The sequence below is a fragment of the Ruditapes philippinarum genome, unplaced genomic scaffold (assembly GCF_026571515.1).
Source record: "Ruditapes philippinarum isolate M1 unplaced genomic scaffold, ASM2657151v2 ctg1300_1_1_1_1, whole genome shotgun sequence".
NCBI lineage: Eukaryota > Metazoa > Mollusca > Bivalvia > Venerida > Veneridae > Ruditapes > Ruditapes philippinarum.
In genome coordinates this window covers 124,113-268,291 of record NW_026855312.1, presented here as the reverse complement: position 1 = coordinate 268,291, position 144,179 = coordinate 124,113, and the positions used below count along the sequence as shown (strand labels likewise).

The 144,179-nt window shown below is 32.5% G+C and overlaps 4 protein-coding genes across 7 annotated transcripts; 2 read left to right on the top strand and 2 right to left on the bottom strand.

Moving 5' to 3' along the window:
• Positions 1-7,766: 7,766 nt before the first annotated feature.
• LOC132742892 (solute carrier family 13 member 2-like) lies at positions 7,767-19,046 on the bottom strand. The gene is made up of 11 exons (XM_060731394.1): positions 19,025-19,046; positions 18,571-18,723; positions 18,093-18,249; positions 17,264-17,395; positions 16,937-17,020; positions 15,570-15,680; positions 14,630-14,724; positions 14,065-14,174; positions 12,594-12,755; positions 11,738-11,875; positions 7,767-10,261 (listed from the first exon to the last, which is right to left on the bottom strand). The coding sequence occupies exons 1-11, from the start codon at positions 19,044-19,046 to the stop codon at positions 10,124-10,126; spliced, it is 1,302 nt and encodes a 433-aa protein (XP_060587377.1). The 3' UTR covers positions 7,767-10,123.
• Positions 19,047-54,266: 35,220 nt separating this feature from the next.
• Positions 54,267-85,318, top strand: LOC132742901 (uncharacterized). 3 transcript variants are annotated; one of them, XM_060731409.1, is made up of 3 exons: positions 54,267-54,364; positions 80,454-80,561; positions 82,214-85,317. In XM_060731409.1, the coding sequence occupies exons 2-3, from the start codon at positions 80,463-80,465 to the stop codon at positions 83,942-83,944; spliced, it is 1,830 nt and encodes a 609-aa protein (XP_060587392.1). In that variant the 5' UTR covers positions 54,267-54,364; positions 80,454-80,462; the 3' UTR covers positions 83,945-85,317. The 3 variants fall into 3 exon arrangements, with proteins under 3 accessions (XP_060587392.1, XP_060587391.1, XP_060587390.1); XM_060731408.1 differs by lacking the exon at positions 54,267-54,364 and adding an exon at positions 63,995-64,133; XM_060731407.1 differs by lacking the exon at positions 54,267-54,364 and adding an exon at positions 66,272-66,387 and having other exon boundaries at positions 82,214-85,318.
• Positions 85,319-94,678: 9,360 nt separating this feature from the next.
• Positions 94,679-109,394, top strand: LOC132742900 (solute carrier family 13 member 2-like). Its single transcript, XM_060731405.1, has 14 exons — positions 94,679-94,973; positions 99,225-99,374; positions 101,135-101,250; positions 101,734-101,867; positions 102,384-102,609; positions 103,364-103,570; positions 104,468-104,599; positions 105,307-105,390; positions 105,978-106,088; positions 106,669-106,763; positions 106,876-106,985; positions 107,784-107,945; positions 108,352-108,489; positions 108,865-109,394. Exons 1-14 carry the CDS (start codon positions 94,866-94,868, stop codon positions 109,000-109,002), a joined length of 1,911 nt encoding a protein of 636 aa, XP_060587388.1. The 5' UTR covers positions 94,679-94,865; the 3' UTR covers positions 109,003-109,394.
• A 6,326-nt stretch (positions 109,395-115,720) lies between these two features.
• Positions 115,721-138,794, bottom strand: LOC132742903 (solute carrier family 13 member 2-like). 2 transcript variants are annotated; one of them, XM_060731411.1, is made up of 15 exons: positions 138,777-138,794; positions 136,437-136,741; positions 132,766-132,915; positions 131,949-132,064; positions 130,609-130,742; positions 129,821-129,926; positions 127,315-127,500; positions 124,521-124,655; positions 123,352-123,435; positions 122,163-122,273; positions 121,432-121,526; positions 119,528-119,637; positions 118,737-118,898; positions 117,228-117,365; positions 115,721-116,881 (listed from the first exon to the last, which is right to left on the bottom strand). In XM_060731411.1, the coding sequence occupies exons 2-15, from the start codon at positions 136,542-136,544 to the stop codon at positions 116,750-116,752; spliced, it is 1,767 nt and encodes a 588-aa protein (XP_060587394.1). In that variant the 5' UTR covers positions 136,545-136,741; positions 138,777-138,794; the 3' UTR covers positions 115,721-116,749. The 2 variants fall into 2 exon arrangements, with proteins under 2 accessions (XP_060587394.1, XP_060587393.1); XM_060731410.1 differs by lacking the exon at positions 138,777-138,794 and having other exon boundaries at positions 136,437-136,799.
• Between the last annotated feature and the right edge of the window lie 5,385 nt (positions 138,795-144,179).

Genomic DNA, 144,179 nt, shown 5'->3' with positions numbered 1-144,179 from the left:
TACTGAGATATGAGCGGTTAAACAGAGACCTGGGTGGTCTTTTTGTCCTACTTTCAATGTTTACATGTCTCCGTAAACACTCGCTAACGTTCGGAAATTGAACCCGTAAATTGTCGGAGGTCACGTGACTTAGTGGAGTTTGAAAACAAAAATGGCAGACGCTGAGCCTCCGTTCAAAAAGGCAAGAATCAGAAAATCCATTATTACTGAGTCAGAGAAGAAAAGAAGAAAAAGAGAACGAGGAAGAAAAGAGCAGAAAACCCGAATTGTCATTGGCAACCAGTATGAACGGTGGCGCCATTTCAAAAAGGAAAAAGGCCTGCTGACAGATCGTGCCGTTGCGCAACATTTGCTGGACAAGTAAGATTTACTTAAAGTATCATCAAGCCTTATTGTTCGAATGTTTTGCGTTTTATAGTTCCTATCGGAAATTTTAAAGGAAAGACACTTGAGTGTAAATCGGTTGAAATTAAAGAAATGCTTTCAAATTTCCCCACCCAATATTTTGCGTTCAGGATGTATCGTCCCAAAAATAAATTCGCCCCTCCTTAACAGAGAAATTCATTAAAAAATTCATTCTATATTATAAGTGTAATCTGATTGGTTATTTATCTCGTTTCCACGACTTAGTAACTCGTGGCCACAACGTAGTATTTCGTTCTCACGACTTAATTATCTCGTGCCCTCGACTTAGTTACTCGTGGCCACGACATAGTATCCCGTTCCCACAGCTTCATTATCTCGTGCCCACTACTTAGTAACTCGTGGCCGTGACATAGTATCTCGTTCCCACAACTAAATTATCTCGTGGCCACGACTTAGTAACTAGTGACCACGATATAGTATCTCGTTCTCACGGCATAGTATCTCGTGTCAACGACTTAATTATCTCGTGGCCACGACTTATTTTCAATTTTGTCGTGTTGGGATTTCTTTAGGGATTCTGTTTTTCTCTATTTCTATTTGTAACTCGTAGCCACGACATTATATCTCGTTCCCACGACTTAATTATCTCGTGCCCACGAATTAGTAACTTGTGGCCACGACATAATATCTCGTGAGCATGAGATTAAAAAAAACAAACACGCATGTCACCTTTGTGCCACCGTATTTTTATGTTTAAAAAGTGCAATTGAGTGAAATAAATAATAAAAAATTCTCGACAAATTTTAGATATCAGCCATAAATCAAACAGTGTAAATATACCTGTTTTGGTCCTTCCGGTTACCACAAAGCAATAAAACATGCGATAATTATGCCACTGACTTCAATACAGATCTACGGTTAGATGAGCGAAAATGCAATAAAATCCCAGTTGGCGATCTTTATAAAATTTACACGTAGAAAATAAGTACGGAAACACATCATGCGTAATTTAGCTTGACATCATTACATGTACGGCAACATTTTTTGTTGATGTTGTGATAGAATCGAAAAAATTTATCCCAATCAGTGATTTTAGCGCTTGATAGAATAAAACAAATATCTTCCAGTCGACAAAAAAAAACGACAATGTTCAACCGGGAGCAGTTTGCAGGTGCGCGATGATGTAGTACTTATCCTACCAGGCAATCACAATAGGTATAAATCAAAATATCTCATAAATTAAAGACCGTTTCTAAGAAGGATCTAGTTTTATAAACAATTCCTGTTTCTTCTTGAGGAAAATAAATGTATTCCCTTTATTGAGCCCTTTGTTTTTCAATAACTTTATTGATCAGACCATTATCGTTGACAGGTTTCCGTATCATTTCAGTCTTTAATGTCTAATTAGATCTAATAAAGTTCAAACAATTTAACATGACTAATTATCATTCGTCAACACTATCATTTTCGTCAGTCTCAGTTTAAGAATCATCATTATCGATATTGATAATTTCTTTAGAAAGACCCAAATAATTATGTAGTATTTTATGTACGGAGTGTTCGATAAAGTTTTATATATTGTAGACTGCATCTTTATGTACCGGTGGAGTGTTCGTACTGACTGTCCATTGCATCTTATCAAGGGATGTAATTCTTTTATGACACTTTTTATAAACATACTTTTCTATGATATATTTTGCTTGATAACCGTCTAAAAATAATAAAAAGACTTAATCATTATAATTATAAAAATTATTGAACTTGCTAAAGGGTATTAATTTTACGCCATAATTTAAAAGCCGAAAAACACAAACTATTATATTCCTTTAAGTCTTCCATAATAACGTAACTGTAACACGACACCAAGTGTATAACAAAGACAGGAATACAGACATTCAAACGATTGAACACCTTATTGTCTCGACAATATTATTAAATTGTCTTGCCAATAATGGTAAAGTATTTGCTTACCAATAATGTAAAATTATATACATTGTAGAATCTAATATTATAAAAAAAATATCGGGTAGATCACAAAGCACAAAATTACTATCCAGCTCTCATTTACTACAAATAATAGGTCTAGTAGAATATATATTTTTGTACCAAATACTTGATGATTTACCATATTTTGCAAACCAGCGAACCGAATAGAATCTACCTGTAACCTGTTATATTATTTGTCCTTGATCGTTTCATGTACTATAACTATAACTTATGTTTGTAATAGTTATAGTACATGAAACGAGTTAGTTACAAGGATATAACACTGGCTGGGGCGACATTAAGGGGTGTTTCTGCTAAAAAAAATGGCGAGGCTGTCAGGCCGAGACAATTTTCTTTGCAGAAACATCCCGAGATGTTTTATCGCAATGGCATAATGTTTTCTTTTTTTGTAATAGAGCTAGAAACAAATAAATAAATAAAACGTTAGCTACATTACAGTTATTTATCATAAGGCAGTTTTTCAATTGTTTTCGCTGCCGCAAAAACAATATACAAAAGACATCCAATATAAGTAATAGAAAGAGCACCGAAACACGAGGCTATCTGATTTGTACGAGGGGGCGTAGCCCCCGAGTATAAATCAGATTGCCGAGTGTTTTGGTGTTCTTTCTCTTTTGTATCATAGTCCAGATTATGCCCGTTGATTGGTTCATTTTTGCTGGGGTTTACTTTTTGTGACGGCAGAGAAAGGGAAAGCGACAGAAATGTCATATTCAAATGCTCGTTCATTGGTAACTTTTTTCTGGGGTTTCATATTGTGACAAAAGGGAACGTGTTTTTATTTTCTTGACTATGATACAAAAGAGAAAGAACACCAAAACACTCGGCAATCTGATTTATACTCAGGGGCTACGCCCCCTCGTACAAATCAGATAGCCTCGTGTTTCGGTGCTCTTTCTATTACTAAAGACTGTATCGTGTGGTATGAGCTTTAAAAAAAACGATTAGAATTTGTTGCAATTATGCTGCAGTACAAAGCACATAAATACATGTATATTAATATAATAAAGAATGTATAGATCAAAATTGTGATTTTAATAAATATATTTAAAACAAATCCGTGTAAAACTATTGCATAATCGACTTGCAATAATTTGCTGACTCGATATTCTAAATATAGAAATTACGTGTAGTATCGGCTTTACTGTATCCTTGTTTGACTTTGATAAAGACTTAGTATCGTGAAGCATGACCGGGAACCAGTGTGTGTAATTCGTAATATAAATATAGAACATATGTGCAACATAAAACATTGTCAGGGAGCATTTCATTAAGGTAAGACATCGTACAGGACGGTGTTTTACGTCAGGGTGTTTCCATGTTAACCGCTTACTTCGTTCAACTCTCCGCATGAATGAAGATGTGAAATAACGAAGATGGGGTCTGGTTCTTTTCTTTGGATCAGACCCTAAGAGTTTGCGGACTCTTCTTGCACTCGGGCAGTGAGTTACGCCCACCTTTTACGTTTATTTGGATTTGAATGTCTGAGTTCGAATCCGGGCTGGCTGGACTCTATACATGTCTCCCATAGCGGTCGCGCCATCTTTCTCGGTGGAGAAAGCGAAGCAGGGGAGCGGTAGAGAGTTTCGGCTGGCCCCCCAGAGGAACACTTTCATGTCTTTGGTAATTTGTTCGCAGGCCATGATTGTGGAGTCCCCTGGGGGTAACATATCTACAATGGAAATAGAAACTGGATCTGCTGGATATAGATGTTTATCGAGAAAGAGGTATGGACTTTGTTTTGAAAGATAACCCTATTAGTAATCACTAAATATTACATATACAGTACAATAATACGTTTACTTATACTAAACATATTTAAAGTGACTGTTTTTATTGTTGTTGATGTTGTTGTTGTTGTTTTTTGGTTGTTTTTTTTCGAAATATACATGTGGATGTCTAATCCAGGACATTGCCCACATTTTTCAATTTAAACATGTAACAACGTTGAACTGTTTGCGTGAGGCCTATTTTACTTTGTATGATATACAGTACTGTTTAACCTGTCAAACCACGAATTTATTTCTACAAATTCAATTCATGGCTCGAGTAATGGAATGTTTTGTTGCTTTATTTTTTTCTCTCAAATATATTAAATTGTTATCTTATGTATCTTACTGCATTTTCTATGATTCAGCAATTTAATCTAGGCGATATAGTCTTCCTTTATGTTAAACTCTGGTGTAATTTAATCGATTTGTAAATCACCTTGTCGCCATAATAAACAGTATATACATGTATAGTTCGCTCAATGTACTGAACCACGAGCAGATCCAGAAGGGCTGATTTTCACGTATGATGCAGAAAACTGTCAACATATAAATTATTTTATTGTAGACCAGTTTACTTTTAAGTTTGTTTAATACTATTCAAAAATGTAAATTGAAATGCATCGCATATATAAAGTGAGCAATGAACATGTAATATATAACATTATACATGACAAATATCTATCAAACACGACATATATATATAACAAAAATAATTCATTTTAGTATTTTGTAAAAATAAAATGTTGGTAACACCCTTTTTCAACCTTTTGCTGATTTCACATATCAGTATTTTTAAAATTAACAATATTTTGTCTATAATGAAAATCCATATACCTCTAGCTTTCATGCAGTTGTCATTTCATTTAAAAGTTTTACAAATTACTTAATTCTCTTCATATTCAGTACATTTTCCCCTGTGAATTTCTAAAGTAAGTGCATGTCTGTCATAATATTTAGGTTCCTTAATCGGCGAACTATAGGTGTTAGGGCAGACAGCTTCCAATAGATAATGTATTAATTGGACATGTTCTGTTAAAAATACGTAGATTTCAATAAATTTCTGTGATGAAAATATCTTACGCAACGATGGGCATAATATTATCTTTAAGCAATGGTAATGTTTTGTTTTTGATTTTTAATAAAAGAAACCAATATTCAAGATACCTTTACTGTTCTGTTCTGTTCTGTTACTTCTAAACAAAACTTTAAAACATTTCAAAATTATGTAATTAATTTTAAGGCCTGTGAATTTGTAGCACAGTTACTGTATATTAACTGTTTGTTTGGTAGATAAGCGACACTTGGTTTACGTTGCGAATGTCCAGTCAAAATAAGGTATACATGAAAGGCGCAAGTATGAGCACGTCCCTTAATACAAAGCAATTTTAACGCTTTTAAATAATGTAGTAAGGCAATTGATAGATCCCTTCTTTGACCTTTTCTTTAAGGAACAATAGAGTTAATCACCAATATTGACATGTGCTCTTTTGTTAACAAAATGTTGTGATAAATCTTATTGTATCCACTAATCTGATAATAAGAATTAAAACAGAACTGAACAGAAAAGATTTTTATTTACAGACTTATACATATCTTCTTGTTATAGAATTAGACAAAATCTGATATAATCTTGACGGGTGATAATAATATTTGTCTTAAACATATATGTGCATGTGAAAGCTCAAAACACCCCTCCCCCGCCCACCACCGGCTCAATACACCCCTCCGCCGCCCACCACCGACTCATTACGCCCCTCCCCGCCCACCATCGGCCCATTTCACCCCTCCCCCGTCCACCACCGGATTACCCCTCACCCCCCCCCCCCCGGCCCAATCGGTCATTTTGAATTTCAGAATTAGTATTTAAATATTATACAATCACCGATGGAAAAAACGCATTTTCGATCATGGTTAATGCTGTTACTTTTGTTTTAATAAATGGAACGTTTCATGCTACCGTTACGTAACAATTGTATGTTTCATGCTCCCGTCACGTTATAATAATTTGCTTCATGCTTCAGCCACGTAAAAAACAATAAGAAAACAACGTAAAAATGGTTTTTATCGTGCACCTGTTAGAAAAATTAGGTTTAGAGAGAAGGATCAACATTGCAGCCTTGAAATGGTTGCAGAATCCTATCCGAACTTCGAAGTATTTCATGTGTGAAAGCTAGCTAGATGGCTTACGGAGCGTCATTGGTTCACTCTTGTGTTCGATCGTGCCTGATATAATCTAAATATTCGTATTTTGTTGTTGATTTCTGCATATATCGTATTAGTTTTTGTTACTGACCGTCTACGAATATCACTCAAATTATGATAAAGTTCATGTATTCCCGAGGGTACGTCCGGAGATTATTTATAGCTTTGTAAATCGATAATGTAATGTCCAAACTTTATTTGAAAAGTACTGTAACATTACATTTGAAAATATTAGGGGATGGGTTACATTATGCAATATTTGAGAAGATCAAAAATCATGTTTTTTAATTTAGCATTAGACACCAAAATCTTATTTATTTATTTTGTGAAATTTACAACCTATGAACAGTTTTGGTCTCAAACTTTACTAAGACAACTGCACAGAGAATGTAAAACTCTTGGGGGCATATAGACTTGAATATGGACTCTGTTTAGATATACACAACAAACAAACATTTATTTTAATTTCAAACGGTTTTCTGACCAATCAAAACGCATTATTATTTCTTTACTCTCCACTTGTATTATAATCGTAATGACATGAAAATTCCCAAACATTTATTTAATAATAATAATTTAACATTTTATAACATATATTATAAACTGGTCATATTGTGGGGGATGGCTAGATAAGGCCTTTTATATATAGAAAAGGAAATTATTTTTTCTGCACAGATAATAATTTTTATTTGTTTAAGTCGTCAGACCAAACAAATAATGGTAGCGAAATTTCAGACTCTAATGCTGTTAATTGCAAATGCCGAAAGTAGTTCGCTTTTTTGAAGCGGTTACTTCCCTTTATATGTAAAACTAACGGCGAAAAACTCAGGGGAGATCACTGCGTAAAGATGATCAAATGACAGGCGCATTAATTTTCAAGCAAAATAATTCCCTAATGGTCGAAGATTTCTAATATTGTTTTATTCTTTATAGATATACATGCTTGTAGTAAGCGCCATGATTATTTACACAAGTGTTATACAACAGTTAGCGTCGTTACAAACCCTAATTTAGAATAATATGGTTTTCTTCAGGCAGTTAAGACATAAATTCACCGTGGAAGCGAGAGGTCTAGAGTTCGAATCCCAGTTAAGGCAACTCATTTTTTTTTCAAATTGTTTAAGTCAAATAAACATTGGATTGAATATCAGTGTTGCAATTAGTCTTATAGCCAATTTACTACAATTCAAACGCTGGATAGCATTGATGGCACTATACAAAAACAAATTGGTTTATAATCTCACAACCTTCACCTTTCTGACATTCTGAGACCCAAACAAATTCAGCGCCTTCTGTGCTTTGATTACGTTAGTTACTAATCTGATTGTAACTGAGCAGTGAAGACGAGATAGCATATAGATAAAGCTTACTCGTGGTAATATACTAATATCACAGATAGCGTAAATTTTGTAACGCAATTTAATGACTATATCACATGTTCAAAATTCGAATAATTCTAATATAAAGCAAAGAAAAAAATAATAATAGTATTGTGATTCTGATTACAATGGTATTGAAATAAAAATTGTTAAGCTAAAACTAGAATCGTCTTGCCCTACGTGGCTACCATATTCCAACCCTATTTCGTCTGGAGTTTAAAATAGTTTATTGTAAAATTGTACCTGATATACATATACACATATTAACATGATTGTAGTTATCTATAGAACAGAACGTATACTTTATTTCTGACTTGGGCTCAACACCCATCATCATAACATACAGATACATGTATAATTGTTACAATAGAACCATTGCAATTTTAAAATTCAAAATTGTTTGGTCATTAGTTATGAAGCTATACAACGTTATATGGTAGTTTGTTGTTCCGGGTTAAGCAGGAGTATTTCAATTAACGAAGTTTAATTGTCCATTTGTCTGGACGCAATTTGCCATTTCGCAAATAATTACCTCTACCCTAGCCTGGGTTCCAGTCTGTCGATTTTTGATGTGCTTCTGTTCGGCAAATCGACAGATTGATACTATCAAAACCACAGATGTTGTGTTATCTATGACGATTGAGTATGAAATAGTGCGTATGTCATAAATAAGCAAAAAATATCAACGCCTGAATCCCAGGCTACCCCAACATACAAAAAACCTGTCTCCCACGAAAGTTGTAAGGGGGCATACTAGTTTCAGACTGTCTGTCTGTCTTGGTGTATGGCTGTCTCTGTGTGCTTCTTCTCATACAAAATCTGTCAGGAATAAATGTCATGGTCTCTATCTAAATAATTGACCTTGAATAAAAAAGAATAACCTTGGCATTCAAGGTTAATTCATTGAATTTTGTTAAAGTGGGCTATAATTGGCTACATCTGTGTTATTAATAGATCTTTTGTATTTTGTATTCATACTCGACAATCCTTTCGGTACCTTAAAGTAGGCCAAGCACAACTCAACCTCGACTGTTACATGAACTTGACCTTTATGATAAAATTATTGAATTTTTTTACAATTTGTCATTAATGGATTTTGATTAATACCTAATTCAAAATAACACTAAGCATACAACTGTCATGTTAAATAACTTATGTTTGACCTTGACCGTTTATGTGTCTCGACCTTCAAGGTCAAATTATTGAATTTTGCTAAATATTCGCCATGTATTTCATTTACTCTCGGGTATAACAACCTTTTAAGTGTGTCATCCTAAACTTTACCTTGACCTTGGTATGTTCTTGCCCTAAATTGTAAATATTGATTTTTTTCTAAAATTGCAATTCTTATGTTGTCTATGGACCGACTTTACCATACAAGAACAAACCAACACTTCACATTAAAAATATGTTGAGCAATCCATGTACATGTTTACCTTTGACCTAAAATGACCATGATCCCAAATATTGACTTATGAATGAATTGATTTGATTCATATTTGGACAAAATATTCACGTTAAGTTGCTGAAGAATGATATTGACCTTGAATTGTCGTTGACCATCAAGGGCAAACATAAACATTAATCAATTTTTGTAGAACTAAGTAATATTTTTATTGATATAAAGACGCAATAAATTTTTTACAACATCAGCATTATTATTGCCCGATGTAAATATGAATTGTCTTTTTCCTTAGATGGAATTTCCTACTTTTTTGGGAAAAGTTCAGAGATAGTTCTATTTGCGGACAAATTTAGATGAATTTTATGTGTGATCACTCACTCGTAGAACTATTTTCCAATTTGGATTTTTTTTACCTATGGAATTTATTTTATCATTATATGACTTCTAACCTGCTTGTAGCAGTAAAAGGTCATTATAATCGTGCCAGTAATTACTTTAAGTTGTCATGGAAAAGAATCTCTGTCGTGCAAATAAAACTGGTAACCTCGTGAATCGGATCTGAGATTTCATGTTTTTGTCTGATGAATGATCGAATGCTTCAAATTAAGGTCAAGAGCTGTCACTAAGTGGTTGCATAGCTCAGTTGGTAGAGCTGGAGTCCCGGTCATACTGTCAATAAGAGAACAGAAATTGTCAAGTTCGTCAACAGAGAGAATGTTTGATTAACTTATGAGCATTCTTCAACCAAAAGTGCTAGATTAAGCTAAAATCTCCCCTTATATGCATAAACAGCCTTTTTTCAACAGTGAATATGTCTGTCGAAAGGACGCTATACAGTCATGGTATAAGATTCTTTAAGAAGCTTGTCAATCGCTGCTATACTGGCATAATATCGTAAATTTGATATGACATCATTCTATTTTTATCTATGATAATATTATCCATTTAATAATGAATGTTAATACTGTAAGTAAGACGAAAAAAACATGTGTTTATAATGTAACATTAGACTTTGTAGTCTGGAACATCTCCGGAAATACGTTTAAATCAAACATTGATATTCCCCACGTGTTGATGGCAAGTGTGAGACAAAATACAGAAATGATGTTAATTGGGAGTCCAGCTAAAACCTGCAATACAAAATGAAACTAAATTATATACCCAGTCACCCTTTGACCATTATCTATTGTGTTTTGTAAAGTTTTATGCTTCATGTCAACTATTATATTTGCATTAAAGCATTCAAATAGTTACTAGACCATAAAGTGAACAAAATGTACCTGTTCAGTTTACAGTAAGGTGATCTGAAAATATTGTTTAATTATATGATGATATTGAGGTAGTTCTGGTGATTTATGTGTCTCAGTCAGGCAGGTATTGCATTTCAGTCAGACCACTAGTAAGGTTGTTGGGAATATTGCTTTTGTCGTCAATGGTACTACTTGTTGACCCCCGCGGATACGAAACAGTACCCGTCCATGTAAAAAGTGCTTATTGTTACCCGGCATTACTGAGCGATTCCGCGCCAAAATCGACGTCGCACAACACTTCACGTATTTTTAAAAAAATGACCGGCTTTTCCTTTTAAGACTATATTCTTTTTCACTTCTTGACTTTCTAATCATTGTTGCTTAGGCGTACGCGTAAAGGTCATACAAAAATAATACAAGTTAGTCTGCGAGAATTAAGACATAATTTTGATGTTGTTGTTGTTGTTGTTTCAACACGCCTGGTTTATCTTCTTCCGGTTTCACGACATCATAAACATAGGTCCGATGCTCAAATAGTTGATTATAGATAGAATGTCTGAAGAAATTGTTTATATTTGTTGAAAAATATACTGCTATGCATAATTATTTGATACAATAAAAAGCGGGGAAGAATCCAGTGGAATTTTTTGTATTTCCGGGTACAATAAAGCAGTTTTCATGAGTGTCGTGGTATTATGCTTCAATATACTGGGGGCCTACAAGTAGTACGTGGGACGACAATAAGACAAATAATATAAATTGTATGAACTGAGATTTCAAAAGATATAGAGCATATACCATAACAAACATGATGTTATACATGACGTCTTTAATATGTTTATCTTCTTACAAATAATAAAATGTTAAGATGAATTTTACCTGAACTCTGTAGGTGTCAGCATCATTAAATACTAAACATTAACATTATTTTAATTATTTAGATATTTTATGCTTCATTATGAAACAAGTCTATACATTGGATGCCTTTCAGTTCTGATTCCTAGATTTCCACATAAGGAACTATGACTGATGGATAGATAGAATAACGAGAGAGTATGGTGGCTGATTGTTTACACTTCTGCTCGTGGCGTTGCCGCTAGCGACTACATGACAAAAACCAAACGGCGCGTTATCGCATGGTCGTCTTGTCGCTAGCGAATCGCACCAAACTAGCATTGTTTCGCGGCGTGCTGTCGCGATGACACATTATCTTGAAGAATTGCTTTATTGGCGCTTTGACGAGCCATGCGACTCTGCCATAAGAAGCCAGCCCTTCGATATAAGCCAAGCGAAAACGTGCAAAAGTGTAACAAATCAGCCACCATATGCATACGAGAGCAGTCAGAGCACACTTACCATGTCTGGAATAGTAAGATATCCCGATGAGAATACGATGGCGTTTGGGGGCGTGGCTACTGGCAGCATGAACGCGAATGAACAACAGACGGCCACTGATATCATCAAATACATTGGATTTATTTGAGTCTGTAGGGCCTGTTGAAGCAGAAGAGAAATTATAATAAATTAATAACTAGATGCATGAATAATCGAATTAATATTTTAGTTTAAAATTGACACGTGATCTTATCAAGCATATGTATCATTGATTAATATGACAGTCTCTATCATGTAGCTGTTTTCTGAGCTATGGTTTGTCCATTTAGCTATAAAATCAAACTATTTAATTCATGAACCTCAAATTCCTTAGCAACCCAGTCCTGCTTTCAGTGGCGTAACCACATTGATCAATTGAAAGGTTAACATGCACAATTTTGTAACGAAGCGTATACATGTATATAAAATGCATAAAGCTATATCTAATTAAATAGATTTATACAATTTAACAGCAGTAAAATCTTATTGTTTCTGTTATCAATTCCCGAAAAGGTTTTAAACATAGAATGTCTAAGTTATTTAACGCAAATGAATATTATACGTAAATAGAATAATATATACTCCGGAACAAAATATCATGTTATGTTTAACCGTTTAGTAATGCTTTCCTTATAAGGCAATAAACTGTTATATTTCTTTCATACAAGCATTTTTGAAAATTCAAACAATAATTTTTGAGTAAGACATATTTTGTGTTTTATTGAAATGTACCTGAACTTTTGCAACCTGTCAATACCATCTACTTCAAACAATTACTCTATTAAATGTCGTTAACAAAACTTAAAGAATATAAATTTACAAGAAAGTGTGCACTTACAAGTTGAGCAAGAATTGGCATGAGCAATGTAGCACTCGCTGTATTACTGGTTACGTTGGTTGCCCCGGCAACGATTAAACATATAATGAGGTTCATCACCCACGTGTCCATATTGGCAAACACTTTCAGCTCATGTCCAACCCAGAGGGATAAACCCGAGTCCTAAAATTTCAATCAACTTTAAATTCTTTAATAAGTTTCTTTCCTCAATTTATACTGAAGTTTCTGTTTATACTGACCCTCTAACTGTTTTTTTGCCTTTAATCCCTTTCATTTTTGTTATATTTTTGGTAAAATCAATAAATTAAGTTGGATAATTTTAAGTGAGTGGCAGATATGCATTTTCGTTAAATCCTCACATAAAAGCGCTGGTGCCGGTCAGACACAGGCTCGAACATACGCAACCGTGGTTTGTATTTTTATTTGAGGTTCTCTTTACTGGGGTGATCTGGTGAGTGGCGTGAGATTATCATCTTGTAAGGAGCTAGTTTGAAAATTTTATTACCTTAGATATTTAAAGTTTTATCTCTAATAACTATTAATTTAGTGTTATCCCTAATATCTCATGTATTTAAAAAAATGTTATCGCAAATATACACTGACAGAAGTGGGTCCTGTTTACCCCAAACCTAGACGAGTCTAAAGTATAAAGGATTGCTGTCATGTAATCGACCTAAAATGTACTTAATCTTATTTAAACATGCCGTGCAGTAACTATTTTTAGCGATTTGTATAGATAAAACATGTATATGCCATATCTGTGTTTTATACCAATGTAAAGTTATACGATATTTCTTAAAGCACTGATGTGGGTAGAAAAACAAAACATATAATTTATCAAACATGCAGGGGAGGCAACTATACGTTATCCTACTGTGTAATCGCAAAGTTTCGGCCATTTACGCCAACCTTCGTAACGGTATTATGCATGTAAACAAATATAGTATGGTTAGATGTAATATGTCGTGTACAATTCGATTTTACTAAGAATAGAAAAATCGGTAGTTGAACATATAATCAATATATTAAATATTATATTGTTGGATACCGAAAGAACAAACTGTATACCTATTGTTTTGTTTTAATTGGTTGACAATAGGCTTTCTTAAAATGATATGATTGTCAGTCATATTTTTTCCATATTAAACTGAACCGAAAATTACTTTACTTTCCGTTGGTTGTCGGACAATACAATGTAATGTGTTACTCATTATACAAAAATAACACCCTCTGTGGGAAGCCACGCGGTAGAAGTCCGGTACGCTTATGAATTATCGGCGAGGTATTCCGATTGATTTCTTGGATATACTTTTATCGTGATATCAAAACTGACTTTTGACATTGCTAAATTTGTAACATGATAATTATTTCCGTTCAAATACAGTAACAGCCATTTCTGCAAAAAGTAACTACACGAAGTCGCCTTTGTGTCATCTACTTCTTTTATATGTAGTATTTTGGAAGAGCTTACCTCACTAGCCTGTGCTATAGCAAAGCCTCCCCCAAGTAAAACAATAACACCCCATGGTAATCTATCTGTTACAGACTTCCACTCTAGAATTGGTTTATATGACGGCTTTTCTGAAGCAGACACAAAAATGTAACAATTTTCTTAAAATGTAGAATAGATATTATAAGAATCAACTTTTTTTCAAATTAGACAGGTGTCTTTGATATTTTGTTGCAAATAAAACATTTATTGTAGTTTTAAAATTGAACGAACAAAAATGTTCATATCATCTTTTACCTGTCACTACCTTTTGATTGTCTCCCATGTCACGGTTGGTTGTGTCGTCAAAACAACGGGGTATGTGTAAAACTCGTTATGATGGAGTATTTGGCCTGGTCGTTCCCTTACAATCCATTTACCAGTAAATACCATTGATGAAGGTTTTGCAGTTTCTTGCAAGGAATTATTTTTTACAAGGAATTCTCATAAAGTGTCTGTCAATTGCTATGAGATAATATGAGACGAGACTAAACATAGCAAACGCTTAACCATAACCTACACATTTAAATAATGATAACGTTTTTACCTCCTTTAGCAAGACCAAAAACCTTTGGCACCTCGGATGGCAATATGAAAAGAAGAACGCTTAGCAGTATACATGGCGTGGAGTCAGACACAAACCTGGAATTCCAAAATTGATCATTTTTTAGCGTACGGGAAATCACCGCTTAACTCAAAGGCATATTATGTCCCAGAAATAAATAATATTTTTCTACTTTAGAAAAGGTAAACATGAGTATTGTGTCGTTCAAATAATGATTTTAAAGCATGTTTTATGTTTATTTTCAAAAGAATGTAATACTGAATGTAAAATTATTTTTAATAGAGGTAGCAAAATGTAAACAAAGTAATATTTTGACTTCATTACAAAATACTAACTCATTATAACTGTACTAATTTTAATAAGCAACAGCAGCAAAAGATGGTTAAAGATGGTTCTTAAGGAAACCATATCAGGACTCTAACAATAAAACAAAGATTTTCAAACTTCCTACTCAATCCGTACAATTTATTTTTTGTTAATTATCATGTAAATGAAATGTTTATAAATAAGATAGTGTTTAAACTAACAATTAAAAGTTTTAAGATATTAAAATAAAAGCATTTTTGGGTCATAATGGGTCTTAAACTAAATAAAAGACTTTTTTTTAAAGAGAAACTAAAATAATTTTCAGAATAACTTAAAGGACGTACATTAGTAGTTACCTTCGTGTAATCTAAAACGACTTGTTATGTAAATTATGTAAAATATGTAAACTGAATCTATTTGAAGAAGAATTATCCCCTTACTAACTGAAAAGTTATCAAAACTACTTGAAGAATTATTCACTTCTAAAAAAATTAAAAAAGCAACAAACAAGAAAAAAGAAAAAAAAGTCAAAAATTCATTTTACTCTTTTTAATTGTGTGACTATTTTTTTTGTAAAAGTTCAGGATGGTTAACAAAGGAATAAACTATACTATACCCCTTTTTCAGAAAGTCTGCCGATCCCCAGCCATCTATCTTCGGAGGTGCCCGAAACAGCCATAGAACCACCAGCACAACAAATACTATTAACACTTGTAATTCACAAAACCTGAAATGTATATAAACTTAAACAACAATAGTATATATATGTTTACTTGTGCTATAAGTAATAAAATATGATGACCGCTTCCCCCATAAATACTAAAATAATCCATAGAACGTTTTCCCTCATAAACAGTAAAATAATACATAGAACGTTTTCCCTCATAAACAGTTAAATAATACATAGAACATTTTCCCTCATAAACACTTAAATAATACATTGAACGTTTTCCCTCATAAACACTTAAATAATACATTGAACGTTTTCCCTCATAAATACTTCAATAATACATTGAACGTTTTCCCTCATAAACAGTAAAATTATACATAGAACGTTTTCCCTCATAAACAGTAAAATAATACATAGAACGTTTTCCTTTATAAACAGTAAAATAATACATCGAACGTTTTCCCTCATAAACACTTAAATAATACATTGAACATTTTCCCTCTTAAACAGTAAAATAATACATCGAACGTTTTCCCTCATAAACACTTAAATAATACATTGAACGTTTTCCCTCATAAACACTAAAATAATACATTCGACGTTTGTCCTCATAAGCAAAAGTCCGATATTTTCCGTTGTGAATTTTAAAAATTAACATTATAAATCTGTGTCCCATAAGCTATTGACGCATTCCTTCATGATAACTTAAACAATCAAGTAGACAAATCCCTCATCTGCACCATGTTTTCTCTCATAAGCACTAAAACAATATACATTTTATACACTTTCCAACATTGGCACTAAAACTATAGATCAGACGCTTTCCCTCATAATAATTAGAACAATACATTGCACTCATCCCTAATAAGCATTAAACAAATGCATTTGACGTTTTTCCTCAGAAGTAGTAAAACAATACATTTGACGTTTTTTCAACAATGCATTTTACACTTCCCTCATATGTATTAAAACAATACATTAGATGCTTTCTCTCATAAGCATTAGAACAATGTATTTTACTCCTTCCCTCATTAGCATTAAACAAATAATTGGGATCTCATGTATAATGTCTTATTTATAGCCACCTAAACCAGAATGTTACAGCATGAAACTTAACTAAACTTTCAAAATAAAAAGCCGAGATAAAGAAATGCTGGACATGGCATATGCTAATGAGACAACCGTATTGACCTTATACCAAACAAATGTCAAACAAGGTCAACATGAGTACTAATAACATATAGAAATAGACTATACTTAAAAATGATAACATATAGATATATTATAGTCAAAATAGTGAAAGCCTTACGTACGTCATTTTACCAAGTTCTTTAAGATGATGTGCAATGGATGCATTTATTGACTTCTTATGTCCCGGGTCTATTTTTTTACAACACCTGTGAAAAATTATACGCATGTACATATATTATCCGTTACAATCGTTTCTCTTAGAAAGATTTTTTTTTTAAAAATCATTCTTATACATACTAAGAAGAATCTTTTTATTCATATTTTAAAGTGGAAAATTACAAAGTTTCAAAACAAAAACTGCATTATTTACCAATACATTACTTAACCATGTGCTCGTAAAAGTGTATATAACATTAGCACATGACCTTATTATGCATGAAGATTTTTACCCGCATCGTAAAAACAATGTAACCAGCCATAACCAGGCGAGGATAGCTGTAATGACGGACAGAGGGAACGCAAATCCCATCCATTTAGCAAACGATACGTCCGACTCAGAACCAGTATGGAATTCATACAATCTAAAATAAATATAAAAGTTGAACTTAGAACTCGGTACATAATTATCTTAAATTAACTTTTGTCGGGTTCAGAACCAGTATGGAATTCATACAATCTAAAATGAATTGAAAAGTTGAACTCAGAACTCGGATTTTAATTAATAACATCTTAAATTAAAAATTGTCGGGTTCAGAACTGGTATGAAATTCATACAATCTAAAAAATAAAGAAAAGTTGAACTCAGAACTGTTACATAATTATTAATTCATACAAATGAATCTTAAAATCAAAATGTCGGAGTCTGAACCGGTATGAAATTCATACCGTCTAAAATAGAAATGTTGGACTTTAAATCGGCATATAATACATACAATATATAAGATAGAAAAGCCGGACTTTAGACCAGAACATAATCCATAAAAGTAAAATAGAAATAGCGGACTCCGATCCGGTATATATTACTCAAACAATGTTAGAGTATAAAAATCATACAATCTTGTATGAACCGGTCAAATCAATATGAAAAAGGAATTATGTTCTCTAAACCGTTACATGTATATAATTCATGCGAGTTAAAATATATTTATAGAGATTTTCGAAAGATTTTTCCTAAGATTATGGCAATGCATAATCGAGATGTGATTATATTCAGCAATGTTATGGTGAATAACCCTTTAACTGACACTGACGGTGTTCATTTTTTTCAAGGTAACTTACTTGTCAATCTGTTGTTTGAAGACAAGGTTTGGTGGAGAACCTGTAAGTGTAGCTATTCCCCCTATATTAGCACCGTATGCTACACTTAAAGCAAACGCTTTTGCTAGACGCTGTAGCTCTGGTGGTAGTGGCCGTTTTTCTTCTACACTGGATATTCCTATATAAAAGTAAAGTTAAACAAAAGTCTTTTCGACTGTACTCAAAGAGAGGTCCAATGATAACGCAGTCGGGATACAAAGATCGTGATCCTAAAGCCGTCACCTCTTATTCATAATACACATGTAGACACACGCGCAGACATAACTTAAAAATAAATTTAAATCTATTTTAAATTATCAAAATTTTGAGAATAATCAGTGTGGATCTACGCATACATTGTGTTTAAGGGTAGGTAACTCAATTATCTTCCTATATTTTATGTACGTTTTTATTACTCCCCTTTAAATAATATGAAACGAATATGAAAAATATGAATTACCCCCGGCTGACTCTGTTTTAGACTTTTCTCTTAAAAGCGTTTTAATTTTATCACTTTCGTCACTGTATTCTTTTGATTCTATGTCATCAGTAATATCGTCTGCATCATCGATGTCGTCTGCACATTTTGCCGCCTCCGCATCTTCATATTCTTCTGCGAAACACAATGAATTATAAACATGTTACTAAAATCGTGAAGATCTACAATATTGATATTGACAGCTGGCGATCTGATTTATTGATATACCTCGTAAAAATAATTTTAAATCAGTTTAAAAATAATATTAACATGAATGAATTCTTTCAAATAGATTAAGATCTAGTTTTTCGGGAAAAAAAACGAAATTTCTTAAAAAATAGACATCTAGACCGCTTGCACAGTTGGGTTTCCAAATTGGTACCCTATTTGCGAAAAGCTACTGCAATAATGAACCGCGGGCAATTACAGACTATACGTGTTCGTTTGCCCAAGGCCATGTTATACAGGACCGTGGTGAGATCCGCGCAAAAGGACATGGACAAAATGTTGCCTTAAATCTAAATAAAGAGGTAGCATGTGATTGCGAACTACTTTACATTTTGATTCGAGCGCGGTGCATTGTATCTTCAGCACTCCATTTGACTTTATTCCTCGGACCATCTGACTGTGCTGCAGACTTGACATCTATTCGCTTTTCACCACTGTGGGGTTCAAACCCATCAATTCAGATTCTTTAATGCGTTCGAGCTACACAGCTAGCTTAACCTTTACAATGCCAAAATTTCTCAAATGGGATTGTCCACTTACGTCACGATAAAAGAGAGTCGCGCCTGTGTCATATCGTTTTAAAGTAGGACTTCGGTTTTTGTTTGTAGTTGTTTTGGTTGTTGTTGTTGTTGTTGTTGTTGTTTAAAAAAACTGAAGTTATTTCATGAACGCTTACCTTCGGCTTCCTCTATATTGTTGATTACAGCGTCTATAATAGGAAGCATCATAGAGGTCGCTGCAGTGTTGCTAATCCACATTGACAGGAACCACGTGGTCACCAATAAACCGCCCATTAATCTTTAAACAAAGGTTACATGTATTTATGTTTATTTACAAACTAAAAGTAAACATGCGTAAAGCTGGGTCGTGAACGGTTATTTACACTTATATTGTGATTTAAGAAATAAATCATAGTCTGTGATAATAAGAGCAAAATTCTCAAATGATTAAATAGTCAAATAGTTTTGACATAAACGGACGATGGTGGTAAGGGATTACGCGAATGTTAAACCGTTTTATCAAGCTCGTATCGCATTTTTATACCTATAATATTATGCTAAAATCTAAATTAATACACAATGAGCTTTTAAAAATGTTCGCACCATATAAAAATCAACAATTTACCGAAAACGCAAATTACCTAACGTGATGGACGAATGTTGTTAATTTTTATTTACAAAAATGTTCTTTCAGTGGCAGACATTGTTTCTTTCTTCGCTCAAAACCGCTTGCACCACTGAAAATGGTTCATGATTTTATATTGCTATTTTTCTAAAAATGTGTCACACTATTTTGGTTATATGTTTGTAATTAATGTATAATGTTACTTACAACATTGGTTGGGCACCTACTATCTTCATGACATATAAAGATATACGTATATGTAGCCTGCTCTCTTCAAGTGCTCCAGCTATAATCAAGCCGCCCAGAAACAACATTGTTGTGTCCTGAAAATACCAGGAATGCAACAAATATCCTTACGTCATAAATAAAAGCTGGGCTTACATATAGCCGTTACTGTATGAATTCAATATTCATTTATGCTGGAAGTTCTTTCAACTGAGTGTAATCACGTGCGAGTCTGCTTCCTGACACTGGAAGTAACACATGAAGACTCATGACCGTTACCACAGCTGGGCTTAAACTCATGAGCCTTGACCATGAAACAATTCCTAGACGAGTACTTGACTGTTTATCCAACTGACAATTTTCGTTCATAAATACGATTTACATATCATTACTTTTTTCAAAATTTATTTCCGATATTTTAAAACGTTCAGACGATTTGATCGACCGACCGACCGATCAATCGATCGACTGATTGATTGATTGATTGATTGATTGATTTTTATTAACTCAACCACTGACCTTGATATATACTCCACTGATTACAGACGCCTTGACCACGCCCAGTAACGGGAACAAGAATATGGGCATGAGTGCTGTCACGGGGATCGGGACCGCCTCGGTTAGCCACAACAGAGCCATCACCATTATCACATAGGCGCATCTTGATTGCTGGAATTAAAAATTCACGTAAGAACGTGTCATACTGAACTAAATGTGTTTAATGAACTATATTTTTCACTGCCATAAAACTTGACCTTTGACAAAAAACACTCTCGTGGCAACATAAAAAACAATACAATTAGCGTCTTAAGTGCTCATGTTAAAAGTGCTTGTGTTGACTGAAATATACTAGTATGATGAAATGAAGTAACTTTCAAGGTTAACATACCACATGTCAGTCTTGTGAAAACTGAACATATGACAAAAACCTGACATGCCGTATCTATAGTTCTATAAAAGGTACCTTATTGTTTATGGTGATGATGATGATGATGATGATGATGATGATGATAATGATGATGATGATGATGACATTAACAAATACGTTGGTGAAAAACGTGTACAACAAAATTTAAAAAGGGAGGTAATTTGAATGAATATTTTAGTAAAAAGATGAAATTTTTCAGCTGTTAATATAAATATTGTTTCAGCTTTGTGTATTAATCTTTATATAATATATTAGAATTAATAATGAAATTATATTTGGTTATATATTCAAAGCTAATCTAAATGTTTTCATAATTTTACTATATATATACATAACAAAAAACACAGTCCATGAGTTAACTTATTTAATTATTTGCCAACCGGTTTCCCTTATGATCATCAGGGCACATGTGACGTTGTAGGTTGTAAAAGATCAAGAGTATAATCTTGAAATGTACCCAGTTTGTACATTGGACTATTTTTCAGCAATTTATTGGATATTTTGCTGAAAGGCGATGTGCATTTCCCAGATTCCCAGCTGTTCCTACTTAATTATTTAATTATTTTTCGGCAAAGTTATATATGTTACTCTAAGACCTGTTTCTGTTTTCCACACTGGCTAACTGTGAAATGTATGAGCCGTGTCACGACAAAACCAACATAATGGGTTTGCGACCAGCATGGATCCAGACCAGCCTGCGCATCCGCGCAGTCTGATCAGGATCCATGCTGTTCGCTATCAGTTTCTCGAATGCGCAGGCTGGTCTGGATCCATGCTGGTCGCAAACGCACTATGTTGGTTTTGTCGTGACACGGCTCATATTAGTTTAGTGCTAATTGAGAGTAAAAATTCATATAGCGGTTGTTTGACAATAAAAATAAAATTATTTTAGCGGTCACTATGTAGCAATGTCTGGTAATTTTCAAATACTTACGTTTTTTCCTTAATAATCAAAAGACTATCTCAGATTAAAAACACAACTAGTAGCCATATAGGATAGTAAAATATAAAATCATGTTTACAATGATATTATTACTTACTCGTTCAAAATCTGGAGAATAATCCACAGCTAGGCTGATAGGGATCACGAATGCTAAAATGGTGGCTATGACCGGCTTTAAGGGCCAAATAGCACGTAAAATCTTCCTCATTTTCACAAATTGTTAACCTCAGTGTATGTTATAATATTACTTTCCTTTAGTAAAAAGTGTGCATTATTTTAGTTATGTGAAAATGATCGTACTTATTAACATGCACTTTTTGTAGTTAAAGATGCACTTTCTTGTAGTTATAAATGCACTTGGTGGCAGTTATGAATGCACTACTTTGCTGCAGTTATAAATGTTCTTTCTTGTAGTTATGAATGTTCTCTATTGAAGTAATCAATGAACTTTGATGTTTCTATAAATGAAATTCATTTTATTGTAGTTATAAATGAACTTTTTTGTATACATAAATGCACTTTATTGCAGCTATGAATGCGTTTTATTGTAGTTATAGATTAATTTTCTTGTAGTTATTAACGCACCTCGTTGTAGTTACTGCAATTATGGATGCACTTTTTGCTGCAGTAATAAATGTTCTCTCTTGTAGTAATAAACGCACTTTATTGTAGTTAATAATACATTATCATAGATAATGCTATGAATGCTATGAACATTATATAGTCCAAAAAGTACATCTGTAACAAATAATCAACACTGTTGGCGTAAAGTATGTTGACACACTGTTTATATGATAACTGGATAAACGGCTGTGCCAATATATTTATGTGACCTATTACAGATATTGCCTCATATTAACGTCCGTCCAATCTGTCTTATTATACGTTACTTTTGTTTGCTTACTTGTTTTTTTTGTAAGTGCAATATAGGTGTTGTTGTTGCTTTTGTTGTTATTGTTGTTGTTGCTGTTATTGTTGTTGTTGTTGTTTTCTTATATTTTTTGGTGAAAATCTATTAAATGCACACATTGGCATCATATAAGTTATCTTTTACTTTTTTTCCACCAAATATTCTGAACTGATATTAAACACTGAGTATGAATATATGTCCGAACTATTTTTTTATCGATATTGTATTCGTAATTTAACCTTTTTTTTCAAGCGTTGATTTTTGTACACATAATTTGTATAGAACACTTTCTTAAGCAATCAATGCAATAATGAATATTTCTGATTTTTTTTTTAAATAATCTAACGCTATCAGAAATGAGTTCATTACATTATATAAAGAAATGTTCTGAATCAACGAAACGTTCTTTAATTAAACGTAAAGTTGGTTACAATTTTAATGGACGCTACATTTCGTTGATAAATCACTCGTCATGTAATCATGTCAGTTCTATATGCAAACATTAGGTCACGAGATAACTAAAGACACATATTTAAATACTGAGTTTAACCGCTTTTTGCTAGCTTTGGAGGTAATGCCCTTTTAGTTATCACAGTTTTCTGATCTTAAGGTATCTCATCCATCACTGTGGTTATAATGGTTATTTTATAAGTCACAAAAACTTCGCAAGCACAGAATATCATCCAAGTTCAGGTTAAACATATGTCTCAAACGTATGTCCCACTTTTTTATTATTGTGAAATGTAGTATATAAGTTACAATGTAAATGTCAATAATTTAGATCGATTTTCCTCTCTCAGTATACAGAGTGATTAAACAAAAAATGAAACTAAATAACTACAAAGATGCACGCGTTAATAAAAAAATCATTGTTTATTACAACTGATAAAGTGCTCTGAACCAGTAAAATTATGTACATTTTCAAAATAGTTTTCATATAATCTCTACATATCTATTCCGGTACAAGTCAATCCAGCCCCAAGTCAATCCGGTCCCAAATTAGTAAATCCGGCCCCACGTTATCAAAACCGTCCCCTTTTTGTTATTATTTTTTAAGCCCTACTTTTTCTTCATTTACTTGTTCTAGTCAAGAAAAAATATGAATATGGACAACTACGTCAGTTTGGTCATATAAGGAAGTACCTGAATACTGATGCAACAAAATCTTAAGTGAATTATTTAGTCACATCTCGCATGGACTATTGTAATGCACTTTTATATGGTGTACCTAAAACGACGTTGAAAAAACTACAACATCTTCAAAACACTGCTGCCCGCATAATCACAAGATCATCCAGATTTAAACATATAAGTCCAGTATTGAAGGAACTATACTGGATTCCTGTAGTTTACCGAGTGGACTTTAAAATCTTTGTGCAAACTTACAACGGCCCTTTAATATTTTTTTTATTTTTAAAGTTTGACCGGACTACTACTCTTATACCACTAATGCAATTTCAATGAAACGTTACAGGCTTGATTGGTAGCTCAAGTGCTTGCGCATGTTACACAGGGTTTCCGGTTGAATAATTTATTTGGCTGAATCACAGGAGCTTGTCTGGATTACTCTTTAGGAACTACTAGTGCAATTTCATCAAAACTTTACAGGATCAATATTATGTATAGTTTTGCATATCATGAACATTTTTTTCGATTTCATTGGTTTTTTTTTTAGAGTTATGCCCCTTAAAGATTTTATTTTTTAATGTGTCCGGACTACTCATCTTATACCACTAAAGCAATTTCAAAGAAACAGGATTGATCTGTAGCTCAAGTGCTTGCGCATGTTACACGGGTTTTACCTGTGGAATTATTTATTTTGCTGAATCATGGCCCTTTAAAAAAATTTGTGTGTGCGTGCGCGTGTGTGCGTGCGTGTGTGTTTCTCAGAAATTACTGGTACAATTTCATCCAAACTTTAAAGGAATGATAAATACTAAGTCTCGTTTTGCATATAATCGGCTTTTTATGGTTCGATGATTTTTGCCAAAATTATGACCCTTTAATTATTTTTATTTTTGTCCGAACTACTCCTCTTATACCACTTATGCAATTTCAATGAAAATTTAAAAGATTGATTGGTAGGTCAAGCACTTGGGCATATTACATGGGTTTCCGTTCGAATGATTTGTGGCGGAGTTATTGCCCTTGAATAAAAAAAAACGCAACCCGTTTTGTCCTGTTAATGATTTTTGTGTCTCCTGATACACAGTAGGTGACATGTGTGATCACTGATCGCTCTTTTTTATCTTGATATTTTTTTAATTTTTTTTTGCATGAATAGAAAAAGTTAATGAAGAAAAAATAGTGCTAAATAAATAATAATAAACTTTCTCTCCTCCCAACAAAGGGTATGTACATGTAGAGACGGTTCTCTGAAGGGTTTGTTGCGGATTAAGAAAACACAAGTAAGTCATAAAATATTTTCAAAGATACTACATGTAGTTTAAAAAAGGGTGTTTCATTTTTTTCAAGCTAATACTAGTAAAGAAACATTACCCATATAGACAGAAGTTAAAGCATTATCTATATGTGTTTACGAAAGTGCATCGAATAAAGACTCTACAATTAATATTTCTTTGTTTATTGATTGCTCTTAACTGTTTAACTGTTACAACAACAACAACAGCAACAACAACTTAAATAAAATTAAACATTGTGACTACCTGAAAGAAGCAATTTTAGATAGTAATCATACGACATTAAAACTGAGGAATCGTATAATACGAAATGATTTATATACACAGTATATGGAAAAAATCCTTTTTAAATATATACCTCATTTATAAAGAAACAAAAAAGAAGTAAAAAGTAAAATGGGCCGAACTAACCAATTTTGATTTGTTAGGATTCGCCGATTTTGGGATCGTATTGACCAACTAGAAATAATGTAGTGCCGGATTTACCAATTTTGACATGGGACCGGGTTTACTTGGGGCCGGGTTGACTGTAATTCATATATTCATTGTTCTTACGGGTTTTTTGTTTGTTTTCTGTTGTTTTGTTGTTGATGCTGTTTTTTTTGTTTTTAGGGGGTGTTTATATTTGTTGTGTTCTCTTTCTTTTCTTTTTTTTTTTAATTTTGATATATTGCAACTGCTATTCAGCTAAACTTAAGTTGAATACTTCATGATAAGATTTTTATATTCATTTGTAAACTATTGTTTGCTCAAATTGCATTCATAAGTCCTCTTACATTATATAATGCTTTTAACAAAAATTACTGCTACGTGTACATGTCAATGGGTGTTCAAGTCACGCATTAACTCTAAATAGTACTCTCAAATGAACATACATGTACATGTATACAATAAAGTGTCTTTAAAAGAGGCCAAATTGTTTTGAAAAGACAATATAACTACATTTGCCATACTAGAAAAAAGACAATTGTTAAAGACAGAGAATATAAAAAAAATCATAATTGAGATGTGTAAACGTTCTTCATCTGAGTGAACATGTGTTTCAATAATATTTCTGAAAATTGAGTAGCAATAAAAGGAAAACGTTAGAAATTGCTCAAGCTGTCGCCTTATAAAGTCACTTAAGTTCATCGGCATTTGACCTTGTCCTTTTATAGATCCTTAATAAATTGCTACAGTTTTTGATAACACAATCAAGGTCTTGTTTACTTTTCTGTTTGAAGTGGCCAGGGTTCAACATAATATGATTGAACCTTTAGTACTTAAATCTATGATAAGTAGTAGTTGTGTTGTATTTAAAACATAATTTATATTTTATAATGATACAATTTTTAATACCGGTATCTTTAAATGTGGTTTGAGATTTAACCCTCCTTTTTCTTCTTTAGTATTTGTAGCACTCTTAAATTGGAGAAGAACTTTATAAGATTTGATTTCGTTCTAATCCTATTCCACAGTGTATAGATCTGTATATCATGTATTGTGTATGTCCCAAAGAAAAATATGCTTAAATTTAAAATAACTGGCATACATATCATGATATACTAAATAGTAAAGAGTAATTTAAAACAAGAGTGTCATGGTGGTAAAAGATCGCTCAAGCAGAGATCTTAAAGTACAAAAAGGTCACTATTTTCAACGCAGAAGAAAGTAATAAGATCACATTGGTTCTGTCATTTTAACACAAGCCACATAATTTATGAAATATTAATGAACATAGGTTCGCAATGAAATGCTCTTGACATTGTAGTTTTCTATAACAATGCAAAGCAAATTTTATATATCATAAGTTATATAGATTTTGACAGGTTATATGGCCCCATATAAACGATTGTTTGGAAATATAAACAGGCAATGGCTTTATTGCAAACGACCGTTTATATACGGTATGATCTGTATCTCTTGTAAACTATTTTTGCACCAGGCTTGTCATCATAGATATCTGGGGATAATCTACCCTTTAGTAATGGAGGAGATATTGCTTACAGAAATTATGGGTAACGAGGAACTAACAAAATTTTGTGCTCAGATGGGCTTAAAAAAGAAAAGTGCAATTCAAAAAAAATGAAAATATTGTAGTGTATTTCATCTCTGTGAACATATATAGTATTCTGACGTAAAAACGTTTTACTTTATTCATGCGTTTAATACAGATAATGTTAGAGAGATATCAGCCAGTCAACTAAACAAAATATAGGGCAAAACGTGATGTTATAGTTTTAACAGTTTACACTAGCATTTCAGAAGAAAAAAATGTAAATATGTTAAACCTGTCAATTGTCCGTACAAGAAGTTCAATGATGATATTTGTTGGAAGAAAAAAAACCATAAAAGCAGATGACACGTTAAAACAAGAGGCAAGGAACTTGATCAAAGTCAGATTTCTCCGCCGTTATCACATGTTTATGTATAAAACCAATTAAAACACATACGATTTAGACCGAAATATCGTACCGAGGTTCTTATCCGAAGTTTGACGGAAATTTCTTATCCGAAGTTTAACTTGCACTTTTCAGTACCGTCCATGAACAGGCTCAATCAAACCGAGCCTGCAACATTTTCAATTTTGCCGTGTTGGGCTTTTCTTAGGGATTCTGTATTTATCTATTTATTTAATGCGACAATATCATAATGAGTGATATAGAGGATATTTATTTGTTTGTGTGTAAGATCAATTTTTAGTTCATCGAGAGGGCTTTAACAACAGTATTCTTACGAGTGGTGTAGCCACGATTGAGAATACTATTTTTAAAGTTGACGAGATGAAATAAAATTTTATCTTACACAGCAAACAAACAAATTTTCTTTTCATTTTATGCTTAAAAACAAGTTAAAACGAAATTTCCATAATATTAACGTTAAAATTAAAATCTGTTTTCCCCATTGAGAGCGCCATTTAGTCGGAATTCCTCATTAAAAACAAGAAGTATTGAGCTGAAAAATAAGTTCGAAAATCAACGTTAAATGACGGTGATATTATTCATTTTATTAAAAAATATGAATGATCGCTTGTTTTAATAATAAAAACAAACAATACTTGTGGGAGAAAAAGTCCAACCATCCATCCATATTGCGAATTTATATTAGACCTGGCTTTGTTAAATGTAAGCGGCGGCCATTTTTTTTAAAGTTGTGTATTTCACAGGAGAAAAATAATTGTGTTTGATTCAAAGGGATATCATTTGGATTTGTTAGTCATACACCTTTCTAAAAGAAAGAAAACTTATTTGAGGATTGTAACAGACAAAAAATACGTGTTGACAGATGTGAAAACATGCAAAAAAGCAGCTATGAAAATGGAAAACTTGGAAGCTGGCTCAGGAACGCAGGGTGGTTTACTTATTCTACGAGCTGATGGCTGTCATTGCTTTTCAATTTTTATAAAGCATACGGCAGTTATTTCTCGTAGGATACTTAATATGCCCAAAAGTTTTGCATGTGGAAGGAAGTTATTTTTCAGACTGTAAAAAGTGAAACAAAAAAAAATTAGAGACGAAATTTGGTGATTGGAATTTGAATGATTAGAAGTAAGTTTTCTTCTTTTAATTACTTTTGACATTTAAGTTATTTATAAATTTCAGTTTTGCTTTTTCTTTAAACAGCCTGACATTGTCAGCAGAAATAAAATTGAGGTACAACATGGGGAAAATCTTTAAAAAGTATAGTTTCGTCATTGAAAAGCGTGAAATTATTTTTTTTATAATTTTCACTGTGAAATTATCAAATTTAATTTTCACGGATAAATCAGTAATCCACTGAAAAGCATAAAATAAAATTGTTTATTGTCGCGCCATATAACAGAATGTTATAAAAGTTGACTGACTGTTGAGATTTTACCAAGCCATGCTCTGTTATTAAAATCCATTCTTGCATAAAAACTCCGCACGCATGTATAATTATATGCATAAACAGATAAAGTCAAATGAGTTTGCGTTGTTATTGCACGTTTTTTGATATGCGTGCACTTTTTCGTGCATTACCCCGGACTTCTTAACTCCCTCGACCTGAGGGCTATAATCTCGTGTTTTTCCAGAATGCACGAACAAATGTGCATTGACATCTACTGTACTATAAAAAAAGAAATTGTATATATCTTCGTTATGTCCTTTGAAAAATTGGGCCCATTTGTCAACATTTATCATTCTATCCAATCAAATCAAAAACTGGCAAATGTTTACGTTCAGTGTCATCATACGATTTTTTTCTTTATTTCTTGTTGAAACAGGCGTCCTGTGTACAAAATATGCCGCTATATTAAACAATCAACACGTAAATTTTTTAATCAGGAAACAATTTATTTGATTTTAAAACAGCTATACAACTTTCCTCCATGTTCACACACAAACCGAGAAATGAGGAAACACAAACTTTTTTACGGTGTCCTTATCGTGCCATTTAGAATGTCGTCCGTCGCGTCAAAGGGTAGACACACGACAATGCGAAGTGACATCGCGACAATGCGAAGCGACGCTCGACAACGCGAAGCGATATGCGACAATGCGAAGCGACGCTCGACAGTGTCAAACGATATGTCGCACTGTCGCCTAGAAATGTCGCGGTAAAAAAGGGCGACATTTAAGAAATGTCGCTTCGCGTTGTCGAGTGTCGCTTCGCATTGTCGAGCGTCGCTTCGCGTTGTCGCGATGTCACTTCGCGTTGTCGCGATGTCACTTCGCGTTGTCGCATTGTCACTTCGCATTGTCGAGTGTCGAGGTTGGTAGAAGTGCATACCACGACACTCGACAATGCGAAACGACAACGCGACAATGCGATACGACGCTCGACAATGCGAAGTGACACTCGACATCGCGAAGCGACATTTTTAAAATGTCGAGTAAATGTCGCGTTATTTTTATGATTTTTACACCGCGACGCTCAACATTGCGAAGCGACACTCGACAATGCGAAGCGACACTCGACAACGCGAAGCGATACTCGACAACGCGAAGCGACACTCGACAATGCGAAGCGACATTTGGAATAATATCGTATCGCATTGTCGTGCGTCTACCGGTGCTTGGTCAGAATTTACTAACTCACCGACAAACGGTGCGATCATGGAAGGGGTCGCACTAAACTGCTGACGAATTAGCTGACGATATAGATATATAGGAAACTGCTGACCAGTTAAATAAAGAAGGATTATCGGAAAATGCTGACCAGTTACACAAAGAAGGGAAACATTGAAGGTGTGAAGTTATATAAACACGCCGTAGGGGGTAATAAAAAGATGGGAAATTACTTTTATTCTTTTAATTATATTTTTAATTTTTGCATTTATATGACTATGTTTATAAACTAAATTAATATATACATTTAAAGTACCATAATATCATACATTTTAACACGGATTTACATTACTACATGTAATATAAATCCGTGATTTTAAAAGGATATATTAAACAGCTTTTTATACCTCTAAAGATATGCAAAAATTTGAATTAATGTTTTATAAAGAATTATGATGTTATGAGTTTTATCAAAATCTCTTGTTAGTACACAGGAGGTTCCAGTCATAGCGCTTCTTAGAGGTGTCAAGAAGAGCAATTGCACATTTTGTCTTGGAATATAAATGGACTGGTTCGAAAACTTTGTGATCCTGACTTTATAGAAATAATAAAGGAAAATGACATTATTTTATTAACAGAAACGTGGCTGTCAAAAACTCCCATTATAATTTAAATATCGATGGCTATTGTACGGAACACTTATATGGAAACAAATCTATAAATTCTAGAAAAGGAAGACACTCTGGTGGGATTTCTATTTATTATAAATGTAGTTTGAAAGACAAAATTAGTATTATTAGCAAAAATCAAAGTGGTATATGCTGGTTAAAAATTTGTAAATCTATTATTACTTGTGATACAGACGTTTATCTTTGTTGCACATATATCCCTCCACGTGACTCACAAGTATTGAACAGATTTGATATTGATATGTTTAATCAATTAGAAATAGATATAGAAAAGTATAAAATGTTAGGAAAAGTCCTTGTTACAGGTGACATGAATAGTCGCACGGCATTGGCATTAGATTTTATTGAATTTGATCGTTATTTAGATAGTAATGTATTATTATTAGCGAATGATTACAATTGTACAAGGGTAAACAAAGACCACGTGCTTGACGCACATGGGACACGTTTAATTGATTTTTGTAAGGCGACAAATCTATTAATAGCAAACGGTCGTTTACACCTTGATAAATCTATAGGTGAATACACATTTATTGGTCATAATGGAATGAGCGTAGTTGATTATCTCTTATTAAGTAATGAAGATTTTCAATATATTAAAGAATTTGAAATATGTAAACCAAATGATTTATCTGATCACAATGCTCTTCATTTTTGTATTGAGAGAATACGCCCACAACAAAATCCACGTGACCCAAGTTCAACCCATGAACTATTTTTAGCGTGGGATGACTCAAAAGTTGATATATTCCGAAATTATTTATCAGTCGATATAGAACGGCTTACACAGATAAGCAATAATTTAAATAATGTTTCTGTAAATGAAACAATAAAATCTTTTACGACATACATGCAAGATAATGCATTTAAAGTATTTGGCAAATGCAAAAATACTAATCGAGAAACAAATTTAAAAACTAAGAAAAAATGGTTTGATAAAGAATGCTATGAGGCCAGAAAAGCATTAAATAGAGCAAGAAATGTATTTTTGAGAAATAGAACGAACGAGAATAAAAGCATTTTCATAAATAAAAGAAAGGTATATAAGAATATAAAACTTAGATGTAAAGTTTATTCAAAAAGACAGAGGGGAAACGAGTGTCAAAATTAGCAAAATGTTACCCAAACTCTTTTTGGAGAAATGTGAGAACACAATACAGGCAACCTACTATAGAAAATAGAAACATAAGTATTGATGATATGTATATACATTTTAATAGTTTGTACGGTTCTACACCACTGTATGATCATGAAAATAATGATGTACATAATGATTACATATATGATAATGATTTAGATGTTGAATTTACATCGATGGAGATAAAAAATGCAATATTTTCGCAAAACAATTCCAAATGCCCAGGTACTGACCATCTGATTGCAGAAGTATTTAAAAATTCAATTGATATAATTTGTCCATTTCTCACACGCTTTTATAATAAAATATTTAATGATGGCGTATTTCCTGAATGCTGGGGAGAAGGTATTATAGTACCAATTTTTAAAGGTGGAGCTCATGAAGCAAAAAACTTTCGCGGAATTACCTTAAATAATATTTTGTCCAAAATATACTCAAAATTATTAGTTGATAGACTTATTAAATGGGCTGATAAACATGAAAAATTTATTGATAATCAATATGGTTTTCAAAGGAATAAGTCAACTATTGACTGTATTTTTGTTCTACATGCTATAATAACAAAGACTTTGTCGAGTAAGAAGAAACTCTATGTAGCATTTCTAGATTGGAAGAAAATGTTTGACCGTATTGATAGGGTTTTATTATGGAGAAAGTTACTGAATGAAAATATAAGTACAAATTTGTTACTGCAATCAATCAATGTATGGTATTGTTAAATCTTTTGTTAAATATAAAAACATGCATTCTGATCTAATTAATTCTAAGATTGGAGTAAAACAAGGAGATCCAGCAAGTAGCATATTGTGTTTATTTTTTCTCAATGATATATTAAATAATATAAATAGGAACATTCCTGGTATTGTTAACATTGATGATATACAGGTATTTTTGTTGTTATTTGCAGACGACGCTGTAGTTTTCACACATGATCCAAATTCATTACAATCTATCTTGAATGATATAGAACATTATTGCAATATGTGGAATCTGAAATTAAATGTATCTAAAACAAAAGTAATGATTTTTGAAAATGGTAGACATACATCTTATGATTTCTTTTTGTATAACACTAGAATTGAAATTGTAGAATCTTTTAAATATTTAGGTGTGTATCTTTTTAAAAATGGGAACTGGAACAGAACTCAAAAATATATTGCGCAACATGCGTCATATTCACTACACAATCTATTTATTGTATGTAACCAGTTGGAACTTCCAGTTTCCCAAATGATAAGTTTATTTGATAGTATTGTTTTACCAACATTAAATTATGCTGCAGAAGTGTGGGGGCATCATGCTGGTCCGAACATAGAAATTATACATACAAAGTTTTGTAGAAGATTGTTATGTGTGAAACAATCAACCAATGTAGATGTGTTATATGGTGAACTTGGTCGTACACCAATGTCCATTCATAGAAAACTAATATTGATCAAATACTGGTTAAAACTTCTTAAACTTAATGAAAGAACTATATTGTATAAAATTTTTATTATGTTAAAAACAGATGCCGACAATGGTGTAACTTATAGTGGTAAAAACTGGGCATATACTGTTAAGACTATTTTAGAGCAGACTGGCTTGTTTTATATGTGGGAAAATCAGTTTACTATACATATAGATTTTAGTATTATTAAACAACGAATTTTAGACATATTCTATCAAAGTTGGTATTCCTCAATTAATAACTCGTCTAGATTAGATACATATTGTTTATTTAAACATTCATTCGAATTTGAAAACTATTTGGATTTTATCGTTGAACCGAAATTTAGGGTAGCTTTATCCAAATTTCGTTCATCTTCTCATAGTTTGGCTATTGAACGTGGACGGCATAGAAATATACCAAGAAATGAAAGATTGTGTAGTAATTGTAATGCCGGTCTTATAGAAAATGAGTATCATTTTGTATTAATATGTTCTAAATTCCATGACTTAAGATCAAAATATATAAAGGAGATATTATTATACGTGGCCTACTAAACAGAAATTTGTTAATCTCATATGTGCAAAATCAAAAGCAATAATTAATAATTTAGCAAAATATATATACTATGCAAACTTGCGAAATAACTAGTCATCTTTAATGCAGATACATATATATATTATATTATTGTGCTCTTCTGTAAACCATGTCTTTGTATAAAAAATTGTATTGCTATGGAACATGTTGTTTTAATGCAATAAAATATTTGTAGTTGTAGTTGTAGTTAGATATATAGGGAAACTGCTGACCAGTTAGATATATAGAGAAAAATATATTTTGCCGTGAAATTGTTACTCATTTTATAATGTATGCAAATTTTATATATTATATAAAATTATGTCGACAATTTATTAAGTAAAAACACTGCTGACCAATTTAATGTTAATTCAAATTGATTTAAGCCGTAAAACTCTTCTTATTCTATATGGTCAGCAAATTTAACGCTCTTTACATTCAGGCGAGAAAATGCTGACCAGTTAAACATACAGTAGAATCTGCTGACCAGTTAGATATATAGGGAAACTGCTGACCAGTTAGATATATAGAGAAAAATATATTTTGTCGTGAAATTTTAATTCATTTTATAATGTACGAAATTCAATATATTGTATAAAATTTTGTCGACATTTAATTAAGTAAAAACACTGCTGACCAATTTAATGTTAATTCAAATTGATTTAAGCCGTAAAACTCTCTTATTCTATATGGTCAGCAAATTTAACGCTCTTTACATTCAGGCGAGAAAATGCTGACCAGTTAAACATATATAGTAGAATCTGCTGACCAGTTAGATATATAGGGAAACTGCTGACCAGTTAGATATATAGAGAAAAATATATTTTGCCGTGAAATTGTAATTCATTTTTATTATGTATGCAAATTCAATTTATTTTATAAAATTATGTCGACATTTAATTAAGTAAAAACACTGCTGACCAATTTAATGTTATTTCAAATTGATTTAAGCCGTAAAACTCTTCTTATTCTATATGGTTAGCAAATTTAACGCTCTTTACATTCAGGCGAGAAAATGCTGACCAGTTAAACATATACACATGTAGTAGAATCTGCTGACCAGTTAGATATATAGGGAAACTGCTGACCAGTTAGAAATATAGAAAAAAATATATTTTGTCGTGAAATTTTAATTCATTTTATAATGTACGAAATTCAATATATTGTATAAAATTTTGTCGACATTTAATTAAGTTAAAACACTGCTGACTTATTTAATATTAATTCAAATTGCAATTATTGCTTTTGAAAATACATTTTTTTCCGTTACAAGATTTTTCTATTGAAATATCACTAACAAGAGATTTTGATAAAACTCATAACATCATAATTCTTTATAAAACATTAATTCAAATTTTTGCATATCTTTAGAGGTATAAAAAGCTGTTTAATATATCCTTTTAAAATCACGGATTTATATTACATGTAGTAATGTAAATCCGTGTTAAAATGTATGATATTATGGTACTTTAAATGTATATATTAATTTAGTTTATAAACATAGTCATATAAATGCAAAAATTAAAAATATAATTAAAAGAATAAAAGTAATTTCCCATCTTTTTATTACCCCCTACGGCGTGTTTATATAACTTCACACCTTCAATGTTTCCCTTCTTTGTGTAACTGGTCAGCATTTTCCGATAATCCTTCTTTATTTAACTGGTCAGCAGTTTCCTATATATCTATATCGTCAGCTAATTCGTCAGCAGTTTAGTGCGACCCCTTCCATGATCGCACCGTTTGTCGGTGAGTTAGTAAATTCTGACCAAGCACCGGTAGACGCACGACAATGCGATACGATATTATTCCAAATGTCGCTTCGCATTGTCGAGTGTCGCTTCGCGTTGTCGAGTATCGCTTCGCGTTGTCGAGTGTCGCTTCGCATTGTCGAGTGTCGCTTCGCAATGTTGAGCGTCGCGGTGTAAAAATCATAAAAATAACGCGACATTTACTCGACATTTTAAAAATGTCGCTTCGCGATGTCGAGTGTCACTTCGCATTGTCGAGCGTCGTATCGCATTGTCGCGTTGTCGTTTCGCATTGTCGAGTGTCGTGGTATGCACTTCTACCAACCTCGACACTCGACAATGCGAAGTGACAATGCGACAACGCGAAGTGACATCGCGACAACGCGAAGTGACATCGCGACAACGCGAAGCGACGCTCGACAATGCGAAGCGACACTCGACAACGCGAAGCGACATTTCTTAAATGTCGCCCTTTTTTACCGCGACATTTCTAGGCGACAGTGCGACATATCGTTTGACACTGTCGAGCGTCGCTTCGCATTGTCGCATATCGCTTCGCGTTGTCGAGCGTCGCTTCGCATTGTCGCGATGTCACTTCGCATTGTCGTGTGTCTACCCTTAGACGCGACGGACGACATTCTAAATGGCACGATAAGGACACCGTACTTTTTGGATATCAAAATTAAAACACTTCATTTTTACTAAGTTAAAATATATATAACCAATCAGCTTTGACGTAGGAGGGTCTACTCTTTGTAAACACATGTAGATCTGGCCATCACCACCATCATCATCATCATTATTAATATTACTACTACTATTATTATTATTATTATTATTATTATTATTATTATTATTTATTTTTTTTTTTATTATTATTTCCTAACTTTTTTAAAAGAAATAATCAACTTTGCTTATTGATAGCAGAAGTCATTGTGTCAAGCAGCTGTTATCTCCCTTTTAAGACGAGTCAAAAATGTGCCTTATAGATTCTTACTTTATTTCCAAACAGTCTGAGATTTACATAAAGAAAAAGTAATACCATGTTTACTTGCAGTCATTTCAAATACACATGTATATAATTTACTTATGAATTCCTTAAAGTGACATTATACCTATCAAACTGCATACAGTGAGCGAACAAGAGAAAGTATTCATTTGCCGCAATTCCTTTCAATTCGCATGATCGGGTAGCGCAAAGAAATTTCAATATAATTATATCATTCGAAATTTTCCTATAACGTTCAATTTATAAAATAATGGATGGGATACTTTTTATATTTTAGAAACATAAGTAACTTCGAAAGTATGAAGAAAATACAGTCATTATATTAAATGCAAATGTGTTGGTTATAGTGATAACGGCCCATACCATATCAAAAAACAAATCATCAAAACAATGTATATTAAAACATCATAATACCATAACTTCCCAAAAGACATGTACTCTCATTTCTTACTCTTGATAAATAGTTCTGTCACACGGCTTTTCCATTTAACGTATAAGTTCTGAGTTACATTCTAAGTTTTGAGATTTTGTTATACATATAGGCAAAATTCATACCTGTCATCAAATCTCGTTCTTACTTTCGTGACAAATTTAAAGATTTCTTACCAACTTGACCGTGCACATCCTCTGCCATGTAACCAAAGCTGCACGGTGATGTTCTGGGAAACATACCACTGACAAGTGTGTAGTACGACCAACCCTCCGTAACGTTCTCGATGAGAATTCTCTGTTCCATAGACTCTATTTTTCGCTCACAATTTCGAAGTACAATTGAGCCACGTCACGACAAAACCAACATAATGGGTTTGCGACAAGCATGGATCCAGACCAGCCTGCGCATCCACGCAGTCTGATCAGGGTCCATGCTGTTCGCTTACAAACCCTTTAGCAAGTAGAGAGACTGATAGCGAACAGCATGGATCCTGATCAGACTGCTTGGATGCGCATGCTGGTCTGAATCCATGCTGGTCGCAAACCCATTATGTTGGTTTTGTCATGACGCGGCTCATTTGTTGTCTCTAAAATGTAGTGAGGAATTTTGTCTCGAATTTGTATCCTGTACAATGAACTATGGAAGCCCTGGAGGGACATTTGAAATTAATATTTAAAACTTAAAACTTATTATTTAATTCTTAATATTTAAAATTTAAAATTTAAAAAATTAAGAACAGTATCACCGTAGGGAACGTGTTGCAGTATCGCGTTTTTCGGTTACAGTATAGAATTTTCAAGATGGAGGAGTATTTATGGGAAGAGAGGTAGGTGATTTTTATTCCGGTCCATACTACAAGTAGTTTAGTTTCTAAAAGATGTTTTTGTGATTTGCTTGTAAGGAACAGAATCCGGTATCTAGTCATATATTTCTTCAGACATTGCACCGCAGATTTATCTCTATATTGTCTCATAAATATGCAGATTTGACAGTTTGAAAATTTGAATCGAGAGTCCAACGTATTTTTCTCCAATTTCGACAATATTTATGCATGCCTAGTAAAAGTAAATCTGCAAAACGTTAGTCCTTAATGTTAGGGAACTTTTATAAAAGTAAATGACCAGTTGAACCTATTTTCCTGTTCGTTAAATGCGTTTGAAAAAATAAACAATGTTACAGTATAGAGCGAGGTGATTTGTGCAGGGTTACAGTATAGACCTAGCGATTTGTATCCGATTTTGTTACAGTTTATACCCAGATTTCGGTTACAGTTTAGACTTTCTATATATACTAAGTAAAAGGTATGAATGTTACAGAGACTTTTAAATCTCTGTGAGCTTATTGGCCCGATGGCTACTCGTCCGTCTGTCGTACAGATGTGTGTGCAATCTCATCCGCTCAGTTTCTACTTGACTAAATGTGATGAAATTTACATGACTTTCTACTAATTACTAGTAAGTTGTTCAAATGGTCTCGGTTGCAATCGGGGATACGAAAACCCAAAACATAGATTTTGAAAAAAGGCAATGTTTAAAGACCCTTCTCATCTCGAACCAAAAGCATTCAAATCAAATCATGATCATGGCGTCATTTCGAATGCTTCTTTGTTGAAGTTACAATTAGTTTGTCATTATTAAATTAAAAGTCGTTTTTTTTATTTCAGACATCCTGTGTAGCAGTTGTCATGTTTCCGAAAAAGAAAATAATATTGAAACTTATAGAGTATAAATTAAGGTCAGACAATTATAATATCTTCTCTAGTGAGCCTGTGGAGGTACATAATAGTGGCAGAGTCGGGATAAGGGCATCGACTTCAAATCATCTTTCATTTACTACTGTAGTTGAAATCCAATCATGACTTCACTTTGTTACCAGATTTTGATACTTCACAACAGAAGGTGTCAAGTGCTGTGTGGCAGCTGTAAAAAGTTGCCCCGTACTTCACTTCAGTGTTGTTATATTTTTCTGGTCCTTCGGGATCATTGATGCCAGCACTATTAAGTGTTGAGAATTGAGTACCGCTCAAGTCGGTGCTAGGGGGCGCGAGGGATGGTGCACGTTTTCATTATCCCTCATGTACAGACTTAATCAAACCGAGTCTGCAATTCTCTTGTAATTTTGTTGTGATTAATGCTTCCGAGGGATCACTTTGTTACCAGATTTGGATTCTTTGTATGTGAGGAATTTATCAAGCTATTTTACAGAAGGTCGGTGGTTCTAGTCAGGTGCCCGCTCGTGTCTGAAATGTTTCACAAATGGTATCTGGGGTCAGTAAAGCAGGAATGTTTTCACATGACCTCAGTGTCGTTGAAACTTAAAATCCAAGAAAGCCAAAAGTAACAAACCCTTTTAAATACTTAAAAATACATTGTGGTAGATGGAAATTCCAACTTAAAATAAAATTTAAGGTTGCAGTATTGCTCACTTAAATACTGTTTAATCATTCTTAGGGTATTGCCTGCTTGTTAATTGTGTTTTTGACAGCTTATCTATGGTATGCAGGCTTCATAACCTCCAATCCCCCCTAAAAATTTCATTTTATTTAGTTTCACTCATTGTATTCTCGTTTAGGGCACACGCAATTTTTAACCTGGGGGTAATATGCCGCTTTTCATAGAATGGCAATAACGTGTCACTTTGAAGGTTCCATGATAACCGACATATGAACACATCCATAGATGTTAAAAAATCTAAAGTGTACCAGTTCATGTTTAATGTGAATTCTGCTGAAGGCCTGGACGGTAGCTTGCAGTTACCACTACCGTCCATGAACAGGTTTAATCAAACTGAGCCTGCAACATTTTCATGTTTTCGTGTTGGACTTCTGTTAAGGATTCTTTTTTCTCTATTTTATTACTAATAGGCATTATTATAATGTGTAATGAAATCAAGGAATAATCTTTCTTCTCTTAGTACAATTCGATAAAAGTTACTGTTGTTGTCGTGAAAACAGTCGTAACTTAGGACATTACTTATTCTGCAAAAAGTCTCAATCTGAAACTTAAAGTAAGAAAAATAGAAAACTATAACTTTTCTGCTGAAGAAAAAAAAGTAATACAACCTTTCAAGAATGTATTAAATAGAAAGGTATGAGTTATTTCATAAAAATAATGGCTACACGAACTTTGTTTGAAATTTGGCAAGTATCTAAACTGTACCGAAATCTGGGTATAAACTGTAACAAAATCGGATCAAAGTCGCTAGGTCTATGCTGTAACCCTGCAAAATTAACCTCGCTCTATACTGTAACATTGTTTATTTTTTCAAACGCATTTTACCAACAGGAAAATAGGTTCAACTGGTCATTTACTTTTATAAACGTTTCTAAACACAAAGGACTAACGTTTTGTATATTTACTTTCTCTAGGCATGCTTAAATAATGTCGGAATGGGAGAAAAATGCGTTGGTCTCTCGATTCAAATTTTTAAACCGTCAAATCTGCACATTTATGAGACAATATAGAGATAAATCTGCGGTGCAGGGTCTGAAGAAATATATGACTAGATACCGGATTCTGTTCCTTACAAGGAAAGCACAAAAACATCTTTTAGAAACTAAACTACTTGTAGTATGAACCTGAATAAAAATCACCTACCTCTCTTCCCATAAATAATCCTCCATCTTGAAAATTCTATACTGTAACCGAAAAACGCGATACTGTAACACGTTCCCTACGGTGAGTATACATAAGACGCCGGTATTTGAATTTAACGGTCTCTTGCAAAATGTTGCTACACGAAGAAAAATTGGAAAATTAGATATAGCTGTTTATACGTTATTGCCATTTTTTATTTATATACACTAAATTTCCGAGAAAAATTATATCTCGATTATTATATTTTTCATGCTAACAGTGGAAACCATTAAGATACTTTATACACGGTGCATATCCATATCGGTACCCTCTTTGCGAAATTTGCTGAAACGGTACCCTCTTTGCACATGCACAGGCCACTCTCTGCTAAAAACAAATCTGCGATGGATAACCATACAGTAAAATTTCAATATAATAAGGAAAGAAGGTATGACACGTAGAAAAGATGTATACCACGGAACACTAGAATGTTTTATCTATGTACCGATTTGTCATGTGCCCGTTTTTCATGTACTACAAATTCACAATAAGCTACAAAAAATCGACATGTCTTGCTTCGCCCATCACCTCGACATATTTTTTGGGCTGAAATGAACATGTGGCTTGATTATATATGAATCATACATATTCAATATGTTCATTTACATATCATCTTCGGACAAATGGCAGTACATTGTCAAAAATAAATGTAAAATTCATAAAAACACCCTACTTTCGGTTTTGCAGCTGCACGGGCTACCTCTCTTCATTTGAATTTTTTTATCACAGGTACCCTCTCATTTTTAAACACACATAGGTACCCTCAAGGCACGACATATGCTTTTATTTCCGTTAATCGTTAATTATGTAATATTTCTTACTTTTATGTAAATATTACATACTTAACGATTAACGCAAATAAAATCATATGTCGTGCATTGAGTGCACCTATGTGTGTTTAAAAATTAGAGGGTACCTGTGATATAAAAATTCAAATGAAGAGAGGTAGCCCGTGCCGCTGCAAAACCGAAAGTAGGGTGTTTTTATGAATTTTACATTTATTTTTGACAATGTACTGCCATTTGTCCGAAGATGATATGTAAATGAACATATTGAATATGTATGATTCATATATAATCAAGCCACATGTTTATTTCAGCCCAAAAAATATGTCGAGGTGATGGGCGAAGCAAGACATGTCGATTTTTTGTAGCTTATTGTGAATTTGTAGTACATGAAAAACGGGCACATGACCAATCAGTACATAGATAAAACATTCTAGTGTTCCGTGGTATACATCTTTTCTACGTGTCATACCTTCTTTCCTTATTATATGGAAATTTTACTGTATGGTTATCCATCGCAGATTTGTTTTTAGCAGAGAGTGGCCTGTGCATGTGCAAAGAGGGTGCCGTTTCAGCAGATTTCGCAAAGAGGGTACGTACCCGATATGGATATGCACCGTGTTATAACCATTATGTTACTTTTATCATTGTGCCGCTTTACATTTTACTGACTACATGGTGTCAAAAGTTGAGCAAGTTTATCAATACATTTTGTTCTGGTTGAAGCTTTTAAAGTGACAGAAATATACCTGCTTGTCTGGGGTTAGGTGTGTCTAACGGTAATGTTTAGTTGTTGGTGGTGGATAACAATATTAGATGTTTACAGCCCCAGCCCTTTGTTTTTATAACGCTATATTTCATTTCTTTATATTTCTTTTAAGGTCGTAAACATGGAGATCCCGTTGCTGCTTGCCTTTATCATTTTATTGAAAGTGACTCCTGTATCAACAGATGTGTCATCCCTATTGCCATCTGGAAACGGAAGCACCAGGTTAAAAGTGATTACGCAGTACTTTCATGCACACTTCAAGTACGCACAAATTGTTTTCCCACAACATACGTCTTGGTCTCCGTCAGTTAAAGAGGATACTACGTTGTAATTATTACGGGCGTCACCGTGTCATATTTACTCCAAAAGAAGTAGGAAAAGAATTGCAGTTTAGCAGGGACGGCTTATGGTACCAAGGTGGATGAATACGTTGAAGGATTTGAAAGCTCGTGGACGAATTTATACGTCAAACCCTATTCATGCAAAATGCTTTCGATTTGATTTAGCGAATGTTATTCCAGCGGGACTTTATAGCATTGTATTCACTAGAATTTACATAATGTGCGACCACAGAAACATGTAGACATGTGCACTTGTATTGGAAGACAAGAAATAAAATGTTGTTAAATGTACTAGAACTATTAGGTCCTACTGATTATTGTGTTAATGTTGATTTATAGGATATTGAATATAAAACAAATCCAGATTATTGAACATTAGACAATAATACATATACTTGTACTTTTTAATGAATAAACATTTATGTTCATAGTTTTCAGAAGTATGTGCTTTTTATGTTTAACTGCTAGTTAAAATTTCAAGGCCGATCTCGAGTTCGCTTTACTTATTGTTAGAACAGGTCAAATGTCAATCGGAAAAAAATAATAAAAGAACTTAAACACGAGACCTCTCTTGAAACATTCTGATTCTACATTGATGATTGCATGACAAAACTGACTTAGAATAAACATTGCTAGAAATCTTAGTAAACCGTATGTAGGAAATTGGAAATTAAACCATGTGAGCGTTTTGTTGGCAGTATTAAAAACTTGCCAAATGTTCTCCAGAAAGGATCAAATTTTAGCGCTTTTTAACCCAAAAAGACAATGTTTCAACTTTGACCTACATATATGACCTATTATAAAGTTACAAATTGTTCCAACTGAAAAAAAACATGTAGTGTTCAAAATGTTTTTCTTTGATTTGACCTATTTTTTACCCCTTATGACCCAGATTCAAACTCGGCCTAAAGATTATCCACACAAATATTCTCATAAACTTTTAAGTTGTTCAAGTTGAGAATAAAGAAATTCAAAGTGTTCTCTATGTTTTTCCTTGATTTCAACTAGTGACCTAGTTTATGCCTCTAGATAACCCAGATTAAAAATTGACCTAGAAAATCAATAAGATAAACATTTTGAACAATGTTGGTGAAGATGGGATACAAAATGTGACCTGTAATGTGTTCACAAGGGAAATGTTGAGAAACACACCGACAGACGACACACGGTGGGCAATGACAGTTTCTCGCCTTTAAGATGAGCTAAAAAGGCATCAAGACATATCAGATTTTCTCTTTATTGAATTAAACACAGAGCTCTATTCATTTCTGAACAGTTTTCAATGCAAACAGTTATGCATCTAAAATGTTGTTTTAAAATAAACTGGCCAACAAACGTTTGTATACTACTGTTTGTTCCACTAAGTCTGTGACAAGCTTATTTTAAAAAACCATAACTCTTGTGAGCTAAAATGGCTGAAATTAACAATGACGAGAAACCCCATCATTTTCGACATTTTTTAAAAAACAGTTGGTTACAAGAAATTGATATCTGGTCACAGCTTCCGTGATATAAATAGTAGTACAGTACTTTACAACTTTGGTATCATCCCTTATGCTACTGTTGCCAAAGTAACCCAAAATAACTGTTTCCATCAAATGGAAAATGTTCCTTATGTTTCCTCTGAGCATTAAGCATTTTCACTGATTTTACAGTGCAGTCAGCAGGTAAACCATTCAGTTATGCACTGCTCCTTTAAGACAAATAACAGCAAGAAAAGTATGGATGATAATATTTGTTTCCCTTACTGATGGCGTATAGATAGGTTATAGTTGTTTGTTAAAAAGTATAATTAAAGTCCACTTAAAAATAAGGCAGCAAAGTCAGTGTAACAGCTTTTACTCTTTTATTACAGTGACTGATCAAAGTACAAAATCAAAGCAAAGCTAGGTATCTACATTCATCAATGAATAATCGCTTCAGGTCAAATTTCCAATCGATAACAATAAGGGGTAACTACCTACAGCATACAACATAAAAATAAAAGGGTATTCATTCAAAAGATAAAAACATAGCAAGTATTGCCATGTGGGTGAGAACTGAAGACTCAATTAGGCAAACTCAACAAAATGATTATTTTTCAACTAAATAGAACAAGAACTGTCACTAAAAATAAACATATGCCACAAATGTGTTGTGAGCATTTGGCAGGTACAAAAACTAACCTTTTACATTGATAAAAGTGTTTAAGAAGCAAACGTTATTATAATAATTACATCATCATCTATAATTGTCAATTAGTTTGTATGTTTATAATTATCACAGGGTTACAGCATATATGTCAGTTGTATACAATTTCACACGAAACCAGAACAACGATTGATACCACTACAAAATAAATTTCCGTGTATCAATCATTTTTAAATGAATGTTATTATTATTTTACCAAGAACCAAACAATTACCACCATCAAGCTAAAAACTAAATATTTGATTTGGCCCATTCAATACAAAATGTTGCTGCGATGAAGCTTCTGAACAATTATAAACGTTTCCATCTCTTTCTAGGAAGACTGTGTACTTCTGTTCTAGAAACCACATACCCATCTTCAAACGGATCATTTTCATGAATTATCTTTTTCTGGACTCCCAGACGCATTAAAGCACCGCGACATTGATTGGCAAACACTTCAGATTGTTCTTCAGAATATAATGAGTGCTTAATATTTCTGTACTTTATGTTAATAGTTCTGTCGCCCTTTTCTACAGGGACTCCATTTATCATGAAACTTTTGTTCTCTTTTTTTATCTCAGGTATATATGACATTGTGACGCATACAAACTGTAAGCTCTAAAATACTTTGTGAAACTGCATGTATTTTGGTCTACATCAATATAACTGTCAATTACTTGTCCTGATGCTTAACCCAATGACAAGTCGTAGTCCTCCACACTGTCCATGTTACTTTCTCCGCCCGGGAAATAGTTACTTAGCGCTTGATATCTTATTCGTTCTACTGCCAGACTTTCCCCAAATGTGTAATACATCACGTGTGCTTATCCACCTTTTGCTTCAGTATCAACTCTGTACTTTCCATCTCGGTAGTTCTGCAATCCCATTTTCATTTTATATGCACTGCTTTGTCCTCTGCCTTTCTTTACAGCAATTGCCTAAAATATATAAAGGCTTTTATTAACAACCAATTTCATACTATTTTGGCCTAGAGGGACATACTCTATAACTGATGTCAAACTAAACAACCTCCAAAACTTAAATAATAGAATCTTTGAACATATTATAACTTAAATTAAAAGTTAAAGCTATACATTCCAAATCATTATCGATAAAATCAGCTGTTAAAATATGTTCGCAGTACTGTAAAAATAATCTATGTAGAGTTGTTGCTGAACAAATAATGGGTTGAAGCAATTTATTTCAGAACGCCTCTAAATTGATAAATTGTGGTAAACTGAGGTTTCTTTCAGCATAGATTCTTCTTTGACATTGTATTTATTTATCATTTTACTTTCATTGAGCACAAACTTTATGTTTCGAGAATATAATTAGCTTGATGTACGGAGTTCCCCTTTATCTACATCTAAAGTATTGTTTACCAAACCTGTGGCAAGGTTTTTTCAAACTGCAGGCATTTAAAAGCACACTATTACAACCTTTTCAGTCTTGTAATGAAAATGTCCAATGCAAATCATTGATCATACCAGTAGGATGATGGTAGCCATAAAACACTCCTCTTAAAATCAAGGCTTTTCATTTAAGATTTACCCAAGGGCACATGTCCAGCCTGCTTGATTGTAATGTTTATTTTATAGCAGACGCTGTGAACTGCATCAAAAATGGACCAAGCAATGTAGGTATAATCAAATGTGAACAAATGTACCAAGTTATTTTATATTCCCCTCAGCCCATTTCTGACCTTTAACCCCTTCAATCCGGGACGGATTGTCTTTTGCAATAAATAAATAAATAAACCCACCCAAGCCAGTCCTCACCATGAAATTAAGTGCGTGTCCTAGTGTGATATAAAACTGTTACAGTTTTTCTTGTATGTAAAGTCCAGCTTACTTTACTCGTATTCTCGCTGCCGCTACTTGTGGTGTAAATCTTGTCAACGCAATCTGTCCCGCGTCCATTTTAATGATAAGATTTAATTATTAAATATTAAAAATTTAATTTTAAATATTAAGAATTAAATTTTAAATAATAAGTTTTAAGTTTTAAATATTAATTTAAAATGTCCCTCCAGGGCTTCCATAATGAACCCCTGACTTTGAGACGGTAAAGAGTGATACCAGATGGACATTCTACTGAAGAATGTGTGCGTAAATCATCAATCAATTGTTGTTCTGAATTCTTGAATACATGTATCATCAAAAACTTCCAAAAAGATAGGAGACAAAATATGGTGGAAATGAAAATGGCCGTTTTCTCATATCTCACCGACGGACGGCCATATTTGTTCCCTCCAGGAAATGGCGTAACATTGGCGTGCCTTTTTTGGCGCCAAATGATGCAGAGTCCCGCCAAGTGGCTTATAGACAATATAAAAAAAATATGTGATTTGATGGTAAAAGCAAGTATTGTTATATTGAAATAAACATATTATATTTGTAATTAAAAAAACAAAACAAAACAAAACAAAAAAACAACAACAAAAAAACGCAACTAGTACCTCGTGTGCAATTAAGTTTTTTATCTTTGAAATAAGCTCGAACTTAAGTTATACAAACAATTTTTATGTTGTATTGTATAAACAGTGTGTTAGTGGTTTTTTTAATATGATGCTTTATCCCTTTACTGCTTCATAACAGTTAAGGGAAATAGTTCTGTATTATACATTTCATAGTTACAGACTGTAGTTAACTCCCCGTTCTTATGAAATTATTCAAAGAAAATAAATAATTTTGACAAGGAGGAGGATTAAGAGCACAGGCTCGTGAGATACAGCTAAACACAATCAAATCGAGCATACAAATCATGAGAACAGCATAATCATGTAATATTCTCTATATACATGTATTTCAATTTATCTAAGAAATGTTTTTGAATATGCCATTGATTCAACAAGAGACATAGATAACATAGATATTTAGTGTCCTGCTTTATTTGTCATCCAAAAAAACGCTGTATTTCTAAAAAAAAAACAAAAAAAACTGTGTGTTAATTTTCATAGAAGAGCAAAAGTCGATACTAAATCGAATTTCGTTCAAAATCGACTTTTATTTTTCATAGTACTTTATAGAACGGCTTAGTGACGTAATAAAGTGAATGATATTGAGACCAAATAAAGTTTGACACTAAATAAATATGTTAGTTTTCATCTGTAGCTGTTCTACAGAAATTAGAAACATTCTCCTGTCGCTATCGCTCCCGTCGAAGTTTCTAATTTCTGTAGAACCACCGTAGGGAACGTGTTACAGACTTACAGTATCGCGTTTTTCGGTTACAGTATAGAATTTTCAAGATGGAGGGTTATTTATGGGAAGAGATGTAGGTGATTTTTATTCAGGTCCATACTACAAGTAGTTAAGTTTCTAAAAGATGTTCTTGTGCTTTGCTTGTAAGGAACAGAATCCGGTATCTAGTCATATATTTCTTCAGACTCTGCACCGCAGATTTATCTCTATATTGTCTCATAAATATGCAGATTTGAAGGTTTAAAAATTTGAATTAATTGGTAGAAAGTCATGTAAATTTCATCACATTTAGTCAAGTAGTTACTGAGCGCACAGACAGTGTACGACAGACGGACGAATAGCCATCGGGCCAATAAAAGTCTATGTAACATTCATACATTTTACCTAGTATATATAGAAAATATCGAAGTCTATACTGTAACCGAACTCCGAGTATAAACTGTAACAAAATCGGATAAAAATCGCCATGTCTATGCTGTAACCTTGCACAAATAACAAGATTCAAGATTCAAGATTTTATTAAGGCACAAACATAATGTCTATTGCCATAAACAATAATGGCGTGTATACATATATATAAACATATTAACATATTAACAAATGCATAAAAGATCTAAATACGAGAAAAGTAATATTACTTATTTCATGCTTTCCAGTGTTTTATTGTAATATATCAGATGATTATATTCTGATAAACCACTAGTGAAATTTATAAAATATAATTTTCACTGTAGCCGGACTATATCTGAATGCGGATGAAAAGAAAATCAAAACTGAATGGAATAACAGGCAAAAATAAATGACGTCATGCGTTAATTTTGCTTCTTTCGGAAAAGAAAGTCGATGTCACCATACAATTTGTTAAAAATGTAACAAGATTAGAGAAATTTAACAGAACTATATTTCAAACTTGTTGATGTGACGTCATGATGTGATGACGTCACGAAGGAGAATGCGCGACGTTACGCGGCAAAATCTGTAAAAATTACCTAAAATCACTTAAAACGCATGAAATAAAAAGAAAATTTGTTTGTTTTACATATAAGATTGAAATATATTTCATTCGTGAACACCAGCTATTATATTTTCACTCGTGGCTACGCCACTCGTGAAAATATTGCATCTGCATGGTGTTCACTCAGTGAAATTATATTTCAATCTTACACGCAAAACAAACAAATATCCTCTATATATATAATATCACAGTCATGAAATAAATATTAAGACTATTATAATTAATGTTTGAAATAAGTTGGAATTAGCTACCAGTTGTTTCTCTAGCTAAAGTTGCATAGTAAATAAATTGAGATAATTTCTTTATAACATTCTGTTGTGAGTTATTCATTAACATTTTAAATTTGTGTACATTTGGCCAAGAGCAGTAGTATTTAGGTAAATATTCTCTTCGTAGATCAATGTAATACGGACAAGCAAGTAAAAAATGATATTCCGTTTCCACTACATTCATATTGCATTTTAAACAAAATCGTTGATTTCTTTCAATATTTCTAAATCTTCCTTCTTCAATCATTAATTTATGAGCAGAACATCTAAAACGTGAAAGGGCTATTCTATATTTATTATTTATAATACAATCAAGATACTTCTCTTTTCCAAACGTGCTTTTCATTAAACTATACATATCAAGTTTGCTAGAATTATTAATTTCAGAAAACCATTGTTGATAATATTGATCATATATACGTTGGATAATAGACTTAAGAAAAATAGAATGTGGGTTATCAAATAAGTAAGAAAAGCCTAAGTCTTGAAGGAGACATTTTACATCATTGGTCCATTTATTAACAAACTGATTGTTATTATCTGTCATCATCATAAGTTTATACAAAAATGAATCTGGATTCTTAGCAGTTCTTAACCAAAACTTTACAATACTAATCTTACGTAAAACAAGAAGGGGAACTCTACCTAATTCACCATATACGGTAGCATTACATGTTTGTTGTCTAACACCTAAAACTTGCTTCATAAACTTTTTATGAACTCGCTCAATATCTGGCGAATTATGAAAGCCCCATATTTCAGACCCATAGTTAAGAATAGGCATTATCATAGAATCAAACAGTTTAATTTTTTCAGAAACATTCAATGACAAGTTATCAAAAAGCGAGTTGAGTGCATATAAAGCCTTGAAGGCTTGCTCAGATAAACATTTTTGTGCTTGATTAAAGCTACCGTTTGAGGAAATTGTTACACCCAAGTATACAAAGTTTTTAACAATATTAAGAATTTTATTATCGTAAAGAAAAACATCATTTGAAGGCCTATTGCCCTTTTTACATATCATTACAACTGACTTGTCGGGGTTAACAGTTATTCCCCAGTTTTGACAATATAAATGTAGTTTGTCTAATAATATTTGTAATCCTTCTTTTGTATATGAGAACAACACAGTATCATCAGCAAACAATAAAAGAAATAATTTTAAATCTTCAATAGAGAAAACATCTATATTGTCATCGTATAAAAAGTCATACATATCATAAATAAAAATTTTAAACAACAGAGGAGATAATGGTTCTCCTTGTTTAACGCCTGTGTTACAATCGAAAAATTCACTTAAGGAGCCATTTACTCTTACATATGTTTTAACATTTTCATACATGACTTTTAACATATTTACAATTCTAGAAGACGCTCCGTATTTTATTAGTTTTAACCATATACCATTCCTATAAACAACATCAAAAGCTTTACAAAAATCAATAAATGCACAATATAATGTTTTATTTTCATTTTTTATTACTTTATTTATAATTGAGTTAAGAGCAAAAATACAGTCTATAGTACTTTTATCTTTACGAAAACCAAATTGATAGTCGGACAGCAAATTATTACTTTCTGCCCACCCTCGTAGGCGAGAATCTAACATAATTGAAAATATTTTTGAAAAAAACACTAGTTAAAGTAATGCCTCTATAATTATTTACATCACTAGAGTTTCCCTTTTTAGGCACGGGAACAATAATTCCTTTTGTCCAGGTTTCAGGATAAACACAATTTATATACATATAATTGAACAATTTACAAAGGGTTGGTGTAATTATATCTTTACGCTCTAAAAAAATCTCACTTATTAAATTATCAACACCTCCGCTTTTCCCGCACTTTAATGATGAAATTGCTTTTTCAGTTTCTGATATAGTAAACTTTTTATCTAATTGTAAAATAACATTCTCTTCTAAACAAGCCTCAGCCAAATTACTCTCTGTTTCATCATTACTAAATACATTGTCTACTGAAAAAAGGATTTTAAAATGTTCAAAAAATTCCTCTTTGCTAATGTCACTCGCTGTTGATTTTTTTATTTTTTATTTTACGTATTTCTTTCCAAAATTTTTTTGGTTGATGTTTTGCTAAATATTGTAGATTTTGCTTTTGATTTATATTGTATTTTGCACGTGCTTTCTTTTTTATAATATAATTTATAATAACCTTGCTCAATACTGTAACATCGTTTATTTTTTTCAAACGCATTTTACGAACAGGAAAATAGGTGCAACTGGTCATTTACTTTTATAAACGTTATCTAACATAAAGGACAAACGTTTTGCAGATTTACTTTTTCTAGGCATGTATAAATAAGTTCAAAATTGGAGAAAAATGCATTGGTCTCTCGATTCAAATTGTCAATCTGTCAAATCTGCATATTTAAGAGACAATATAACGATAAATCTGCGGTGCAGAGTCTGAAGAAATATATGACTAAATACCGGATTCTGTTCCTTACAAGCAAAGCACAAAAACATATTTTAGAAACTAAATTACTTGTAGTATGGACCGGAATAAAAATCACCTACCTGTCCTCCCCACAAATAATCCTCCATCTATAAAATTCTATACTGTAACCGAAAAACGCGATACAGTTACAGGTTCCCTACGGTGAGAACAGCACGGATGAACACTAACATAAATTATACATAGGAGCTGCTTATCTCTGTTATCTATGTCTCTGATTCAACAGGAACGTCATATAACATAATGATGTCTACCGTTCATTCAGAAACATATGGACTGTTGAAACATTTTTAAATACGCAATGTGTGAAACAAAAAAATAGATACAGATAATGTGTGCTAACCAAACCGTCAAGTTCGTAAGTTAAAGCTTATCACACTATGTACATCGGCGTTCTTTAGGCGGCCTGGAAAAATGTAGTACGCCTTTGTGAGTTCGCAGGCATCGTAGCAATTTCAGTAAGGGGGTAATTGAGAAAAAATAAGCAAGGTAGATTTATCCTCTACATTTCCCTTCCATTTACATGTTGTGAAGATAAAGTAAAATTTATTAAATACTTTACAAGCTACTCTACAAGCATGTGACAGACGGACATAAGAACGGACATGAGGAAAGAAAAGGTGGCGAATATTTTTCCTCCCTTCTTGTTACACATAAAATTCGGATGTTTTGATCATAAAGAATAAAATGGGTCCTGAATTTTGATTTCACTCAATATTGTAGTATGAGGGTCTTTCATACAGATTCTGAGTATTGTTTTTTACATGATGAAAATTACCAAATTGAATTCTATTTTTACCAAAATGTCAGTTAATCCTTATGATTGCATAGGAAAGGTCAGGATTTTATAATTTAATATACAATATGAAAATATTTGATATGATATAATATGACAAAATTTGATATAATAGAATACGAATAGAATCGTTGTTATAGAATATGAATGGATTTGATATGATACTATATGCAAAGATTTGATCTGATAAGATACGACAAAATTTGGTGTGATATCATAAAAGTTGATGTGGTACAATATGACAGTATTTGATATGATTGTTTGGAGTTTCTTCTTAACAGCAATATAAGGCACAAAGCCAAAGGAAAATGGCATCGAGAGGTGATTTCTTGGATCGGCGAAACTTTCCCTCAGTAAAGTGTAAAATATTCAAAAAAGTAACACCATATTCTGGTGCCAACCATAAAAATCACCGTTTGTGTTATTCCGTTGCCGGATTAGATTTTGCATTAGTTTGTAGATTCTTCTTTACATTAATTTTAAGCACGAAACTCTAACCCAAGGTAATATCATTTAAAGACCCGCATGGCATGGTCGTTTTTGTTTGTTTGTTTTTTGTTGTTGTTGGTTTCTGTGAGATTTTTTATTCTTGCATATCAGACTGGCGTTTCCGTGAGTTTCAGTTCCCATGACGAAAATTTCATCTGGCATGGGGGTTCCAGATGAGTCGCGTGCTGTATAATGGCACGGTTAGGATGACGTCATTTTACATTGAATGTTGTAATTCATACTCTGTTGTAGAAAGTAGTTACGATTGTAATGATATAAATTTTCATTGAAAATAAAGAATTTAAAATATAATGGAATATGGTAGAATATGCAAGAAAAAATATCTGACATATGTTTGCGGTTCGGATCGGAATATCCGTCCCTCGGTCACCCGCCAAAGCCTCGTTACCGCCCATTGCCCAATGGACGGGTTACCTCGGGACGGATATTCCGATCCGAACCGCAAACTATAACAGATATTATTAATCGGAGAATGGTTCTTTCTGTATAGCTGTATGCTTAGATCAAATGAAAATTTTGCCATCTTAAAGTGTATCAACTTTGGTAAAATAACACCAATTTCTGGAGGAGACCGTCAAAACGCCAGTTAATTAAGTGATTCCGTTTCTGATAAGGAAGTTAAGTTTGAAGGTCCTTTAAAAGCTTTATCCAAAAGCAAAATGGCATCGACAGGCCCGCGTGGCATTTTTTCTATTGATCAGTGATTTGTTTTTGTTTTCGTAAAAAGCACCATATTCTGGAGGGGTATGGTCGTTCTTTATTGGCATGTATAAAGTGTATATGGCGAAACCTGTCTTCCGTACAAAAAGCATTGAAGTTAAATCGTGATGTAATAAATATTGATGTCATCATTGTGTAACACTGTGACGTAGTAACTTCATTCAACATATATTTCATGAAAAGAAAACAACAAGTTACAACATTTTTTCATGACTATTGTGGACCATAAAGAAGGAATATTAATTTCTACTAAGAGAAACATTGGCAGCACAGGTATAATTTAATTTTTATTGACAATTACGAATATAATAAATTATTTTATATAGCAAAGACACTTCGGGCGTGGAGCTCCAAACGCCTTAAGTAAAATCCAAATGAAATAATTATAGATGTTGAAATATGATTTTTTTAAAATCAAAATTAAGATTTTTACATGTGGAGTTACAAACGCCTCAAAATCCAATTAAAATGTATATTTGTCAATACCATCGCATATTCTAAACATACATATAGATCTATAATATGTTAAATTCGCTGATATATTGATGCCTAAATGTGTATGTTGCCTTAGAATTATTAAGAATTATACAGCGTCAAGTAGCCAATTTATAGATTAACATTCAATGAAAATTTTAAACATCTATTTATTACATACATTTGTATTCATAACAATATTTAACCCTTTACCTCATATATATGCGAAACAACGCACTTACGACCCCCCCCCCCCCTTTTAGGCCTCAAATAGTGAAAAAATGTCTTACTTGGGCCCCAAACACATGTTTTCGTTTGAGAAATGTTGGTAAAAAAGTGAGCACTTTTTGGGCGCCACCCCCGTCCAAAAGATACATCAGGGGGTTGCCAGAAGAGGGATATGTCCCCTTCTGTTTGGGGGGTTTGAAGAGGGGTGGCAGTCCCCCTCATCGCCAAGAAAATTTTGGACCTATGAGAGGCTAAAAATGACCCAGGTCGATTCTACGGTAACGTGTAACCAACGCTGAAAAGCTTTTGACTCTATCTCAATCCCTTGAGAAGTTTATACTTTGAAATAAATTTTGATGGAAAAAATCAAGGCAAAATAGTAATTTTTGGCAATTTTGAGATGTCCCCTCGTTGCTATGGTAACAGGAAATTTCAGACTGAGCATGTCGTTACAAAGGTAATGGTCCAGTTAACATTTGTGCCAAGTTTGATTAGTATTTAAGCATTTTTCATAGTTTCATAGCAGTTTGAACTTGTAACAGTAGGCTTTTCAATGAAAACGGCCATTTTTCACAATATGCTCATGAGGAAAAGGGTTAATAGCAAACAACAAAATTACAGTGTCAATCTTTGCTAATACACATCGGTCTCTCAAATATCGACCTGTGTCGTACGACTCATTACTCACCCCCAATTAGCGTAAAATGACTCCGACATAAAGAAGTCCGCGTAGGGATGACGATTTTATTTTATAAAACACACTTTTCACAATACATCTTTTCAAGTGATAAAAATTGTTTATTGCTTCCAGGGATCACTGGTTTCCAGATTTTAATATTGCAAGTGCAATTGATAGTTCGACTGTGTTACTATTTATTCAAATATTCAAAACTTCTTTCACTTTCGGCTTTTAAATCAACAATGGACGAACTACTATCACGCGTGTTGAACGAAATTGGGTTTGTAAAACCACTAAAGGATTGTCAGAAGGCGTGTTTGTTTTGAGTAAAAATGATTTAATGGCTATTTTGGCAACAGGATATGGAAATGGTTTACTTTTTAAAGCAGCCATGTTAAAAGAAGTGTGTTCCCATCATGTTTAGAGTGGTTTCTTTCACACAGTAAGACCGGTGTACACAATAAAGGCTGAAAGCATATTATTATTCAATTATTTGCATTTCACATGTATAACAACACTTTTCTTCATCAATCATAATGAGGATGATCTTTCGATGTGAATTTAAAAGTAACCATATTATTTAACAAATGTTATATTGTATAAAAATACAACACTTACATGTAATATATAGGATTCACTGAAACGTACAAATCAAGCAGCATGTTTTTCAGATAATATGGCCCTAATTCATAACCAGAGCCGATGGGCACGGTTATATTGCATACTTGTAACCGTTTCAATTTGTCAATTTATCTTGTCAAAAATCCCTGTAAAGAATTTAACTTTCTTAACTTGAGAAAGAAATTGAAATCACTCTATAAGTTGACAGCAGCCACGTATACGGTATATAGTATAAATTATTACCCCTCACTTTTTTCGTAATGTTAATTTGCCATAGACCTCTGGGAGTTATTCTTACTGTTAATGCAAGTGTACCACGTGACTAAGAATGTTGTACTGTTACATAGGTAACAGTATTTTTTAACAGTATAAAATCTGGACACGTGGTATATATTTTCTAAATAAAATGAAATAAAATTGCCGCCATTTTTCTCTCGATTCATTCTTATTTTCGACGATAGGGCCTAGGGCATCACCAAAGTAACTATGACTCTCATAAAATTTAGTTCTTTGCACCCTACAGTAGAGTTCTTTTCGCGTATAAAATATCTTTTTGTTGAAGTAAACATCCGTTTTCAACGGAAGTAATTGTAATGTGAATAATTTTGTGTCAAACTGGAACATGCAGACGATTAATACATGCAACAAAGGATTATTTTCCAATTTTAACAAGATAGAGTTGGTGGACAGACATCTGTAGGATATCATCTTTTTTTGTAAATGCACTTTGTCAAAAAGCATGCGAAGTATATTTTGGATACAGAAGGATCTGATTTCACAGATCATAACCTTATAAATGGGTAAGTGTTTTGTTTTCTAAATGAACATAGCTTATTGTATGTTTATGACTGGTAGATATCATCACTTGCTTAAAGAATTAAAGAAAAACATCTTCTCAAGTAGGCCTACAGTACACTTAAAACTTGCAAGGTATGGACAGTTTATTTATTGCTACTCTTAGTTTATTTTAGCTACAGTTAGATTTAGTTTACAAATTCAGATCATCACAGTATTTGTTCGGGGTAATAAAATAAATAACACATGGGTTTGTGGGTAACAGTAAAAATATCATCCCTCGTAAAAAATACTGTTAGTGTTACCCTTGGCTACGCCTCGGGTAACAGTATTTTCCACGGGATGATATTTTTACTGTTACCCACAAACCCATGTGTTATTTATATATTAACGCAAAGAGTATCCAGTGGCATTACAAACGTGCAAATGTATTATACATAATTATTCTATTTTTCCCTATTGAACATAGAAGAACCGGAAGTGTTATTATGCAATAAAATTACTGTTGACGTTCTATATTTAAAAATGTGACGTAATCATAATGCATGTGACGTTACCACTAATATGCGACGCGCTGAAAATAAGTACTGAAACAAATCAGGCGCAATTTAAGCGTGGTCAGATTGCTGAATCTATACAGGATTTTTCGGTTAAATGGTGTCGCCGTGAAAATGCGGATAGTAATGCTCTAGTTACATGGAAACGTAACATCTTTAAAATTATTGATTCACGTATTCATTTTTATCGTGGAAATGAACATCTTTTACCGCCTAAACCAAGACTTACTTTAAGACATCTGAAAAAAGATATTCTAGCTTTTCATTCAAAATTTGTTTTGGTGCCAGCGGACAAGGCGGCTAATAATATTATAATTGTATGACGAATCCATTACATTAATGCTTTGCATAAGGAACTAAATAGTACTAATGCGTATTCTAAAACCTCTGCCTCCGAAAAAGACATTGTAAACAATCATATTACTAATATTTCCAATCTTAAAGTCCAAATTAATGAAAAAGAACTCAAACTTTCTATTATGTATTGGATTCCTAAATTACATAAAAAACCTTACAAAGCCAGATTCATTGCTAATTCTACATCTTGCACTACAAGTAAACTTTCTATTTTATTGACGTCTTTTTTGACTGCCATTAAAACACGTGTAATAAGATATTGTGATAAAGTATATGAAAACACAGGCAAACATCTCTTTTGGTCAATTAAAAATTCTGGTGAAATCTTGGATAAATTCAAAATTAAGAACTTTCAAGCTTCAACTGTCAGTTCATACGATTTTTCTACACTTTATACAACTTTGCCACATAAATTAATCAATGATAAACTAATTTCCTTAATTCAGAAAACTTTTGCACGGGAAAAAGTTACCATTCTAGCATGTAATTCTAACAAAGCTTTTTTTACTAACGGTATTGTTAAACATTATACTATGTGGACCTGTGACGAAGTTTGTAGAGCACACTCTTTTCTTTTAGACCACATTTATGTCAGGTTTGGTAATACCCTATTTAAACAGATCATAGGAATTCCTATGGGTACTAATTGTGCACCCCTGGTCGCCGATATGTAATTTTGTACTGTTATGAAAGAGACTTTTTGTTGAGTCTCTCTGAAGATAAACAACAAGATGTTATAGTCGCATTTAATAATACTTCCAGATACCTTGATGTTATTTTTAATTTAGATAATCCTTATTTTGATCAAATGGTGTCTTACATTTATCAGCATGAACTACAACTTAATAAAACGAACTCTTGAAATTTGAGTACATCATTTTTGGATCTTCGTGTTGCTATCAACAACAATTCTATTCACACGAAAATCTATGATTAAAGAGATGACTTTGACTTTTGTATAGTAAATTATCCACGTTTAGATGGAGACGTACCCCATGCAACATCTTACGGGGTTTATGTTTCTCAGTTAATTAGATTCGCTAGAGCTTGTAGCAACGTAAAGGATTTCAACGAGCGGAATATTTTTATTACCAGCAAGCTTCTAAAACAGGGCTACCGCTATCATAAATTACGGAAATATTTTACTAAATTTTACTAAATTTTACAATCGTAACTTTGATTTAATTTCTAAATTCAATAGTGATTTAAAAACTCTTCTGCGACAAGGGATTAGCCAGTCTGATTTTTATGGCGATGTGATTTACAAACTTCGTAAGATTTTGGGTCATGGTAATTTTTCTGCTGTTTTTACTAAAATCATTAAACGTTTTATTAAAAGAGGTTATGACCCTACTATTTTAAGACATACTGCATGTTTAGTGTTTAACCCTTTTACAGTTGGACACCACGCTTTCCTCTTTTGATTGCATCTGACGGACCAAGTGGGAGACTCTATGATGGATAGTTCGTAAAGCCCTTTGGGACTGAATAGTCTTAATGTTCGTCTTCTGCCTTGCTCGTCGGGACCTTGTAGGTGATTTTCTTGTTGCTCTGTCTTCCTTTAGGACATTGAGTACTTTTGTTATGGTCATTGGGTTTACTTTTATATGTTTCTACATGATCATTTTAGTGTTTTACTTATTTAACCCTTTTGTAACCATGACAACTGTTAGAATTTCACTTGGCGGGGATTCATTTTATTTACACTGTCTCGTTTAAAGGAACATGGTGGGGCTAAGAGCGAGGTTCGGTGCACCATTAACCGGTTTAAACTCCCAAGCAGTCATTATTATGCTGCTGACCGTTCCAAGGCGGCGCCCCACTGTGTTCCTCAGATGTATGTCTATGTTGTTTCGTACTGTTTTGGTGACACTTTTGGTTGTGTCCCTTGTTGTTTTCTCGTCTTCGGTAAGTATCTTCCCAATTGCCTCTGGTTTTTGTTTCTTTGATTAACACCCCCCCCTCCCCCATTCCCCGGTCTCCTGTCCCCTTCCCTTTGTGGGCCTATTATTATTTTCTTTGAATTCCTGATCAGTTACAAATTATTTATCATTTAATGATTAACCTGTCCGTGCTCTGTCTTTGACCTGTCCTGTTTTTGTTTGGGATCCGCCTGGGCTCCTTGCCATTGATTCTTGTTGCTGGGTCATATGGGGGTTGCGTTCATTGAACGCCGCCTTTCCTTGTTGATCTTGTTTATCATGTTTTTTTTTGTTGTTTTTTTTTTAATTATCAGGTAGCTCTACGGCAGCATTTGTTAATGTCGTGTTAGAAACGAAATAATAGATTTTATCGCTTGATACATACACATGTATACACAGGGAGTTATTTCATTATATTTCTTTAATGAGTTTATTGTTACTTTCATGTGCATTATTGCTACTTCCATGTGCAGTTCTAGCATTGATCAAAATTTTGCACTGAAAGTCCTTATCCATACCTCAATCTTTTAAATAGCAGATTTTGTGCTTCATGACTACCCTAAGACGAGGGACGTTGATAACTCTTTAACAAATTCTTATTGAACTTGTGGTAGATTTCTAGTAGATGTCAAGTAACTCTCACATAGGACACGAAACGAGGGTCTTTTTGAACAGTAGATTTTCCAAAGCCAAATATCATGGATATTGTACCACACCCAGTTATTGCATGCAGTAATAGAAGGTTGTGACAGAGCGCTGATCCCAGTGCTGATCGTGTGTTTCTTATATCCCCTAACTTTATAGTCTTCCCTGCAGATATTACATATCAGATCTAAATTGAATTTTACTCAAGTCTGATCTATTGTTGTGGTGAATCAGAAGAACCAACAAATCAGTGTCTTTTCCAATCACTGTAGTAGGATTTGCCTGTGTAAGATTCGTTGTTGTATCATTGCATCTCCTTGTGCATGTAATACTTTAAACACTCGTTCAGCATGCATCTTATTCAATGAATGTCTGACTAATTCTCTTGATTTTTAAGGAATACCTCCTACATATGGAGAGGGGTATCGGTGGTTAATTTTACTCGGGTGCTAACTTTTTTCCTTTGTTCGAAGTAAATCGTCGATCTTTCTTGTCGGGTCCATTTTTGTGTCTATCAAATACAACATTTATGTAGTTTTGATACCTTTGCCTTAAATAGCATGCATAAATGTGACATATATGGTTGTCGAACCTTCCATGGAAGTCGGTGAGGCAGTGATCTTTTATCAATAACAATCAAATCTGATGCGTCCACATTGGTAGGTAGACATACTTCAAACTTGCACAGTTTTCATATTGCGTCTGCAAGTGTACACTTATGAGCCTCCCGTGATAAAGCAGTGTTATCAAAACGAGATGTTGGTTGACTTGATAACTTATACTGAAAAACTGAAGATGCATCCTCAATATCAGCAGCAGTTATAAGACGCTGGAACAAAAGCTTAGTGTCAATTTGCTTGCCTTGACCGTCTAAAAGTGCATGGATTGGAATTGACTGCAATGATCGTTTGAACGTATATTTCAGCGGAAGTGTACCCTTCATTCCCCGAGCTATAGTCTCTCCAGTGGCATGGGCGCGATCAACGTTTACAGAATCATAAGCGGTGACATTACTTTCTATGTTTCTGAGTTTTGTTTCTCATGGGTCATTTTTTTTTCTCTCGTAAAGAAATTTCAACATGGTTTGCATATCTTTTGAATCTCTAGAAACTCTTGTCTTTGGTCTTTTCCTTGTGCTGCTCACTTGTTTTTTAAAAAGTTTGGCTGAATTCCTGCATTGCAGACATGTCGGCATTGATAAAAGTCCCATAGGTATTTGGGTGTCTGACATTTACCTTCTTTGTTAAGTCTTCTGTTGATTTCATTGACCTCATTAAGACTTTTCTTCTATGACAATGTCTGTTGAAAGACCAGACCAGCAATGCTTACTTCGTCTTGTTACATGGAATCCAGGGCATTAAACACCTCTGAATGTGTTCACTATAAAGACGTGTTTTGCAAGTAAAGGCGCTTTTCAAATAAGAATAATGTCCAGATGAGGCAGTCACCAGCATGTTGTGCAATTGGTTACATATTTTCACTTTCTTGATCACAAAGATGACCAACGTTCTGCAAACTTTGATTTGTGATCACTGCATTCAAAGGCTCAATACCTTCGTCAAAATGGTGGTACGCAATTGACTTTGTCCTGTAAGCGTTGCCTTTGCCTTGTTGATCTTTATTCTCGCTTTTTTTTGTATATTTTTCTTTCCAATATTTCGAATAATTTATCTGAAGTTTGCCCGACGTTTATAGTTTCTCCCATACATGTAGTGCTCCCCTTTCAAAATTCAATTTTGTTAAGCTCCGCCCATTGTTTTCTCGTTTATGGTATTTGGGGGGGAGGAGTTGCGTTAATTGAACGCTGCCTTTCCTTGTTGATCTTGTTTACCATATTCTATTACTTGGGGGCCATACGCCGCTTTTCATGGAATGACACGTGTCACATTGAAGGGTCCAAGATAACCGCAGTACAAACACATCTTTAGATGTTTCCAAATTCCACATTTCACCATTTCCATCTTAAAATGTTGAATTCTGCATAAGCCGGTGCTAGGGGGCGTGGACAGTAGTTTGCACTTGAGCCTGCAACTTTTTCAATTTTGCCGTGTTGGACTTTCTTTAGGGATTCTGTTTTTCTCTATTTTATTGCCAAGTAGAGCAGGTGCACCTATTTCCGAACACTTAAGCCACGTTTTACTCGGTCGGAATTATGAGCATTTTAAACTAAAACGAGGCAACTCTTCAATAGATTAGTAATTATGCTACAATTTTGGCCGGTATTAGAACACTAACCAATACAAATAAAGGCGTTATCGTCCGATCAAAAGATCTACCAACTGTCCGTCATACCGAACGATGATTGTAATTCCGAACATGAGGATTTTTTTTAAAAAAAGATATGTTGCGTGAACAATAAACACCATTTTCGTACTTTGTAATAAAGTGTGTATCGTTTTATATTAATCTAAAAGCCATGGCACAAATCTACCTTAGAAAAGCGTTTTGTCAATCATCAAAGTATTTTTAAAATGTTCAACAGAATGAGCATGCTCCAAATGCACGCCGTTGGTCGGCGTTCTACGTGATGCGACTACGATGCTGCGGCAATATTTGCAATCTTACTGCGTTCACATCGGTGTTGACGCCATGAGAACGCCGCCCTGGTGTGACAGGGGTTTTACTTTTGCATGAATCTCAGATGAGTGATCAAGGGCCATAATGCGTTTATGTCTTCCATTAAATATCAAAACGACTGGTTAGACTAGTTGTTTTAATTTTTATCTTTTACTCCAACCTACGGTTTATAAATGTATAGTTTTAATTCTCAACTAATCTTCAATAGATTTAAGGTATATATTTATAGAGTACTTAAAATGTCTCCAAAAGGTACGGAATACCGTTAGGGTCATCGTGGTTATACCTTATATTTTAGAGGCCGACAATGCGATGGCGGAAATACATATTGCGATGACGACAATTCGATAGTGCGATTCGATAGTGCGTTGGCGACAATGTGATAATAATAATGATGACAGTACGATAATACGAAAGTGCGATTGCGATGACGACTGTGTGATAACACGATAGTGCGGTAATACGATCGCGTTGTCGACATCGCACTTTTGTATTGTCATTATTGCACTGTCACCATCGTACTATCGCATTATCATACTGTCGTCATCGCGTTGGCACACTGTCACCATCGCACTATCGCATTTTCGTAATAGCACGTGTCATATTGTCGTTGTTGCATTGTCACCCTCTGGATTATAAAGTATAACCACGATGGCCCCCAATGGTATTCCGTTAAAAGGTTGTTAGTTTTTAGCATGTCCTTTTACACCGGGAACGTGAAATTACCAAAGAAATATATACAATGGTTACGTGCTTAAAATAAAAATCATTTTGCTGAAATATTAACTATTTTGCGAAAGATTTTCACTCACTTGCGAAAATTTGCCTTAAAGATTTGTAACTCTTTTTTAAGTTTAACAAATTATTACAGAAGAATAAGAGTTCCGCGATAAAATTTAATAACAAGAAAAGTATTAAAATGACGTTGACATTTTGTAAATATCTAGAGCTACAGCTCATTCTAATCAGAATACATTAAAGTTTAATATCATGTGACTAGCGTTGATAAAATGAAAAATAGAGTAAAAAAAACGATCGGCTAATCTTGAACGAACTTCCTGTTTAAATGGAATCGTCTACATCATTCCTCATTGCGTACACGCTAATGGAATAATTTGACTACCCAAGAACTATCTGTTTCTTTTAATTTTACAAACAATAAATTAGAGGATTTTTGAGTTTCTATTGTAAGTAAAAATTATTTGTTATCTATGTTTTTCACAGCTGCTAAAATAATTGGGTAACTAATGTCGGTTGAAAAGTTGCATGGCGCTCGGATACTGTTAGGATTTATACAGACGGACAGACATGAAGAATGTTATGTTTTCTAAATAACATCCTGTTAAATTATATTCAGGCAATATATTATTATCAATTTTCTACACCATCGTATAATTATGAATCATAAATCATATTTGAAAACTAATAACGTTTGAACACCACAGTCCATCCTTATATATTTGGTAACGAGTGTTTTTATCTAACTTTCATCATCTGAGTCTGCTACTTGCATCAGCACCTATATTTAGAAAAAGCATATTTATATTTGTAGACTATGTTAAAAAAGGGCTCATCCGCCAATTAAGACACCATAAGCTGCTTTTTCTGACGAGTATGGACCCCGGACATATCGCCAGTCATGCCCTTAAGCATTAATTCCATGTTTTTTCCAAGAGTTATTAGGCAAATATCTATAATAATTATGAGCAATAAGTAGGTATCTGTACCACCACCAATGAGAACCTAAATGAATAGTTAGCTAAGAGTATGTAAAGGAAAAGGTAGCCCCGAAAAGGACTGTTATGCTAGTTAAGGGCATCGCAGTTTAAGGCGTCTTTTTTTTGCTTACGCACACTAGAACCATTCCTCTTTGTATCTGCCTACTTTGTATAGCCTCTCCATACGGCTTCAGTCTGAATACCAGCAGCTGGGACGCAGGTACAATTCTGTTCTTTATCAGTTTTTCGCCATCACAAGTTCTTCCAATCTTTTGCCGATGCCCTGTGCCTTCTCCACGACGTGCACGTACCTAAGGGAAAAGAGAATAATTGTGACCAAAGCCGAAATTAATGATACCCCGGCTGAAAAGCAGACATTTGAGCACCAGATTACCGTTCCTTTTTGTAAATAACTGCTCTATCGTCTGGAAAATTTCTTAGTTCAATAAACGCTTTTCTGATTAGTTAAAAAAACACCTTTATTGGAACATAGTTGAAATTGTAGCATTGACATTTAGAATTCTAATAAACCCGCAAACGTTATACATATGCTGTCCCTGAAGATCATGTGTATAATTGTTCGGCAAAATGATTGGTTATAACTTTTATATGTTTACTATGCTGAGTGTTGGTTATTTAGATAATTTTTAACTTTTTACCGTATATAAGCGTATGTCTTTTTTATTCGAATTTGAGTTTAATAAATATTCTATCACGTATTTTACATAATCGAGCTTTGATCACTATCTTAAAATATCAAACCAGGAAATATATTCAAATATTCTAATTTAAAAATCAAAATTTTGTATGTATGTTGAGTAAAACACAAGTTGTTTTCAAATCATGCTCAATTTTCATTCGGTTTTCAGAAATTAAATATTAACGTTAGCTAGACTCCTAATGTTCAAGGACATTTTTATCTCCGTTTGACTTTATCTTGTTTGAACAGTGATTAATCTGCGGTATGTTATGTAAGTGTAGTTCTTTACTCATTATTGTTCGAGTTCATTTCGCATTAATCATCTAGATAAGCGATTATGGACGGGTGTCATTAACTAAATTTCATCAGGAAAGACAATAGCCAAACCTGCGGATGCAAGGTCCATGAGCTATTTTCCTTATTGGGTTTAGCGAAAGGGCACATAGTAATACAAGACGATGACAAGAATTCGAATCAAATCTTTCCTTTGAAGTTCTAATATTCTCATTGATGTGTTTTCTTACATATATATATATATATATATATATATTTTTTTTATCTAGGGGGTTGGGAATGTATGATTACTTTGTCAATTTTTTTTCCTACTGCTGCTGTTGTTATTTTTGTTAAATTCAGAATCATCACATTTGCTCATAAATGAATTCAAATGGGAAGTTAATTAATTTTGAATGCGTTTTACAAAATATTGCAAGGTTCAAGCTCAAATATGTGCTGATTTAATCACGGAAGTTACATTTTCATTTTTGTAGTTTCTTTTGTCTAAATCTATAACATTACATTTGCACGATACCCGTATTTTTCAATAAAGCTGGTAGCTAATTTTGAAGCTGTCGAAAGATTTTGTAAATGGGGTAAAACGATTTCGCCTGCTGCGTTGTTTATATTGATGTTAAAGTTTAAAATTGACCATTATCGTGTGGCCAATAATATTTTTTGTGTCGATGGACAAAATGATGATGTGAAAATATTAGAAATAGGATAAAATACATGGTGATTTTGACGGTAGGTGTGCGAATTTTTTTCTGGCGATAATTTTTATCTTGTGTATTATTATAGATGTCGAAATATGATTATTTTTTCAAAACGGCTTGTATTAATTTTCTTTTTATATGTATATGATCACGACATAAGTTGGGATTGACAAATAGACATTTTATTTGGAAATTAAAGACGTTTTGAGCCCCACACCCCAAGTGTCTGTAGTATAATTATACTTAAATCATTTTTAATCAACTATGCATTTTAATAACATAATAATTTGATAATAGTATTATAACTGTATTATGTCAGTATCATAAATTTATAATTATATCTTAAAAGTACCACATATAAAACGCGTCATTTATATAGTCAGTATTTTGCTGTCGACTCTAACTGTTTTACTATTGAAAGATGTGTACAGGCTCATGCGGTATATTATCACACGAAAAATATAAAAACATGACATTTTTGTGTAACTGAAGTATAACATAAATGTTACATGGGAGAGACATGGAATGATAACAATAGTTATTTCGATAAATATTTTCTTGAATTTTCATCATTTTATTTATCAGCAAAATTGTCTACCTGCGGTGAAACATATATGAGTTTGGCATTTGTGCTTGTTAAAAACTGTTATACAAAGTTTGCTAGGCGCGCTTGTGGCTTGTGGTGAGTTCAGCTATGGAATGATGCTATACTACGAAAAGTTAAAGTTTGTTTGATTTAGAAAATGATGTTTTAATATGTTATTTTTTTCTTCACCAGAACACTCACCGTTTTTTACTGGCAATAAAGTTTTTAGAAGGTTGTTTTTAAGAAACAATTTCTTAAATACTGATCTGATGCTACATGAAGATTTCAGTGCTTGAACAGTCACTTAAGTCACTGTGATTTTCTAATTACTACACACACATTCAAAATTCAAGAACTTTATGAAATTGACGATATAGTTGATGATGATATTGGTACTTTAAGAGCTCCAAATGATACTTAACTGACTAAGTTTGGAAGAGAGTTAATAGATTTTTGTAAAGTTTTCTCTTGTTATATTATCAACGTAAGATTCGCCAGAAATACTGGCAGTGATGGTTTCACTTTAGTTAATCAAAATGGTTGCAATACAATATTACAAAAAGTTTGATGGATTATGTAAGATTTTTTGAAATCAAAACAAATACTGAAAGTTGTCATTTCCCATTAACGTTATCAATGATTGCTTGGTAACCGAATGTGTGTATTATGAATTATGAATAAAATTGTTACAATTGCGAAAAATACCGCAGGAGTTCGCCTATATTACTGAAATACTGTTGAAAAAGGTGTCAAAAGAAACAAACAAACAAACAAACCGCAAGAGTTTATATGCAAACATTTTACAGGAAATTTCCATCGGGTTGCCAATATTATAAATAATGACAATTGTGATAAAAATTTTTAAATTTTTTCAAACAAAAAATTTAAAGGTCTTTTTTTTTTGATATTTACTGTTGCCATGAAAACCTCCCCCCTTTCTTTATTGTTGCAAAAATTTTAAGGGAAAATGGCCGAGTGTTTGGGCAAAATTTGTGTTTAAAGGGGTAAAAAGGGCAACTTAAAAACAATTTTTTTGTCTCGTTTTGAAAATGTTTTAAAATACTATTGAAATGACATTTATTAAGTTTAATCCGAATGAAAAGAGTATATCTTTACCAAAATAAGTACATGGACATACGCTGTCTCGATCTTACAACACGTGGGGCATTTAGAAATTATAAACCGGTAGTTTACCTACTCTATTGCGCTATAACACTTAGTTCAGTATAACTATTTCATATGGTAGCGAAGTTTGGGGTTTTGTTACAGGTAACAATATAGAAAGAGTGCATATGCAATTTTGCTAAAGTATTTTAGGTGTGAAAAAAAGCACTCAAAACGATTTTGTTTATGGTGAGCTTGGTAGAGTTTCCTTTCAAGCACTCCGACATTATAATGTTTTGAAATATTGGATAAAAATTATTCATACAAAAAGTAACAAATATGTATATAAAGTGTATAATCTATTGAAAACTGATTTCGAAAACCATCCTAATAAAGCAAATTGGTGCTTCTTAGTTAAGTCTCTTTTGTGTTCTTTAGGGTTCCATGACGCCTGGCTTATGCAAAGTGTTGGAAATATTGATATGTTTTTATTTGTGGTAAAACAAAGATTAAGAGATCATTTTGTTCAAAACTGGTCAAGTCGTTTACAGGATTCCAGTAGAGCATTATTTTACAGGCAAATATCATGTTTTAAATTGCAACCATACCTTAGGTTAGTTAATGTTAAAAAATATTATTGCGAACTAGAACGTCTGAGGGTGTCCTCATATAGATTACATATTGAAACTGGTAGATGGACGAAACCAAATAGTACACCTATAAATGAAAGAATCTGTTATGCATGTGGTATTTTAGAAGAAGAATTTCATTTTATATTAGAATGTAATGTATACGCTGAATCGAGACAACTTTTATCCCGTCCTATTATTGGAGACGCCCGAATATGCAAAAATTATTAGAATTGTTAAATACAGATAAAGAAAAATTAACTCGAAATCTTGCAAATTTTGTATCTAGTGCTTTTCAGATTAGGAGGGAAATTATATATAGTTCGTAAGCAGATTTAAATAGTTATGTAGATTTATAGTTATTTATAGTATGTATACAGATATTGTGTATGTTTCTTGATATGTGTATGTTTCTTGATATGTGTATGTTTCTTGATATGTGTATGTTTCTTGATTTGTGTATGTTTTCTTGATATGTAAAACAGGTACAATTGATAAAATATAAATGTATTAAAGATACACTAAAGTGATATAAATTACATAAGTTGACTTTGTGTTTTTCATATTGACAAGGTCAACTTTATCATACAAGTTAGGTACTGTATCTTACTTATACACAATCATTCCTTGATTGTACCTGGATTGATATCAAATGTGTAAACAAACTTTTATTTCGTGTGAATGTAAATGTAATATGTTGATCTTGTGTTTCGTTTCGACAAGATCAAGATTCAAGATATTATTATTGACAAGAATCCCTCACTTATTTTTGATGAAATATCTTTTGAGAGTTAAGTATACAGTATAGGTGCAGTTGCGTGTATTCATAGTAGATATCTTTTCATGTAATGTTGAGTTGTTATACTATATATTGCATGTTATTACCAAATGCATTTATAATTTAGCCTAAATGTGCTTATAGAATAGAGTTTCGGTTTTCATTTTGTGCAATGTGAAATTTCACATGGGTATATGTTACATTTTCCTCGAAATTAACATTTTATGCGGTACAGTATGATGTAATTTTCGATTGAAAGAACCGTAGATATCTTGTTCTCAAATATTTGAAAAAAATTCTCATTGTAAAATTAAAGTTAAACCCAAGTGGAATTTGGTAAGAATATCTGATGTCATACTAATTAGGAAGACATTTAATTATTTGTAAACCTTCTCCGCTGTTTAAATTGTTTTGTACATTTATGCTATATACTGTCTTGCCATATATAATGCATTGTATATCCTCATGGGCTATATAGCCTTATGGAATATTGAAAATAAAATAAACGTATCAAACGTATCAAACGTTTCATAGGTCTACACCATCTAACTGCGTTCATCCGAAAAATCACCGAAGATTAACATATTGTGTGCATTGACCGTATAATCAGTATACAATTGACCGGTTGATAAAAACTGATATATCTGATGGAGAGATATTGAAAAGAATATATCACTTTAACGGGTGGTTATCTTTTCCAGCAGCAACTTGCTTACGGTATTCAATATTTATCACAGTATATTCGTAAATTATTCAATAGACTTTTTTCAAAAGACGGATTTCCGACTAATTGAGCATATTCAATAATTATTCCTTAACATCAGAAAGGAAATTAAAATTACCCCAATAATTATACGGGCATTGCACTTCTTTACTTAGTAAAGTGTATATTACAATTGCAATTTAACGGCCTACTTGTAGTTTTAGTTCAACATTGTTAGAAAATGTATATTTCAATGGTGAAAATGGTATCAGAGGTATCCAACTTTTTCCTGATATTGTTGAATTAGTTTCACTTATGTTTGCAGATGATATAGCATTACTTTGAGTCTTTCAGATACTATTGTCTGTCTACAGGAAAAAATTATCTTGCAAAACAGTTTTGCATTAGTAGCAAACTTGTAAATATTGAAACAAATAAAAAACACTATAGTGCTTGTATCTAAAAGAGGTGGTCAGTTAGCTAGAAGAGAAACATGGAAGTATAATGAATTATGATAACCAATAAGAGATAGTAAGTGGGTTCACATATGTTTGAATATTTTATTGTAACAGATTATCTATGTACATAACGGTTGAGGCTATGCTAAATTTTGAAATCTTTACTTTTATACCAATAAATATGACAAAACAAACATAGTGCGTTTGCGACCAGCATGGATCCAGACCAGCCTTCGCAACCGCGCGCAGTCTGATCAGGATCCATGTTGTTCGCTATCAGTTTCTCTACTTGTAATAGAGTTGGTAAGCGAACAGCATGGATCCTGATCAGACTGCGCGGATGCGCAGGCTTGTCTGGATCCATGCTGGTCGCAAACTCATTATGTTGGTTTTGTCGTGACGCGGCTCATATAAATATCCGTGTCAGATTTGATCATTTCAAAGACTTACTGACCACACATTATTGTCATTGTCATCGTCGGAATTCGCCTTTCTTTGTTTCAAAGGGAGCTTAGGTTTTTTGCTTCAGAAACTTATTAAATATTATAACTGATCACTTATCATCATCATCATCATCGAAATATCGCTTAAATAATCAAATTTTTACTAAAAACTTTATACACTTCATCATCGGTGTCGTCATCAAAACGAACTGCTATACCTAATAGTATTCTCAACATCACTAATTCTGCGTCATCACTTATTTCACAGTAATGTCATATTTCCATTTGTTTCGTGTTAAAATTGCTCAAAATCGACATATTTTAGTTAAGTTTTTGTGCAAATTATTTATAATTTGTAGATATTTACGAATAGCAAAACAACGTTTTACTCATTTCTGCAAAAAGCCACATATGTGCATACATCTGAAACATTCATCATTTTCTAAATGTTATTGCTTGTTGAAAAAAGATTACTTTGAGTTACAAAGAAAAGATAGTTTTAATATCTAAAATTAAGCAATAAACAATATAACATTTAGTAATTTTAACAGCAGCATGACAAAAACTATTTAGAAAAGACTATGTTTCACCATTTATCGCGATTTAAATGATCACAAACTGTTTATAAAATGGCCGACCTATGGTCTACGTCTGGACCTTTCAGTCTGATTTTGATTGAATATGATGTTTTTTGTGTCATACAATAGATATTACCTAAAGGTTACAGCTAATGACATTTTTTGTACCATACGTTCCGTGTGTGTTTCCTTTCTTGTTTTAAGTGTTAAGTACCGTTAACTAACAGAACGCACAGTTTATTATTTCGGTACTGGTCGGAGAGATAACTCCGACGCATAGATAACCCCGACACTTGATAAATATAATTTTTATAACTTTGTTTTTCAACAAAAAAGCATATGGTCACCTAGCAGTGTAGGAGCATGACAGAATGTGATGATTTTTTATAAGTTGGTAAACTTTTTAATATTTTTCAATTAACCAAAACTTTTCGTTGGCAAAAACTGCTTCAAAACGTTCTTTTTACCAAATTACAATGAGGTAGTTAGAAATGTATTGACCACAGGCCACTTACTTGAGAAATATTTTTGAAAACTTGTTTTTACATCAATAAAAAATAGTTAAAACATATAAGATGTAAAAATAAATTAATGATGCTGATTTCCTGTCATTTTTTACTTAAAAATTTAAGTGTCGACTTTATCTACTGTTGAGGGGTAAAAAGACCATGTTTTGTATACCCCATTCAGGACCTTAAATAAGTACCAATTCTCATTTTCATACATAATTTTTGTGGAGTAATGTGAAGTCTTTGAACTGAACCTTATTTAGGTGGTTTAATATTTAAAATATATAGGAAGATAATTAAGATATTACAAAAAGTATGTGATTTAGTGTCGGAGTTATCTCTCCAACCAGTATTGTATAAAAAGAAAGCACTATAAGTACTGAAAATATAAATAAAAATGCCTTTTTATTAATGCTTTAAAAGACTCTAATAAACTATATAATCGAAGGAGAAAACATAACAGCCGCATATTCAAGTAGTGCCTAACCAGTGTTTATTGGCAGTTTAACACCAGCTGTTTTATTCTTTGTCTATAGTGACAAAATATAAATAGTGTTAGAATATATAACAAAAACAATAACGTGTGAGCTAAATCACTGATATACATTTGAGGAAATGACATGGTATCTGTGATGTTTCTGTCCCCATTGCAGATTTATAAAAATGAATTAAATCACCGAAAAGCTGTATTGAGGCCGAAAGTGAGTATTTTGAAGGAAATGTGCATGCACGAAAATATGCATGTGTTCTGTCTGACGTCATATGCAAATATTGAACAACATTTCCTGTCCAATCATATTAAAGAAACCTAAGTGGAGTCCCTTTAAAATGATCTGAGCTTTTAATCAAAGTTGTGTTAATCAAAGATATTTTAATATGAAAGTAAATGACTTTATTCCTATGCGGCTATGCAAGGAATTGGTTGTTAATAAAAGAAGTAATTTTATTAAATTACATATTTTTAAGTACTTTGTTAACATGAAGGCTACGCCAATCAATATAAAATGCAAGCAAACTTGAATGCCGCGCGGCAAAATTGATAGCCCAAGATATGTTATCAGTTTTACGCATTTTGTTTTTCTTTACTGCAAAAACAAATAATGCACTCATGATAAAGGCAAATCGAGTATAGAAAATGCATGTCAATTTGATAAATGCTATTTTAAAAGAGCATGTTTACTCAGTGCAGCCATTTCCAACAGTTTTAATAACCTTATCTAAATAGAAAAAAAACCGAAAGCCTTAGAGAAAACACAACACGACAAAATCGTAAAGTTTTCAACCTGGGTATTGATAAATTCGTCCGCCTCTCTTAGCAACAGCTTAGTGTATTAACGTGGAAAGAAACACGAATGTCGTACGTGATGATCGGGGGACCTTCAAAAGTTCAATAAGAACACCTGGTAAAAAAACCAGAGCTATCTCTTTATCTCGAATGTATACGATAAATCGCCCTGTCGCTACTTCCAAGCTAGAGCATATCGCAAACAAAAGCACACTGGCCATAGCTTTCGACAGAAGTGGTGGATCCATCGCAGCGACGATGGAGAATTCGTCGAAGAAGCGGTGGATAAAATATGACCTTTTCCTGTGGCCGGAAACTTTATAACTGAATTTTACTTTATGTTTTAACGTTTTACTGGAAAACCCTAGTGAGACTGGAGCCCACATATGTACTCTTTCAACTTATTATACGCACCATTTATGCAAACATTTCTGTACAGTTTGACGAAGAATTTTTGGTTAAAACACGTACAAATGTGTGCAAAACGATCCCTAAGTACACCAGTATCACATCATTTCTATAATACTTGCACAAAACAACCATTGTTTGGAACTTTTTAAAATTGTTATTGCCTTTTTTATAAAAGAATTGACAAAATTGATTACAACGCAGATGGAGGTGGATTCGATTGTAACGCAGTGCAGTGGGCCCGATACCATTAATGTCAATTGCGAGGGTTTAATTTGACATATGACACACTTTTCAATGGAGTACAACCTTGTTCTTACTTTGACATCATAGAAACGTATGTGTTTATTTGGTGTTCAAAACAATAGACTTATATGTACAAAAGATGTTCGAGGTCCTCTGCTATTCCTGCCGGTATTATCATAGAATAGTTTATGTTCAACAAGCTAATCTATTTTATTACTTGAATATTTATTTTTATTTTATTATTGTTTATCTATTTATTTTTGTTTGTGAACAAATTTCGATTTGGAGTTCGTTCTTGTGACTATTCCAGCTGCTAGGCAAGGGTTCTATTGCAAACAAGTTAAAACCTGTAAGGAATAGTTATAACGAATTAATAATACAGCAAAACACCTTTTTAGAGAAAAAGGTGAGATTTCTTCATATATAAACAGCAATCGTGTATGGAGAACTTAAAAATGCTTCACTTTTGTAATGTCGCTTTTAATAAGATACTCTTGACGTTTATATAGATTACTATACACTTTACGAAGAAATAGCTTCTTTCTCTAAAAGAGATGTTTGTTATTATAAATTTGGGGAACTCGAACATCTATTTGTTTATATAATTATATTCTTTTAAACACCAAATAAACACGTGTCTCTGATGTCAAAGTAAGAACAATGCTGTACTCGATTGAAAAGTGCGTCATATGTCAAGTCAAACCCATCAAATTGACTTAAATGCTATCGGGCCCTGTAACACTTCACTTTGGGGTCCAACGCACTTTGGGGTCCGACCTCGATTTTGACCCCAAATGAGGTGGACCCCAAAGTACGATGCGAAGTGTAACACACTTTGGGATCGGAACCAAAGTGCGTTGGATCCCAAATTGCGGTGTTACAGGGCCCATCGCACTGACTGTTATGTGCAAATATCATACAAACGATGCGATTGTATATTTTCTTTAAAGATGAAACAACCCATTTCAATGGTAAATTTGCGAAATGGGAAACGCCGTCACAGCTACAAATCAAACAAGAATTCATTAGCTTTACGTTCTCTGGAAACAAAGCTACATGGTATAGCATTCTTTTGATTTTCAATATTCGATGCAGAGCTTACAAAATGTTATAATAATGTAACAATATACCTTTGTTGACACTTAATTTCAGCGACATGCACTAGTTCGAAAGTACCAACAGAGCGATTTACCGATTACCTCCGAAGGAGATAGCTTGGTGTATTAAAATAATGGATAATCTATGAATTTGATACGTTTATCTTTAATATTCCATAAGGCAATATGGTCCATGAGAGTATACAATGCATTACTTATGGCAAGACATTGTATAGTATTAATGTACAAAACATTTGAAATTTACACATAATTACATGTTGAAATATCCTGATAATAACAATGCATCTGTAAATAAACATTCATATGTATCATACACCAACTCGCTGATCCAAATTATAGTAGATTAATGTCCTCCTTAATTAGAATATGACATCAGATATTCTTACCAAATTCCACTTGGGTATAATTTACATTTTACAATGAAATATTTTCAGTGGTTTTATAGCAAGATATCTAAGATCTGAAATTAAATCATGTTTTGCTAAAGATACTAAACTACAAAAATACAAAGACAATATCGAGTTTCATTCAAAATATCATATTTGTCTTTGAATTTTGAATACGGCACATTGTAATTACTCACACTACATTAAGAGGTTAATTAACCTTTGTAACTAATTTAAAATCAATCCAGGTACAATTAATGTAGGAAGCAGGAAGGAAGATTGTGTATAGCATAACCGTTGATTTCTGAAAAGTTTTATAAAACACGATGTTAATATGTCCTGTTCTAATTTTCATGTTAATTTACAAAATTACATGAAAATTGCATTCTTGGTTTGATTGAGTCTATACATAAGGGATAATGAAAAGTGCAACATCCCTCACGCCCCTTAGCACCGGCTTGACAGGTATTGAATTCTCAACACTTAATAGTGCTGGCATCAATGATCCCGAAGGACAAGAAATATAACAACACTATAACTCCTCTAACGCTACTTCTAACAATAACATCAGCATATAGAATGTAGCATATAGAATATATATAGAAAGTACTATGAACATATCAACATTTATCCCAGGTACATTACCATTGGTAAAACTGTCTAAGACATTGAAAAAAAGAAAGGGAGATAAACATTCTCCCTGACGAACGCCTTATGTACGTACATATTCATCACTTAGTTCATTACAAAACTTTATTTTTGCTTTCACTAACGAATACATAAAAAGTATGATATTTAAAATGTGACCACGTATGTCAAGCTTAATCATTGTCTCTAACAATGTAGTCAAAAGCTTTAGTAACATCGAAAATTGCACAATCGCTTTAATAATCATGTAACTTCTTAAATCATGTAGCACAAACAATGTTATCTACAATACTTATATGTGATCGAAAACATGTTTGGGCCTCGATATCAACACTGTATTTTTGTGTCCAGCTTGACGTATTATTTAATATTCGGGTAAACAATTTTCCAAGAACGTTTAACAAAATTATACCTCTGAAATTATTAACTTCTTAAGTAACATTTTTATCGAATGGAACTTCCAACTTTCAGGAAAATAGCCTGTCTCAAAAATTCCGTTAAATAATTAAAAAAAGCATCATTTACCATGCACAGAAATCATTTAAAAATGCACCTGGGTCACCATTTTTACCAGATTTGTGCTGTTCAATAGATTATGTTATCCCTCACTTAATTGTACAATTATTCCCTCAAACATAATGCTAAATCCTTCCTTTTCATATATCTTAATAAGATATATAACATTTTTATCTGGTGTATAAAATGAATCATCTCGGTTATTCACATATTCAAAATAATGAGCAAAATTATCTAATTGTATATTTGGCTGCTTAATGAACAGCAATCCCTTTAAATTAACATATTCCAATTTTGCATTTTTAAATCTAGCTTATGCAAGTTTCAAAGACTCGGCTTTGTCAAAATCACATCTTCATTTCCTAATACATGTTTTATATTGTGATCTGGTATTAACTTAACTAATTTTTTTCTTCGCTTTTTTTTACAATTATTTTTTCAGTGAACCAAGGCTGATCCGAAATACTCCATTTTCTTCATTATTAACATCGATATTTCTCTTCAATGAAGGGGACGTAACTTCGTCCAATATATTTGTAAAACTATCTACACGTACTATGCACATCAAGAGCAGATTTTTTTAGCACGTATGAACATTTTAATTTCTGTAAACCATTCATCTGTAAAATCCGATTTTAAATCACCTGACCATTTACATTTATAACAAACACGATAATGACTATCGCTTCTACCTGCATTGCTAGGATTATCATATTTAATAATATAATTGTTTAAATTTGTTTGTTTGTTTCATTTTACGCATTTTCGAACAGTATTTCAGTCATATAGGCGGGAAGTTTCCTAACCATCGTTCCTGGAGAGTTACACCAGTACTAGACTACCTTCCTCCGCGCTAAAATGCCAAAGCATCTCCCGGGGATCGAACCCACGCCAGAGAGTTAAAAAAATTAAAAAGTGGTCCGACTGTAAATTATTCGGTTCTGAAACATCAAAACGTTTAACAAATTTGGAAAGGTTTTGCGTACCAGTAACATAAGCAACTAATCTAGAGCCTCTATGGCCAACAAAAGTATATCGCCCCATTCCCTTATAACCGCCGACATGACAGACCTGTCTGCTTGCAAAAGTCAAGTAACAAAATACCATTATTATTCGCGTGGCCTTTAGTTTGTGAATGGCGTTCGATAACGGTATGAGTCACATATTCATCTGATAACATAGTCACGTGTCTAAAATTATCGTCTGTTACATAATCTAGATTATCAGACGTACGTGCTTAAATGTCTCTACAAATAAATAAGTCAAAATTATTTACTAAGGTAGCATAAAGACTCCTGATAAAATCGAAAAACCTGTCTTGTCTGCTACTATCATATTATAAATATACAAACAGATATGTTTTGAGCCACATATTATATCGTCGTTACGTGTCTCATGTGAGACATATTTATTGCGAACATATATGATAATGGCCCCTGGTGTTCTTAGTCTCAGATCTGTTCAAAACCAGATACAAACAGTTATGAAAAAGAATTTGTTCACAATTCTGTAAATAATATGATATCGTTCCCTTTAAACTGTCGTGATATCAGTTTATTAGTTAATCCCCATCCCGTAAAGCGGGGAGGGATTATAGGAATGACCTCCGTCTGTCAGTCCGTCCATCCGTCCGTTTATCCGTCTGTAATGCTTTCTTGTTCGCTCCAAAACTTTTAAACCGATCATTTTATTAAAATAATTTTTCACAAGTGATCACCATCATGAGACAATGTGCAGAGCGCATTAATTGGATTGTTACCCCTAAGGTCAAGGTTTAACTTAAATGACAAGTTTTAAAAAGTCTACATTTCGTGTCAGCTTCATATCATTTAATTCGCTCCAATTTGTTAAAAATAATTTGGCAGAAATGATCCACATTATGAGGCGATGTGCAAATATCAAATTACTACCTTCATGGTCAAGGTCACATTTAAAGGTCCTATGTTAAAACATTTTTTATATCCGCCTTATAACTTGCTGACAATTCAAAGACTTTAAAAATACTTGGCACAAATGATCCCCATATGACACAATCTTCAGAGCGCAACATCTAGGTTGCTACCCCAAAGGTTCACTTAAAGATCAAATGGTAAAGTCCACATTTTCTTGTCCGCTCCTTAACTTTCAAACTTTTGAAAAGTTTTTAAAATGACTTTGCACAAATGGCACCATATGGCATGATGTGTGGCCTATGTCACACATAGAGAATTAAATGTTAAAGGCCGTGTAAGTGGCGCCCTATATAGTTCTAGAAAAATGACAACTCATTTAATGTGTACCTACAGGGTTTGACAATTCCCTGAACATATTTAGTATGCTCTCCAATGGGCATATTGTAATTGAACACTAACGTTTGCTTGTTTGGCTGTCCGGGACAACATCCAAAGGTTCATGAGCTTCTTTCCGACCATTTTCTTAGTTTAAAAAGGAGAGATTTCTATCCGTGATAGTAGCTTCATACTACAAACACGTTAGCTTGGCAAATAAACATCCATTTTCCCTATTTAATTTCCTTCTCTATCACCTGTTGTGGTTAACTTATATGTTATGACTATTTTCCTGTAGCAACTTGATTTACTGACTGATATCTTCTATATTTTGTAGGAAGAAACCTTAAATAGTCCTCTTACTTGCCAGGTGTATGGGGTCAAGGTTACTACTGCTAAAAAAGATTTTTTTTATACTTTTGCCCATTCCTTCATGTCTTTCTTTTTTATAGGAACATACCGCGGATGGATTTCTAACTTTTGACGGAGACAAAATGGGTCACTGGGATCAATGTCACGAGTGCTTGAAATACATATAACACTTTTGGTTATACAGTCTTTACTTAATGACTTTTGTCTTTTGTATTAAAGAGGAACATACCTTCGATTGTCCTCTATTTTTGGAAGGATTACATTGTCACTTTGGTCAAACTCACTGGCGCTATATTAGTTGTTTACACCTTTACTCATACAGAGTTTAATAATTGACTGATGTCTTTTATATTTATTAATAAAGATACTATGGGTAGTCATTCAATGTTTAATAGAGTTTCGAATCACTTTGCTTAAAGTCAAGGTCACCGATGTTAATGGTTGGTCCTCTAACTTTAGGGGAAGTAAAGGATCACATTTTTAAGTCAAGGTAAACAGTGCTGAAAAAAATTGTTTACACTTTTGCTCCTACAACCTTTATTTATTGACCGACAGCTTTTATATTTGGTAGGTACATGTACATTGTAAATGGTTCAATGTCAAGCTCACTATGGCTGAAATGATATTCTTACACTTTATCACATATAACATTTATTTATTAACCGATGTTTTTCATATTTGGTTGTAACTGTAGGTGTACAAATGGAATTAACATAAAGTATGAATATTTGATAAAAATGTGTTAAGAACGGCGTAAGAACAGACTAACAAACTTGAGCCCTCAGTAAATGACCTTGTGCAGCGAATATAGCAACGGCTAGTAGTACATGTAGTAATCACTTCTGTTTGCAGCATGCTAAGGGGCATGTTAAGGGTTAGAATTAGGACATCAGTCAATGGCATCAGTGAACTTGAACTTGTTGAAATGCTTATATGATTTTTTTTATTCCTCTTCATAAAATCATATAATTTGATGTGTTGATTTTCTAGTAAAATGTAAGGCTTATGTAACAGTTTTAATAATTTGAATTCATTTATTTATTTATCTTGTTTTACCTTTCAGAAAGAAAAAATGAAAGATATAGATTCAAAACTGAAGCTGTTTCTTGGCATGATATTGTTGTGCTCTTTTGTTGTTATACCTTTCGTGTATAGCAGTTACAAAATGAAGGTAAAAATGAGTATTTATTTTTAAATGCATTATATACCATGACCAATAATCTGTTGTCATATTTAAATAAAAGTGGATTGGTTTATAATGGCTGCATTTTCTATTACAATTTGAAATATTGACAAAAACAATAGAAATGTATTTTATTATTATTATTATTATTATTATTATTACTATCATTTATTATTTATTTATTATTACTATCATTTATTATTTATTTATTATTATTATTATTATTTATTATTATTATTATTATTATTATTATTATTATTATTATTATTATTATTATTATTTAGTTTCAGTTTATTATTATTATATGTAATATCGTATCATGTTACTTTGTATCTCGCAAACAACATCCATATATACGTGTAGAGGATATTTGTTTGTGTGTAAGATGAAATTTTATTACATCGATGGAGCTTTTAAAAAAGTATTCTCACGAGTCGCGTAGCCACGAATGAAAATCGAGTCAGAATACTGTTTTTAAAGTAAAAAGAATACATCGTACACAACAAACAAACACATTTTCTTTTTTATGCTTAAAACAAGTTGAAACGAAATTTCCTTAACAATAACTTAAATATTAAAATCTGTTTTCCCCACTGGTAGCCCCTAATAGTCGAATTTCTCATAAGATACAAGATGTCTTGGGTTGAAGAATCAGTTCGACAATAAACGTTAAATGGCGTTGATATTATTCATTTTATTAAAAAAATATGAATGATCGCTTGTTTTAATAATAAAAAGAAACTATTCTAGTAGAACAAAAAGTAAAAAAAAAAAAAAATTATATCTTTTGATAATTTTCACGGGATAAATGCGTAATCAAGTGAAAAGCATAAAATACAATATTATTCATTCGTGGTTTGTTCTCATTGATACTTAATACTATCAATGTACAATCAATTCATTGTTATGCATACTTTCGATTATAGGCCAATTCACTTAACAAATTACTGTTAGTATTCTCGGAACAAAATTATCTGATTTAAGGAGGTGATGATAAAAAGCTAATTTATCATACACTTATAAATCATGAAGTTGAAATCATGAATTCGTGAAGTTGAAATCGTGAATTCGTGAAAGTGAAAGCGTGAATTCGTGAAGTTGAAATCTTGAATTCGTGAAGTTAAAATCGTGAATTCATGAAGTTGAAATCGTGATTTCGAGAAGTTGAAAATCGTGAATTCGTGAAGTTGAAATCGGGATTCACGAAGTTGAATTCGTGAAGTTGAAATCGTGAATCCATGAAGTTGAAATCGTGAATTCGTGAAGTTGAAATCGTAAATTCATGAAGCTGAATCGTGAATTCGTGAATTCCGTATTTAGATAATGTGAATTCACGAAGTTTTAATTGTGAATTAATGAAGATGAAATCGGGAATACGTGAAGTTTATATGGCCCTACCGGTCCTTCGTAGCGTTGTCCGTCCAACTATTCGTCTATCCGTATGTCTGTCTGTCCGGCTTCCGTCACGAAATTGTCTGTCATATTTGGTTATATTTCATGCTGAAGAAGTTCTGTGACTCTAGAAGAGTCATAATTCTCTTTTGAACCTTTTTTTGGAGTTATTGTCCTTTGCATTTTTTCATACTTTATACCTAAGGTTTTGTAATAATAAAAAAATATATATTTATTTATTCTGACAGCCATACGTTGAACCTGCTGTTCGGGAATGGTCAAGACGTCTACCTATGTACCTTGATTTGGATAATATAACAGAAAAGGGAACTAAAGAAAAGATTATAGCACTGGCCAAAGTCATTTACAACGCGAAGAAACACGTGCGTGGGTCTAAGACTTCAGATTATTTGAATAAAGCTATTTCTATCATGAACAATATACTTGAAGATATCAAAGTGGATTCTAAAAATGTGTATGAAAGACAAAGTGTTAAATCTGAACATATATGTGGGGAAAGTTATTTAGGCGGAAATCACGGGTATCCGATGTATTATGAAGGGTTTGTCACTGATAAATGTTCTTATGGTGTACCGATTTCAGAACTGGTAACTGTGATTAAATATATAGCAAAACCAAGTGGTGATGGAAGCTTATTAGCAGATCTGATTGATAAATTCATTATCTCAGTCAAAAGCGTTATGAAACACTTTAAAATTTTAATAGCACTCAACACCGAAAGTTATCCGAATAATACTGTTAATAAATATCGAGGGGTAAAAATTATTACATCAAAATATAAGTCTGAGGGGGCTGCACTAAACAGTTTGATAAAAGATGTTAAAACTCCGTATGTCTTATTTGCAAGAAAAATGAATACATTCACAAACGATTCAAGGTTAGAAAGACTAGTTAGAGAAATAGAAAGTATAAATGTGACAGCTGTGGGTGGTGCGTTCCGTGAATCAAATGGTCATTGGAGGAAAGGATGTTTCCAGTCGGTGTATAGAAATTACACTTTGAAGTATATGGAGGGATATGATGAGTCATATCATGAATGTTTGTTTTGTGATTATATACAAGGTCCGTTTATAACAACTACGACATATTTAACGGAAAACATATTCAAAAGTCTTGAAGAAAATAGTGGATTATACGAAGATTGGTTTCTCAGAATTGCTCAGTCAGGCCGGGAAACAATTGTTTGTCCAGACTCTATGTTCCATATAGAAAGCCAAAGCACTAAGTTGAGTTCAAACTGGGTATCCTTTTCTAAACATTGGAATGTTTTCAAGGTCATTACACCAAATGGTGAGACAATAACTAGAAGTTGTGAAAAAGTTGAGATAAATAGTAAACCGACGAAAGCTCTGTCACCTTGTGCGATAAAATTATACAGTGATGGTATTAAACTAATTATGCAAAAATGTGAGGAAACTGGCACAATATGTGAATTACAGGAAGGTACCGGGTTAGGGGCTGTCAAGTTAGGGAAAATTCTCCCCTGGGACATAGACTACGATTTGCGATTTTCCCTTAAAAATTGTTCGGCCTGTGAGCATCTTGAAACGGCATTTAAAAACGTTCCAATTAAAATCGATCATTTCTCACCTAAATGTTGTAACAATATACATGATGCTGTTAATTTCCCAATTTATTACAAAGGTAAATATGGTGATTTTACTGGTCATCCTGTAATGGACAGCAAAATGCTTTTTTCAAGCGGTATAGCTCCTACAAAACTTTCATTTGACGGACAATGGGCAAATGCCCCAAGAAACCCTGGAATGGCTTTGAGGAATAGATATGGTAGAGAGTTGTACAGACATGCTGATCATTGGAGGCATACAGGACATAAATTCCATCGACCGAACTATACAACTAATGTGTTTATACCATGCAAAAATCCAGGTGCACATAATTGCTTAGATAGATACAACGGTGATGGCGATATACAATTTACAGTGTTGCTTCCATAAGAAGATAAAAAAATATTTATATTTTGCATTGATCAACAAAACAACAGTTTATACATCTATATATATGTGTATATAAAAGATTTTTCCTTGCTTCTCGGTGAGTAGTGTGTATGAAGTAGTTAACCAGACAAGCGGAGAGTCAGATTTTTATCAAAATATTTTGTAATTTGCAGTAAAAACAAATCAAATATAATGTACAATCTAAATATAGAAGAAGAATAAATTGAACAAGTTGCATGATGAACAGGTCAGATAAAAATCTAGCACTCCGCTTATCTGGTACGCTACACCATATGTACAACATAGAGAATCAAGGGGAAAAAACACTCTCATTCTCACTTTAACACGACATTTCATAAATTAATGCTAGAACTGAAAAATGAACTTTCTTGTATATTTGAATTCTATTTCATTTCATAATTAATTGTATCTCGACATCTTAAATGTAAAATATTTCCAGTACAGATGATACTGATGTCCTAGCCTAGAGTTTTCCCTATGGCAGCTTTTCTAGATAGAATCAGAAAATAAATTTCGTCATCTAATCGAGACGATGGTCCTTAAATTTGTGCAGTTGGTGTGGCGATTTTATTAAATTTCTAAGAATAAACTTTCTTTCATCTTACTATATGAACATCTTGGAAGGGGGTCAATTATTTAAGTTACGCAAACTATATCTATTTAAATCAAGTCGTGGAAATGCATTTCATACCGAATATGCTTACATTTTATTTTCAAAATTTAATAACCTTACAAAATCCCCAGATATATACAATGGAAAAACTAGAAAATGTATTCTTATTGACGAATACTTGATATTGTCTACTTATATATTATTCAACTGTCAAATGTGATATATATATTGACAACTTTTTATGACTCGTAAATGATTTTTCAAGTGTCCCTAAGTGACCCAATCAATGCTATGGATTGACAGAAAGAAATACGTGTTAATACTTTGAATAATATATTTAGTATGATTTAAGATTAACTTATACTTATCTATTAATATGGAGCAGATATTCTTTTTGCAAGATTGGGCCTTATTAACAATGATTAAACAATTAATATAATAATAAAGTAAATATTTTATTTGCAGATGCATAAATTATCATATCCCATTGAAATAAAATATCTGTGAAAATGTTATTAAGATTTTAGAAATTATTCATTTAAAGAAAAATACTGGATAGTTCTCACAATATCTGCTACAAAGAACCTACTACCATACAATTAATACAATATACTCCAAAATGATTGCGTTTACACCAATAGTGTGGAATTAAATGTCCTAGTCACAGGCAGGAGTATCGGACCTGGGATGAAAATATATAACCAGATTGATAATTAAACCTGTGTTAATCTTAAAAGTGTCAAAAACCAAAAAAAAAAAAATTGAAAAAATGACCCCCTTTAAAATATACTATAAGTTAAGAGAAGGCCGGAAACTCCAGATTGGAGCCTACGAGCAAGGGATTCATTTCCCGAGCCGTTGTGAAAACAATTGGCCGGACAATTAAAAACGACTTATATCACTATTTAACGTTTGTATTAAGCTTCCAAATGAGACCGACCCCAAGTCTCTAGCCCTTCCCATTCATGAAATATCTATCAGGAAACGAGCGAATTCTTGCAAAAAATTGTTGGTAGACAGAAATGCGGCACAACGATTCGGTACGTAAACATAGACTAATACATGTTTGTCAGCTGAGTACGGGTCAAAATCACTTGAATTTACTAAATAATATTACTAAATACATTAAGTTGGACCACTCACAAGCGTCAGTAGCACCTGATACACACGAGATTTGAGTTTCAAACATTTACACGGTCTTTCAATCGCTTTCTACGCCATTATGCATCCTTGTGTGAAACGTTGCGGTTTCGTTGCTATTGGCCAATCAGAAGACTCGTTACAAAATATCGAACAGCTGATTGACAATGGCGTTGAAAGGAATCTAAATGCCGTGGAAAGGTTTGAAATTCGAATTGTAAGTGTATCAGATGCTACTGACGGGTGTGAGTGGTCCAACTTATGTATGTATATTATTAGTAAATTCAAGTGATATTTAGTATTTACGTAACCGAATAATCTGTCTACAACGATTTTTTCACGAATTATTTAGTAAATTCAAGTGCTCGTAGGCTCGAATCTGGAGTTTCCGGCCTCTCTTAGCTTATAGTATATTTTAAAGGGGGTCATTTTTTACAATTTTTTTTTTGGTTTTTGACACTTTTAAGATTAACACAGGTTTTATTATCAATATGGTCATATATTTTCATCCCAGGTCCGATACTCCAGCCTGTGGTCCTAGTACTCAGTGAATATTCCACTATTATTTTACCATTTACGTGACAGTTCAGTCACTATTATGATATAGCCCAGTCATTTCACGTTGTGGCATTTATAAGCATACATGTATTGTCAAACACACGGTTTTTAATAGCTTGTAAATGGTTTTGAAAAAATGATGCTTTTAGAATACAAATTAACGTGAATTCTTTTAAGATGTACTATGTTAATCCGCGGGTAAAATATTTTCAACACAGAAAATTTATTGAAATCTATGAAATTCTAACTGCGTATGTCTGTTTCCTATTACAGGTCAAATAAAATCGCATTTTCTATAAAAGAAAAACAGCCGGTCTTTGATACAAAGAAACAGCGTAGCAATTATCAATATTCTATAATAATGCAATAATGAAATAAGCTTCATTTAGTTGAAGACATTCTGTTTTTCTAACGCCTTCCATGCAAAAGCGATTGTCACTAGCAAAGTCAAACTCAAAAGCGATTACACTTGCGCTCAAATTAAATCATAGATACAATACCAAATTGTTAAAACATTTTACATGAATGTTCGGGCATATATATTTCCACCTATTGTCATAGAACATGGAAGACATGGAATGTCGTACTTAAGTGAGAATGAGTGTCAATAGCCTGTTTTACCAAAGGCATATATAAGCAGTAATCGTCGTTTAACATTAAAACATTGGATAAAATGATCTCGAAAATAAATCAAAATCAAATAAGTGTAAGACAATATAAAACAGAAGAAACTAATAAACTATTAATTGTTTTGTATGTTTTTGAAAACCAAAATAATTATATACGCGCTGATGCTTAGCATTTAAGAATCAGTAATTGTATAGATGTATTATACTGATTTGAGCCAGCATTTTTAGCTTATTATGCCCCCACTTCATAGAAGAGGGGTATATTGATTTGCATTTGTCTGTCTGTCGGTCGGTCCGTCCGTCCGTCCGTCGTATACCAAATGGTTTCCGAGTGATAACTAAAGAACACTAAGGCCTAAGAATTTCAAACTTGGTATGATGATTGGTCATGACAAGTAGATGACCCCTATTGATTTTGGGGTCAAGGGGTCAAAGGTCAAAGTTACATTGACCATGTAAGTAAAAACGGTTTCCAATCAATAACTAAGGAACGCTTAGGCCTAGGAACTTCAAACTTGGTATAATGATTGGTCATGACCCGTAATTGACCCTATTGATTTTTGTGTTAAGGGGTCAAAGGTGAAGGTCACATTGACATTTTGGGTAAGAACGGTTTCCGATCAATAACTAAAGAATGCTTAGGCCTAGGAACTTCAAACTTGATATGATGATTGTTAATGACCAGCAGATGAACCCTATTGATTTTCGAGTCAATGGGTCAAAGGTCAAAGTCACATTGACCTTGTAGTTTAAAACGGTTACTGATCAATAACTAAAGAACTCTTAGGCTTAGGAACTTCAAACTTGGTATGATGATTGCTCATGACCAGTAGATGAACCCTATTGATTTTGGGGTCAAGGGGTCAAAGGTGAAGGTCATATTTATCTTGTTGGTAAAAACGATTGACGATCGTTAACTTGACAATCCATGAGCTGTTGGCCCTCAAACTTTGAAGGTGCATTGGTCTTAGCCGGCAGATGACGCCTATTGATTTTGGGGTCAGCGTCATATTGACTTTGTACTTAAAGACAGTTTCTGACCAATAATGCTTTTCGTATACACATTTGAAGGTCTTATGTAGTATTAAAACTTGGATGTAATAAATGAGGCCTACATGATTTATAAAATGTATGCATATATTATTTGGTAAGATTTGTAATAACGTTGTCATTAAATTGCTGCACACAACTTATGCGGTCACAATAAGTATTACCTAGTGACTAGTCATGACCAGTAGATAACCCTCATTGATTTTTTGTTCACTAGGTCAAAAATCAGTCATTATAACCTGATCACATGACTAATTGGCTGCTGATAGGGGGCATACATGTTTTACAAACATATCTTGTTTTTAACAGTCTATTTATAGCTAGTATTTTATAGCTAGTTATATTTATTTTGTTTTATCACCGATTTTAAAACACTTTTGGTCATATGATTATTTACATCAGTGGTTAAACACCAGGTTTACCGTGAACAAAATATCGCAAACCCTTAATTTAGAATAATGTCGTTTTCCTCAGGCTCTTCTTATCACTTCCTCGTGGTCAAAGGGTTGCACGCTCGTTTAGGAAGCAAGAGGTCTGGAGTTAAAATCCCAGGCGAGGCAACTCATGTTTTTTTATATATATATTCAATTGTTAAAGCCAAATAAACATTAAATTGAAATTAGCCTAATAGCCAATTTACTTCAGTAATAACACTGGAAACAGCATTGGTTGCACTAGCAAAAACAAATTGGTTTATAATCTCACAACCTTCACCTTTCTGACATTCTGAGACCCAAACAAATTCATTGCCTTCTGTGCTTTGATTTTTAATCAGCGGTGAGAAACAAACACCGACTCCTGAACTATAAATCTCGTTATTGAGCTGACCGGGCGGACTGCACTCACCATAATGCCTTACCTTACCAATGTTATGATGATCATGTATTATAAAGCAAATTTATAGACAAGTTTAAATGCTGTAACATATTTTTTTTTAATTATAATTTTTTGCTTTTCGTTTTTGCTATATTTGCTAGGTTACATTGTTTGTTTTGCAATGTTTAATTATACTTTATACAATCATGACTGTATGTTTTATCAATTTAGGTCACAATTAGTTATGCACTTTATGCATTTTAAGCAGTCAGCAATTTTTTTATTATCCAAGTAATTTGTAAAATGCTTGTGTTATAAAATCTATTTAAATTTACCGTTTATCATATTTCTTGTGTATCTGTCTAGGTTTTGTTGCTAGATTCTATGACTAGATTATGTGGCTGGATTTTGTGGACTTCATATATCATGAATAGACAGTTCTGTACCGTTTACTTTTATTTAAACAAATTAAAGATTAAAGAAAGATCGAAGATTAATGTTGTTTGTTATACTTATCATAGTAAAATACGATGATTTTTTGTCATATCTGAAATGAAAATAATTAAAAAAAATGTAATTAAGATATTTTTATGAGGTTATCAACCTGCTATCGGTGGTTCATTCATGAATCATAAAAAATGTCTGCATCTTGTAAGGTATTCGTGTCCCCTCGCCGATTATTCATTATCATCTCGGAGATGATAGGGGCGTCCGTACCCGAATTGTAAAGGTCGCTGACTTCAAAACATTTGCCTCTCTCCGCTGAAGGTTCGAAGCCCGGTTCTTATTTATTCATTTTTTATTTTAAGCTGGATTCCTATAGCCCGTCTATTGGGTGATAAGTTTGCTTTTATTGGGTGTCTATGTCACACTGGCATTTTAAAGGTCATAAGGCCTTCCGTGCATTTTTTCAAGCATGAGCGAGTCCCTGAATAACTCCCAAGTTTTCTTGTGAAAGCATAAATTATATCTGTCAATCAAAGTTAAAACCAATTTAAGCCAAATTCAATTATTTTACTTCAAAGGTCAATGTCATTAAAAAGTGGTTGTCCGATTTAGGTTGAACTCATTGAAGGTGTTGTCCAAAAAGCTGTTTTGTCCAAGTACATATATACTCCATTAATTAATATCAAGTTATAGCCATTAATACCAATATCGAGCAAGATAAAACATTTTTACCTTTTCAAGGGGCATAACACTCAGTTAAATTATCTTGCAGGAACATGCCAATTATATACCCGTGTCCTTTTGGTATGGATAGTTCAACCAGTAAGCGGTTGCTTGGATATAGCGCGAAAATTAATGTTACTCTGTTTATGTTCTGCATTGCTTATCAGAGGCAACAATTATGAGTTGAATGGTCCGACCGGAAGGTTCCAAATGTTTCGCATGACGAAACAGCTTTCGGAATCTTGATTGATTCTTTATCTACCAAAGTTAGTAAGATTTTAAGCGGAATTGATCTGACTGTTGTCCAATCGTTTCCATAGGTTCATCGGATGTAAAAATTGTACCTGTTTTATTGATGTACCACCACAACGATAAGTTTGTTTTTGTTTAGCATGAACGTAAAACAACTACCAGACCCCAGTAAATTTCTATCTGTCCCATCTCTGCAAGTTACCACTATGAGGGATATAAATAATTGACTAATAATTGATTAATCAAAGATTAAAAATTGATTATTAATAGATTTATAATTAATCCTACAGTCATTTGCACTGTACCTCTTCTCTGCATGGCATATTTTAAATTATCATATATTGTTCGTTAGATGCACAGATGCATTTAGAAAAGGAAAATTAACCATTGGTGCTTTATTTATTCTGACAATGTTTCAAAATTGTATAAATAATAATAAGCGTATGTTTAGGGGGGGTTAGACTTTACACACAATTTGCTCTGTTTCATATGAAATACGGGGATTACTTTAATAAATATGATTTTGTTTGGTTTTAAGGAAATATATATGACCTTAGTTTTTTCTGGGAGCAGTGATAGGCATGCGATTCAAATCACACCATTTGTTGGCATTTAAAAGATCATGAGTAAGAGATTCAACAACTCTGTTAAGGGATACATCAGAGGTTGAAAGGGTGGTGTCATCAGCAAAAATACCAGTTTCTGTTTTTTACATAGACAAAGGCAGGCCATTGATATAGATTAAAAACAGTATAAGACCTAGCACTGAGCTATGACGAACTCCAGTAGTTACTGAACTTGGCTCTGAATGTAAACCAGATATGTAAGTTTTTTGGGTCCTGCAATCTAAATAGGAGGAAAACCAAGCAACTGATGAAGGGATAAGGTTATAAGCTTTTCAATAATATTAGAGTGATTCACATAGTCATAAGCTTTAGAGAGATCAAGGAAAATTGAACAAACTATTTCATTTTTGTAAATAGCTGTAATCCAATCATCAATAATTCTAATCAATGCAGTTTGACATGAATGATTTGACCTGAATCAAGACTGACGTTGGTAAAGAAGATGATTTTTCTCAAGGTATTGCTTTAAATGTGAACTGCCATGACGTTCAAGAAGTGATATCAAGGGAAGTATAGAAATTGGCCTATAATTACTTTGATCACTTTTAGAACCCTATGTATAGAAATGACTTTGGTATTTTTGAATGATTTAGGAAATGTATTGTTTAGAATGCTATTATTGAATATAGTGGTAAGTATGGGAGCAATGATATGGGCCGATAACTTTAGAAACCTTGCACTGAGACCATCATCTGACCCACATGTCTTGTAATATCAATCGATTTTAATTGGTTCAACACATAAGTGAGTTCTATTTTAGGTATTTTGAAAGGGGGAAACCAGATAATTCATTGAGACCAGTCCATAAATTCTTTGGGTTGTGTTTGTTTTGATTGATGGTATCATTATAATATTGTCGCTTACAATCATATATGAGAGAATTAACGTGTTGTTTCCATATGTTGTAATTATATGTGTCATTAACTCTATGAAACTGGTTTTCTGTTTTAATAGCATCGAGGACGTTTTATTAATCCAGTTCTGTTGGGTGACCTTCTTTACTCGTTTTTTTCTGGTTGGTGCATGTCAAGGACAGACACAAATTTATCATTGAACAAATATATAGAGTTATCTTGATTTTCTACAGATCTATACTACTTCTGACAAGGATTGCTCTGACAATTCAGTAAAAATCAATTTTCATCAAAGTGTTTAAGAGACAGGAACAATTTTGTCTTATGCATGGGACCTTTAAGGTGACAACAGACACTTTCCGTGGTACTCACATAAATGTCATTTAAACCAACTTATTTTAGTGATAATTGTTATTTATTTAATCTTTGTGCATTAAATGTCGTGGATCATCATAAAAAATAACATATTTGAAAAATGCCTCTGTAAATGATTGATTATTAATAAAAATCCTAAAATTTTAAATCGTCATATCAAAGTCATTTTTTTATTTTTTTGTCATCAAACTTTTGGAAAATAAACATACTTTTAATATCTGGGGAACCGTGTCGCAATTTTTTTTATCTTTTCTCAAAAAAATATCACGTAACGTCAAACATTTTATGCGACTTTTTTCACCATACATATTACGTAATTAAAGATAATTAAGCCGCTGATTGAGCAAACAAAATCCCTGACACGGTTCCCTCCGTAAATGAATTCGCTTTCACGTGCTTTAAACCGCATGTTAATTGCTTGATTATTAAAAAAGTTATGCCGATTCAAAATTAGCCCAACCCGCATCAAACGAAGTGTCATAAGTCGGCTGTTCTCTCTCGGACCCCTACGTTTCACGCTAAATAATTGCATAATACACAAATATCGCACCAGAGAGGGTCACAAGTTGCGGTAACATACTCTAACAACATTTTATGACCCAGTGATATCTGACCAATTAAAAAGTTGCTGATTAATATCAGTTTATAACAGAAATTTCTTCAAATCTTAACGTGATTTATCGTCCGTCTGGTATCGGTCGCCCATGTCACGTGACTTTCGGTAGAATTTGAGGCACTCGGTGGGGGAAATGGAAAGTATTTGCACACCGCTAGCTGGGTATTTAATTGTTTCACTTTTGAAGTTTATTATTATTATTATTATTATTATTATCAGCATTTCAGCATTATTATTATATTTTACCAGTGTCACCCTGTGTATTCGTTAATGAAATTCCGTTAAAATATCAATTAAAATAACAAAAAACTGAGCTTCTGACGGTCTTTTAAAGTCCATGGTAGATGTAGAAATAAGAACAGCTAGGATATTATATATTTTTTTCCTCCAAATTGATATAAATCTTAGACAACCTAAAATGGTATAGAAATTTGTCAGGGACACCTTACCACAAGTCATATAGGCGTTCACAATAAAAATGTTGTTGTTTTACTTGACATTGTTAGTAAAACGAGGTTGAATGTAAAGCGTACAAAGTCCATAAACTCAATGTAATATCTATCAGATTAACGGGACAGACAAATAATTTTCACACATTATATGGATATTTTAGCAACTATATTTTAATCAACCCCGTGGTCGTGCTATTTGCCGCTATGCTTAATTATTTCATCGTCGGATACCCACGATTGATAATCATGTCACATAACATGCAGTAAATGATAAATGTTAATGGTTCGGCCGTGGGTATCCGACGATAGCTTATTTATGTTTCATACATTATGTTACGTACATTGGCCGACAATTTCTTATTTTATAAAAAGGCTAAATAAAAGGTAGACGATATTCGGTATTTGTATGATACATGAATTACGAGTAGTATGGACCAGTATGGACCGGTAATTCACGCATATATGGAACTACCGATTTCCCTCATTGTTGCCTCAACAGCGGGCGGAGCGTTATCGATAATTGACAGGTTACGCGAATAGCAGATAAAAATGGTAAAGGTAACGTAATAAAACGTTTAAAAACACATTTTTTGGACTAACTGCTCCCAAAATTAAATCACGAATGTGTTCAAAAAAGATGGATAAAGCTACTAAGCAAAAAATCTCATTTTAGGTATTTTCAATGATAATTGACTCCGTTGTCACCTTAACACTGATGTTTGAAAGTTTGCATGTAAGACAAACGGGAAAATGGTCGCTAATGGATAAGGAAGGTACCAAAACATCGACTATTTTGTGAGGCATGTTTGAAAATGCATGATCTATCAATGTAGCAGAGCTTGAAGTTACTCAGGTAGAAGATCAACAAGCTGAGAAAAATTTACAGACTGCATTAGATCTAACCAAGATTTAGAACAATTATCACGTTGTTAAAATCTTAAATAACAATACATTCTTTTCCTCTAAATATGATTTTCTAAGGATTCAGCTAAATAATCAAGCCACTCAACTTTAGAAGATGGTGGTCTGTATGCATAACACAAGTTCAAGCCAAATAAATTAAATAGAAATACTTTCTAAATCAGATCTCGTATGTATAAAAAATAAACAGTCTTACATTAACTGTTTTGTCATTCTAAAATTTTACTTTGTTCAATACCAAATAAAGAATCTAAAGAGTCTCCTCCCTTTTTAACGAGTGAACCTTGATTTAACGTATACAATATTAGATTAGTAAACATCAATAATTTAATCCATATTTTTATTATTATTATTATTATTTATTTATTTATTCATTTATTTTATTTTATTCTTTTAATATGTTTTTGTTGCTTTTACTGCTATACCAAATATCGAATTTCTATAAAAGTTATTTGTGGAAAAGTGTAAAGAAAGGTAGATCTAAATGACTGAATAAATTATTCACGACTAACGCATACTTCTGTTTTTTTACTTCTATAAACCTGTATACGGTTTACAAAGGTTAACCTGTTCCGGTCTACATATTACGGTGTACATCCGTTATTCAGTGAAGTTTGGTAATCAAACATAAAAAATGATGCTTTTAACTAATTAACAATACAATCATAAGACGGTGCGAATTCAAGTAGAACGGAATAAGACTAGCGTTTATTTGGTTTTACTTTAATCAAAATGCGCATTGCTGGTGTTTAAAGCAAACAGTAAAAAAGGATAAAATTACACGCTGTCAATTAAATTTTAAATTTGAAAATCAGACGAATGTAAAATATGAATTATTTGAAGCATATTTGGACATTAAAACCATTATTTGTACCATTGCTAGCATTCCTGCTACCTATCAGCTTAGTGATAAATTATCCATCGGACTTTGAAAGTGTAAGTAAATGTTTTATGCATACATTATAATAACTGTTATTCGTAGAAATCACGTCATAAACGATTGGAATAATATATTAGAATTATTTAAAAGTGCATTGTAAACCGAATGGTGGCGTGTTACTGTCTTAAATAATGTAAAGAATAAGCACTTAATTATTATAAACAAAAAAATCAGATTAATTTGAAAATTGTGTTTTGCATTTTGACATCTAGTCCTATGCATTTAAATCGTATGTGATATTTTATTATAACATTATACCGTTACTGGTCAGATGAAATTGATTATTTCCTAACATCCATGTGTCAGGTTTAAGCTTATCAAACTACGTTTCATGCCGAATTGGTGCAAAAAAACTTGTAACGTTTTGATTGTTTTTAATCAGAGGTAAAAACGCACGATTGTCATAAAATGATTGCAAGAACGCCGTGAGATGAAGAAGTGACAGCCTCTTTTAATAGCTCAGATATACTACTAACATCAATATTGCCTGTTATTATTTGATTGTATAGTTACACGTAAAAAAGCAAGCAAATGTATAAAGATGAACACTCACTGACACTTACTGATCAATGTATAAAACGCTCGTATATGGGCCATTTCACTAAATGGAAAGAAATGAATTACAAGAATGACGAGATGAAGACAGTTTGTACAACAATGTGGCGTGTGCTACATGTCAAACTTCATCAACATAGTTAATTAATATCAATTATGTGACGAGGACATAAATGTTGTAAAATCCATCAACAAACCGTTTGAAGCACATGTACACTATTTTCTTATAACTTATTATTAAAGAATGTTCTACTTATTTGTTGTTTAACACTGAACCAGCAATGTCACGTCATTTTACTTTTACGTGTAAGCGCAGACTTTTACTGCGGTATAAGTAAGGTGAGGTGGTTTACACAAAAAAAATGATACAAAAATTAAAACAAAAAGCATCATATTGACTATTTTATTGTCTGAGTTTTAAGGAAAATCTTACAATTATAATTAAAGCATATATATGCACTATGGAATTTCTTCCATTATATTTCCATAACGATTCTTCATCTAGGTCAAAAAGAAAATATGCATGAAATTGTGTCCGTATTTGGGGTCAGGCAACTCTACTTTTTTGCGCAGGATTTTATTTCACAAACTACGAGAAAGGCTTTAATAACAATGAAAAGAGTTTAAATGTTTTCTTTAATAAAGTGAAAAGATTAGTGCATCTTTTTTAACCCAAAAAAGCAAAAGCAGATTTGTATAAATTTGATCTGTTAATAGTATAGGTTTATTTTTTCAGTTTTTGTATGGTTTGTCAATAAGTTTTAAACATACACGTAGTATTGCTTTTATAACAAAAAAGTTAAACCAATTTGACCTTTATGTTAGCATGTCTATTGTCTACTTTAACACTCGAGCAAATTCTTTTATTGTGGACAATGGGCAAAAGGTCTCGTGAACAGATTAAAATAAATATGACAAAGTTCAACGCCCTGTCATGTTGTATGACATCTTGGATATTTGACACGCATGTTTTTATGCCCTCCTCGTACAGTAAAGTTAAACCTTGAACTTAAATTTATGTTTTTAATGTTTTTGTGACCTTTTCAAGATATATCAAAGTTCGATATCAAGTAAGCTGTACGAATTCTATACATATCCGTGGTCATGATATTTCTTTCTGACTAAAAAAATGTCATTGATAATTTTGTGATTTTTTTTCAAGCTATTAATTTGCGTCTTTATGTACATGTGCTTAATCTATGTACAAATGGTGCATGGTCAAATGAAAAATTGGCTTCATCTGGAGAAATAGGACCACACATAACAGATAACTGCTGACCGTACTTGACTTAAAGAAGTAAAGCCAAATCCTTTAGCATTAACAATATGATCTCCAACCGGTGAAAGTTTTCGCTTTATTTTTAATGCGGCGTTTAATAAACAGGTTTTTGCAACAAAAATTGCTGTGTTGAACTGAAAATGACATTCTTATTATTGAAATACTGATCTTGGTAATCAGTGCATCACGGTCACAAGAGCTGGAAATCTGACTGATATATTTCATTCAAAGATTGTACTAAGATTATCTACGGCGTACAGAAACACCGTCGTTGCTGTACTGTATATAAATGGCACATATTGGTAAAAACGTAGACCGCCGTTGCAAAACAGTCATTACTGTACTTATGAGTGTTTAAACCTAAAGTACAGATTCTATAATCTGCTAAATATCCAAGTTTAAGTTACTTTCTGTGACTTATTTGACTTTTAATTACTATTTCAGTGAATATTTCTACTAAAAGGATGGGTTTCAATAGTAGCTCCGACACTTTCTATTAATATTAAACTTAGATTAACCCATTTCTGCATGAACATTTTGTGAAAAATGGCTGTTTTCGTTGAAAAGTATCCCTTTACAAGTTCAGATTGCTATAAAACTACAAAAACTGCTTCAATACTAATCAAACTTGGCCCAAATGTTGACTGGACCCCTGCCTTTGTAACAACATGCTCAGTCTTAAATTTCCTGTTACCATGGCAACGAGGGGACATCTCAGAATTGCCAAAAATCATTTTTTTTTGTTGATTTCTGCAATCAATATTGATTTCAAAGTGCTGCAACTTCTCAAAGGCCTGAGATAGACTCAAAGGCTTTTCAGCGTTGGTTACACGTTACCTTATGATAGACCTTGGGTCTTTTTTGGCCTCTCACAAGTCAAATATTCTCTTGGCGATGAGGGGGACTGCCGCCCCCTTCAAATCCCCCAAACAGAAGGGGGCACATCCTCCTTCTGGCAACTCCCTTTTGTACCAATTTGACGGGGGCGGCGCCGAAAAAGTGATTACTTTTTTATCAACATTTCCCAAACGAAAACATGTGTTTGGGGCCAAAAAAGGACATTTTTTCACTATTTGAGGCCTTAAAGAGGGGGTCGAAAGTAAGTTTTTTCGCGTATATATGAGGTAAAGGGTTAACAAAAAGTGATGAAAATACCTTAAATTACCCACAATCGCGTTTCTCCGTGTTAAAACGTGGCCTTACATATAATTTTGAAGAAAAATTGTTGTTTTGTAGAATTTTTTAAATTTTTTTCATTCACAAAAAATGATGAAAATACCTGAAGTTATCCACAATCGCGTTTTTTCCATGTTAAAACATGGCCTTACATATAATTTTGAAGAAAAATTGTTGTTTTGTAGAATTTTTTTTTTTTTTTCATTCAATAGTTTTTTAAAATGTTTGTGTGTTGTTTTACATAGACATTCACCTCTTTGTCCACTGAAATTATTCAGCTTGAAAAATAATTTTGAAGGGAGAGATGACCTAATGCTTAAGTTGTCTGCATCTCAACTCAGGGATCTTGGGTTTGAACCCTACAAGTGTCACAATATGTTTCCTTAAATGACGCAAGTCCTTGTTGTTCCAGGAAGCTGAGGCGAGATTGTTACAAATAAGATATCAGCTTTTATCACAATCAAACTAGAATAACATTTTTATTAATTAGTCGTGAGGTCTAACTGCTACTTACACAGGCTACACAGGTGCTAGGGGCGTGGGAGACTTTTCATTACCTCTTATGAACAGATTCAATTAAACAAGTTTGTAATTTTCAAGTATAATTAATAGTGATAGAATTATTATCTCCATGTTTATCTTCCAAGCAAAAAAAAACAAACCCCAGAAGTGCTATTCTTATACTGTTTGTTAAACACTTGGGTAGGGAACCAAACAGTAAAACCCTCGCAAGTAAGATTTGAACAATTAAGATTAAATCCGTTCATATACGTGCATTTCGTCCCGGACACATAATTATTAAAAATGAGCTTATTGACGAAATGTGTATGTGTTAACGATTAATGTGAAATGGGGCGATATCGTTGGTCGGCAAATAATTTTGAACTCTTAGAGACATTATAGCACTAAAACACAATTAAGGCTTAAATTGAACAACTGTATGGGTTGAAGTTGTTTATCTAAATCAACTATCAACCGACAAAGTCATAAAAATATATTATTTAAACTTAATCTCTTATTGGGGTATTGGATAAGTTCACGTACATCAAAACTGTTGCCCCACCTTCTAATTTTCGATTTGTAGTATTTTGTTTTTCAGTGTTAAGGTGACTAAATTTGCACCACAATTCTGTATGAGCTTTTACTAGCTCGAGTATATTTGCATATAGATTTCAAATTAGATCATATCAATAAAAGTATCAGTATGAAGTAAATATTTGCTCTATATTGTTTAAAGGAATCAAAATGTGCGTACGTGATAACAGTGATGGCGATATTATGGTTGACAGAGGCCATTCCAATACCTGTTACTGCATTAATACCAGTGTTCTTGTTCCCACTAATGGGAGTCCTACCAGCAGCCGATGTCAGCAGTTCTTACATAAAGGTACAACAGTCATGTTATAGTTATTATATTATATGAAACGAGTTGTTACGAGGATATGCGACACCGAGGGATGTTTCTGCTAAATAAATGGCGAGGCCGTCCGGCCGAGACAATTTTTTGCAGAAACATCCCGAGATGTCGCCCCAGCCAGTGTTATTCCCCAGTTACTTAAGAGTTTCATATATTATAGCTGTTTTATCGCAATTTCATTATTTTTGACATAAATCGGCACAAAATGAAAGAAAAATACTATGTGCTCTTCTCTCTGTCTCTCTCTCTTATGCCCTGTCACTTAATATATGACATATTCTGTAACCCAATATAAAATGACCCAATACAAGCTAATGTCGCCGTCGCCAAAATAAGAGAATAAAAAAGATGTACAACCCTTGAACACTTAAGAACGTCGAATGTTTAATTAAGTGACGGGTTGTAAACTTACCTTGTTGAGAAAGTAATGTTGATTTAAGATTTAAGGGCTTTTTTTGGTGAAAATGATTAATTCAGCTGATTTACCCTTTAATTTTTAGCAGTTGTATATATGAGAATAAATTTCGTTTCTTTAACTATCTTTGTTTATATTTTTTCTTTTTCTGCTGCTACTGTGAACGTTCGTATCCCAGCTGCCCCATTGAAACCTCTGTGTTAAAACTTCACTTATATACAAAGCGCAAAAAAGTCAACTGTTATATCTAATTTAGTTGATTTTTTTTCTATATGAATCAATGATAAACGCCACTGTTATAATATCAAAACAGTTTTCAAATGCTCATTGAAAATGTACAGATTATAATGGGTTAGAAAGTACAAAAAAGCTCCAAACCTTTCAATAAAGTGTGTTTTTACTTACAAAGATCTAAAAACTCAACAGTTTTGCGTCTGTTCATGTATATATTAAAGTAGAAAACCAAAAATAGCGGATGTTTATCAAGGAACAAATGCGTAATCATACAGTTTCTGCATTGTCGTTACTTTTTTCTTCATTGTCGTTACTATTTTCTTCATTGCCGTTACTTTTTTCTGCATTGTCGTTACTATTTTCTTCATTGTGGTTACTTTTTTCTTTATTGTTGTTACTATTTTCTTCATTATGGTTACTTTTTTCTTCATTGTTGTTACTATTTTCTTCATTGCCGTTACTTTTTTCTGCATTGTCGTTACTATTTTCTTCATTGTGGTTACTTTTTTTATTGTTGTTACTATTTTCTTCATTATGGTTACTTTTTTCTTCATTGTTGTTACTATTTTCTTCATTGTGATTACTTTTTTCTTCATTGTTTTTACTATTTTCTTCATTGCCGTTACTTTTTTCTGCATTGTCGTTACTATTTTCTTCATTGTGGTTACTTTTTTCTGCATTGTCTTACTATTTTCTTCATTGTGGTTACTTTTTTCTTCATTGTTGTTACTATTTTCTTCATTGTGGTTACTTTTTTCTTCATTGTTGTTACTATTTTCTTCATTGTGGTTACTTTTTTAATCATTGCCGTTACTATTTTCTTCATTGTGATTACTTTTTTACTTCATTGTTGTTACTATTTTCTTCATTGTGGTTACTTTTTTCTTCATTGTTGTTACTATTTTCTTCATTGTGGTTACTTTTTACTTCATTGTCGATACCTTTTTTTTGAATGATATATATGTTAATATTTTGTAATTCTTATTTTACTTCTATTTCATTTTTATGCTAAACTGAGTTTTATCTTATTAATATTAAAGCGGTTCAAAATATATTTTATATATTGATTTTCATACATCAGGACACCACAATGCTATTTCTGGGTGGACTTATTGTTGCCGTGGCACTAGAGGAAAGTGGGCTACATATACGAATATCACTGGGTGTGATGAGGATAGTCGGAGCCCAGCCAATATTGTAGGTCAAATTTGATTGGCAAATAATGTCATTTTAGGCCATTGCTTTTTCAGCCATTAAAAACTGGCAAATCCACAATTTGGCTATTACGGAAAAGAAATTATCAAATATGCAATGGTTTGTAGAGTAAACTCAACGAAAAATTATCATTCCACCATTTTCCAATTTAAATGTTGCATACTGGTAAAGACGGTTACAGGGCGGCATGGACGGTAGCGTGCACTTACCATTTCTGTCTATAAAAAGGCTCAGTCGAACCAAGCCTAAAACATTTTCAATTTTGCCGTTTTGGGCAATCTATAAGGAATATATTTCTCAACTTATGAACAGGTTTTGTTAATATTTCAATACATAATGTTATGAATCATACCAACAGCGGCAGTGTCTTAATCAAACCAACGACATCTGAATTGGACAAAAGTAAGACCAAGTCGACCTTGATTCAATTTATGGGACATATTCTAATATAAATTGGTATTTCAGCCTGATGGCGGGATTAATGGCGACCACGTGGTTCCTGTCAATGTGGATAAGCAATACAGCAGCGACCTCTATGATGCTTCCTATAATTCAGGCTATCTTACAAAACATGGAAGATGTTCGAAAAAGTGCAATGGGTACCTGCTTTTCTTCTTGTTTGTAAAAAGGGCAACATTTACTCGTATAGTAATTGCAAAGAAAACCTGTATATCTGTGTACAAAAATAGTTTCATCGATACCCGAACAATATTGATTGTATATTATTATTAGGGATATCTCAAAATAATTCAAACCCTCTGATCAGCCCTCGAATTCCCTATTGAGTGATGTTTTGTAACCTTTCAACAAGTAATTTATATAAAATATTCATGCCAAATAAAAGGATATATCTTCTGCCAATAGTCAAAATTTTAATATTGACCACAATTGACTTAATCTCACACACTACCCATAACAATAACTGTTTATTTATTTCGTTATAATGGATGTTATCCGGAAGTTGGCAAATGTGGGATTTTCCATGCTAATTTCCCGGTACAAACAAACTTTTACCGTTATAGCTACACGTTACGGTAACAGAAAACTGTGACCGGTAAAAACAAGATTTGCGTCTAGTAGAATACAAATGTATATACATGCATTTAATTTATCAGATAACCTTGGTGAAGAAAATGCCGGATATGAAATTGGTTCCAGTACCGAAATGTCCAGTGGCATGTCATCGTTTGATACGGAAAGCGATGTATATTCTGCTAGTGATTTGCAATTAAAAGATTCCAAAGTTACACAAGACCCACTTCCAAACAACGATTTAGATAAAACAAAGTTTAATGGCGTGGCTGAGAGTAACATTGGCTGTGATTTAATGGATCCAAAAAGGTATGAAATATATTATATAAATTTTATTAATATGAAAAAGTGTATCCCTTTGGGCAAAGAAATAAACATATGTAGTATTTCCCGTGTGGCTGGTTATGACAGAAATGATACTCTGTCATAGTGTAAACTAATATATTTTTGTTCGATTGTGTTGGAAGCTAATAGCTTATTGAAACACTTTCGAATCGGTTTCTGGAACCAACCAGTACTAAGCAATGAGTGAAACGTTCCTTGCTCACTGAAACAACGGCTTGTAATTTGTTTGATACGATGTTTTAATTTTGAAGATAAACCATTGAGAAATACCAATACGTATACTTGCTTCTTCTCACTTTTATTAAAGAAAAGACAAAAAAAGATATATAAATAAACAAAACATTCTGCCATTGAAGATATACTATGCTCAGATTTAGTATTTGAAAATATTTATAATTGCTACACTGTCTCTTTGTAAATATGAAATAAACATCTTTTAACTGCATACAAAGTAGATATGTTGCATTTAAATTCTACACACTGTAGGTGGTTACAATATGAACATATACTGTAATTAAAAAACTTTTGTTTTTAAAGAAAAGACAGCTTTTACTTGACATGTAATAGGGAAAGCAGCTTCCAATACATAATTCATTCATTCTTTTAATCAAATTAGACATATTCGGTAAGACTTTTAAACATTAAACTATTTTACTCAACGATGAGCATAGTATATCTTTAAGCCTTATTAACATTACTTTTTTACACATCATTGCAGTCATTTCTACACGGTCAATGCCACAAATACAGAGAATGTTGAGCGCGATGAAAGCGAGGCTAATTCAGAACCAGTGTCCAGTAGTCCTGAAATTCGACGCATTGCTAAAGCTTTTGCCTTGAGTGTAGCCTATGGTGCAAATATTGGAGGTATTGCCACCCTGACTGGTACCCCGCCGAATCTTGTATTAAAACAAGAGGCTGATAAGTAAGCATATATTTCTCTTCTTATCGTCTTAAATTTGGACTGCATGTTTTCGTTTTGAAAAGAAAACTCGTCACAATATATAATTAATGGCTTCGGGCCATAGACCTTCCTAAGTCTGACCAACCAGTCGTAAACTTGCATATTGCTCTCAAGGCCATGCTTTATTTGTTATATTATACCGAATCTAAATCCTTACATCCCTTTTGTTGTTGTCATTTGTACTATAATTTGCTTTCAAATAATGATTTTATTTGTTCAGTGTGAAATATCTTAAACACTAGTCGGATTGTTTTATTATTTTCAAGCGATGCAGCAAAAAAATCATGCACTTATTTAATATACCATTTTTGTTTTTAATCAAAATAAATATTTTATGTTACTAGGCAAAAAAAACCGGACTTAAAGAATTTCACAATCTGTATAATTAAATTAAAGACAAATCATGACTTTTGATCAACATGTAATAAATTTATGTGAGACATTACAATAAATTCAGTAAAAGGAATCATTTATCAACACATTGAAATATAATACCTTATTTGCATACGCCCTTCTAAATTTAATATAACGTCATCCAGTCCATATAAGAATTATGGACTGGGTAGCCGGTCTGTAGGCGATTTATGGACTGGGTGACGTCATATTAGATCTAGAAATGCAAATGAGGTATATTATATGTATATTAAGGCCATAATGTTATATGATTTATGAACTGCTAAGTAAATGTAGGGCTTTGCTTATGTTCTCTCATTCATAGTTTCAATCGCTCGTTCCCTATGAATACAGATTAAAGGTAATTTTTAAACTTACGGAAAAAATTGAGCGAACTTCAGGGTAAACTTAACTTGGACTATCTTCAGGGTTAACTCATTGAACTGTTTTTTCGTATATTTGTAGGTTGTATAAATTGTACACCGGCGAAGAGTCCGAGATATCGTTTGCAAAATGGATGGGTTTCGGTTTCCCTCTGTCCTTATTCACTGCGGTGTTTGCATGGTTGTGGTTAATTCTACTCTTCATACGCTGTGGGTAATGTCATCTTTCATTTAATTGTATAAAGAAATTATATGACCTGGTATAAAACGTTGTAAGTTTATATAACCCGATCTATATTGGGTTATAATACCAACAACCACTTTAACACTGCCATATAAGCTGTCAAAATATTGATAACGAATCTATACGATCTCGTATAATTCCGCACAATTCCATTATTTGAGGAAAAATGAGAATTGTTTTTACAAATTGACAGTATCCGTGTATTTAACTCGTATAAATCATGCAAATTAAAATTACGAACGTACAGTAATTTAATTATATATGAAAAGAGAGCATTTGTATAAGAGGCCAGGAAAATATAGTTGATAAACGATAAATGTTTGCGTCAAGTAACAGCCATCACACGCAGTACTGATTGCTATATTGTGCACATATTGAATTTTCCATGAAAGTACTTGTATTTCACCTTGCGTAGAATATCCATTAATTGACTTTTATCTAATAACTTTCTTTGTTCTTCAACATCAAAATGTAGTGCTCATTATCATTTTTTGAATGAATTCTGTATTTTCGGCGTCCCGGTATGTATCTAATATTGATCAGAAAATGGACGTATTAGAATTAATATCTTTACCAAAATACAACTACAGTTGACTGATATTTCAAATACTTACTTACTTCTCCAACTCAAAGTATCTTATTCATATTAACTAATTTATCAATATGTTTACTTGTAGATGCTGCAAGAAAGCAAATGCAGAAGAAAGAGCAGCTATAAATAGAACGATTAAAACTCATTTGAAACAGCTCGGCAAACCATCGTACGTATTTTTTAAACGCACATTGTGGTTGAAATTTCCTTTATGTAACTTATTTTTGCGTGACGGTGCAATATAGCTGAAGAAAGTATAGCACTACAAATCACTGCTTGTTTAACTTTTGTCACCCTTCCCCTTCAATTTATTGCGAACACCATGTTAAAATGGGTATGAAAACGGAAAGCCGATGTTTTGTTTTATTAGCTGACATAATTTGACCATAGATCTTACAATCTAAAAACGTGGATTTGCATAGACTTTATTCAAATAATTATTTTATTGTTGAACTTTAAAGGATTTTTATCTATTTTAACTGAATGTATAAAAAACTTCCTTTTCAAATTGAAATTAAGTGCAAAATACATTAAAAATCAACATTTTTAGTGATGATTATTACCAAACATAAAATCTTTAAAAGTAAGAAAGTTCAATAGAAAGTGTGTGAAAAGAAGTCATCAAATGCTGTATGATAAATAGTCATCAAAAGCTGTAGTCGTGATATACATGTTTTAACAAATGATTCACATATCTCCCCCACCCCATTCAAGGCTTCAGTTGACCAGTATGTTGTTTTTTTTCTGTTATTATAGGCTGCGAGAAACTCAAGTTATGATTGTTTTTGTTTGTCTTGTATGTCTATGGTTATTTAGAGCTCCTCCTAATATACCAGGATGGGGACGTGCAGGTTCTTTAAAGAAAGGGTAAGTACTTAGTCCAATGTTATATTTTATGATGACTGCTAATGGGAAACATTTTTTTTCTCCAAGCGACACCAAGTTTAATATTTGATGCACTCCGTCTTGTCATAGTTTGCACTTTTCTCTATTCAGTCTCTTCATGTTTTTCATTTTCCCTAAATGTGATCTGAATGAAATAGAGATATGTTCATTCAAGAAATTTAACGGTTTAAAGGTTAAATGACAGACTTTATGTTTGTTAGCCTTTATTTCAACAATATAATATCATAATAATTATAAACGATTTATTGTGTGACAAAGTTAAAAAAAAAAAAGTTGTTGATGAGTAGCTTACCCAAAGCTTATTTTATCAGAAAAAGAAATAACTTAAATACGTGTAGTTGACTGCGTCACTAATGTATCACAAGGAACATATCTTAAATAAGGATAAACTATTCCTGGAAGTATTTGTGAAATTCAAGGTAAAAAAAATGAAAAAGAAAAGTAGTATATTAATGCACTGTGTCTGGATTTTTACGTTTCCTGCTTTTTCCATAAAAATAAGACATTTTGTAAGTTAACTTCCTGTTTGATTTATTTTCAGATTTGTCTCAGATTCTACACCATGCATTTTGCTCAGCATTCTTCTGTTTCTACTTCCGGCGGAAAAGCCTAGAGTTTTTTGGCTTGCAAAAGACGGTAAAGCTTGTTTATAAAATATACGGATAAAATAAAGTTATTTTCGTATAACCAAAACAATGATACTGACTGTTTCCGATGTAGTATATTAGAAATTTAATCTTTATTTCAGACAAACCATCATACACTCCCCTCATAGACTGGAAGACAGTTTGTCAGAAGCTTCCCTGGGGTGTTATAGTTCTACTTGGAGGCGGATTCGCCATTGCAGATGCCAGTAAGGTATGTGTATAAGATTCGTGCCTTATATAACTACAAGAACTAACATATATATGGTTTCGTACTTAAAACTCTAAGCTACGAGCATATATTTCAAAGACAACCGTAAATAAATTTAAAAACAATTTTCTCTAGAAAGTTGCGAAGGCGTAACATTTTTAAAGTACATTGTATTCTAAATTTGTGCACAACAAATGAATTGTAAGACATTTTTTTCTAAGTTATTTATTTCTCCTTCCTTTAAATATATGTTAAACATACGGTAGACTGGTACACTATTAAGTTTTATTATTTTAACCATCAATCACTTTTATAACTTCAACTAAAATATTTTACCATTTGTAGAATGTTATAGCGGTTTTGCCATTATATTATTTAGTTGAAACGCTTCTGATTCGGAAGTTTGTTTAATCTATATTTGTTATCATTATTACATTTACATATGTCACTATTATAATAAAAGATTTGATTTCTTACGAACGTATTGATAATGATTGGATGGTATTTGTCATTAAAGGTAACATTCTTAGATTTGACAGACGTGTACAATATATTTATTATTTCGTTTCATCCACAGTGTAGACATAAACTGTAGACAAAAGTTTCCGTTACTTCAAATAATTAGTTTGAATTACTTTATTTCTTTTAGTGTTAACATCACGGTATAGAACATTCTTTAGAATATATCAATATCATTCCATTTGATTATAAACAGCTCATGTATGCACTACATAAAGTGAAACTATGAAGTACTAATATTACATGTTCCTTATGGCTTTTGTATTGGATATCGTTTTACAGAAATCTGGCCTGTCCAAATGGGTTGGTTACGAACTGCGGGTATTTTCAAGCATGGATAGTTGGATTATGAATTTGATTATCTGTTTTATTGTGGCAGGAGCCACTGAAGTTACCAGTAACACAGCTTCAGCTACCTTATTAATGCCAATACTCTCTGAACTGGTATGTCATATTTCATTATCTTGTCAGATAACTCTAACACATGGCAGTTGTATTTGTAAAAGTATATTTTTTATAATATTAAGTTTCATTAAAAGTGTGTTTGGTGTTTTTCTTTCTGAATTGTCAATAAATAAAAACAATTATCATGAACCGCAATTGTTTGCGTTTCTTTTTTTTTTCCTTTAAAATGTACTAGATAGCATATTCGAATTTCCTAAAGTGTCATTGAAACTGTTTTAATCCTCTTAGTTTAACAAAATGAAATGGTCTGCAAACAATATTTTCTTGCGATTTCATGCAAGTCAGGTACTTTATTTTATTGTTGTCATTTGTTTTAGTTGTTGTTTTGTTGTTGTTGCCCTGTTGTTGCCCTGTTGATGCTTCTAGTTGCTCCTTTATGTTTCAGGCTATACAAACAAAAATTCATCCACTATACCTTATGATGTCAGCAACCGTGGCATGTTCCTTTGCTTTCATGTTACCTGTTGCAACACCTCCAAACGCCATCGTCTTTTCTTCAGGTTACCTTACTATTCCAGATATGGTATGGAGCAGTGTTTTTCTTATCATTATTTTAATCACAATTCGTTGGATTTTATGATTTATTTGACAGGAATAGATATATTTTAATATAAATTAAAGTAAGATTATGACAAATAATATCAAATATGTATGATGGAAAGCGTTAGTGCTTTTCCAAATGTTGAAGGATTTTGTTTTGTTTTCCAATGTTACCAAAACAAAACTTATCAAACAATTTAAACAATATTTTTTCAATATTTTCGTTGATAGATTTATCACATGATAATGCATACATTATTATTATTATTATTATTATTATTATTATTATTATTATTATTATTATTATTATTATAATATCATTATAATTATTATTATTATTATTATTATTATTATTCAGGCATTAGCAGGCCTTCCAATGAATGTTATAGCTGTTTTATGCCTCACCCTCGGGATCAACACTTGGGGATCATCAATGTTTAATCTCGATACATTTCCAGACACATTTAACAAGAATGTGACAATCCCTGTTAGTTAGATGATGACATGATGATGTCATAAACTAATAATTAGATGACGCCCTAAACAAGCAGTTCTATGATGTCATAAACAAACACTCATTGGTTGTCTTAATCGGGGCTTTCGACAATGAATTATTCCCATGTGTGTATTCAGCATCTCATCTCGAAAAAAGAACTGACGAATTCATGACCAGTGTTGATATAATCGTTTATTGTTCAGATACATTGACACAACTACCATGCGAATACACGTGCCTGCAGTTGTATTCTTCATCATTTTGAATATAAACAAGAAAGTATAGGAAGATGACATTCAATGTCATTCATTACCACGGAATGTCACAGACCAAATGGATAAGGATTTATGAATTTATGGTCGGAGCTTAAGATATGAGAGATAGACTAATAAGAGAAACTAGAACTCCGCGAGTCGGATGTGTCGCCTTGTGAACAATGTAGTTTAGGGGAAATGGCCAGGACAAAAATGAAATATGAAAAATAACAAAGGGCAATAACTAAAAAAATCATAAGTGCAGAGCAGCAGTTTCTGTACACTGCACTTCTTATCAATAACATCTATCATTCTATGATGTTTCAAGTCCATAGCTTTCATACTTGAGGAGAAATGACCAGGACAAAAATAAAGTCTAATGGATTAAAGATCTATGAAGTTTAGTCCATAGCATTAGATTGAAGAGAAATGACAAATAAGATGAAAATTAACAAGCAATAATAAAGTTTAAGAACTTTGCGGTGGCCTTTGCACTGGGGACTTCGGTTAAAAGAAGCTTCATTCCAAGCAATCAATCAAATATTGTTAGCTAAAGTTTTAATTGGGTTAGAAGAAGAAGGTAGAAAGAATATGTCATCAACGATCCAAAACGATTACATATATGTTTAATGAAGTTTTGTGGAAATGTTTTATCTTAGCCTTAAATATTCAAAAATGTAACGTGTTTAAAGAGAGGTCATTCATCATCCCGACTCTCGCAGTTAATAAAATAATAACGCTTATGAATGTCGCCGTCAAGAAAAACTTTCCCAGCTAGCTTGCACAAACTGTAGTTAATCAGATATTTTGCTATGTCATACTGAATCCTTTTAACTTAAGTATTTACAGTGGGTACTCCATAATTCAGACTTAGCCTGGTTTGGTGGTTCCTATCAAAATGGGTATGGTCAAATACTGGCTAAACAGAAGTTCTGCTTCGCATATAAACATAAAAATTCAAAACTTACTATTCACCTGTCATTCATATGTTGCAAATCTTATACTCTTTGTTGTGATATTGAAATTAAAGGCACTGAAATGTATGAGAATTTCATAACCAAATTTTATACCTGCATCAAGATAGTGATATATATTGTACTTCAGAATCAACTTTGAATAAATCGCTTTGAAAAATAGCATTTAAACTTGGCTTTATGTCTAATTATATATTTATAAAGTACTTGACACTTTTAAAAAGAACACAAGGTATTTCTTTGCTGTTATTCCGGTCTTCTTTTGCATTTCACATTCATTATTTTTTATTTCTTTAGATTTTATTCATAATCAACTGGCTTTTCATGCAAAGAAAAGTGCAATTAAAGTTTTACTTAAGGAAATTCAATTACTGAACACTGTACTACATGTCTATCCGTAACTTTGCTTTTGTATTTAAAAGTACTCTTTCATTTCCATTAACTTTGCAATACATTCTTGTCTAGTCGTGTTCCTATCATTCAACCATTTCTCTATGTCTCTTCTCTCGCTTTTGTTGTTTTTGTTGTCTAGTTTATGATCATGACTGTGTCGCACCTTCTTTGCTGTCCTCTCATCGGAATCTTTCCTGTACGATATACGAATCTTAGAGTCGTATGAGATAGATCTTGTCATGTTTGCGTCCCTTTCTGACATAGATGCACCATCTACTTCAATGTTTGAAGTGAAGGAAACGGATTTTTTCCTTCTAGGGGGCATGTGATTATTTTTCATCCAAACGTTGCTGACACATGAAATCGATCTTTTCTTTTCAGGGACGTTCTTCTTTTTAGGTATGGGACTGCTATCTAGACTTAGGCGTTGTTGGTCAAGATAAAAGGATGGTATGCTTATATCTTGATCTGCATGTTGTAAACATGACTTCCGTATGACATTTTTATCTGTCAAAATCGGCAACTCATTGGTCGTGTCTTCCAAATGTTCTTCCTCTACGATAGAAGGGTTTTTACCTTTCCGGTACATTGAAAACTTCCTAGCTGTTTTTGCTGTGGTATAAAGTTTTTTCCAACGCTTCTGTGACGGACTTTCATTTCCTTCACTTGATGAAGAGATTTTTCTTCCATGCTGTTTGCTAAGTCTTTCGGTATGTGCGTTATCAAACAGCTCACTTGAATTGGTAGATTTTGTGCTCTTTTCTGAGCCTCTCCGTGAATATAAAGTTCTATATGAATGGTATATTTCATCGTATGAATGGCCGTCATCAGCAGCAGAAAATCGTAAACAGTTTGATAGGCGCCTTGCTCTTTGAAAAGTGTCATTTTCTATGTTGAGCAACCCCGAATTCAGTTTTCCTGTCGAAGTTTTCTTTTTATTGTAAGTATCCAAAATGTTCGCTTTACTTTGGTATTCAAGTCCGATCAAAGCCGCATTTTTTATTACAACTGAAGCTCGTGGATGTATGAAACTCTGTCTCCTAACCCGAATTGTCTCTTTTTTGCTGGTTACTTTATCTGAGTCAGAGTGATTGTGTTCGGGTTCATCTGACGTTTTCGCTTGTGTTTCATACTCTTCCATAAGAACTGGCAATTTCCCTCCAATCATTGTGTTTTCAGAGTCTTCTATCATACTTGCTGAATAGCCTGCTGTTGCGACTGGATAAATTTGCCTTGTTGATCGTGCATGAGATAGCGTGTGGACTCTCGAAGAGATTGGCTTTTTGCCAGTTTTATGAAGCATTGCCTCTACAGTTGGTTGAACAATTAAAACAACCAGTTTCCAATATATAAAATATAGTTCGTTCAGTTTAACAAATATATGTACAAATCTGACTATAGTATATATTCCCCATATTGTAATCATACTCGTTAGGAGAACAGTCACTGATGATGTAATCAATTTTGCCGGGTCATGTTTTCTGTTTGACATTGATCCTTCCATTGTTCTTGCAGTTTGTGTGACAACATTACATATTCTAAAATACATAAGTGTGCTCAAGAAAATTGGACTCAACACAAAAACAATTATTTGAATGATTTCGTAGGCTATTTTAGAGTCGCCACTAAGAAGCTCAATGTCATCAACGCTTGTAGCATTTGATAGGCTCGATGGTTTATTGTTGATCATCACAGAAAGAATTGCTGTAGAGAACATTCCAGCCGGCGTTAAGCAGATTAGTAGGGTTTTGATGGCATACCGTTGTGTCAGTAACAGTGAGGCTTGACCGCGATACTCACACGCCTTGTATCGTACAAAAGCTATTGCAAGAAAGGTACAGCAGGTAGAATAGTAGAACATGATGTCTGCAATGGCTGAAATATCAGATTTAAATTTACCACTCAGTCATTCATTGATTTCAGTTGTTGTACAGATGCTGTATCTAAAGCAAATAGGGCATGTCAATATAGTCTTGTCATTCCAAAGGGTAAAGTAACAGGAAATATGAAAATGTCATCTTAGATTAAATGTAAACAAGTGCAAAGAATTTCTTCATTTTTGACCGACAAAGTGGAGTGGGATTACTTCAAATTCGGGTGTTTTATTCTTTATTTATTTTTTCACTTATTTTTGTATTTAAGATATATGGAATATCTGCACTCATTATCGCAAACCTTTATACATTAGTCCAATGATTGGGCTAAGTAAAATAATACTGCATTGAAAGGGGCATCTTATCTTTTTAATCAAGTGCATATGATAATATAATGATTATACCTTTAACTCCAGTGCATACTTTTGTAGAGCATGGCCAAAATTCTGTCCAAATACATGCAATTAAGGCAACCAAGCTTAATCCGGTTTTACATGCTTGAAGAATATCAATCGCATTTAGATGAAGCGTCCTGGTCTAAAATAAACATATTCATTAACGTTTATGAAACGCACATATAACATGTAATACAGAATTTAAGTCTTTATAATTGCAATTTATTTTGTTAACAAACTTGATCTTAATCGGGATGAATAATTATAATAAAAACATAAAAATTGGTAAAAGAAACTGAAAAATAATAAGAACACTAAAACATTATAAACTTTTTGAAACAGGCTTTTGCTCATGCCTCTGTGTCTCAAATAAATACTTAAAATGGAAAGAAAATATTTAACAATTTAAGAAATAAAATATATATTATACCTTCACTGTATAGAGATACAAGGTATTGACACAAAGTCCTATAAAATCCATAGCAGTTATAGAAAGGATATGTCCAAGTTCAAACTCCATGTTTGGTGTAGTACCAGGCAGGGGACAAACTGCTCCTAGAATTGTTATTGTTGTAAGGTTTCTTGCGCAAATAAAATTCTTCATAAAGCCAAACCTGTTTTGCGTCCCTAAAGTGATAAGTAATTGATAACAACCGACATATATTGACGTCGATGTTGTCGAACTATTAACACCAAATTATCTGGCTTGCATTAGTTACTTAGTGCCTCAATTAATGTTAGGAAAACAATGTTACAATCATTCTATGAAAAATTGATTATATTTTAAGTTTAAATCAGCATTTGTCCTACATTTGCGGCTACAAATAGTAAAATTACAACAAGCCTTTATTATTGTTATCTTAGATTATTTGATACCTTTTTTATCAAAATTTGTAGATGATGGATATTTGAAATGATTTACTGAAAGTGAAAGCAATAATTCAATTAAACCAAATAGAAATAAGTATGATTTATGATATTATTACATTATGGAGAGTGATGGTTATAGTGAAACTCATTGATTTACTTGTAAGTTAGTGTGTTATAAAGTTGTTGCCGATCTTTTTAATGTATCACCTGGAGAACTGTATACTTTGAACATGACCGTCTCTATCGAAACTTACAGATTATTTTCTGTGCTTGTTTGCATTTTTCTTTATATCCAAAACATTTTTACAATTAAACTACCTCTTTCTTTTTTTTATTTTCTTTTGTTCACTGATTGTGTTTCAAAGGCATCAGAACATTTCATATTTGTTATTATCCATCGCAGTTAAAATTATGTGATGATGTCATGAAATAAGAAGATATCCTAATAAATATCGTAGCGAGTCACCTTAAAGGTTCTTGACCAAATAATGTTTAAGTTGCCCCTTTTTATAGCGTCCGTGGCCGAGTGGTTAAGGTCGTTGACTTCAAATCACTTGCCCCTCATCGCTGTGGGTTCGAATCCCGACAGGGACTTTGGATTCTTTCATGTGAGGAAGCTATCCAGCTAGCTTACGGAACGTCGATGGTTCTACTCAGGTGCCCGTTCGTGTCTGAAATAATGCATGTAAGGGCACCTGAGGTCTTCCTACACCAGTAAAAGCTGGAACGTCGCGATATGACCTATACTGTGTCGATGTGACGTAAAACAACAACATTTCTATTTATCCTGGATGCACATATACCGAAATAAAAGTAGTTGTTTTTTCGGTTTTAACTTTTCCAGAAATGTCTCATATATAAAACTTATCAATGTGTCGTTCATAACTAGTGATTTCATATCGATGTGAAATGCCTTCTCACAGTGTTCTAAATACCTGTGTAGTTTGATGTATTTACTAATTTCGTCCTTATTTGAATAGCTCAATTTGTGTCAATGCATTTCTCAATGTCAATGGGTTTAGTATTTTGTCAATCCCTCCCTTTTTTAAAGGCTTCATCTATTGTGATGCCTCCCTCATTTTGATGAGTTTTACATGTCCATTTCTGTTTTTCTTAAATAGCTTAATTTGTACCAATTCCTTCCTTACTATGAATAGCTTTTGCTGTGTCAAATCCTTCCGGTCTTTTAATGGGTTTTATCATTTCCCTATTTCTTATTTTATTTAACATTTTTCTGTACCTGTTACCACCTAACTATTCATTGGTTTTATTCAGTTGAGTCGGTCTCAGACTGCCTTCTAAAGTTAGTCCAATAGCCGGTGGTTCTAGTATAGTCTTAACTCATTGCCTTGCCTCATAAGATTTCATTGATTTTCTCCCTTTTATATATATAGTTTACAAATGATTTGAATAAAACATTATATATAATAATGAAACACAACCAGCAGAGGAAAAAAAGTGATGTATAGATTTGAAGATTATTATCTATATAGATGAAAGGAAGAGTCAAATGTGAGCACATGCACAAGTTGTTCTCGTTGTCTACATTTCACACAGGTGTAACTTATGACGCCTTCAAAGTATGTGCGACTTATTTTTGGATCATAAAAACGGTGTAAGAAACAAAATCGTTGTATACAAAAAAAAGTTTATTGTTATTTTACATAATTATATATTACAATTTTTCTGTAAAGGGAATGTACAAAATATAGCATATATGGTAAAAAGAGAGTATGTAAGGAATTAACCTATCAGTTACAATAGGTACATTTTAAACAAGCATATTCACAGACAAAAATGATACAAATATGTTTGAATATGTTAAAAGAAAGTGGGATATAAGGTTCTGATTATAAAACAATATACAACAATACAACAATAAAGATTTTCCATAATTATCTTTGTTTACGTTAAATGCGTTCCTTACCCTGCATGTTTCTCCTATATATTGTGTTTCCTCTTGTTTTCTTTTTGTAATATTGATTCTTATACTTGGACAATATCATTTTAAACAAAACAAAAATAGTTGTGTTAAGATATAAATATACAAATAATTTAGGAAATACCATTATTAGATATGTTCTAGATAATAATGTTTTTAATATAAGATAATTAAAATCTCACATCTGCTAGTATATGATTTTTTAATGTAGATCTTTGTAATCACTTTATCGGTGATCTGTAGTTTCTAAATTGGTTGATTTTAATTCTTTGTTAAAGTTTTTTTAACATTTCTCAACAGAAAATACATTAAAGATTGAAGATAGCCTAAGCCAACAGCAGGAGGACACGCATGTTTTATTCAATTGTCTAGTCATACGAGAAAAACATTGCATTGTTTTATAAATGTTACAAAGCTAGGTCATGTCGACCATTGAATGGATTTCGTAGCAAACTGATACATTTTAATATAAAAAATAATGATATATAATGGAATTAGATGGATACAGTCATAAGAATTAATTTTCTTTTACCGAAAACTGATAACACTTCATAAAAATATTAGTATCTCTAGATCTAATGAAGATGAAAGGACAATTTACTACGTTATTAAAACAAAGTGTAATAAGCTATTTTAAAAAAAAAAAGATACGTTATATTTTTAAGGCTATTGTAATATCACTTTTTCAATCTCGTTTATTTCGGTTAACTTTTATGTAAAAAATATACGTAGAACATTTTATTACACAGTGTTTTTAATTGTCTTTTAAATGTAGCAACTTTATAAAATGAACAATGGAGTGGTTTTATATGTGTTAATTTATTACAAGTTCTATCCTATGTAGTTCGGCACGGCGTAGGAAAGCGAAGGTCTATTCTGTAATGTTAATGAGGTGTTGCCTTGCGTTTTACATCATTTTCTGTCCGTAATCATTTACAATAATATAATAGTACCCGGGGATAGACACAGGCAAATAAAACGAAAACAGAGTATCTTGACTGCCTTTTAACCAAAGTTAGGTAGAAGCTGTCTGGTTTAACTATAGTTAAGTAGAAGCTGTCTGGTTGAGGAAAATTTCCGGAAATTCATCCAAATCGTACATGGATTTACCCCACGTGTTGATAGCAAATGTAAGACACAAAACGGCTATTATATTCATCGGCAGACCTGCCAAAGCCTGGAAAAATATATAAGAGACATTTTGTATTGTTTTTGACAGACATTTATGTCACATTGAATGTTCGAGGATTTTCTTACAAATATTCTTCATATTAAAAAAACACATCTAATTTTATTGTATACTACATGTAACATTAGAAGGGTAATGACAAGTTAAGTTAAAATTACATGTTACATTAAGTGGTTCGATCATGACGAGTTTAAATAATATCATATTATTTGACAAGAATTTAAATTTTATTGTATAATAAAACTAAATAGGTTAAAGAATAAGTTTAAATATATCACACTTTTTGACAAATACAGAAGATGTCTAAAGATAATTTCATGTATGTCTTACTTACCATGTCTGGTATTGTAAGGTAACCAGTAGAGAACACAATGGCGTTTGGTGGAGTAGCAACAGGTAACATAAAGGCAAATGAACAAGCAACAGTTGCAGACATCATCAGGTAAAGTGGATGAATTTCTGTGGCAATACCCTGTAAAATATATATTTCTTTTTTATCACTGGCCACGATTTGTGTCTGGCTATTGTCACATGTATTGTTCCAACACGGAAAAACAATAAAATAAAGGAAGCCTCCCGCCAGGCCAGATAGCACGGATGCTGACCTGGCTCTATAATAATAAAAAGGAGTGATCACTTTAAGTTTCATCAGGTTATGTATTTAAATGATTGTTTCTACATTTTCATTCTATCTTTGGTTTTTGTAGAAAAAAAATAATAAAAAATCTTACTTTTCAATGTCACGCTTTTGATATTTTTCTTCCAATATTATTTTACAGCAGTGTCAAGATTGAGAAAAAGTTGGTATATACATATATTTTGAAATACAGTACTTTAATACCCCTATAAGTGTTCACAAATGATTATCGAGCTATCATGGGCATGTGCGATTGGCGTAAATATACTTTATTATAGCCAAATAATCATACTTATCTATGTGTAAATTGCGGTTGTCACTTTTAGTTACAACAATATTTGAGACGTGCCATGACAAAACCAACATAATGGGTTTGCGACAAGCATGAATTCAGACCAGCCTGCGCATCCGCGCTGTCTGATCAGGATCCATGCTGTTCGCTTTCAGTTTCTCTACTTGTAACAGGGTTGGTAAGCGAACAGCATGCATCCTGATCAGACTGCGCGGACGCAGGCTGGTCTGGATCCATGCTGGTCGCAAACGCACTATGTTGGTTTTGTCGTGAAGCTTAAAAACTTCTTTCCGTCACTTTTGTTACATTTAACAGAGCATTAATTGGTATAAGCATAACAAGCTCAATACAACATTACATATACATTATACAGCATATGATACGTAAATTTAATTACACATAGCATGTACATATACTGAAAAATGATGGTACATGAAATGTAAGAATGATTAATGAGACCACATTTTACATCAAGGTACTACTAGCACTTACGGTTTTTGTAATTAGTACAATACAATAGGACCAATTATTTGCGGTTTTCTGGTTAAATATTAAGCATGCAAGGGAAATTTGCATTTAATATGAATAGAGAATGATTTTTATTTTAGATTCTATTAGTATTTTTCTAAAATCACGGTAAAGGGGTGATACTTTGGAAGCAATGAAACAACGAGAGAATTAAAGAGTTCTTTTCAAAAGGCTAAGGCTAATGAAGCTATAATTTTTGTAGATGGAAAAAAGAGAGGCGATCTTAATTATAATCTCAACCAAGCTTCAGAACAACTGGTATTGCAATTTGAACTCATAATCATTAGAGTTTAGTAGACTAGTAGTCTCATTTTGCTCTCAATTTCAATCTCAAGAAGTGGATGACCACATGTTTTGTTCGTTAAAATACCATAAATGAAACATACCAGTTCTGCCAATATAGGCATCAAAAGTGTAGCGGTGGCAGTGTTACTTGTAACTTCGGTTGCACCGGCGACTATCACACATACTAGCAAGTTCAGAACCCAATTATCTAAGTTGTCGAATGTAGAAAGTTGATTACCCAGCCATAAAGATAATCCCGAATCCTATGAATATTCCAGGATAATTTATGGTTTATAAGCATTTGATTATTACAAATGAAGTAGTAGACATAGTAGGTTTGACATTGCATGCGCTTTTAATGCAAATAACATTATAACTTGCAGCATGTTTTTGGCGTCCGTGGCAGAGTTCAAGCCACTTGCCTCTCACACCTGTTGGTTCGAATTCCACCAGGAACTATGAATTTTTTCCTGTAAGCAGCTATCTAGCTAGCTTATGGAACGTCTTTGGTTCTAAGGAAGGAGGACATGAGGTTTTCCTCCACTAGTAAAGACATAGTTGGTGCGACGTAAACCCAACTAAGAGAATAAACAATTAGATATGAGAGATGGCGCGTATTGTCAAGTGTCCACATTCAGTATAACCAGTTTGATTACTATATCAAATTGTATTGAAGTATCGAATGTAAAAATTATATTTCTGCTCGTTTTGTTTTGAAATTTCGCTCACAACAATATATAAAGCGTTTAGAAAATCATTTACAAATGTAAAGTTGGCATGCACAAAGTATTTGTTTTGCTTAAATACAATATAAAATGTAAACTGAACATATGTCTAGTTTTTAAATTTTTCTGACTACATAATAATATTATAATTATATTCATGAACTCACTTTACTGGCTTTGGCAATTGCAAAACCTCCACCAAGTAGAATGATGACTCCCCATGGTAATTTAGCACTAACTGCTTGCCATGTCAATATCGGTTTATAGGAAGGGAGTCCTGCAAATTATTATGCTAAATATTTTTGTATGTAAGTATACATTTATATTACATGTATAAGAGTCATAGATTGGCTTTCGGTACAGACCGGGGTAAGTATTTACTGAGATTAAAGGATCCGGATCTAGATCAGGATCAAATTTGAAACTAAAATCTTATTCATTTTTTATCTTCATAAATTAAATATTGAATATCAACTTGATAAAACTGAAATTAAAATGTCACAGGGTGAGAAAAATGTGCAGCCTGACTGGGACCCTCGGAATACCGTATTGCGGCTCTACCGACAGAGGTACTAAGCCGCTTACACATCTTCTCCCCTAAAAAGTGAACAGTTCTGAACCATGACAAAGTCAACCAAGGTGGGTATTTTACAGTTGATCCAAATACTGATCCTAAAAATGATCCTTATTGCTATCCGGTTATTTTTGTATTTGTTTTGCTATGTGTTATTTTGCTTTCAAATAAGGGTTATTTCTTTTTGAAATTGGCATTTTTTTTTACATTTTGTTTATGCACCATTAAATGTTAACAAAATACGATCAATTTTTTAGTTTCGTAAACCAGTGAAAATAAAATCATGATAATTTGATTATGATCCTGAACTTTTCTCAGTGAACACGGCGCCAGAACAACTAGCCCTAAAGTTACTTTGAAGGACAGTAACAAGGCTCTGTAACAATGACGAAAGCCATTGTTCGATTCCTTTTCTTGAAAATTAGGGCTAAATAATATTTCGAACATTTTTTAGAGAAATTAAACTTATATTATCATTTATAGTAGCGTATTAATTTCCAGCTTCATTCTCTACAGAAAAATCACGTCACCCAAAGAGCACAGGCGTTTGGGAATGACGTCATTCAAAATGCGACTTTACTTACGGTGTAGTAAGAAGGGTTTTTATTTGTTTGAGTCGAAATTTCAGACCCTGATGTTGTTAATTGCAAATGCCGAAAATAGTCCGCTTTTTTGAAGCGGTTACTTCCCTTTATATGTACACTAACGCCGAAAAAAAATCAGGGGATATCACTGCGTAAAGATTGTCAAATGACAGGCGCATTAATTTTCAAGCAAAAAAGTTCCCGAATGGTCGAAGATTTCTAATATTGTTTTATTCTTTATAGATATATATGCTTATAGTAAGCTACATATATGTGTTAGCGTCGAAATAAGGGTTACAAACCCTAATATAGAATAATAGGATTTTCTTCAGGTCGTTAACATATAACTTCACCGTGGCCCTCGCTTAGGAAGAGAGATGTCTGGAGCTCAAATCCCAGTTAAGGCAACTCATTTTTTTAAATTGTTTAAAAGTCAAATAAACAATGAATTGAGTTTCAATTAGTCTTATAGCCAATTTACTACAGTTAAAGAACTGGAAAACATTGGTGGCACTATACAAAAACAAATTGATTTATAATCTCAAAACCTTCACCTTTCTGACATTCTGAGACCCAAACAAATTGCTTTGATTTTTTATTGTTTGTTTTTGTACCGGTGTAAGAAAAGACAACCCTGTCTGACATGCAAGATATACTAAATAGACCAGATAGACCGTTATGTTACTCTTTGATTTTATTCATGACGTAAAATTGCGTTTTAATTAATGATACTTAAAGTTAAGTTTCACTATCAAAGCTAGAGTTGCTTTGTTGATATTACATTGTAAATCAGCAAGTATCATTTATTTCACATAGCACATCATAATCATAAAATCGTAAAGACAAGACTGTATATGTATACATGTATATGTGTGTACGCTACTGTGCAAATATGAGAATAAATTAACCGTACCTTCTTTTAATAAACAGAATATTTGTGGAACTTCCCTTGGTAATAGAAACAACAGAACACTTAAGAGCATGCACGGAGTCGAGTCTGACACATATCTATATAATGTATAACAAACACTGTGCATAAACACATGCATATGAGTCATATAAAATAAAAATATTAGAACAGCCCAAAGACTCAGACCAAGCTGTATTATAAACATCACATGCTTTGAGTCGAGTGTAACATACACATATACAAACATGTCAAACATTGTTTTGCAATTCAATACAGTCCACTGGCAATACACTGACAACAATCTATCTCAATCACATGCGCATGCGCTGTCATGCAAAAAAACACATAAGAAACATTCTCATGTATAGGAATCATAAGAAACAATGTGTGAATTGACATACCAAATAGACATGTTGGTTGTTTTAAGTCATTTAATATTTCTACAGTGTAAAACGTTTGCTTTCTTATTTAATTGTACGTATATTCTTGTGTCATTTTATCTTTTTCGTTTCCATCAAAATATCGCCGACAAATAAACATTGAACGAATTAGTAAATACCATGAATATTCTTTACTGTAACATTTTTCTGTAGCTTTGTTTCATTGATTTCATAGTGATATATGTGATAATAATGTTTTCGAAAAGTAGTTGTCATTATGAAAATTATCCGTAAATTGATACATAAAGAGAATTACACATGCTTACAAAATCGTTAATATGTAGGTATAATTACCCGGGTTTAAATGCGCTGATATCACCCCATCCGTCAATGTTAGGTGGATTACGAAACAACCATAAGATCACCAGAATAATGAAGACAATCAAAACTTGGAGCTCGGCCAGACTAAATTAAAAAATGAAATATTTGTGAAAACCATATTTTTTATTTCTTATTTAACAATGAGTACAAGACTAAAACAAATTATTTCAATATAAAATACATTCATATTTTTATATAAATTTGACCAGGTTAATACACATTGCTAAAATTAATTTGTTGGACAAGAATACAGATGTCAAACTATATTTTATGAGTCTAATACAGGTTTTGCAGCAGTGTTCGAGTCCAGTAGAAACAGTATCGTTCCCAACAATTTATAATGACCACTTTATTTCATATAATCATTTTTGACATTTTGACATAACTTTAATTCTTGAAGCTGAATCTACAATAAGAAATTGATACGGTTTTTAAACCCTGGAAATGAAAATAAACGCTAGCTGAGTCAAATGCAACAAATGTATAGGTTTTGCAGATGTGTACGAGTCCAATAGAATCAGTATTGTTCTCAACAATACAATACAATAACATCTTTATTTCACACCATCATTTTTGACATTTTGACGAAACTTTGATACTTCAATTACAATAATTGATATGATTTATTTAGCCATGAAAATGGAAACAAGGCTAGATAAGTACGATATGCATTTGATATAGATATCTCGGACTCTAAAAATGAAAACGAGGCTTTAAGAGATATGATATGTAATTGTTAAAGAAATTATGTACGCTGAAAATGAAAACGAGGCAATCTATGGTACGATATGCATTTGATATGGATTGATTAACTATAGAAATGGAAACGAGACTTAAGAAGACTGGTTTCGAATGATTTCTATCGGAACCATTTAGTGATTCTAACGTTGAAACTTCATTGGTTATATTTTATAAGTTGTGAAATAAACATTTTATATAGCATGCATATACACATTTATATCAGACACAAATACATATCTATATTACATATAAATAAATACTCATTTTTTGAAATATTTTTACATCTATAACACACAAGCACACACATACACACAATAAACAAAACAACAACATTTTAAAATTCGAGTTTTTGGTTTACTTTTAAAAAATAGTATAAATAATAGTATTGGTGGAAATTCTTTAATTTGAATGATCTACTTACGTCAAGAAACCAAGGCTTTTAAACTGAGCTCTAATGGTGGCGTTCACAGCCTTCTTCTGTTCAGGGTCCATCTTTTTACAACATCTAATAGAAATAAAGATTAAATTAAATAATAATCAAATATGCTGTGATTTAATGAATTAAATATTCAACGATTGAATATCATATAACAATTTTAAATCAACATTCAACGATTAAATATTATATAACAATTTTAAATCAACAATATTATATAACAATTTTAAATCAACATTCAACGATTGAATATTATATAACAATTTTAAATCAACATTCAACGATTGAATATTATATAACAATTTTAAATCAACATTCAACGATTGAATATTATATAACAATTTTAAATCATCTTAAAGACATTTTATTATTATTTTCTTAATAAATCTGCATTATCACAAGAATTTGAACGTCTCTTAATTAATGCCATCTTCTTTTGGAATATTTCTATCTACGTTAGGCATTTTAACTGTTAAAAGCCTTGACAAAAGCATGTATTTTTAACTATAGATCAAAGTTATTTTTTACTGAATGATTAAAGATAAAATCCGTCATGTCTTAATATTAGGAAAATATTTAAAAGTAGTGTGTAAGATAAGACTCGAGTGTTATATACAACTTGTAACCAGTGCTTTAAATTGTGTGGAAGTGAAAATAATCTTAAACTATAAATGCTTCATCGAAATGAATGGGAAGTTTTATGTGGCAAACCATTCCGGTTTACATGTACATGGAGGTATTTGTCAGTCCTAATTAGTATTCAGGTGTACATTGAAGTATTTGACAATTTTACTTCATGTTAAAATGTGCATTCAAGTATAACATCATTATGTTAAACTATACATTGGTGTAAATTTTACATCAAAACGAAGCAAAGCTAAACTAGACACATAAGTATGAAATCATTCACGTGTGCCCATGTTAATACTTTAATTGCTACACATTGACTGTGGTATAAATAAAAGAAATATATTTCTTTTCATACCCAAAACATTACATTATTTTCGTTCATAAATAGTAGTACAATACACTAGACTTAGGAACAGAAAGTTGTTCATTGGCAATAAAACAAAATGTATAGATTACATACACGACCAAGAGACTTCATATAGGTGTAAGCAGAAACCTGCAAGTCGTGGTTTATTGGTACATACCCGCATCGAATAAAGCATAAAATAAGCCACAACCAACCAATCACTGCCGTCAACAGAGATAAGGGAAATGCAAAGCCCATCCATTTTGCAAAAGATATTTCGGATTCTCCTTTATATCCTGCTTCCGAGTATAGTCTGAAAATATTGAAAAAAAAAATCAATGTTTCATTCCGGTTATCTTTATTTGCAAAGGAATTTTACTTACGCGCATGTGGGAAAATATCAGCTTATATAATTAAAGATGTGTGAGAATCTGATAATTGTGAATTGTAGAAGTTCACACAGCTCATGTGCCAATTGCTCGTCGCCTGCATAAGTTCAAATTTTAACAGGAACGAAAAAAAGCTAGCCTGCTTATGAGCTAACAAGGGATTCAAGAAGAGATGTTTATATTACTTGATAATGTACAATGTCAGTATCACTTAAAACTCCAAGAAGTTAAATTAATTTAAGTATTTTTTGGTTTGTTTTACGTCGCACAAACAAAGAATACGTAGAGGTCATATGACGACTTTCCGGCTTTACTGGTGAAAGAAGACTTCATGTCTCTGTCCCTGCAGTACTTCAGACCTGTACGAACTGGCATCTGAATAGAACCACCGACGTTCTTAAAGTAAATCTATAAAGTAAACAAAAAATCAAAATCTTTGCCTACGAAAAATGGTATATCTAATAAACTAATTATGTATAAAAAATTAAAGCATAATATTTATTTTGATGAAATATTTATTATAGTTGTTGTTGTTGTTGATGATGATGATGAAACATACTTGTTTCTCTTTCAGGGCCATCTCATGTTTCGACTCATCAGAGTAAATATGATGCATAATCCATAAATTGTCTCATGTTGACTTTGAGTTATATTGATATTAATATATATTCATCAAATTACACTGTAGAAGAATCATGTGTCCGTTACCATATAAAAATATATTTGAATCTTGAATCTTATTCACGAATAACTGAAATGTCTTTGAAATAAAAATGATATAAGAAATAACTTACCTGTTCTGAAACTTACCCCATCTCATGACACGTATATTTATATTTTTGTGATATTACATGAGTTAATGCAAATAAAATTGTAAGTTTTTATTTGTAAAATTGTTCACTGTCCAACTTTTAAAAACTATCTTATAGTATAAATGTTAAAACATAATGATATAATTATCAAAATCATATGGTAGAGGATTTTACTTTCGAAGTCAAGATGTAAATACAGATACAAAATGTATTTCGAAAAAAAATGTTATTTAACCAATCATTCGTCTATCAACTTTTTGAATCATTTTTATATGAGGCATACATGGCTATATGAGTAAATAACAAAACAGTTTTGTTTTTTTTAAAAAGTACTGTTAGAAACAGTAAACAAATGGTTATGTAATGGAAATTCTGTAAAACTTTCAGACAGAAAGGTTCAAGTAATTGTCGAGAGACCTAAATAGTTGAGTTTATGATCATTTGGCGTTCCATACATTTCTGTTTCCTATTGAAACATATTCAGCAAAATTATTAACCTTTAATTTAGGAAGGTAGGAAAGCGGTAGAACTCTAGCTTTAATGATTTAAAAAAGGTTCTAAATTTAAATCTAAGCCAAATTTAACTGCAAAATTGGCACATGCGTAAAAATTAGGTTATACACAAGACGGGGTATCAGTTTATATCAATATTAAGCTAAGTATTAAAGGAAAACAGTAGTATCATGCAAAACGATGAAGGGAAAATATCTAGATATATGTATATGTACAATTTATAGTATTTTTTATGTAAAACCATTTCTGTAACAATTTCTGCGAAAAAAATTAAATAACATCTTTGTTGCACCACTTATTTCATTCCGGGTCATACCTTTGAAATATGATATGCTGCACAGAAAAAAATGAACATGTTTACAAATCTTGATTTACATGATAAAATAACAACTGTGACAATAGTGTAAAGCTATTACAATAAAACTTTTTGTTTCCATTGTCAATGTAAGAAATAACTATCCTTTGAAGTAATAAAAATAATCATAAAATCTTACTATCACCACTGCCAACATAACAAAACATGCTATTCTCTTGATGTATATGGGATATATTTACATCATATGGGTACACAAATGTCATATGATGTTTTTCCAAAGCAAAAATGTAAAATATTGTAGGGCAAAATATAGGTAAAGGACGGGAAGGTTTAACTGAGGGAGAGGAAATAAAGTGAAAAATAATATTTAAACGTACCGTGCAAGGCTGCAATCCATACAGAACGTAATGCAATTATAGTTGAAGGTTACTATATATTTTATAAGATGACTTTTATATACTTATCATTTACTTTAATTTGAATAAAAATGGAAAAGATTACGTCCAATCAAAAATTAGAATATTTCACTCATTTAATATTTACATGTAATGACAAATAAAAAATAAGCTTTCCAGTCCTAAATGCTATATCAATTATTTCATCATTTTTTATCCATTATAATTAATGAATTAAGTTTTGAATTTATTTTTTTCTTTCTGATTTAAGTTATTCTACTTACCTATCAGCGTTTTCTTTAAGGATAAGGTTTGGAGGAGAGCCCGTTACCGTTGCTATTCCTCCAATGTTAGCACCGTATGCCACACTTAGAGCAAGTGCCTTTGCTTGCCTCTGTAGTTCAACTGAACTTTCGAATTCCTCTCGCCATGTACGTCTGTATCTACTACTATACAATTAAAATATAACATACCTGCTTCAATATATCATATACACATATATACATATAATAATACAAACTGTAAATGGAAGTATGGTATGACTCACTCATCGGCGTTCTCCTTCAAGACAAGATTTGGTGGTGTTCCAGTCAGTGTGGCAATACCTCCAATATTAGCGCCGTAAGCAACACAAAGAGCGAATGCTTTAGCATATCTTTTCATTTCATCGTCCATCTCTTCAGGAAGCTCTGCCTCTATGTCTTTATCACTTACTTTGTATGAGTTTTTATTACTAAAATTAGATCATATCAAAGAAAATTAACGAATATGGTTCCACATTTAAATTAATGTTCAATGAGCTACACTATTTTAAAGCGAGAATGAAAAAAGGTACTTGTAGTCTAATATAGGACTTGCTTGCTCATTCTTATGCAGCCGGGATCATGACGGAATATATAAAGTCAGTTCGTTCCGACAATAATCAGTTAAACTGTTACGGGCAAATAATTCCATTAGGGTCAGTTTATTTTAAACGTCCGATTTTGATGAAAGCTGGAGAATGATATGAACCACTGTCGAGTGCAAAACATTTTACAATCCATTACTGGTGTCAAGTAGGGAAGCATGTTGGAACGAACCCATGAGACTTAGACAGAGTGGCAAACATCATTATCAATAGATTGACACTATCTTGTAGGCTTAGAAGAGGCATTAGGTACTCTTTAGTTCTTATATTGAACGAATACACTTGACCCCATGGAAAACACATTTGTATATTTACAAAAAAAAAACAATGATAATCATTCATTACCTCTTAATCATTTCTAAGAACTGTTCATTAAATCATTCGTTCTGGCGACCTGAACATCTTTACATAAATTCTTTATGAAGCTACTATTTAATAAAGGGCATGAACAGTTACGTAAAATGGATCTTGAATAACACATTTCAAACCAATTCTCCCTTTTAAGAAGGAATCGCTTTCCCTTCAAAACATGTTCGGGAAATATATTAGGGAAAAAGGTATCGACATTATTTTCACTCGCAAAAATATGTTCCTAATATATGATAGCCATGCTTTGTTACGCCGCATAAAGCTCTCAACGACTATAGCTCTCCTCATCGACACCTTACTACATCTGCTTTAAGTTAAGTACCCAGGTTATAAACATCTATTACTACAAGCAAATTTAATACTTTTGTCTTTTTTCAAGTTTAAACATTTTTATGTTAATTCACATGAAATTCAACATGTTTACAATGTATGTTTTAAAGAGTTGTAGGCTGTCCCCATGTTTACTTTAGTTTTAAGTTACTTTTTCATTTCTTTACACATTCCTTTAAAGTAAACTAAAGGTATTTGGTACAGACATAAATGTTTCGTCTGAATGCTGTTACTGAAAAGGTTTATAACTTTAAATGTTGTAAAATGACTGCAGCATTCAATTACTACTTATTTGAAATTTAAGTTAGATTTCAGCGAAAGATTTGCACTTTTATCATCTAGCTATATCATGCTGTTCACCTGCACGTTGCAAAAAGTTCAAAAGTTACCCACAGTTTTGTAATCTGGTGTTTATCTGGGGAACGTTGCAAAAAGTTCAAAAGTTGTCAGCAGGTTTGTATCTAGTTATTATCTGGGGCACGTTTCAAAAAGTTCACGAAGTTTATAAGTTGCCAACAGTTTAAAAAAAATCTAGTATAAACGTTAAAGTACTCTATTACATCATATATCAAATTTTACAACATTCTCTTACACTGGAAACACCAAGAAGAAATCCAAACTCAAAAAAGAAAGTCGTTATGAGAATGGACACGTTTTCAAAATAGGAAAAACAATATATAACAAATATCAAATAGTTATTTATCATTTTTCTGTTTAAGGAAAAGAATCACTGCACGTGCTGAAATATGTTTCCAAATTCTGAAGTCTGTGTTATTGGGGCTAAGACGGTGGTGCCAGGTACTATAAGGGTGCAGACGATAGCTTGCATTTATCACAAGCCCGGTTAAACAGAACAATCAACGGTTCAATTTTGCCGAGCTGGGTGACCTTTAAGAGTTTCATTTTAACTGTTTCATATTATGTCAACCTTAATAAATGATATATGATATATGTTTCCAATTCAATTCTTAGAGTGTGGTATAAAGAATTATTCATTAGCTGTTTGTCCTGTTGTACTGCTGTCTGACTGTCTGTCTGTCCGTAAACTGAAAATCCAGCATCCGTGTCCTATGAACATATTTCTATTTGATAATTCCCCCTTGTAAATTAGGAAATAATATGCAAAGCGAAATTTTCTATTACTTAAAACGAAAATGTACACCTAACATTCATTCCGATCATTAGAGATTTTTCCTTCTTCTTTATTATTTATATTATTTATTTATTTAAACGTTCTAGTGGTTTTTTTATTTTATTTTATTTTTGTTATTGTATATCATACGTTTAACTCTGAAAAATAGTCTGTATGGTTTCAAACAGCCTCATAATCATGGTCTAGAGCATTCAGGTTTTTTTTCTTATATTGCCTGTTATGCGTCGCAAAATATTGATTATCTATTACTTTTTGACAATTTTCAAATAGCTATTAAATTGTATTTTGCTTTACCTTTCTGATTCTGGCATCACGTCGCCGTTACTGCTGACATCAATTTTGTCTTTTGGGACACCATTTTCAGAATCGTCATCTTTAAATGCTGGATTATCTGCCGTGTCTATCGTAAAATGGGAATACAAGCCATTAAAGAATGTCTGGAAAAGTGACTTTAAAGAATAAAAGGGGTATACAGTACGGGTTATTTTAAATGTAGAGAGCATTTACTTTGTTGATTACATGAACAAAAGAAAATTAATGCAACTTTTACAATGTAAGATGCAAAATATGCAAATCTATTACATCGTAAAGGTCCTGTTATCAGCTGTCCAGAAACCTACACCAATACAGCTGTATTTTGGGTTTTTATTTATGCACAAAATACATGTTAATACTTAAAATCTACCACGTGAATAAAATATTGGAAACGTCGCAATATATATTAATTTGATAGGAATTGCATTTCAAGAACTGCCGTAGATTGATATTTATTTAAAGAAATACATGTATTCCAAACACTCCTTAACATAAGCAATTCAAAATGTGATTTTGACGGACACAATAAGACAAGAAAGTTTGGAGACTTAGGTGACCATTGTCACAAACCTAATATACCCCTCATCATAAAAATGGTTACAGCTTGATGATGAGGGATGCGGTAACACAACATTCCTTGGCAAAAACTTAACTTCTTTATCAGAAGTATTGCTCCCGGGTGAATATGTGCGTCGTCTTTGACATAAAATCCAAAACAGAATATATTTTTATAAAGATGAAATATTAAGCACGTATGTCATACGTACATAACGTTTTTGTCCGTACTTCGCTTACGGTTTTTATCACAGCCGTAATTATAGGAATCATCATAGAGGTCGCTGCTGTATTACTGATCCACATTGACAGGAACCACGTGGTCACCATCAAACCCGCCATCAGACTGAATAAAAAAATATGTTTCATTATGCCTAGGTTCAGAAAACATCAGAAAAGTATGTTATAGACAAATGCAATGTGTTCAGTGGATGGCTCAGTGTATTCTTATCAACTGTGGTTACTTACCCAAACATAAACCTATACCATCTATACAATAAAGACAACAGAAGAAGACATTGAACGCATTAGACAATAACCGACAATAGTAAAATAGCAATTCATCAAAAAAGATGGACACCTAAACGAACAGAAAATTGTGTACAGACAGACCAGGCAAATAAACTAACAGAGTAGAAGTGCTATTTTGTATTTACTAGAACACAACAAAAATGAATTTCAAATAAGCGAAACGAATACTTTAAATAATTCTGATCTTTTTTTTTGTGTGTGTGTGATTTTGATTTGTATCTAATTAAATGTATTACATTAAGCGATACAAGAATACGAGCATGTTGACAGATAAACGTGATATAAAGCTAGATTGCTTGTGATTCATAGACAATTAATTACCATGATTAACATGTGTTCATGCATGAGATATGCTAATTTCTTCGTTTGTAAACCTATTATTTTCATTGAGCCAGTTTTTGTTCAACGTAAAATGATTCATCTTTTACAAGAACATGTAATACAAATTGAAGACGCCTGAATAATCTAATGTGTATTATTTTAATTGAAAAATAAACATTTATAAGCTAAGAAGTAATCATCTTTTACAATATAATGCAATTGATGTGGATGTGGAGTTGGTAGTTTTCACTTCGGATCACGACAATTAGCCACATTGAATTCCCCAGAGCACAGTTCAACCACCCGCATCGTTCCTGGGCAGGCTGTCAAGCAGTACTAGTTGCCTTCACTTTCGCAAGGAACTAAAACTTCTGTACATGCAAGAGCAAGTACAATGCGAATGACCGTAGAAACGATTTCATGATTAATCACAATGAAAGTGACCTGCACCGTCCGGGAATCGAACCCGGGTCGCCCGAACCACAGTCTAACACTCTACCTATTGAGCTAACATGCAATTGAACAACTGATTTTCTACTATATTCTTTTTTCCTAGAATTTCGCGCTAATTAAACTTATGTTATCGTTCTATTAAATATTTTTAATGCTTAGAGACAGTTCCATGAAACAAAGATGCGAAACAATATGTTAATTTTTGAATGGCAAAAATCAAATTATTACATCTAAATAGAAAACTTACAATATAGGTTGCGCTCCGACGAGCATCATCACACACAAAGATATGCGAGTGTGTAATCCCGTCTCTTCTAGAGCCACTGCAATGATCAGGCCGCCAAAAAACAACATAGTTGTATCCTGAATTGGAATTGAGCTTATAGTGAGTGATATAGAATATAAGTTACAGTTTAAGGTTTACATAATCTTTTTTATTTTTCTAAAACTATTGGCCTCCGAAACCGAGTGGTTAAGGTCGCTGATTTGACTTGCCCCTCATCGGCCTTGGTTCGAATCCCGTCAGAAACTTTTTGATTCTTTAATGTGATGAAAGTTTCCAGCAAGCTTACGGAATGTCTGCGGGCCTATCCAGGCGCCCGTATGTGGCTGAAGTAATGCACAGAGGGGTGTCTGAGGTTTTCCTGCACCAGTAAAACAAGAAGGTCGCCATATTAACTTTAACGTTTTGTTGACACTTAAAATTTAGCTAATAATGTTTTTTTTCCCTAAATATAGCATTCATCTTGCAAAAAGTTAAAAGGTCGTGAATCATTACTCAAAGTAGCTTAGTTCAAACAAAAGATTTTTTGTTTGGGAATTATTTCTAAAAATATCTTAGTTCTTATTGTTGAAGTATTACTAACCTTACAAAAGATTATATGCTAGTGAATTACCACTAAAAATACCTAACCTCTTTCAAAATTAACTTTTTGCCGTGATTTATCAAGCTCAGTTTCTTTTTTCATTCAACAGACAGGACATATATAGCTTTATACTTTTTAATGGTACCTATGATCTTATTTTAAATATTTGATGACAAAATTAATGTATTAAAGATATACCGTGACGTATGCCGAGCTTATGTCCTTGGCCTTTGCAACCCCAAGCAACGGAAACAGAAAGATCGGCATCAAAGATGTTACTGGTATAGGAATTGCCTCGGTGAGCCACAGTATCGCCATGACGACAATTACGTAGGCACATTTTGATTGCTGGAATTAAAATTAGCAAGATTTTTTTTATTAATTTCATGTTGGACAATTTGCTCCAACATTGATACAAATGATACAAATAAGGACAATGTTTTATGTAATATTATAATTCTTTTTCAGCTTTATCAGAATGTTATTTGATATGGTATATGTACTTAAAGTAAAGACGATAGATCTATATCATTGAAGATTTTAAATTAATCGCTCCTTTCAATCATTCTTGTTAACTGTTAATTATATTAAAGTAAATCATAATCTAAAAGATCTAAACTTTTAAGATATGAACAAATTAATTTGAAATTGACATTTCTAAGTCACGCTGTTTAGGAAATAGAGTAGGCTACACGAATGTTAACGAAAATGTATCACTATAGGTCTACAAAAATGAATTAAAACTGAACTTAAATTTCACAAACGTTTTCGCCTTTAGTTTTATATCTTGCATGAACTCCTCGTGGTTGACCATTTCGTAAGACAACATAGGTAAAATTTGTCGGGATTAAATTAAGGAAGTATTGTCTTTACTTTATTTTAATTAGATATAAAATGCTTTTAGTTACAATAATTAATTGACACGACATGCGTATGGCATGAAAAATCAACAGTAGTAAAGTTTAAACATACATTGTGCTCATCTTTTGATAAAATGATTTTATTCCAGAAATTTATTGAAATTAATGCAATTCTTATGGAATATTTATTGAATATGTATTGAATATGTCTAATTTGAATAAGAAAATGCACAATGTCCGCGAAGCTGCATTTCCTTTTACTGGTCAAATTGATTTGATCCTTTCTAAAAAATGCCAGCTGGTCATACTATGTTTACCTATAGTATGATCATTTTAAAATGTAACAAAGCTTTTCTGTGTGTACTCAAAAGAAATTTTACATTTAAAAAGAGACTGTATAGCAATCTTATATATCTTAAATCAACAAGATTCAATATAAATTTTAATACAATATAAATCATATCAAATTCATTAATGTCTTCAGGTTTTCTTGAATAAAAAAACTGTAGATTTCAGTGAATTGAAAATGTTATCCTTAACGATCTGTTGGCATCAAATAAATGCATGCTACCTGAATCATTATAGTTGATAGTAAATAATAATTATCACTGTATTATCACGTGTTGGCGTCATTATCGGCGAGTCAGTGGAATTGCTAAATTAATTGTTCAATTAGAACATTAATTCTTGTACATGTTAAACACTCTGTCATGTGAATGTGCACATAGAAGTTATTTTTTCTGCTTTTTACTCTTCTCTGCTACAGGAACGCTTGAATTCATCAATTAAATTCAAATACAATTAAATATATAAATATGAACGCTATCTCAACTTCCGTCTACATGGTGTATGCAGAAAAACTTGAAAACTGTGTCATTATTTGCTCTCTTTCTTTTTGAAACTACTAATTATTTTAATAGGCCAGGTTGTCGTAACAACTTTAACAATAATTTATTGTTACAATACAATATAAACATACATGTGCCGTCAGAAGATTTGCCAGTCACTGCCTGTCATTGGTAATTACATATAACAGTGCAGGTTTATTATTTCTTCCTTTTTGTTGACATGGCAACTACTTTATAACAAATTTTATCAAAAAACTACTTGTCACGTGATACCAAATCAACAAGAAGAATAACAAGCCTCTCAAGTGACATAATAAAAGCAGATCTGCACGAACAAACATGCAAAGTACTTTTCAAGTTCAAAATATGTGTGAGATTTAAATAACAACTGATATTAAGTATACATTTAACTTAATGTCTTGTAAACAGTATTACTTTATTCTTCAATTCTAACGATTATAGGTTTGCAAGCGAAAAACATGTATAAATGCATGCAAAACCTTGATACTTTAAAGTGAAGACTCGTAATACAGACAAAATTCTTTTTAATTAACGAACAAACCAATTATGTCGTTTATTTATAAAGACATATATTGCCGATGAAATTGAAAGAACATTTACTCCGTGAAATGAAATGTTCGACAATTTGTCTTCATCAACATTAAAGAACAAGCATATTTTGCAAGATAAGTTTTTGATCAGTGATACGTGACGCGACTGTTTTATTGTATTTGTATATTAATGTGTATTTATATATTTATATGAAAGTAGATGTTTTGAAGGTCACGAAAGGTCAAAATAGATTTGTTTAATTGATACAATTCTCGTAAAAATCGCGAGGGTCTTACGTATTTTTTCTATAATCTGTTTTATTGTTCTTCATCAAATCACATTTGCATCATTATTTCTTCAATACACGCATGTCTTAGTGATCGCAATTGCCATTTATTTTTTGTTATACTAGTAATAACCAAAATATCTGAAATGTAACTTCAATATTATAAAATGACGTTGCAACACAACATGACGTCATTACGTCACATCCGTGACGATGACCCTGTAAACTGGCATAATGTTTTGGCGTATAAATCTTTATATATATTTTATACATAATTTGAGAAATAATCAAAGCGTCAGATATTGAGCTAAGATTCATTTCGGTGCTTAAAAACATTCACTTACGTCTTTTATTGACCGTGTTATACGTTTAAAGTGAAAAGTGAAACTGTTTGAATGGTCACACAAAAATAATGCTAATGAAGATAGTCATCCCAGGTATTAACTGTAAATTTGTTCTTGCCGCAGGTACAAAATTCTTATTGACAAGAAAGGTCAAAACTGAATAATAAGTTAGAATATCAAAATTTGGTGATTACCTTTTTCGTCTGTTACTTTTAAAGATTTGTCGATGTTTGTTTGATTGTTTGTTTGTTCGTTTTTGCATAAATTGTGCTTGATAAAAATAAGATGGTTTAGGCCACGACTTATGCATGATTAGAGTTGAAAAATCTAATGTCATGTCATGTCTCTGTCGCTCCTCAAACACCTTATGATATATTCTGTAGCGTTATATAACGTGTTCATGAATACGTCTATATATACAGGTCCTACATTACATTACAGCAAAACATATAAACTTATAGAAAGAGCGTGATGTCGCCAATGTATTTTTTATTTGCTAACAATCGTGTTTACGAGCATACCAACGCATACGAGCATGAATTTATTAAATACTTCCAACTAAAGTTTTATAGATTAAAGATATTTACTGCAAGATAATATTATGAAGGATAGAAAAAAAAGAACAAGGACGTAAATTTGATTTATGCCTTTATATTAAAACGAGCAAGCAAAGAATTTCATAGTTTCTGACATTAAAACTTCTTTCACAATTGAAGAGAAATATCCTAATAGATCTATTTTTTCTACGTTTTATTCTAACATTTTATATTCATCTATTCACTTTTAAATTGTATCTTATAATCCAATAATATTATAGATCGAATGTTATATCCATTCATGGGTCAGGAAACTTTCTATTAATCATAATTTGCATGTAAACATTGGCTGAGAAAGAATCATCATTTTGATAATCTATAAATCAACCAACATTCAGAACAAGAGATCATGCAGATATTAAAATAAAATATTGCCTACTTACCACTTCAAAATCTTCAGAGTAATCCACAAGAAGAACTATTGGCGCAATAAACGCTATAATTGTCACCAATATTGGCTTTAATGTCCAAATATGATTAAGTAAACCCATCTTAATCCTCGCAGAAATCTAGACCAATCTTATAATCCAGTGTTTATTCCATGCAAAATTTAAGTTTGTGTACGTGTTGTTTTTGTTTTTTTTTCATCAATTAAACCACAAGTAAAACGGATATCAATTTTCACGACCAGCAAAGTTTGACTGATATAAAAGTTCAGATGTTTACAATATCCTTTCAAAAGGCGAATCTGCAATCATTTAAAATAAACTGTAAGTATAACAAAGTTTGTGCCTAATGTGTAAGGTTGAAGTCAGCAGACCTTGATGTTATACATCCCAGATTCAATAGTTCATTGTAGCTAATGCGAAATCTATTAATAAACACGATTTCATTCAAATCATATGCGTGTCAAAAATACTTTTTAAAAACTTCTTTTCTTTGCGTTTTACACCTAAAACCGTACCGTACATGCATTTATAAAACCTAATACTCTGTTATAAGTCCTTTAAAATGAGAAATATCGAAAGTAATGAAAATAAAAGCTAAAATTAACATTGAAAAAAACGGGTATTAACCATTTTGCACTATAACTAATCATTCTATGATATGAGCCGACAAAACCAACATAGTGCGTTTGCGACCAGCATGGATCCAACCGCGCAGTCTGATCAGGATCCATCCTGTTCGCTGTCAGTTTCTTCACTTGTAATAGAGTTGGTAAGCGAACATCATTGATCCTGATCAAACTGCGCGGATGCGAAGGCTGGTCTGTATCCATGCTGGTCGCAGACCCACTATGTTGGTTTTGTCGTGACGCGGTTCATATAAAGGTAAATTTACAAAATTAATTGCCTTACATTGTTGTTTTTTTCAATGAAAACTGAAATTACAATATCTTATATTTACAAGAAACAATAACAAGTTGTCACATGTAAACATGTAACCTAAAAATATACATGTGCTCAAACAAGAGCAAATGACCCTTAAGTAAAATCTGAGCTCGTTAAGCTATTTTTGCTTATAAAAAAATAAGCAAGAGAGTTTTTTAATTGACATCTTTCAGTTAAATCAAAGTCTCATGGTAAAATAATTAATTTTTATAATATTGTGTTTAATAACGTATTAAAAATCTTTAAATTTCCAAAACTTAAACAAAAATGTACCGAAATCTATTTAATTACTCATATGTACATGTATACACGGAAACAGGATATATTTTTATTTGAATATCAACCGTAGAAAAAGTAGTCTATTTCAAACATAAAATAAACTTTCACTGACAAATTAAAGTAATGAGAGTACAAATGTGTGTACACCTTTTTTATAGGCTTGTTGATAACTATAATTATACTTTTTGTGATATTGTACAAGTTTGAAAGAAATAATTGCGATTTAAAAGATATAATCTTCGGTCGAAACATTTGAGCCGCGTCACGACAAAACCAACATAGTGGGTTTGCGACCAGCACGGATCACATGCTGTTCGCTTACCAACCCTATTACAAATAGACTGCGCGGATGCACAGGCTGGTCTGGATCCATGCTGGTCGCATAAGCACTATGTTGGTTTTGTCGTGACATGGCTCATTTGATATAAAGCATATGCAATAAAAACCCCAATCTGTATATTTATTTGGTTTGTTTTCGTTATTTAAAGTACATTTGCGTTTATGGGTGTGCAGGTAGAAAAAAAAACTTGAAAACTTTGTGTTTTCAGCTATATCATTTTAAATTGTTATAATAAGACAAGTACTATCAATTGGTTTAGATAAAACATGAAGATGTGTCCGCATGCGCTTATTCTATAGATAATATAATGTGTGTAGGTCAATTAAATAATTATAATTAGTACTTCTATTATTATGTAAAAATGAAAGACAGAATGTTCATTCCAAAAGCAAGGCGTGTTAAGAACTACTTTAAGATAGAGATATTGTAAAAAAGATAACATTATTGTTAGAGTATCATTTGACCGAACCAAACAAAACAAACAAAAACTGCTCCTCTTCAAATGGTTATATATATATTTCAAAAGTTTCCTACAAACATATAGTACTGATATTATCCATATGATTTGTAATAAGATATAACTGTTGAAGGTAATGTTGAAAATTGTTGCTTTCGAATTCTACTTAAGGAGACTTAGTAGAACATTTAGCTTCTCCGTGAAATAGGTCAACTAAACAATTACCCACGGTTGCTTTAAATTTACCCTATGTCGACTTAAAACCCATAAAAATGAACCTTCTAACGATGTGTACACCTGTCTGCATAAGTCTTACCTCAAATTTTGTTCATACAAGTAAAGATATACAAAAAAGTTGATAATTAGCTTGCAGTTACTCCTTATAGACATTACATGTTCATTTTATTCCGCAATTTTCGAATTTTCCAGATTTTTAAAAACTGAAATACATTTTGTATACCAAAACTTCACATCACAAGTATGTAATGTATTGAAAAACAAGTCACAAATGTAATCGCAAACGAATTGATACAAATCTATTCAAATTTGTTAGCTCATGTTATGCTTGAGATACTTTAACAACATATTAAGTATTTCATTTTTAAATACGACGTTTTGTATGATTTTGTACGACATTTTTACACCGAAGAGACGATTTCATAAAACATGTATTATAATAGTAAACATCACGTTCGCAAGGTGGAAAAGTAAAATTTAGTACTGGTTTATGGCTATATAAAAATACATTTGTTTCTCCTTTTCGACAGCAAATTGGTAGGACTATACCAAACAAATGTAAATGTTATGATTTCAGGTATGATTATGCTTAACACTTTTAATTGGTAAATTTTAAACGAAGTTTTAACAACAAAGATTACATATTTGGTAACAGGAAATATAGGAAAAAATATAGGAAATTGGTATGAAACGTTAAAATAAGTTATGACACAGCAAAACAATTACAAATATTCAATTATTGTTCAAAGAAGGAAGATGAAAGATTATTCATAATTATGATATAAGTAATTGACGTACGTGTAAAAAAACACGTTAATCAGTCTTAATTTTGGACAAGGGAAAGTTATGCTTAATGTACCAATTTTATTCTTTATTAAAATAGATACAATATGTTGATGTTTATATAGCATATATAATACGATTTCCATTAACGGTACGTACCTTCTTCTGTTATAATACTATTCTAACTTACACAATGTATGTTACAGCATAATTTTGCTTAATGTTTTTCCCCATAAATTAAAAGATATAGCATTTTATCATATCTCGAGGGCAAATACTTTATATGTAAATTATTCATATGCACCTTTTATAATGCTTGACGAGGTCAATGCATTCATAATTTGTCTTAGTTATTGTAGGTTTATTTCGTTTACTTTACTAAAGCTATTGAAACATTACTTCTTAAGTTTGTTTAAGTTAAAACCATTAACTCGCGAACTTTAATGGGAACTTTACAGTTTATTCTATGTAGTACTGCATATGCGAATAAGATAAAGAAAAACCTACGGAGCCCTACATAATTCTACAATGTGGCTCATTTTTATTTGTTGTTTTTTTCTCCTCACAATAATCTTTGTTTTATATCTTGAAACAAGCATTAATTTCATTTCCAAAAGTAATTAATATTAAAAACGTTTAATATGTTCATCTACGACTTGTATTAGTAACAAGTATGCAGGCACTTTGAATCCATCATAAGTTCAGTAAAAAAACGTACAAAGTAGAACGTATACAAAATGACAAAAATGCGTTGCAGGATCAGTTTAATTGAGCTGTTCGTTGAAGACTGGCAAGTACAAGCTACCTTCCCTGCCACCCCCTAGCACCGCCTAAGCAATATCATGTATTATACATGACAATGGGGAAATTTCGAATTACATATCATTCAACATTAATAATGAACACAAAGTATAGTTTCTAATTTTTTTTGTCCAAAAACTTAATTTATAATAGTAATATAGAAGTATTCTGATAAATACAAATGTATAAATGTTTATAAATAAAAAAGAGTATTCCTCGTTAAATTAAATATACAATGTAATGTAAGTACTTTGATCATGTTCTGTTAAACCGCTACTTACTACAATGTAAGTGATTGTATGATTGTGTTGGATCAGAACTCCATGTTATGCTAAAATGCCAAATGTATGTTAGGGAGAGACAAAAGCCTGTAATGTTAACTATAATTTCAATATGTTAAATGATTATGAAAAAGTCTTTATTTACTGAGGCTACACATTTGGTTACCCAATCTTCCATTTGGGCCTCAAAATTAAAATTTCTGTTCTCCAACCCTGATATGGTTAGAAAAAAATGCAAAAAATTCTCTATAACAAAATAAGTCTTAAGCTATTACTTAATGTTTAAATTATGTATATATGGTGAATTTTATCATTGTCGGGTTTTTTTTTTATTTGCTCTGTAAGTTTTAAACTATATTTTAATTTTATATAAATGCTGAGCTCTTATCTATTTTTAAGGTTTTATTATGTGCTAGAAATTGCTTGCTAATCTGTTTGCTACTAAACTCATGTCTTGGACAAGAGTAGCTAGTATCAGCTATCCCTGGTAATGTCATAAAATGAAAATGTTACTTGAAAATCATTACTGTATGTATATGATGATGTACTATGTACAAATCAAAAAAAAAGTTCTGCTATGTTCGGTAATGTAATAAAGTTGTTGCAGGATTGACAAAATCATTAAACATTTATTTTAAAGATTTGGTATAGAAATGTTGTAAAAGTCCGTAAATAATATATACATAGTAGTCTCTTATAATTCTATTTTAGAATGGCTGTGTGCAATGTATTTCTATAAAAAAAAAATTTTTGTATTGATGTTAAGAATTGAACTATGATTAGAGGTTAATAAAAGATTAAACTACAATGTGTTTCCTTTTACAGACACGCCAACTAAAGATCACCTCATTTGCTCTTTGTATTTCTTCTTAATTGTCACGTACCTTTGCAGGACCTTACTGTATTTATATAACATAACTAAAGAACCATATTTATAACACGAATTAAATTGTATTGCATTCTTGAAATAATGTATATACATGTATTACTTAATGCTGAAATAAATTGTTGATGCCGATGATGTTGCTCTATGTATGGTGGAAATGCAAAAGAAATTTAGTCATAAAATGTATTCCAATGATGCGTTTGATGATATCTTTATAATACTATAAATTCTTTACACTATGAACATTAATATTAGTCTACCAGTATATCTGTTGATAGTTATCTTTGAAAATTAAAGGAAAATATCACAAATGGGAACGCTAAAACTCTTCAAATGCAAAATTAAATACGTTGCTGAAACATCATCAAACATTGAATGCAGTATATTTGTATAAAATCATCTGTGCAATGACTTTATACATCCGTTGAATTACTTTTGATAAATTCAAAGGTTTTTAATTTCAATGTTTTCCACAATATTATGCAACATGTTTTGCATGAGTGAGTGAAAAGATGCATTCTGAATTTAAATCAATGCAATAAAAGACGCGACCCATACTACGTAAAGTAGGGTTAACTTATATAAATATAACACAGTAAATTAACACTGCGTAGAAAATATATAACCATTTCATTCTTGGCGTTAAATAACTTGTTATGACTACAAATCTGGAATACGTTAAATTAATTTGGTAAACATGAAATATACGACGCGAAAGCGATACTTCCAAGTTAAACTTACGTTTTTATATATATTTTTTTCTTGTGGAGGACATGTGGTGACTTTCAAGCTTTACTGGTGTAGGAAGACCTCAGGTGCCACTCCGCACGAACAAGCACCGACGTTCTGTAAAGCTAGGAAATGTAAGAATGCAATGTTATGTATACAATAAAAAAAACCTGCCAATGTACGTGTTAAAGAAAGAACATCAATCATGTTCAACAAAGCGTATGACACAGCATGTTTAATTATATGAACTTAATTGAGTTTTCTTCTTCATTTTCTTTTTTTTTCTTTTTTTTTTTTGTTGAGATTATTACCTTATTTTTGATCATTTCGGTATATTAATTGCTTCAATGTAAAACAGCGTTGGCGAATATTCTAAAGAAAATACAGTAATGATAAACATTCGGTTACTGGAATCTAGCAGCCAGGTAAATTTCGTATATTTGACAAGTATGATAGATTCTATCTCTTGTAATCTAATGAGTATACTCATATATTTATCCTTTATTCACTATCATAAAAACCCTTTGTTTCTTTCTTTTGTTTATGCTGTTATATTTACGTCCTTTCGTCTTAACATTGGTGTATTACCCAAACATGTCAATCTACCTTAATCTAATATGTACATTACGTATATATTCCATATGCTTTTCATTTAAAGGAACCACTTTTTCTGCGTCTGAAATACAAAAAAAACAACAACAACAACAAATACAAAAACAAAAAACCTGACTTTATTTCCAAGTTATCAAAGCAAAATACTATTAAGATGAGAATTTATAGCAAGCAAATTGAATTCATTTAATTTAATACTTTTTCCTACTTTTTACTTTCAAATATCATATTTGTATGATTTCAAAGACAGAAAGCGAGAAACAAGCATAATTCAATGGAAAAAAATGACGAAATAGGATAGGCAATAAAATCGTTCGGCCATTGTACTCATTAAATTTGGTTCGGCCATTGTACTCGTTTATAAAAAGATGCACAACTTCGATGCAACTTTATAAAGGATGGAAATTGTTCTGGACGGACAAACTTCCGATTGTGCAGAAGATGTCATTGCTAATTTTGCTCAAAATGTGTTTCTTTTACCTATAACAACGCATTTTAGTATCTGTTCGGCCATTGTACTCATCACCCAAAACAACTTTTTCGACTTTCAGGCCTAAGCAGAGAGAGCTACAAAGTAACCAATAACAGAACAGTACGTGGTTTTTATACAGGGATTCCAAGCGGCCTAGTTTTACATATAAATTTAACGTTAACTGTATGCTTACCTTAATTTCACTGCTTTAACCGAGCGGGAAGGCAGCCATTTTATGAGCCCATTGTACGATTTTGGTCACGTGGTCATCCGCAGTGTTAATGTGGATTCTCACTCTGTCCCAGTTGAACAAAATTCAAGGGTGAAACATTGGAACGTGTTAGAATATTTGTCTTAGAGATATGAACCTTATATATGTACATAAATTCGTTTAATGAAGAGGCTTGTGAAGCGTGGTCCTGTAGAACATTCCAAAGAATAATGGTGGAATTGCAAACAAAAAGAGGACTTATGATAAATAGAAACATTGATTATAGATTTGTTTGAGGGAAAGGCGATGATGTTTAAGCATTGCTACAGCAACGAAGGTAAACGATCTTTTCTGAAACATTAGTAGCTTGGCTATAAATCCTTTTGTTTTCACTGTTACTCACATAGCATGTTTGTGATTACTGCTCTGGGTAAGTAATCGCTGGTGAGCCACCGAGCATTCTGTGCGCTGTTCCATCTCGATCTTTTGGATATTTGACTGTGTATTAGGACTCCACATTAATGTTATATTAAATAGACAAAGAATAATAAGAATAATAAATACAGAGAATGTTACTGTAACAACAACTGTCTATGAAATATGAAGCCACATTTCTCATAGCATGTTTTTCCTTCTTATGTATACTTTTTTTTTAAAGCAAACTGTCGAAAAAGTATTTTTTCTGGTTTTCTTTCTAACAGTTATGG

Coding starts and splice junctions, on each gene's coding strand:
- LOC132742901 (XM_060731407.1), top strand. Junction 80,562..82,213: donor ATAGCAGTTACAAAATGAAG/GTAAAAATGAGT, acceptor TTATTCTGACAG/CCATACGTTGAACCTGCTGT.
- LOC132742892 (XM_060731394.1), bottom strand. CDS start 19,046: ATGGCCTTGGGCAAACGAACAC. Junction 18,724..19,024: donor GGCCTTGGGCAAACGAACAC/GTATAGTCTGTA, acceptor TGTGTTTCGCAG/AAGAATATGAAGATGCGGAG. Junction 14,175..14,629: donor TTTTGGTCTTGCTAAAGGAG/GTAAAAACGTTA, acceptor TGTCTGCTTCAG/AAAAGCCGTCATATAAACCA.
- LOC132742900 (XM_060731405.1), top strand. CDS start 94,866: ATGAATTATTTGAAGCATATTTGGACATTAAAACCATTATTTGTACCA. Junction 94,974..99,224: donor ATCCATCGGACTTTGAAAGT/GTAAGTAAATGT, acceptor TATTGTTTAAAG/GAATCAAAATGTGCGTACGT. Junction 105,391..105,977: donor AAACAGCTCGGCAAACCATC/GTACGTATTTTT, acceptor CTGTTATTATAG/GCTGCGAGAAACTCAAGTTA.
- LOC132742903 (XM_060731411.1), bottom strand. CDS start 136,544: ATGGGTTTACTTAATCATATTTGGACATTAAAGCCAATATTGGTGACA. Junction 132,065..132,765: donor TAAGCTCGGCATACGTCACG/GTATATCTTTAA, acceptor ATTCCAATTCAG/GATACAACTATGTTGTTTTT. Junction 130,743..131,948: donor GTCGGAGCGCAACCTATATT/GTAAGTTTTCTA, acceptor TTTTTTATTCAG/TCTGATGGCGGGTTTGATGG.